Below are 144,179 nucleotides of genomic sequence, written 5' to 3' on the forward strand. Positions count from 1 at the left end.
AACCTTTTCCAAACGTTTACACGTGGTTTCTTCTTTTTTTCCGACCCTACCATCGCAACCTTGTCAGACGTGAATTTGGTGGGTGTGCAGCCCACTTAATACGCCGCCAAATGTGGAACATAACGTATATGTCAACACGCCCCGTAGACACTTCATAAGCCCCTTGTGTTTCACCAGCAATAACCCCTCCAAGCGGAAAAAAGAACAGCGAATGAGGCGTCCTGTAATTTCACTATCGGAAGCATGCGAATACATTTTAGTGAAAAGCTTCCTAAGCTGTGGGGCAGAGGTAATTAAAAGCTCACGAATTTCACGTTATCGTTGTAGCATCGCTCATTTTCCGTCAGTTGGTTCATTATTAACTCACGTTCAAGATGCTCTTGTACAACGTGTATATTGCAGGTTGGTCACTTTGGATAGGAACGCACTCAATAAATCCACAGAAAAAGAACACATGTTGAGAAGGCAATCATTTCATTTTTAAACTTAAAAATGAACTGACGACAGCTGCTTACAACCCGTGGTGAAAAAAACAAAAAACTGGCACTATACGTTATTCAAGTTGTCCTAACTAAAGTTGGTCGAGCACTAAAATGAGATGCTGATGCCACGTGCTAAGAGCATCGGATGAGGCGAATCTTTATTTGGTATAGAGTGAACTAGAGTACCAGTATTCTAGTTTATAAAAGTAATTGTTTGCGAAAAATGGTGCTTTTCTTTTTTTTTTAACCAACATGGGCGAAGCTTCCACGATGAGCCACACCTAGCTCCCTTCGCCCTTCCCCAAACAGGCCTTGAGCCATTTCTTAAATATGTTGTTCTCCCTCTCTCTCTGTATCCCTCTCTTTAAAAAGTACAAAGCACACCAAGGGTGTGCGAATATCGATTTTTGAAACTGAATCGAATACGATTCGAATGTCGAATAGTTTTCAAATAATAAACAGTTTTTATCACAATTATTATAAACAATATTCCGGATATAATTATGTTATATATTATGTCCGGCTTATAGAGTCCGGGATGTTATATAATAGATACAATCCCGGACCAGGTCAAATTTTTCATCAACTGCGAAGCGTTCTTTCTGACAAGCCCGCATGGGGTTCCTTTGTAACTTCGTGGTACATTTGGGTGGATGACAATTTTTTGCACTTTCGTGATACTTCCTCCACCTAGTGGGACTCCGCTGAACTAGTTTGCGACTATATTTACAGTTGTTCGCATCCTGTAATATTTCTGAAGCTATAGCAAGTTTCTGTCGTTACAATTAGGTTATGAAGCGATGTTTATTAAAAGCACAGATGAAGCATTAGAGCAGGCAAGTAGTTTTTAGAAAAGGCCGAGGCAAGTAAAAAGAAACATCTAATGATGTGGGTGACAAAACTCTGGTAATGTCATTTTAGGTGTATGTGAGTTTGTGTTGGGGGGTGTAGGCTTCAGCATCGCCGGGGGGGGGGGGGGGGCTCTGCCAACTCCGGAAAACTCCGGAAGGGACTCGGGCCCCGGAGCCCCCGCGTAGTCGGTGCCCATGTCCTTCTGTATATACTTATCATGAAATTATCCCCATTTTCGTCAAGAATAAACTGATTATGATTATGAAAGGAAGGAAAAAAAACTTCGTTTTTGTGCCCTTTCTTTCTGGCTTACTATGACTCCTCTCACGATAGGAGTGGCTGTTATTGGTATTATAAAAAAAATCTGCAGAACCCATCTGACGACGACTGTCGACAGTAATGCGTTCATCATTCAATCGATATAGCAAGACAACATATTGCCACCGTCGAAACGAGTTATGTGTGCGGGCGTGTACTGCACGCTTCCCTAAAAACACTCGGCGCCATCTAGCGCCGCCGCCGCGAAGCCCGCGCGTGGCCTCCGAAATGGGTGGCGCGCCGGCGCGTGCGAACGCTTGGAAACGCGTCATGCGGCAACCGGGCTCCTCTCTCGCGCTCCTTTCTTAAGCCGAGACCACACGTACGCTTGCAGACGCGCGCTAGCTCGCGTCCGTGCGCCTAGCGCCTGCCGCGCCTCGCGAGGAATGGCGGTTTGCATCCACAAAGACGCGCGACAGGCCGCGCTCACTGGGCTCACTCACAGACGCCTTGGCAGATGCCGCTTCGTACTTTGTTATTGACAGTTTTTCAACATGCTTCGATATCTATAAACGTACATTTTTATAGCTGTTAGATGAGCACGAAAAGGAAAGAAGAACCACGTTCTTACATGATATAAATCTGCTTCACTGAGAGTTGAACGTTCCGCGCCGTAGCTGCGTAACCAGGCGCGCCGACGCGAGGCAACCCAAGCGCGCGATAACAGGGAGGAGCTGTTCCCCGAGATCACGCCGCGTTCCGACGCGTACGAGCCATACCGCACCGTCTGCGCATGCGTGGGTGCGCGATCGCGAGCTTGCGCGCGTCAGCAAGCGTACGTGTGGACTGGGCGTTACGGACGAGACGGTCATTAGAGGAAACGCCAGTTCACGGGATTGGCCAGTCGTTTCAGCGGGTGCGAGAGAGAAAATCTGGGGGCTTTCGCGCTTGAAATTTCTCCCTTTGCCTAGGTACCACGGAGGAGCAGTTTCTTTGGTCGTTCTGTCCCTAGGCGTGCCCTGGCGTGCCGGCATTTTGCGATGTGTCGGCTGGCGATCTGAGCGTCGCGTACAAGTTTTCCTCGTGCGTCTCCTTGGGTGTTGCTGGCGCAGTGCACTGGCGCGAACGATTGTTGTCGTTTGGTCAGTGGTCTCCCGTGAAGGCGAGTATGATATGGCGTTGCCCTGTCACTACCAGTGTCACACGTATACTTCTCATCGCGATCGCACCGATCCGGATCGAAATTCTCGACTGTTATTGGGTCTCTCTCTCATTTTGTCCAAAGAAGGCAATCACGACCGCGAAATTCGATCAGGATCGGGCGTGATCGCGATGAGCAGTGAGCCGGAACACAAGATACACACACAGCGCACACTGTCAACAATTTCATTGCGAAAGCATTGCGACCTTTGAAGATTATAGCATGGCACTAGTCACTTGATAGATATAGCATATATTACATATATAGCAAAATATATAGCATCTTCACAGTTTGCCCTGTGTGTGCGTTTTCGTTCCTTGTTTGTGCCCCTGTCACACTGGTATCTTACCGTCCTCGCGAATTTTTCCATGCGTCGAACGCTTCGAGAGGGCTCAGTTGCACGTTATTCAATTGCCATAACTGGCATCCATTTTGTAGCTGTGTATTCGTATAGATGTAGGAGCTCGGTGGGAGATCTATTAGTGCAGGCAGCATGCGCTAACACCATGTGGCAGATGCTGCTTGATGATTTCTAGTATATCATACCCGCGCGCTAATAGTACATGACCGGGGTAGTTGGAGAAGTATGGGAGAGGCCTTTGCCCTGCAGTGGGCGTAAATCAGGCTGATGATGACCCGCGCGCAGCTATCGTGTGCGCCACAGCCCTTATAAGTTATTTGGCTGAGCCATAAGTTCCAGCTTTGCTCCGACACCACGTGAGTGCTGGTTTCCCATGTCTGTCTGTCCACACAGTTCTTTAAGCTGACAATGACCGCTGTCATCATTGATTTTCATTTTTCGTTGCCAGGATCGTGATCCCCATCTTCACATTGCATTAGTACAAATAATAAGAAAACTTTGACCACTATTGTCACCACTTTGATTAAAGTTCAGGTCCCTGCAATAATGTGCATTTCACTCTATATATATCTATACATTTCTTTTCTTGGTAGTTCTTCGAAAGTATATTTTTTTCACTAGAAGGTTGGTAACAATGAGCAACTCACCGTCATGGGCTACCAGTTTGGTGCAATGTCCCACTCATTATAAAAATCTTATAGATGGATCGTCATTTGAAGAAAACCAATTCTTTAACAAATGGTCCATTCTGCATTATGGTTCTACCTACCTGTCTTCTACAAGCTATGCATTCACATATGAAAGAACGGTATATAATGATAGTGATGAAGCGGTGTATCTGAAATAACCTTTGACATCATCACAGGAACTTGGAAACAGGTACCACATAGTGATAACTCTGATAATCATTAATCATGTCTTATACATGGCTGGACATGTTTTCGTTCGCTTCTGGCCTTCCTTGGGTCACATGATATTTTCTGTACCTCACAATGAGACCTTAAAGCATAGGCATCTAAGGCTTTCACCTTAAAATGGAAAGATGCAAAATTGATTGCTTCAATGTTGCTTCCCATGAAAATGAACTACGTGTACTTTGTTTAATTTATTCACTTGAGAAATGCACATATAATACCATCCATGTTAACATAGCAGTATAGACGGTGACTATGTGGGGGCCTCCGGGGCCCGAGCCCCCTCTGGAGATCTTCAGGGGGGGGGGGCTGAGCCCCCCACCCTGAAAAAAAAATTGTAATCTTGGTCCCCCACTTGATTAATGGCTAGCGTCATTACTATTGTAGTGTTGATAGCTCAGATATGTTGAAATAATTTTTGCTCTTCAAAATGAGAAAACACATGACATTGCTGAACTGTGGCTGTTTGTCAACTCTTGATATTAAACAATAGAGAATCTTCTTACCGCCCTCAAATAGTTTGTGCGTGGTTTACAAGCTGGAACATACATTCAACAAACTTTCTCCTCAAAACTTAATAACCGCTTCTCAGAATTACAATATTGAAAATTGTTCATGGCAGAACAGCCCTTTTTACATCATTTTGTGGAGTCTTGATAATAGCAATCCCTTGCTATTGAAAGTTGTAACATTCTTTTCATTAACATTGAAGTTCGAATGCTTTCAAGTCCTTTTAAATAAAAAAATTGGAGGCTTGGGACATTGTGATATAGGGCCTGTCCAGACATTTTTAAACTGCTAGAATAAGAAGTTAACATTCACGAATGTTTGTACTGAGAAAAAGGTACCGAGTTCGATTTATCTAAGCAGTGGTTCATACGCACCTCTAACACCACCCCAGGAGGAGCCAGACACTGCCAAATTTTTTCCAATATACCCCCCCCCCTCCTTACTTTCTCCCGCACGCAAGAGGTATTCGCCAAATGCCAGTTAGGTCGGAAGAGACAAAATAGAAAGGCATCTTCTTGCGCCTCTTGTTCATCGAGCAATGTTTCAGAAAAAATGAGGACATACAAGGCACTGTTTCCAACTAAATCTTTTATCCAAGAAAACCAATATACAGTAAACTACCACTTGAACGTCACTTAAGCAAATTATTCAGCTGTACGAACTTTTTTTGTATCCCCCATCGAAACCCCTTTCAACCCAATGCAAATGCCTTTCAGTTTAACAAAATTCAGTACAGTGGCATTTCAGTTCTGTGATCATATTCTGCTACATCATCATCATCATGATTTTTATTTTTACCACTGGATACAAGGTGAAAAAGGGAGAGCCGGGAAAAAAGCCGAAATCTCTTCGGCTTGACAAAGTTCCGGTCTCCCAGACAGGCACGGAAGCGGCTGGTGTAGCAATACAATTACGCAGAAAGTGTGGATATAAGAGTTTTTTAAACACAAATACATATAGAAATTTTCATGTTATTACATGGAAACTAGTTGTAATACAGTTGTGTCAAATGACTCCCAGTATACAATTATAATCTGTTATCTTGCATATTATTATTTAACACAGACTCAGTTGCATATATCATAGTGGACTTGGAAGCACCGAACGAGTACGGATGCTGATCAAATTTTTTCTGATCGCACAGATCGTGCTGTCGAGGACCGGATTCGTCGACGCAGGGTCTGAGCATGCACTGCATCAGGCCTATCTACTGCTACCTCCGGCTGTCTGCCCTGCTGGCTTCATCGGACAAAACAAGTCGCAGGAAGCTGTACCACGTGCACTGCACTGGGACCACCTGACCAGCACGGTAACGTCGACGGAGACATCGTGGCACCCGGATAAAAGCAGCAGCCTTTTCGACGTTCCCTTCAGTGGACTTGGAAGCACCTAACGAGCACGGATGCTGATCAAATTTTTTCTGATCGCACAGGTTAGTGACCAGCATTTAGTCTCTTCAGTTAGAGACAACGGCGTAACGTTAACGGTGCTCCCAAGTCCACAATGCTGTGTTGCTATTTTGCGGGGTTGTTTTAATGTTATCCGCTTAATGTTACTAACATCCGGAGACAAACAAAATCCAGGCCCTTACTCTGATTCAGATAAATGTTCGCAGCGGGAACTAATGAAACACATTCTAAGAGAACAAAAGGAAACGAACAAAGCACTGAAACAACTGTCTTCAAATATCAAGCATGTGGAGACAATAGTTGCAGATTTGCAAGAAATAATGACAGTTATTGAGAATGAAAGGGGATTATGGAAAGAATGCGAAGACAGGATAGTACACTGCGAGGAATCTTGTAAATCTACCATGATGCAAGTAGAATTTCTGGCATCGAAGGTCGATGATTTAGAAAATAGAAGTAGGCAGAATAACCTAGTAATTTATGGATTAAGAGAGAGCTCTGATGAAGATGTTAAAACACTTGAAGAAGAAGTGCACGGTATACTTAAGAAGACCCTAGGAATAGAAACTAACTCAATAGAACGAGTTCACAGAATTGGTACAAAGCAAAGCCAAAGGACACACCCCGTTATTATCAGGCTATTCAACTTTGCTGAGAAAAACAAAATATTATCAAGCTGCTTCAAGGTGAAAAACACCCGGATTTCAATATCCGAGGATTTCTCAAAGAAAGTATGCGACACACGTGCTAAATTATGGTGTTCTGCAGTAAGTGACAAGGCGAAAGGGGCAAAGGTATCTCTGTCATTTGATAAACTAAAAATAAATGGCAACACCTTTATATGGAATGAGTGTGAGGTCAGAAGAATTGAACTATCTAAACCGAAAACTTCTGCACCCGCTGGCCCAGCAGCTTGCGATGGCACGTGACAACAACGTACGAAATCTATCAGTGTTATCACTGAATGCGCGCAGCGTAGTCAATAAGTCAAGCCTACTTGAAAGCATAGTTGCAGCCCATCAACCACACGTTATAGTCATCATGGAAACCTGGCTTCAGGAAAGCGTCCTGGATTCCGAAGTGTTTCCACCTTCTTATCGGCTCATACGGAAAGACAGAGAATCGCGGGGGGGGGAGGTGTAGCTGTCGCAATTAAATCTAACATAAAATTCACAGTTTTAAACAGCATACCTGACCATGAAAGCGTATGGTGTAACCTTACATTTAATGGAAAAAGCATATTTCTGGGTGGCGTATACCGACCTCCGAATGCGCCCCCTGAATACCTAGACGTTATGCATGATTACATTGCACAACACACTTATTCACGTTTCAATATTATTATCACGGGTGATTTCAATTTACCAGGAATCAATTGGTCTAATCTTTCGCACAACAGCTCCGAGGCAAAAAGTGCTGAATCACTATTGTTCATGTCATTTACCTTCTCTCTAGACCAGCTAGTTTCCGAACCGACTAGAATAGCTGGTCCGTCATGTTCTGTGCTTGATCTGATGTTCGTAAGCAGTCTATTTCAAAATAACACATTAAATGTTGAAAGTAGCATTTCGGACCATAAAACTATTGTATTCTCCTGTCCGATTTTAGGAAACTGTGAACGCGTTAAGCCATCGATTGCTGTTATCAGGGATTACTCAAGAGCGGATGACAATGCTATCTCAGAATATTTAAACGCCTGCTTTCTGCAGGTTTCATTACTTCATGACGTAAATGAATTATGGTTACGTTTTAAGCATATTGTACACTTTTGTGAAGAAAACTACATTCCCTCCAGAAAGAAAAGAGTGAACAGAGAACATCCTTGGGTATCGCGCGAAATAATACATATAAAACGAAAAATTAAAAGGAAGCGCAGAAAGAAAACCACACGTGACCTTCAAGATCTTGTACGCTTATTACAGTATAAGATAAACATATGGCCAAGGAGCGTTTTTTCACTGTTACTCTGCCTTCTTACATGACGAATAAACCACAAAAATCCTGGTGCTACCTATCGAGGGAGTGGCACACCGTATCGCAGATTACTGTTTCAAATGAGACGTTTGTTCAGCCTGACGTCATAGCAAGCAAATTTAATGAATTTTTTCTATCTGTATTTAACAGAACTACATTATCATTTCAAGAATCCAATGCCTGAAATAGATATCGACCAACAAGGAATTCTTTGACTCTTACAAAAACTGGATGTAAAGAAACCCTGTGGCCTTGATCTTATATCAGATGCATTTTTGCAAAAACATGCAGTTTGGACGTCAAAATACTTATACGTAATTTACAGGCGATCTTTGGAAACTTCAGTGATACCTGACGACTGGCGAAGGGCCAAAGTAATACCTGTGCACAAATCTGGCTCTAAACTCGACGTAAGTAACTATAGATCTGTTTCATTAACATGTGCATCCAGTAACATGTGCATCCAGCTTTTTTTTTTTTTGTTCGAACATATTATTTATAAGGCCATAATATTGCACTTAGAGAATAATAACCTACTATACAGCCGGCAACATGGATTCCGTTCAGGTCTAAGTACTGTTACTCAGTTAGCTGAGTTAACCCATGATGTAGCTACCACAATAAATAACAGAAGCCAAATAGATGCCATTTTCTTAGATTTTTCAAAGGCCTTTGATGTTGTTCCTCATCCAGATCTTATTACTAAACTAATTGCCATTGGTGTACACGAGAAAACAGTATCATGGATCAAGAACTATCTCGAAAACAGAAAGCAATGCGTAGCTGTGAATGATATTACGTCTGATTATGTCAACGTTTTTTCTGGTGTTCCACAAGGCTCGGTTCTTGCGCCCCTCCTATTTCTGATCTACATCAATGATATTCGTTCATGCGTTCAGCCGCCTATTCGTCGATGATTGCGTAGTGTACGCAACAGTGAATACCAGAGAGGATCAGGTAAAACTAGATGATTCGTTAGCTGCTGTACAAAATTGGTGCAACATTTGGGGGATGAAACTGAATGCATCAAAAACTACCAGTATCTCCTTCACTCACAAGAAAAATGTGCTTCAGTTTACATACACAATAAACAATATATCACTAAGAAAATACGAGGAGGTCACATATCTCGAGGTCACTCTTACAACGAAATTAAATTGGGAAACTCATATAAATAACATATATGACAAGGCCCTAGGTAAACTACATTTATTGAGAAGAAAACTTGGAAACACACCTCCTAGTGTTAAATTAAATGCATACAAAACCCTCATTAGACCCTCTTTAGAGTATATGCTGACATTATTTGGGCCCCGCACCAAAAGTATTTAACCGAGAAACTAGAACGCATACAGAACTTAGCATTGAGATTTATATATTCACAATATTCACGTCAAACGAGCATTACGGACCTGCGCGTCAAGGCTAACATTAAATCACTGACTCAACATAGAATGATTTCCAGATTAAAATTTCTATACTTACTTTATCACGGCTCCTATCGAATACCACAAGCAACATACATTCAAGCGCCATTCAGACTTTCTGCCCGAACCAACCATAATAAATCAATACGACACCATCCCAGCCATAATAACACTCACAAGTACTCTTTATTCCCACACGCCATTTCCCATTGGAACATACTACCCTATAGAGCCGTAAATTGCCCATCTGCCAACGCAATTATTGACAGTATTGAGAATCTGGAATTCGAATGGTGATATTACCTGTATTTCATATGCAGCCTCTGTAGATGCATTCTTATGGTAAACGCTGTTTCTCCTGCTTCCCGGACGGCTCATTTAAACAGTGTATATATTTATTGAGTGTGTTCTTTTTTGTGTGTGCTAATGCTCTTTGTTTTGGATACACTAGTTTCACTTTATTCTTTTTTTGTACTGTATTCCATGTTGTAACCACCCCTGCATGGGCCCGACGATGGCCTGCAGTATTGTAAAATAAATAAATAAATAAGAATGCAAAAGCAATATATGTATACATATATATACATATACACACATACATATATAAATATAACAAATTTCACAGGAGTTTACAATAAACACAAGTTAAGTTACCATCAGGAAACATTCTTTTTTTCAGAAATTATTTTACATACTTGCAAATATATATGTGCATCTATGTTAAAAAACATAAAAAAAGAAAATCTGCATATAGGCTGCTGCTTTCGCGACAGACATCACGGCAACGTAGCCCAGGGCGTCATCACATCCTTGAATTTTAACAAACGCGAAGACGCCCTTTGCAGCATCCAGTTTACAACACGAAACCCTGCCACGTGGTTTGGGCACAATCACTGCAGCGGAAACCCGGATTCTAGGAATAGTAGTTACAAGTGTGAATCTATAAACAAAATGAGAATTTATGATAAGTTCTGCGGAAGTGTTGGAGCAGTTAACAATACACATCTATAAGAACAAATCCAATATTTTAGTTTTGTTTAGAGATAACACATCACCATGTTGTTGGTTAAAATAGTTAAGTAGGGACGGTAGTGTATGTTTAAGGCATTGGCAGCCATAATTAGTATGTGAGAAAGGGATCTGCCATGGTGCCTGGTGACGATATGAATATGCACTTCTATTTTGTTGTAGAGTTGCCGGGGCTAGGAATGAATCGAGTTTTCCCAGCATAGCATTTCTATAGCTTAGTAATGTTTTGAATTTATATATGTCACGGGCTCTGATCATTCTGTTTTGTTGGAAAAGCTCTTGCGTATGCTCGAAAAAAGAAACGTTCGCTATCGCCCGAATTGCTTTCTTTTGAAGTATTTCCAGCATTTGAATATTTTGCGCTGTAGTGTTACCCCATATAAGTGAACAGTAACTGATGTGTGAATGGAGAAGAGCATGATAAATGAGACACTTAACTTGAAAATGTAATGCACTTCAATTGCAATTTAACACACCAACAACTTTTCGTACCTTTGAGCAAACATGACTAACGTGTTCATTCCAGGACATATGCTTAGCGAGTATTATGCCTAGGGTTTTTATGGATGACGTAAGGTTAATTTTATACAGACCCCACACAATATTATCTGGCAATGTAGTAGAACTTCCCAGAGCATGAAAAATAACGCACTTTGTTTTGGTTTCATTGAGGATGAGGCCGTTTGCCTTAGACCATGCTCGAAGTCCATAACAAATGGAGCTTGCTATAGGCGTTATTTCTTTTAAATCTTTACCTGTAAAGAAAACAGAGCAATCATCTGCATACGTGACAAATTTACACATATCGCTCACTTGTACAATATCATTAATGTAATACAGGAAAAGTATCGGGCCAAGAATGCTACCTTGGGGCACACTCGCTGTCAAAGATTTTATCTGCGATCTGTTCTCATTAATTTCAGCAAACTGATGTCGGCTTTCTAAATAAGATCAGATAAGTTCAAGTGTTATTCCTCGGAAGCCATATTTTTCCAGCTTTATCAGCAGGAATTTCTGGTTGACCCTATCAAAGGCTTTGCCGAAGTCTAAGTATAACCCTAAAGTCAGAAATTTTTTGTCAGTGTTCTCTAGAATAAGCTCCTTCTGTATACTTAAAGCAGTTTCCATAGACCGCTTTTTCTTAAACCCGTGTTGACAGTCGGTTAGCAGGCTATGTTTTTGCAAAAATTTATTAATACAAAAGTTAACAATTTTTTTGAGTCCCTTTGATAGCACAGGAAGTATAGATACTGGCCAATAATTGCCCATATTATTTTTGTCACCTCCTTTGTGAACTATTACTCTCGCTACCTGCATATTACGCGGGAAAACTCCGGTTGACAAGAAAATATAAAAAATGTGCATTACTGCAGGTGCAAGTAAGTCTATGACGTACTTAATTGGCCTAATTTCTAAATCATCTACGTCTCGACTATGGCTATTTTTCAAGTATGAAAATGTTGTAATCACCTCAGGGATGCTAGTAATCTTTAGGAATAAAGATTCTCTTAATGAAGCGGCATGCATTGTATCTTGAATGTCGTGATCTATGCATCCTACTTTAACAAAAAAATTGTTAGAACGGTCTGCAAGTTCTGTACCACCTACAAAAGTGCAATCAATGTTCAACGTATCTGTTTGTGTATCGACTGACCGATTTAGTGCTTCGTTTACTTTTTTTCCATACTTTGTCACTTCTGCTAGTACCTCCATGAAGTTGTTAGTTGAGTTTTCTTCTCTATTAGTTGCAGGTGTGCCTAATACAGTGTTTTCACTTTAACCTCCTTATTTGCCTTTCTTCACTCTCATTTCCACTTGAGAATTTTGAACTTTGAGTGCCTATAACCTATATTAGGAAGTAGCCGCTAGCAACACTTGGGAAGCAGTGTTTTTTTATTTTAAGCATGAATGACATTGTCATTCACTGAATTTTGTGTGTAGTGCACAAAGCATCACATGGCAATAATTTCTTTGTTGAAAGAACTATAAAAGACACTGGTAAAAAATTACTGCATAATTCATTTGGGATAAGTAAGTTGAAAACCCTGTATTGTTTTTAGAATGCTTTTCTTCCCAATTGGATGTTTTACTGGAAAACATTTTGCAGCAGAAATTATGTTCCTGTGTCATCCTTCCAAAAGGCACAGTAAAACTTGTGAGCCCACTTAGTGTCTGCAAAACTGAATGAATTGGTTTTATGTGTAAGATTAAATTGCCCAAATTATACAGAATTTTTTAATGTTAATTATTAAGCTCAAGGATGTAATTAATGCTTTGAAACATTTGTTCTATGCTTCCATATATGTAAATGTAAGCTTTCACCCAGTGAACACACTAAATTAGAAATATGCCTGCTATCCATGCTCTTTGCGCATTAAAGGAACTTGCATGCTTTTGCATGTTTAGGAAATTGCCTTTCATTCTGTTTATACAGCATAATTTTCTCACCTATACTAGTAGCTACAGTGTACTGAGGTTGAGTGCCCACGCAAGGAACCCGGAAATTTTGCGGGAATAACTACCCAAAATTACTGTGGATGGATCTGGCAGTGGGAGCGGTTCAGGAAGTGCACTGAAACTTCGAAATTAATGTTCAGTGTGACCTGCAGCATCCTGGAGTGAGGGTCTGCACTGGAAGGAAACTATGAAATATGTTAGCAACTAGTCAAACATTGTTTTAACCCCAATGAGTGCTTTTAATGGTGCATAATGGGAAAGGACAACCAGTGACATCGATGCGAGCCTTCAGACTCTAAAGTTTGCTCTATGCATTCCTCTGTGTCATTTCATCAATGGCAACAGAGCAGGCGCGTATGCAGTAACCTTTTTTGGGGGGGTGGGGCCACCATAGGTCTCCTTCCTATGCAAATTAGGGGAAGGGTACCTTTATTATACAAATATGAATAATGCCGACCATTCACCATAAAGACACATAAACCCGAAAAGAGAAATGAAATAAGGTGCATCTCACAGGTAGGCCTGTGAGATGCACCTCTCCTTTACATGGCAAACAAGGAACCCCATCAAATGGACTCACACTGGAAAGAACCGCAGGAAGAACACTGCCAAGAACAAGTAAACAAGTGAAAATGTAAATTAAAGATTTCTATAGTAGAATACATAGCAACCATGGCACATGAACCGCGCGGGGTTGTGTTACTTAGCCAGCCAATCACAAAAGCAAACAAAATCATCGTCATGTGGCCTTTTCAACAATGCGTCGTACTTGATAGATCCGGAGAGTCTGCTGTTCTTGAAGAGCCGTCTATCGGCAGAAGCAATGAGGTGTGCAACAGACATGGACAAAGTGTATGGAGTCTGAGCATTTCACTCTTCAAAAGTCTGCGGTACAGTTCATTTCACTGCTGAACCAGTTTTACTCATGAAACTTCACTGCCAACTGCACTGAAACTTGAAAACAAATAGTTGCAGCAAAGCAAGCATTTTATAATTTTCAGTTGAATAAAGAATTCGACTTTCGCCATTATTTTATTTATTTATTTTATTTACAATACTGCTACTCTCATTTGAGAGCGTGGCAGTTGGGCGATACAGTAGACATGTATATGAATACGCATTTAGGCAGAACAGTTAATTGAAAAAAGGAAGAAAAAAGAAAACAATTGCCCGAGGATGGTAATATAAGAAAGAAGCTGAGTTTAGAAACAAAAATGCAAGTTTTCACATGACAGTTAATTAACATGATTCTGGCAGTTAAGAACACGTAATTAACTAGTTTATACATAAAATAGGAGCGAACTGAAAGGTAACACTTAACGCGTGAAGAAATTTTAAAGTTGTGTGAAGGGATACGCTTTAAAGCATACACTTTGAGAGCGAGAAGACACGAATGGAAAAAGAAAGAACAATCTAGGCAAGCAATCAGCAGGAAATGGCAGTTATAACAATTATCTTAGCAGTAGTACAGTAATGAAAATTTATTTTGGGAACACAGTGTACCATATGCCCACACAACGACAATCAAACAAAAATGGAAAAAGAAAAGTGGGAAGTCGAAAGCAACACAATGCGAAATTTCTGACGATGACACGTGCGATGATAAATTGTTTAATTTACGCACTGCAGCTTCCACTTGTGAAGTAAATTCGGACAACGATTCGATGGCGGTTATAGCAGGATCAAGTCAGTTCCATTCAGCAATTGTAAGGGGGAAGAATGAATACTTAAATGTGTCATTGTTGCATGTGTATTCTGTTAAAGTGTGCGCATGTTTGTTACGTGTTTTTCGAGCCTCAGAAAATGAAATGTACCTGGACACATCTATCTTATAGTTATTCTTTAGAAGCTGAAACAAGAACTTCAGGCGAGCGTGTTTTGCCCTGGTAGATAGCATTTGCAATCCAGACTGCGTTAGAAGATTAGTCGGTGAGTCAGTGCGTATATATTTGTTGTGAATGAACCTTATAGCCTTTCTTTGTACTGCCTCTAATTTTGTTATGTTAGTTGTTGTATGAGGAAGCCAGACTGTATTTGCATATTCGAGAACCGGCCTAACGAACATTGTGTAGGCCAGTAGCTTCGTTGATGTTGTAGAGAGCTCAAGGCTTCTTTTGAGGAAGAATAGTTTGCGTAATGCTCCTGCCGTGATATTCGAAATGTGTTTATCCCACCTGAGGTCTGAGGTTAATGTAACTCCCAGGTATTTATGTTGTTCAACTTTAGTTAGTGGTATGCCGTTAATCTCACATGTAAAGTTAGATGGTCTTGTTTTCCTTGTTACGGTCATGACCACAGACTTTTTTACGTTAATTGACATCTGCCAATTAGAGCACCAAATAGCTAGAGTGTTGAGGGATGTATTAAGTGCGATGTTATCGTTATAATGAGTGATTTCACTATAGATAACGCAGTTGTCAGCGAACAGTTTTATATTACAACCAATGTTAGCTGTGATGTCATTAATATCGATTATTAAGAAGAGTAAGGCCCAAGAACTGAGCCTTGGGGAACTTTGGAAGTAACGGTGACAGTGCTAGGTGGCATTTTTTCGTAGGTTACAAATTGTGAACGATTGGCTAGAAATTCTTATCCAGGCTGAAAGGAGCCCTTTCCCAACAACACTTTCAACTTTAGCGATTAATTTGTTATGGCATGCACAATCAAATGCCTTAGATGGATCAAGTAAAATCATGTCAGTCTGGCCGCGGTGATTGATAGTATATGCAAGATCGTGGATTCGTTCTGTTAGTTGGGTTATTGTTGATAAACCACTGCGAAAACCATGTTGGTAGGGAGACAAGAAGCCAATGTTCTCTAGAAAAAACGTTATGTGCTTTAAGATTATGTGCTCTAGAAGCTTACAGGATGTACTAGTTAATGAAATGGGTCTAAAATTTGAAATTTCTGTTGTGTCGCCTGATTTATGGATAGGTATTATCTTTGCAATTTTCCAGTCGTTCGGTAGCTGTGAAGTCGTGAGTGATTTACGAAAAATTATGCCGAGGTATCTACTGCACCATTCCGCATACCTTTTCAGAAAGTCGTTAGGTATGTTGTCAGGACCGCTGCCTTTTTTTAGGGTCAAGATCAAGCAGAAGATTAAGTATGCCAGCGTCCGTAATGTGTAATTCGCCAATGCTTACGCCCTGTCTCGTTAGAATGGGGGGAATAATGTTATTGTCTGTAGTAAATACTGATTGAAAAAAAATGTTATATGCGTTGGCTTTCGCAGTTTCTTCCTCTGGGCTTAAGTGGGACGCTTCTCCATCATTGGTGCGAAAGTGCCTCCAGAACCTTCCGGGATTATTAGTAAGAAAGCTCGGTAACGTTACATTAAAATAATATTTTTTTGCTCATTTGGCTGCAAGCTTGAATTCCGCGATGGCATTAGGAAGTTTCGTCACCCTGGATTCGTCTCCTCCTTTAATTTTTATTGTTCTACGCAGTCTTTTCAGACGGCGCTTTGCCTGAATTACTTTTTGGGTTATCCAGGGATTATTTTTTGGTGGCCGCTTGGTTTTAGTGGGCACGTAGTTTGTGACGCAGTAGAGGACGATAGATTTGTACTTATACTCGCCTATTATACTTTAATAGGCGAGGGAAAATGTATAAAATTATGCGCTAATAATATTATTTTTGTGGTTACCGCCTTATTTGCCTAACAGGAAAAGTTTGAAGTATGAATTATTTGCAGCCTCGCAGAGGAACAGTGGCTGGCGGTTATAAGGCCGTGGGCGGGGCTTCGCTGCATACTTAAGTTGCATCCGACCATAGTTTCGTTTTTTGAATTACCTTTAGAAGAATTATAGAGAAATATATATTTGCGGAACAACCACATTTCTTTTGGATCCCTCGTTTACTGCTCTACCAAGTGCCAAAACTGACTCTTATTGTTATTTGGGAGGTTGTGTAACGATGCGTGGCCGCCAGTCCCGTGCAACCGCATAGAGCGCAGGACGCTGCGGCTCTAGACATGCTGCACCCACCGTGAAGGTTAGAAAAAAGCCCACATAAGCACAACAGAGAAGTGGCAACATTAGGCGGTTTGACTGATAACTGTACAAGCGTCATTCAAGACACACGGAATTGCTCCCCAATTCTGGCGGCGTTTACAGTAACGAACGGCACACGCGTTATCAGCATGATAGCATTGCCTGTTACTTTCCTGTCGGGAATGATAACGCGCATGCCGTTCGTTACTGGAAAGTACTGGGCTCGCCGCGTTAAAGAAAGGAAATGCGGACAAGCAGATGACGATTATCGTTGTGTGGCAAAAGGGTGTAATTATGCTTAAGAGTGTATGCTAGCCACCATACCCTTAGTATAAACATATCTTCTCTGTAAAAAAAAAAAAAAAGTTTAACACAGTGATTTTTGTCTGGCGACAAAAAAAAAGTCGCTTCCAAAGATTGTGCGCATCTATAGCCAAGCCGATCCATGCCTAAAGCTTCCCAAAATGGCCGACTGCATCGTCGAACTCGTTAATACACTCTAATCGTTCACTTGATTTTTCGCTGCATTGGAAATGCAAGCGGTTAATTTCGCCGAATGAAATGTCTCGACGCTTTTCAGCGGCCGTCTCGTGCTTCTGAAAAGAGCTTGCGGTATTGGCGTGAACAGACAGGCAAGTGGACGTATTTATTCTACAGTTATTGAACAGTTACTTATCGATACATCTTGAAGTTAGCCTACAAGCTGTCGTTAAAAGTTCCGTCTTTCAGTAGACCTTGTGCAGCGTACTCTCAGCTCAATACGAAATTCTTGACTGCGTTCTCGAGTTTTGTTTAACGGTAATGAGAAGGAGTTAGATAATGCACAGAGGCAAGGTTTTGTCTGGTCTTGCAGGAGTCCCAGGTGCTTTTTCCGCCGCGTACACTGTCGCAATCGTTACACGTCTGAGGAACCAGACTGGCGGCGCATAGGTAAAGCCGGCTGCCAGTGCAAGCCGCAGTCCCCTACATTGTCGCTATAAAGAGGAAATTTGTACGTGTACTAAGTGTACGCAACGTTTCTTTGTTTAGTATAATTTGGCGGTGCCTCCAGCCTCCGCGTGGCGGGCGCGTTTAAGAGAAAGCTTTAGCTCGGGTGTTCCAATCTAAATACATGTAAACGCAGTATTCGTTTTTCTCGGCAACCACTGCACCAAATTTGACGAGGTTTGTTACATTTAAAACAAAAGCTTAGAATCTAGAATTTCTGCTGGGTACACAAAAGATTTAAGCGAAACAACTGAAGCAAAGCGGGGCATGGTGCTTTCAGTGCCCAATTTTTTTATAGAACATGTAGTTTTCAATTATAAAGGGGACTGTAATGTGATGTCTTTAAGTAGGGGGTTGTCTTATATTCAGAGTCGACTTATGTTTCAATATGAACGGGAATGAAGTGTTACGCAATTCTGTTAATGAAATTTACCTCTGCTGTTTAGTTTCCATATTGTGCGTAGAAGCAACAGTGCGTGCACTTTCAGCTGCTCAGTTTATCTTCAATGCTGCTCTCATTTTGTAGAGTTCATCACTTGTGCATGTGCAACACATTGGCGGAGGCAATACGAACTGCATTTCTCACTAGCTGGACAAGTCGGAATGGCAATGCACCTTGGAGAACAAGACTCGAATTGTGAAAGTCTGAATTAATATATTTTGATTTATATTTGGCGTTAACTTTCCAGCGCACTTTCTATCCTATTGAAGAAACATTTAGCCCCGTTTGGCCTGTTTTTTGAGGGCCTTACATCAGGCCCCCTAGCAAGTTTTAGTTTACACTGCAATTTAAAGCTTCTTGAGACCCGAATACAGCCATGGGACATAATTACTTTTCAAGCTGGTTATTATTGCCTCCAGGCGTGTTACGAACATGAAAGACGTTTTTTTAATAACATAGTTTTAAATAACTGGCATCTTCTTTAAATGTCGCAGTCATACGTAGACAGGCTAAGAGCTTCATCTCGAACAAGTGAACATCTCATGTTCGCTATGGTAAAAACTATTTCATTGCCTGAACACAGAGGTGAAGATGGAGTTATGTGTAGTAGACTGTTACTTGGCTGCTGCATCCTGGATTTTCATGCATTAATGAGGAATTCAAAACAGGCTTCAAGGTTGCTTCCTGCTGTTTGTGACAATGCAGAGGTCTAGATAAATTTTGTGTGAAATTTCTTGAAAGTAGATGAGAAGAATATGAGTGAACCACTTTCGACAGTTCCACATGCATTGGACTTCATATCCATGATGAATGTTTGGAGTAATGACTTCAGACTTCTGGCATTGCTTTACCGAAATAATCTTTTAAACTGGTTTATTATTAGAGGAGACAGAAGAAATTGAATGCCCTCTTACCACACCACCATGAGGTGAGCGTGACTGCCAACAGAGACACACTCTCCCTCTGCCTTGAGTAGCATCCGCAAGCGACGTTCCTTCCTCGCCTTGTCACATACTCGAGCCGAAGAACCACATCGGGTTCACGTGACTAGCACCACCTGCTTTTTTTTTTCTTATCCATTTTTGTTGCGTGGCACATTTTCCACCGTGGCATTGTGCATTCTGAATTGGGCGATTTACCGAAGTAATGCGTCATGGCGAGTGACACGACTGTGTTTTGCGTCGCAGTGTTTGTTTGTGTTGCCTTGACTCTGGCTGGGTGTGGCGCTTTCTCGAGAGGGAGGAAAGTGGCGTTTCATTTGACATTTCAGCTGTCTGTATGACATGCACAGATTTGTCATGAATATCTGTGTCATGTGCTGTAAGGCTGTAAACTTAAGAACAGCATTAAATACATTCTCTTAGTGGTGAATGCAACGCATATTTATCTTTTGCGCACAAAGAAAATGTGAACAGTGTACAGTGCTCCCACTTCTGCGTCAGTCTGATAATGTGTTTTGCGTCGCAGTGTTTGTGTTGCCTTGACTCTGGCTGGGTGTGGCGCTTTCTCGAGAGGGAGGAAAGTGGCGTTTCATTTGACATTTCAGCTGTCTGTATGACATGCACAGATTTGTCATGAATATCTGTGTCATGTGCTGTAAGGCTGTAAACTTAACAGCATTAAATACATTCTCTTAGTGGTGAATGCAACGCATATTTATCTTTAGCGCACAAAGAAAATGTGAACAGTGTACAGTGCTCCCACTTCTGCGTCAGTCTGATAAAAAGGCCAACAAGGAGTGATACTGCACTAAATCAAGTATATTGAAATTTGGAGACATCCTAGGGATGCTTCTGCAGCAGACATGATTGACCAGAGAGGTTAACAATGTACAGCTGCTTGCAGAGACCAAATGCACAGCACCATCAGTTTTTTGCCATGCTATAATTCTATCAAAGCCGCCTAAAATTCTTGCAGCTTTCTTTTAAGAAAGGATTAGTGGCACATAACAGTGTGCCTTTTTTTTCCTGTTTTTTGAATGTATATTTTTCTCCCACATAGCTGATGTGACTCAAAGGTTTATAGTCCTGAAAGCTTGTTTGCTTTGTTATGAATGTTACCAAAAACTTACGTGTGCAAGCTTACCTCTGCCCACACTGAACGCAGACACAGTGAGTTTATTTAGTATGGAAAGCTAAAACAATGTAGTGGCTGCACTATTGTTATGAATCTGTCGTAGTGATAGATGTTGCTGATTTTATGTAGTGCTTGTTTTCATCACTCAGGATATCACCCAAAATTCTAAGAGGCAAAAAAAAAATGTATATAATGTTCACAAGATATGGTTATGTGATGGCAGCCGATTGAGGGAACGAGCTCGCCTGCGGATCTTGCAACCACAAGAGGTTTAAGTAGATTTTATCGCATTAAAGTGTAACAAGTGACGAGAAAAAAAAAAAGCCTGGGCATGTCATCAAAAGATACCACTGGGAACAAAAGTCTATGGATCTACACGCACCGTGAAATACCCAATTTTTTTTCTTACTTGCCATGTTCGCATACACTAGTCCACAGTAAAGTTGCACAATGGGGCAGGCCCTCCATTTCATTCCTGCTTGACAAAGTTGAGATCTCTTAATTCCACTCTTTTTAACTCCCCAGAATGCCAAGAGTTGTACCATTCCTCCAACTTTAAATGAAATTCTTACTATACTGGCTCTTTCAGTATCTACCTATAGGTCACTATCTCTGCCGTGGTACTTGCCAACAAAATGGTATTCTACTTATTGTGAAATCCTGAAGTACTGGAGACTGTTCCAATGACGAGCTTTAATTGCACCTAAACACTAAGCTTTAGTTGCCAAGAATGATTCTATTTAGCAAGAGCATGCTTGGACTATGACACAAGGATGGAGGCCAAAAAGTTACTGCCCTTCCACTGCTGCGAAGTGGGGTGCAAGCGAAACTTGGGATCTGCGGCTCTTTGTAACGCCTCACGGCGAGGGCGGCACGTTAACGTCGACCCCTTTCTCAAGTTCCCGGTGGCATCAATCAAACACTGCCTGTTCTTTGGCCAAAGGCACAACACGTGGCCTGCTCCCACTGCCATTCCTTCAACACAGCCTGCTCTTCAGCAGAACAGACCAAACGCAGCCTCCCCATCTGACTGCTGGGCCTGAACTAGTGTGGGAAACTGCGGGTGTCAGGCGAGCGAACACACCCTTTCCCTCCTCTGGAGGAAGGGGACGCCCGTGATTGGCTCATGCCTTGCGCTGCTTCTACTTACCCACCTTAAAGGCAGCGTTTGATGAACTGACAGTGGCTGAATCAGTTAGCATGGTGATCTCGCAACCCAGAGGTCGGTGGTTCGAATCCGCAGCCTGATAAGCAATTTCTATTTTTGCGCAGCTTGGGTTTTTTCGCGCGGTAACACCGACACCAGTGAGGCAATACAAGCTTCTGTTAAAAAGGTCACAAATGGTTGCATCTTATGCCAGTTCCTGTTCATGTGGACATTCAGTGTTATTTTTCACTGTCAGAAGTATCCTTGAAGAAAAAAGGGGAGGGGGGCCAACGAAGTATCAACACTAAAGAAGCAAGGTCGACGTACATGGTAGTTGAAATAAATCGATGATTAAATGTTGATTATGCTGTCATGTACGACGCACAAATTGTGAGATGGATCTGGCGAGCTTCAAGCTCACCTGTCCATTCTCATTGGCCTGTTGAGCATGTGTAGCGTTGGTAAGATTAGCATTTCCTCTCTTCAGCGTTGACTGCTGCATTGTGGCGTGGTGGAGCACTGCCATTACGAATCCCCTCACAAACTATGAGCTACCAAGCTGCACTAAGACCAGTGCACCAGTTTCACGTCTGTGCGCACTCAAGGATGACAGCACGCATTGCATGTGAACTCAGATGTGCATACATACAAATTCTTGATTACGTCTCTCATTGTACTGTTACACTAAGGTACGTTTTAATACTGCATAAAATTACTGCTTAATTCGCACATCACATAGCATTAATTATAAAAAATTCAGCATGTGCATATTATAGCCGGCTATAAAGAAAAAAAGTTACAGAGCTCCTTCCAACATATCATGCTATGTTTCGCAAGCTGTTCCAACAACGAAATAGATGATTGCACAATGGTGGCCGCTTTTCATAAGTTAGCTTCGCTGGAATACATCTGTGTTAGTGGCAAAGCATACGAATTTGGTTTCGTGTCTTGGTGAACTGTGCAAGCTATTTCCGGCCCAAATTTCTTTTTAAAGAGTTGCACGCATTCATCATCATCCTATTTCAAAGTTCAATGCAGAATGAAGGTGCCTCCCTGCAATCTTCAATTATCATTGTCTTGCACTAGCTGATGCGAACTTGTGCTTTCAAATTTCATCTCACCTAGTTTTCTGTCATCCTTGACAGAACTTCCCTTCCCTTGGCACCCATTCTGCAACTCTAATGGTCCACTGGTTATCTACCCTATGCATTACATGGCCTGCCCAGCTTCATTTTTTCCTCTTAATGTCTACTAGAATATCGACTATCCACACTGCTCTCTTCCTGTCTCATTGTCATTTATCATTGCATTGCTCTTTGTACGGCCCTTAACATGTTCTCGAGATTCTTCGTTAACCTCCAGGCTTATGTGCTATACTGCATGCTTAGAAGAACAACGTGTCTACCAAGTTGACATTTTCAAATTCCCTGATTTTTTCAGGTTTCACAGAACTTTGTTTTATGTCAAGATGGGCTGACACCATGTCACCTGATGCTGTCACTCTCTGGTAAGCATGTTAAAAAAATAAAAACAATCCAGTTTGAACAGTAAGGAGTAGTGTTTATTTAATTCAAAATAGAAAACTGAAAAGAGGGGTTTGTAAAATGCACAGCTACTAAAATATCTTCGAAAGAAACTCGGTGCCCTTTTACTCTGTGAAGGATGACCAGCAAAGCTGCGTACGTGGGCCCCTTAATGGTGAACTGCACCTCTACCGCGGGTCGGCCTGGTATTGCACTACCTATGGGATTGGCCCATGTGTGGGGGAGTGCTTAAAGCCTGCTTCATCTCCGCCGCAGGTTTGACTGGCATTTCACGACCTTCGGGATCAGCCCACATATGGGGAGTGCTTAATGCTTGCTTCACTTCTGCCTCGGGTTGGCCTGGTATTGCACTTTCTTCGGGATCGGCCCACCGTATGAAAAATTGTTGGTCTATGCGCAAATGCGATCTGCCAGATCCTCACCATAGACAGCTTCACTGTAAAAAAAGTGGTCTAGCTCACGGCAAATAGAGTCAAACATTTTAAAATGCGAATAAAAAGAGATGCATACAAAAGCAAATAGCTATTTGTATCAACTGATAGCAAGCTCATTGGTATCATGCCCGAACTTTGTCACATATGAGATTCTCCAAGCAACTGGAAAGTCAACCTCAACTGTCTTGACATACTCTCAGCCTGCCCATAATGCCTCAGTTTTGCATTTCATTGCTTTAAGAGATTTATTTTGGTTTGGATGTGGGTAACCTGCATCTTAGCGTCAGCCAACACTTTGCTTTTTGAGCGCAAGCTCCTTCAAAGAGGCGGCGGCACAGTTCCTTTCCTGATCATTCCTCGATGCAATGGTCCTTCCTATTCTTGTCCTTGTTACGCTGCGTGTTCGCCCCATGGATGAAGCATCCTTTTGGTCAGTTGTACAGTCCGATTTTTCAGACTCCCTAAGGGCCGCTACAATGTCCGAAAAAAAAAAATTAATGCATGTGTTTTACTGCCCTTAAGGGCCCAAATCGCCACAGGCACGTCCGTAAAAGCTCTGAAGGTCTGCCAGTACACTTATTAGGCATATAGGTGCTTGCACTCAGACAGGAGACGGCAAGTGCACGTGAGTCTAACAGTATATGTGCTGCGTCCCATACACTACACCGCGTAGCATCACTGTGCTGAGGCAAAGCTGCCTTTCGAGGACTAGCAATATGCAATGCGCCGTGCTTTACGAGGATCGCAGAGGCAGAGTGGGTACCTTTGCTGACAGCGGTGAATTCTTTCAATGAAGACAGCACCGAATGTCAAGAACCGTAATAGCATACCTCCCGCCATGGTGATTACAGTGGCCAGTGGATCTGCGTGTGAGTGTCAGTTCAAGGTGGTGAGATAACACGGCGGTGTTGGCTTTGATTAATGCCATATCAAATCTGCAGTTGCAGCACATTCGGAGTGCGGATCAATGGTGAATATCTCGGCAACAGTGGGGACAAATTACTAGTGATTGAGGACCTTAACCAAAAAAGTGTTAGAGTGGGTTTGAAGATTAATATGCAGAAGACAATGTTGAAGAATTCACATCGCCAGTCAGCCTCTAGAGTCTGTACAGGAGTAAGTCAGTTGCTCGTAAGGGACCCTGATCATGAAAAGGCAATTTACCTAAGAATAAAAATGGGGTGGAATGCATATGGCAGGCATTACCAAATCGTGGCTGGGAGCTTACCACTGTCATTGAAAGAAAAAAGTTAAATTATGGGGTTTTACTTGCCAAAACCACTTTCTGATTATGAGGCACGCCGTAGTGGAGGACTCTGGAAATTTCGACCACCTAGGGTTCTTTAATGTGCACCTAAATCTAAGTACACGGGTGTTTTCGCATTTCGCCCCCATCGAAATGCGGCCGCCGTGGCCGGGATTCGATCCCCATCCTCGTGCTCATCAGCCCAACACCATAGTCACTGAAAAGAAAAGTGTACAACTATTGCATTCTACTAGTGCTAACTTATGAGGCACACATCAGAATCTGGTAAATACCGTAATTAAACTTTGTGATATATGGTTTTTGCTTCAAAAGTTTCCTATGGCAAGCATAAATGGGAGTTGTCGACACGCGATCACACGTGTTGAATGCATACATTGTTTTCTAAGCATCGTCGAGCTAGACGTGCTGCCACTAAAGGAGTCGCTATTGGGTTCACCATAGCGGTCAACAGCGAGTCACTGTTCCAAGTTCAAGTTATCCTGTGAAGGCCAATTTTACAATCAAAATAAGAGATTCGGGACAGTAGAAATCTATGACTGCCGGCCAAGACCTTTGGCCAGGATTTAATTACTCGGAGTTGAATTAACAGAAGTCGACTGTACCATATGGCAGTGGAGTTTGCAGCAAGAATGTATCTCCTACTACACATAGCAGTATATTGGCATGCTGCAGTGCTCAGTGGCTGCAGAACAGTAGACTCCTATAAATTTGATCCCGTCTGAAAGTCCCAGCCGACACACGTGCATTTCTATAGGTCCAAACTTCGGTTATTTTGATACTAAAATAGGCCTTCACCCAACAATTCCAACTTGAGCAGTCAGCATGCATGCTGACCCCTACAGTGAACCCAATAAGCGACTCCTTTGGTGACATACCTTAGAGGACAGTAGATGTGTGAAACAGACTTTATCTCCTGCAGGAAATGCCTATTTTCTGCCTGCCCAGGAGGACCTCCAAGCAATAATCACAGATCAAAACGTCTGATTGTGGTATTCACCCATTTCTAATGTGCCATCTTAACAAAACTTCCTTGGCGATTTTTGTATGCTTTACCGCATAACCGATGGGTATTGCGGCGAAGCTCACTTTTGAAAATTGGTTGCAATGTGCAACACATTGGACCCCTGTCCATTTCTTTTTTTAATAAAAATTGTGTGCGCATTTGATTTCTCTTTCATTTTAGGGGCTTTTGTCCTTTCTATGCTAGTTGAGACAGCGGGCGTGTGTTTCACTCTGGGGCATGTTAGAATCTGTACGTAAACCATGGCAAATATATCAGTCATGTGTGTTGGCATTTCTTCTGCATCTTCTTAAATTTGACCCACCAGATAATTCAATCTGTTTCGTCAGTCCCGTCAGAGTCGAATTAACGGAATGAAGTCAACTGCATTTTGCTTGCTGCTCAGAAGTATGAGCTTGAATAAATAACTTAGCATTACAACACATAGGACATAAAGGAGACAAATGAAGTGCTGCAACATGTGCCAACTTGCCTAAGTTAGCACTATATAAGCTTGAACCCAGATGTGCCAGCTACATTAAGGTTGTGACAAAATGTAAAATCGCATGTGTTGGTGACTCAGTAGGTTGGCTTTCCTTCTTGAAAAAGTGTTGCAGAGTGCCTGTTAAGGATTCACTGATTGATGCTGTCAAACTGTCAACAAGGCTGCCAACAAATTGTTTTGTGTGTGAAGCATTAAGAGTATATTCGTGATCAAATATTGTTCTTAAAAAGTGACCTCAACGAGACAGCACACGAGACTGCACAAGATCTAACTCACCGTGTGAGCCCGGACTCCCTCTCGGCAGGATGGGCAAGCGAGTGCGATCCCCTCGTCACAACGATCTCACCCAGCATTACAAGTTAGTCAAGAGAACCATGCCGCTACCGCACAAAGCACCCAATAAAGCACAAGAAGTCACGTACAGGTGGCTTCAGACAGGCACCTACGCATGCCCGGCCTTCCTGCACAAAATCTTTCCGGACGTGCACCCTCACAATGCGTGTCACTACTGTAAGGATATAGCTAGCCTTGATCACATGCTCTGGGCTTGCCCCCTGGTGCCAGGACCACCAAGGAAGAGTGGGACCGAGCTCCACACAGCTCGGACCTTGAAGCACAGCTCTGGGCTGTCCATCGGGCCCGCGACGCGGTGGAGGGGCATGGCCTCTCTGTCTCGACGCGGGAGTGGCCCACTGCGCGCTAATCGCACGTACCGACGGACGTCAAGAAATTTATTCATCCATCCATCATCAAAGCAGTTGTCAGAAAACATTCTGCAGGGAACAGCTAAAACACTATGCATTTCTCATTATAGTGATATTATGTGTGCGTGAGTTTAATAAAGAGATAATTGCAGGTGTGTGTATGGCAAATTCAGATGCTAACTTCACCAAAGTCATAAAAGCACACAGCACTCTACTTAAAAGGAATCTGAGCATTTGGCCACTGTTGTGTCACTAATGTGCACTGTCGTAGCCGTCTTCATTACCAAGCAGAAATATACCCAACAAACTATTTTTCGGACATGCATGAGAATTCGGGTATCCTTGCAACACTGCCACGTACTTCACAGAGGCAATTAATTATAAGCACAGCTGAAATTTCGGATGCTGAAATGCTTTGCCTTCAAAATGCGGAAGGCACAACCATTGTAGAAAGTGTTGTATAATGCCGGTTTTCAAGCGTCAACTTTGCTGCAATATAGCTTGCTACGGGAAGAGGCTTATGCAATGTATCGTGGTGGAGCATACCAGCAGTGAAAAGGGGCCATTGTAAGATGGCATGATTTGCATTTTTTTATTTACACACACACATACTCTCTTCTGTTACAGCACAAGCGCCAAGAAGCCTGATAAGTGTTGTGGTTGGTCTACAAAATTAAGAAAAATTAAATTATGGGGTCTTACGTGCCAAAACCACTTTCTGATTATGAGGCATGCCGTAGTGTGGGACTCCGGAAATTTCTACCAACTGGGGTTTTTTAACGTGCACCTACAGTAAATTTAAGTGCACAGGTGTTTTCGCCTTTTGCCCCCATTGAAATGCGGCAGCTCTGGCCGAGATTCGATCCTGCGACCTCGTGCTTAGCAGCCCAACACCACAGCCACTAAGCAACTAGGGCGGGTACAAATTAAGTTCCTTGCCTACCCAAACAAAAATGTTTGCAACATGATGTGCGTGGTATACCGTCCTTGGGAAGGCAAGCTTAATTGGTTGCTGTTGGCTTTGTGTCTTGCTTCACTCTTGAGCAGCGCTTACTGACTGCACAGTAATAATAAGCTCCACCAAATGGCTAGATTACTTCTGCACTACTCCAAGTGTTCCAAGAAGACTTTTGGAACATGAAGTAGAAAAAAAATTTCTGCTCCTAAACTGCTCCAGAATGTCAACTTTGTGCTTGAAACCCTAAACTGTCTTGACCACCACTGAGGGGTTGATCTTGAACATCACTTATATACTTAAGATAAAATCTTGAGTAACACTTACTGGTTGTCTAAACATTTTGAAATGGTTTCACAGGTTCTAATTTAACACTTATATGCACTTTTTAAAACAACAGTGAATAACGATTTCGGTAACATATTTCAGTATTCTACAGTTGATTTGGAGGATTATGCGCCATCACTGGTCTGCAATTATGGAAGTTTAGAGATAAAATGGGGGCAATAATGCCTACGTTTTACACATTGTCATTGTACAGAACACAACCTATGCAACTTGCTATAAAACTGATTTATATAGTATTTGAAATTACCATAAGAGTATGTAAACAGCTGGGGTTTCATAGTTCTAGGTTCTTGTTATGTTTTAAACTAGCACCTCCCTTTAAATGGCAGTAAAAGGCATGCATTAATTTTTTTGGGGGGGCTGCCTGATTTTCTAAATGTTTTGTTTTTGCAGTCCTCAGGGAACCACCCACCGCCACCAAGAAAAAGCACTTTTGACTGTAGCAGTAATCAGTGATTCGCCTAATTGGCAAACAGTTCAGGATGCCAAACAGCCTCGAGACAGCTGTACCTCTGACAGAAGGCACTAATACACAGTGCAATGCACTGTTTCTGCACTCTAGACTGGGATTCTCATCCCGTACCTTGGGTCAAAGGAACGACAATCACAAGGGCATTTATTGCACCTTTCATAGATCAATGCCTGCTAGCCGAGTTGCTATCCACAAAACATGCCGATGGGCGTGCGACAAATCGCGGAAGTCCGACTCACCGCGACCGGATAGCGAGCGAATATGTTCGCCCCTTGCTGGATCCCAATGCCTGGTCGTTCACGCGTACGGTCACGCGAACTCTTTCGCACAAGGCCTCACGAGACGATCTCGCAGAAGCATGGATCGGCGCACGGGCGGCACGTCCGTGCTGCTTGCCATCCCGAACCAAAGAGGAAACATGTTCTCCCTTGCGCCCCCAAGTAACCCTGCCATGAGGCGGCGTTAGCAGCGCCACACTCGCGCCATCTCTCGCGTGGCCTGCGGCGAAGCCGCAATGCAGGAGACGGAAGCTATGCGGGAAAAACAACATATCAGGGGACGTGTGACAGTCGCGCATCCCCACAAGACAAATGTGATAAGAGCTGTATTATGTGACCTATTATAACTCCGTGGTGACAATACAGACAGGATATGCAGGGCATATAGCGATGAGGACAGTAGCAATGGAATGATATCACCAGTGTACAGAGCGCTGAATTCATTCTTGCTCCGTTACTGATAATTGAGAACTCTATCAAATGAAAAATTAAGAGAAATATCATGTGTGAAGGAATACTACTCATCATATCTATTGCAATTATTCTTGGACAGCATTCCCTCTTTCTTGCTTTTATTATTAAGGCATTTATATAGTACTGCTCACCTGCTGTTCCATGTGTTCCATCGACACATATACGATCAGTTCCAAGCCTCTTGAAAAGCTCCTGTTGTGGTGTGGTCATGATGACTAGCATAAAATCTCTGTCATCCAAAAGGTCCTCATTTTTTTCTCTAAAAAAATGTCACTTTTTGTCAGGTTGTCCTTGGTGTTTAAAGAAGAGCAATGGGTTTTCCTTTTCACTATGCATCCTCTCAACCCAGAGTTGCACGCTCACATAGTCATTATCGTGCAGCCGCTCGGTCTTCGAGACTCTGGCATCCCTCATTATTTTGCGGAGATCCTGCTTGCTTAACAGGTTAATGCGGTGGAATGTCTCATCCACGTTGGACCGCACATTATCCAGTACTGCATCCATGGACACGCCTTCTCGCAGCTTGTCTTGAGAGAGTAGAGAAAAAGTGTATATTAGTTGAAGTATAAGTAAAAATTACCGAGCACGCAAGGAAGTGAAATGGGCACTGATGAACATTTTTAATATCATTATTTAGAATTCCTTTAATTGAATAATGAGTTACATTCACTTACAAAAACCTTTTGCAATGGTGTGTGTTAAATAGTTCAAGCTGTCGCAATTTTTGTTCTTTTTAGGTTAGGTTAGGTTAGGTGTTATGCAGCTGCTGCTGAAGAGGCAAGATTACATTTCTGAATCATACTACACGATTACATTACATTTGAAGAGGCAAGATTACATATTAAAGTGTTTAAATGTTTGGTGTCATTGATAAACCGTCATAGGGATTATCTGCACCAGTGTTATCAGGTACGTAAGTGAAGAAATTTATTGTGTGTACCAAGTTTACAGCTAGGCTGCCAATTTCATCCTTCACTGTTGGTAACCTTGTTCGCACAAAAGACATTACTGAACCATTGTAAAAGCATTGCACTGGACTGGACATGTGCAGATTGTGGTTCAGATCCTACCCAGGGCAAAAATGTCTTCCACTTTAGTTCCTTTACTAAATATTGCCATTGTTAACAATTTCTATCCTACAGTTAGAACTTAATTTTCCAATTACATTCCATAGCATAAGCTATTGCCACTTCCATAGTGGCATGCCACCATAGAAGGGCAAAACAGTCTGCAATCGAAAACATGTGCAGCATTTCCAGATTAACTTAAACATCACTGTTACTGACTGAATTGATGCACATAATTTGATTAATGTCAATATAAAAATTGTCAATTAAAGCTTTCAACAATTATTTTTAATGGTTGATTTATCAGTCATTCATCCATATTTACAGAGCAGACACACCTGTGAACGTATGCTTTGAAGGCTATGCAGTCATGTGGGTTTTTGAGTTAAAGGTATTATTTCAGTCAAGTAGAGTACTGACTGGACACTTGAAGCTGTTTTACGAGTTCATGTCTAATACCCCTGTCACACGGCAAATCTAATGTCATTTACAACGAATGACATTCGCTGATAATGCCATTTCTTTGGTGTCACACGGTAAAACGTAAGGACATTTACAAACAAATCAGTTCGCCAAACTCATTCGCATTCGTTTGGAACTGAATGTGTATCCTCGACACCACGAGTTTACCAGTGCTTCGCAAACAGTATGTGCTTCTTTTTTTGTTTTAACAAAATATCACTATTATTCTATCCATTTTATTACCTAATTATTGCTTTAACGACATTGAAGTCCATCACATAGGTAAATACAGAAAACTACTCTCAGTCCAGTGACCAGACAGCCATCTTTCGCTTTCGCTGCAGCAGTCATGTTGGTTCTCACCAGAGCATCGGCCGCGGCCACTTCAATTGACTTGGCATAAAAGCGTGCACGTTTTTTCCTGTGGCACGCGCCAAGAATGAGGATATTAGAAGCTCGCATGCACATCAGAAAGGCGATGACATGCAACTGCCCTTCTCGTACCTTTTTTAGCAGATGTAGCGGACGCGCCTATCGTTCTCTTCGCCCTGTTGCTTGCCTTAGCTCGACTCGACTTCGTTGGCAATGTCGACAAGTTAGTAATCGAACACTACGGTTTGAAAGCAGTGATCACATATTCTAGTGGAATTTAGCATACTGGAAAATAATTATTGGACAAAAGTGGGTTTGAGGCGTGTTTTTTTTTTTTACTATCGTCATTGTCATCATTTTCAAATGACATTAGTTTTCGCCGTGTGACAGGGGTATAAGCCTAATTATCGTGATCGTTTCAATCATGTTTCATTCACATAGCTGATTCATGAGCATCCAAATATTGAGGCACCATATTTTCCAAACCATAGGTGCCACCATTTTCTTTTCATTTTCGTCCAAGCGTATTGTAGAACAGTGTAACTTATATATGCAAGACCAACATGAGACATTCTTTTTCTCCAGCAATGTACTTGCAGTTTACTTTGTCTGCTAGAATGTGCGGCTCATAAAATTTTTTTTTACTGAAGTTTAGTGCCCTGAAATGGGTAAGTACGACATTTTAGGATAAGTGTATAAACATGCACAATCGCATTTCACGATGCTGACCCAAGTTAAGATAGATGCATCTTATACAATGAGTTATATACACATATTTTTTCTTTGAAAGTTGTGAAAAGAGGGGGGCAAGGGGGTGACTTGTACAACAGTTCAAATTATAGTCCAGAAAATATGGCACATGGTTTGTGAGCCCTACATATAGAAGAGTAAAATACAACTTGAGCTGATGAAAGTTTCACATGGAAAGCACATCTGCTGTGGATGGCCTACAGTAGTGGCGAGAGGTCGCAGTTTCATCGATGTCTGTAATACTTGCACTTCAGTTTAGGCAAAATGGCAGACATAATTATGTACAATGCACCTTAAGTAATCCCAAGTGGAAATTATTCCAGCTTACTGCTATTTTGAGACATTGAATCCCACTAGGATCATAAGTCATACCAATACAGTTAACTGAAAGCCTGAAAAATAAAACAGAAAAAGAAAAAGCCACAGTCTGCTACGTGGCCTACAGTGCACCAGGAGGCACTACACCTTCCTGCTTGGTACATGAAGTGATGCAAACAAGTATAAAATAACTAAAGTCGTTGCCTGCAATAAGAATAGCCATATAGGTCAAATATAGGCCACTGGCTGTGCCAAGGTAGTTGTTACCGCTGTGAAATTGGAGAACGGTTCCCTTTTTTCTCTCTCTCTCTGAACCCTTCAGGCATTGATACAATGTAGCAAAATGATAAACATGTTTATGATGTCATTAACTATAATGCCCTGCAGTCAGTAAAGGTGGCCTCGAATTATGTGGAAATTATGAATTATAAATGAATTTCATGTGCTCCAAGTTCATTGCATGGTCTGGCATGAGTATTGCCTTGTATTTGGGATGTTGAAAACTCAACAACCACTCTTTATGTATTATAAAGCAGGGCAAAAGCGGTTTCTTACCAGCAATAGCAGCTCTTTCCGACTTGGACAGAAAAACACGACCCAGTTCAAAGTCGTGGCCTCTGTGCTTGAATTGGAAAACCACATACACACTTGTGTTGTCTTCAGTCACAGCCATTGCCGCAAAACATCTTTTTCCACACTTGACACTTGAAGGCCGCTTCAGCTTTTGTTTACTTGTAGCTGTGGAAAAAGATAACCGGGTAGTTTATTTTGGACTTCCAACACATGCTTAGTGGTGGTTCTACTACACCATTTACACCATTTAGCTACAATTCAACTTGCCTGAAACCTGGCTACGCGAACTGTGCAAAGGTGTGGTATTTTCACGCTTTCAGGGCAACGCAGCGTTTTCAGCAGGGGTACGAGAAGACTTAAATATAAGAAACAAATAGTGAACATGCAAGTAATTCAGTTTGAGATGGATCATCTACTAGACTTTTCAAATACTGAGTAATATTTGCAGTAATGCAATGGATTGCCCGAGGTCAAAGCATTGCATGCAGCATTTCAAAAACACTTGGTTTGTCTCGAAACAAGAACAAATAAAACAAATCTGGGTTTTTGCATGCCAATACCACGATCTGATTATCAGGCATGCCTCTCTCAGTATAAGTTTCGTCCTGGCTGTCAACACCAATCGAAGCAATTACTATATGCAATGCTAACAGGGTACGGTGACAAAAGCAGCATTCATAGCAAGCACAATGGCATGCACTAAGACCCATTGACCACTGGAAGGCACACAGTTTGCATTGCATACATGTGTTCTTGCATGTGGTTCAGAACTGTATGGCAATTTGTGATCTTTTAAGTACAGGAACTAACTTCTGTGCACACTTGTGATAGTTGCCGACTTGTGAAAAGAGGGGGAGGTTACTTGTGCCAGGTTCAAATTATTGTCCGGAAAATATTGTATATGGTTTGTGAGCCCTGCATATAGTGGAATAATATACAAGTTAAAGTGATGAAAGCTTCACATGGAAAGCAGATCTGCTGTGATCTTGTGGACTCTTACAGCAGTGCTTCATCAGTTATCAAAAACTCGTACTAATGATCTCGGAAACAATTGCCAATCGTACCAATATATTAACACCAAGCTTCCTGTAACTGCTTGCAGCCCATACACAATCACCAAAAGCTAATTTCATGGCACACTACCCTGACCATTGGCCCTAATCAGCACTGCTTCATCAGGTCGGTTGGGTATCAGTAACTAGAGCTACAGTTAGCTGATGAATTGACTCATATCTATTTGCAGTTGAATCGACTCATATCTATTTGCAGAGGCCAGCAAACCACCTTGTAACAAAATTGAGTGCATGGAATGGTAGCAATGTTGTTTGTGTCCACCACTGCCATCTTTGCATCCATTTGTGCTATGGCACCTCCTTCTGGACGCCGTTCATAGCCTCGCGGCAGTCTCTTGTCGAGCTTCTTGCATTGTTATCGGGTGTAATACACTTGTGCATGTGCCATAGTGCATATGAAAGCACATGTGTCATTTGCAATGCACATAAGACATTCACCTTCAGTTCTTTTGTTATGTGTGACAGAGCAAATTGTTCTAGTGCAGTTGTAATTTCTTGCCTCTCCGACGCCTAGGCACACAGCTGCTTTCATTAGCCCACAAAATTTTTATTTATTTACGAAGGCTTTCTACCTACTCAAATGAAAGTACTTGCAACATACTGGCATGGTAATAATTGGCTGGTTCTGGGTGTTAAAATTTTCTTAAATGTGTAAGCATTTCTATGCTTACCAAACGTCCATCACGCAAGATAAAAATGTGGGCCGATCCCAGAGATAGTGCAATACTGGGCCGACCCACGGCGGAGGTGAACAGCCTTCAAGTACCCAACAAAGTGAAAAGTGCATACAATATAGATAGAGCATGGAGCAGTGAGTGGCTTTACCTTTGTTCTGCCTGTCGCTACCACGAGATCGAAGCAGCGCTCGCAAATCTCTCGGCACACACCGCACCCTGCACCTTTCGCAGATCGCTTTCAATATATGGGCCCGCTCTTCAAGGCAAAGCGACGAGAACACGGAGTTCAAGATATGGTCCACGCGGCGCATAATGGTTTGACGTGGATGGATAAGGCACTAAAGAGCAGTATCAGCTTATAATGATCAGAACGTCATCAGCACACCTGGCGCCGCCGTCTGCAGCAGTCCGTGTTGCTGCGACGCTGCTGTTTATACCGGTCATATTAACTTCCATAACACTTTTTTGTTCAAGTACCCTAAAGAGCCCAGGAGGCATAGGGGTGGGGGATGTTACAATTGGCCAGCGGGGATAGTGACCTTCTGGCTTCACTGCAATGAATCGCTTCGTGAAGCCAACAACACGCCCCCTTCGAATAGCCCTTCGGAGCCAGTAAGGCTAGACACGTTTGGCGGACAGGATTGTTAGCTGGTTCGCTGTCACCTTCAGGGACCAATTGGAGCAAGAAAACTCCTGGAAATGTTTGTTCTATGGCATTCCCCCATGTACTCTGGTAATAGTCACGGTCATGACAGATTCAGCAGCAAACTGCAGAGTCAGCTCAGGAACGACATGCCAGCTTGAGTCAAGCATGACAACACCTGTCTATGAGGCCTCACTGGTTTTGGTGTGTTCAGTAAAACAAAAGTGCAAGAGAGTGTGTGAACCTTCGCCCTCAAAGGCGGGTACTTCGACGACTTTGGACGCTTTGATTGGATGAAGGTTGGATGGCAGCTTTCCCTGGCCTAGGGATCTAGTAAGGACAGAGAGTGTTTAAGCAGACATTTTCGGCTGTTCAGTGTGCATTTCAGTCATGCTAGACTGATCAGATGTAATGTTCTCCACCCTTCATGTAGATATTGTAAATAAATCCCCTACTCCTCATTCCTCCCTTCAACAACATCCTTAGCATGAATGAGTCGGACGATGGTATGGGCCAGGTACCCTTTTCATGGCAGACACCATCTCTTACAGGGATTACAATGAAAGGAGCAAAACATACCAAAAGTACACAACTAAACAAGAAATATGAATTGGAACAACATGAATTAGTGAAAAAAAACTACTTATTACAGGGTATATACAATGTGTGAAAAAACATAGTAATGACAAGGTTCAAGGTTCCTAAAATACTTGACTTATCACAATGAGCTGTTTTACATTACAAAACAATGGAAAAAAATTTAAGTATACATTACTAAACAGGAAAGCAAAATTGCATATTAAATAAGAACATCAAGAAATGCAACTGGAACGGAACAGCAAGGTAAGAGGTAGTTCAGATTTCTAGGAACAACTTTAAATTATGTACAAATGAGTCGTGACAAATAGCAAGGAGAAGAGGTGAGTGGAAAAACGGATTAGTGTGGGCGAAGATGGGTGCGATTTTAAGTTGGTGATCAAGCCGTCAAGACACATGTCACGAGCTAGTCTGATATTTAGAGTCACGTGGGACAACCGATTGGAGTAAAGTTTATGAAAGAAGGACAATAGTGTCGGAAGCCTGCGTATATTGAGAGGAGCTAAATTAATCTAATATTTGATTTCCGTAACTAGATGTATGCGAGTAGTTTCTTGTGATGAAGCGAGCAACATTATTTTGCAGAGACTCTAGTTTGTGTTCGAGGTAGGCCTCATGTGTGGATTCCAAATTAAGAAGGCATATTCGATTTTAGAGCATACTAAGGTGGTGTAAGCCAGAAATTTGGTCTCGGAGTTAGCCGAGTGCAAATAGTGCCTTATGAAGCCAAGTGATTTGGTTGCTTTAGTATGGTGTTCTAGTTTGCCGTTTTTACACTCGGCTAAGCAACTGAACGGAGCGAAAGCGTGAATGCGCATGCGCTCTCCGCTTAGCTGCAAGCAGGCTGGTGGAGTCAGAAACACGGTCCGCTTACAAGCTGCTTGAGCAGAAGGTTGCTGCCATTTTTTTCTAGCAAGGGTGGTCGATGCACACGCCCACTCTGGCACGTGCATCGAGGCACCTTGCCTGCCTTGCTCTTTACAAGACAGATTTGCACAGACGAAGACTTATGTCTGCTAGAAGGTGCGCATGCTGACCCACTTGAAAACCTCGCAGCGCGGTAGTATGTGATGCATGCTGTGCAACATGTTGGCATCAGAAAGGATCAGACTGGATGCAAAATGCAAGCTCGCTGGCTATCACGTGGAATTTCCCAAGATGGGGCTTTATTTTCCAGTGGATAAAATGGACCCAGTAATGCATTACAAGTTCACGTTTAGATGCTTTATGGACAAATAAGCTATATGTATTCATTGTACTTATAAAAGCTTTACTTACAAGTTTTACTTATAGGTGCTTTTATTTTGTTTCATTACCCTGAATTCGGCCAGAAGGCACTGCAAATACGAAAGGAACATCAAGCGGAAAGCCAGAGAGGCCGAGATAATCTCGTGGCTGGCGGCAATGGAAAATAAACCTGCTATGAGTAACTACTGAAGAGGAAATAACAATATCGGGAAAGAAACAATCTATTATAACTCAAAGGGAAGCTTATTACTTTCTGAAATGAGCTCGGGATGCCTTAGAACACGCACTTATACAGCAAGATATAAGAAGGAAGAAGCATGTTCTTGCTGCGGTAAAGCTAGGGAAACAATAGAGCATGCTTTACTAGAATGTGAAATATCTCCCCAGCAGTAGATTTAGGCACCACTGGCCTATATACCATTAATAAAATATATCCAGAGAGGGAGATTAAGATGGACTGCAATGATTGTAATGGCATCATTGGAATCAGACATATGCTGGCGGCGTGTCCCGCGACTCTCCCCAAACTCGTTGAAGAATGGACACAGTGGGAGAAAAGGATTCAAAGCCCATTGTTTCAGGACCAACTAAGGGCAGTCCAGGGGGCCCATGATGTCGCTGAAAGGCTTGGCCTGACAGTGCCAACATGGGAGCGGCCCGCCTTGGCTTGAGAAGTCTAGCCTCCGGACATCATTACAATAAAAGTTTTCACACACATACACCACTGGCCTTCTTGAAGCCCTTGGGTTCAGCAAGAGCAGAGGGAAAGTAAAAATGTATGCAGTAAAGATTGGTAAGCAGCGAATGGAAGATTGGTGGACAAAAAGTAGGGAAACGTCAAACAACAGAGGCTTGCAAAGACAAAGTTAAGAAAGTTTGGTTATGGGAAGTCATCGTGGTTTTTTTTTTTTTTTTGTTAACATAGGTAGAACATTAGGCAATACAAGAGCTTCATGGCGCAACCCACACATCTTTCCAAAGGGGACACTCGTAGCACCTATCCATCCGTCCCTCTGCTCCGCTAGGCTAGACATACAACTAAAACATGCAATCACCCACCACTCCACCATGTGGCTTAGCGGGGCAACTTGGAGCGGGGTGGACCGTAATGACACTAAACTAAAACACTCTAGTGAAAATCACATCTACGCAAATGTTCCATGACAGATCGGATGACAAATGAACACCCAGATATTGCGAATACCGAGGCTACGGGCATGTTTTATAATTATGCAATTGCATAACACGGGTTTAGCTGTAGTCCCGAATCTGATAGCTTTTGTTATATTAATGTTGATTTCCGCTTGCTTACTGCCCCACTTACGGAGATTGTCTAAGTAAGATGGAAGGTAGCAGGTGTCCTCAGGGTTAGTAGATCACGCAATCATCAGCAAATAGTCTATGAAACGCCTACCATTACTAATATCGTTAATATAATCTAAAAACAAAATAGGCCTGAGCATGGAACCTTGCGGTACTCCAGATTTGACATGATTTAATGGAGACAAATGGTCATTGATGAAAACTGATTGCTACCGGTTAGTTAAAAAGATTGTAGTCCACCTAGTTATCCTCACATGTTAAGATCTGTCAGTTTATGAATAAGCCAGAATTGAGGAACCTTGTCAAAAGCCTTCGCGAAGTCTAGAGATATTACATCGATTCGATAAAAAGAATGAGTGGAGTGATGCAAGTCATTAATTCAAATCAATCGTGTAAAAGTCCATGCCGACAGATAAAGAAAAAGTTATGTTATGTAAGAAACTTCATTAGAGCAGATGAAATGATGTGTTCGAGAAGTTTGCAGCACATGCTGGTTAAAGAAATTGGTCTGTAATTTGATGGGTTAGACGAATCACCATATTTAAATATGAGAATTATGCAAGCTGCCTTCCAAACATTTGGGACGCATCCCGTGTCAATACATTGCTGAAAAGGCTTGGCTAAAATGCGACATATTGCAGGTTTGGATATCTTAAGAAGTTTAGGGCAGATGCCATCACGGCCAGGAGCAGGGTTAGTTGGAAGACAATCGATACAGGACTGTACTACTTCAGAAGCGATATTAACGTTGTGCATGCTTGAATGCAAAATAGGGGCCTGAAAGCTACTAGGTACAGGAGTCTCGTCCGTGAAAACGGATGAAAAAAACTTGTTGAATTCAATAGCAACACGTGCCAGAGAAAGAATGTTACCATCCTTAGATAACTGTACCGTCAAGTTCGATAATTTGGGTTTCCTAAATTTTTGTGTCATTGCTAAGCATGTCTGAAATGTCATGGTTGAAAAATTTATCTTTGGCTGTTGTTACGGTCCTGCATAAGTGTGCGTGCTCACGATAGGGCCTCCAATCTTCCACAGATGCTCATAGTTCAGCTCTGCAATATATAGGTTTCACATGCGTCGCAAACCAAGTGCTTTCTGTGCAGGCTGTTATTTTGAATTTTGGAATATGCTTTTCTTTTTAAGTGTGATCAGCCCATTATGAAGAAAAACCCAGTTTGTGTTTATGTTGCAATGAGGGAATGACTGCAAGAAGCCGACAGAAAAGGTGGAAAGGTCACTAACAAGCCCGCTGACATTCACGCGGGTGTAATCAAATATTAATTTCTTTCTATTTTCATGTTTCTTTAGAGCACCTATGAATTCACAATGCAAGATATTGTGGCCACTGATACCATCCAATACATTTTCCGTAACATTATTTGGTTCTGTGGCTAGTATGAGGTCAGAGTGAATCACCGTGAGTGGGAACAGAAACAATTTGATGCAAATTGAAAGTTGAGAGCATGCCAGGAAAATATTGGCATTGACGTTTTTCTTGTGCCATAGAGGGGTCGGCATCAATGCCATTCAATATTGGGATAGTCGAAATCGCCGACAAGAAATATTGGTGATGTCGGGTACTTGTTCTGGACAAAACTTAAAGACAGTTTAGATGATCCGGAAAGTAGTGGGATGAATCAAGTGGACGATAGCAGACTCCAATGACAGAGGTAGAATGTGTGGGCAGACAGAGAGCAACCCTTACAATTTTGAGGCAGGAATTAGTTTCAATAACACAAGCTTCCAAACTAGATTTTACTGCGATTAACACACCGCCACCTCTCGATTCAGTTTTATGTTTTCTAAATAATGAAAGCTGACGAGACAAGGACGATCCAAAATGTCGAATGACAACCAGGTTTCGGTGCCTAGAACGTCTACTGAACAGGATTCAAGATAAGAACAGAGGTGATCTTGCTTACGAAATAAGCTGCGGAAGTTTGACAAAAGAATTGACACACATGCATCACAGCGTTCATTTTTTACATCACTGGGTTTTCACGAGGACGTGACGTTTCGGGAGGGCGCTTACTTCATTAGTGGTATGGTCAAAGACAAATCGTGTTGTTTAGTAGAAGCTTGCCAAACAGAAGTTTGAACCTTTCAGCGGGCTTCTGTTTGGAACGTCCGAAATCTCGGAGTTTCTGGACTGCATCCTCATTGAAAAATCCTTATCAGTCCACATGAGACGATTCAAACCTTTTTTAGTTTAAATGCATTTTTCAGTATATGTTTTCTTTTTTAAGTTTAGGAATTTCACAATTACCAGCCAAGTATAGCCTTGTCTTTTCTGTCCTATTCTATGGGCACGTTCAATTTCACCAGCTGCAATGCCTAAATATTTAGAAACTAACTCAGTTACAAGCCCTTCCTTTTCCTGCCACGTCTCTGAGTCTTGCTCAATGACTGCTTTAAAGATAAGGTTGTTGTGACGCAATCTGTTCCTGAGGTCGTCTACCACCAAACTTGCGTTGCAATTGTCTGATTTTATGCTTTCCAGTTTGTCCTGGGTGTCAAGCATATGAATTACCTCGTGACGCCAGAGGTTCCTTCCATTTAGGAAAGAAGTTCAGTAACATTCGTTTGGACGTCTTTTACTTTCCCTAGGATGTCTTTCTGAAATTTTCCATTACAGGCTGCCGTATCCTTGAAAATGAGTTGATAATGACATTGGGCTGCGTGGAGATGAGCAAGTGGTACAATGCTTAAGCGTACTTAAGTCCCAGAGGAGTTTCTGCATGAATTTTTCAATTGTTTATGAAGGTTTCTTACCTATTCAAAGAAAAGTGTTTGCAACATACTGACGTGGTACTAATTGGCTGCTGCTGGCTGTTGGCCTTGGTGTCTTCCTTTGCTGTTGAGCAGCATTTAGTGAGTGCACAGTAATAATGAGCTGCACCAAATGGCTACACATTACTGCTGTACTACTCGGAACTATTCCAAAAGGGCGAATTTTTCTGCTCCAACATGCACCATGACTACTTATTTCCTAGCCCAAATCCTTAACTGGCTAGGCCACCGCTGCATGCTGACACACCACCCACTGTGGGTGTGGGCTGTATTAGCCAAGTCTCAGTAAGACAAAAATAACTGTGGCACTGTTCTTTTTGAGCTTTGTTATTTAATGAAAAGGCTTTGAATTCAGGCCACCAGTGCCACAATAATGTATTCCTATTCCAGCCACACTACTTGTTAGAGCTGCATGCCACCTGCACTACTAGCTGGGCCAGTCACTTGAAATCCGTGGACTATAAGGTTAGAGTAGAATCAAACAGAAGACATTTTTTTGATATACTGGCTTTGGACATCCCCAAATTTTTGGGATGGGCATGCTATAAATTTTACGTATTCATAACATGGGAAGGTTATGACGACATGTAACCCAGGCAGGCAATGCTTTTGGAAACGAACTTTAAACTTTGCCACTCCGACAGTGGTGAATAGTGATCTGTTGTCATGTTGAGCAGTACTACTTGCATCTGACCGCTGGATGTATTGTGTCACTGTTCGTTATTTATTACATGTGCTTATAACATGTGCTCCAAAAAGATGTTCCAATCATTGGTGCAATCTACTAATACCAGCTACTTTCGCAATGTCTCTGTAGGCATCTCTTTAATTCTTTTATGTCCAACACGATACACGAGGACTCCCCTGCAATCACTGACACAGAAATAGTACAGTGTAGTTCTAAAACAAATGTGCTTAACTCATATTGGTGACAACAAATAGTTTAACATTGGTGCTATCATAGGTCTGGTTTGCGATTACAGCCGATGTCTTGTGGTTGATTATAGGAGTTCTTTAACAGCAAGGTCCAGCATTACTAGAGCTTTGTTTAAAGGGCAGCCACTTGGACAGTGGTACGCTTGGACTCGGGTGTAAGTAGTTTAATATTGATGCATAGGCTTTGAGGTGACCAGGGTCAGGCTAGTGTATACAATTTTTATCCTGTTCTATTTTCTTTCGCATCACTCGCACTTCATTCAGTGTTACTGCATACATGGTGCGTTGAATGATAGGAAGGAAATAGAATAATATGTATAATCTTGGCCAAGATGGCCTTGGAGTATGTTTAAGCCCAACTTTAGGCACACATGATTCCCAGCTTGGGTGAGCATACAGAGATAACTGTCCAGGTGGAGGTTCATTCCGATATGCTGTTAACGCTTCTTTGAGTAATCGTATAAACATGACTGAACAAAAATCTCTGTGGTTTTTAAAAACCGATCAAAGCCAGAGACTCAGACTGGTGGTCATGATACGGGCATTTCACGATACCTTGTGAAGCATAACTTCCAGACCGGTGACAGACGAAGTAGAAATGCTTCTTTTGCAGGTGGCCGCAAGTCTCTGTACCTGTCCTTGCAATGAAGTGACTGCGTGTGTCTTTCTCCACCTTTTCCTTCAATGACTTGAAAGCTGATCAGGATAATAAAATAAAGCAAATGTTACATGTATGCAGTGTGTCAAGGGGAATCAGTTTATTGTAAGCCCACGTTGGCTGTGCAGAATATCTTATGGGGTAATTTAGAAGAAGAAAGAAGATTAAGTACCCTGGACACTTGTATGTTCAGTCTGCATTTCAGGGTGTGTAATGCACAGAACTAGCGTTACAAAGTTGAATCGTAGACATGTTGTGGAACTCTGTAGTTATGAAGAAGAGGTTCAGTGACATCTTTTCTCTTTTCCTGATGAGGATCAAGCATTTCTTTTTCTCAGGGCAAAATTTTAGAGCGAAGCATAATGGAATTGAAGAAAAAGAAGATATAAAAAAGTGACAAGAATGATGTTGCTTCTTGTACATATTTAAACTATGCTTTGTTTGAGTACATTTTGCAGCTTTCATACAGAGATCAAACTCCTGCGAAGACAGTATGTATAGAAACTGTAAGCTAATTTGCTTTATTAATTTGAGGTTGACACTGTGACATGGCGTCTAATTATAGCAGCACCAAGTGACTGCCATCAAAATTTTTTTCGTGAGCAACGCCAAGAACTGCATGAAATGACAACTGAAAATGACAACTCTACATCTTACAAATTTCCGTTCTGAACGAGAAAGAAAATACAGAGAATCATACCTTATCTATAAGTTCAAGGCATTGCAACAAATAGGCATAAACATTTCAAAAGGATTTATAATCTATCCGCTTTGCTAAATTTCAAGCTATAGGCAACAACACTTAGTTTGGTTTCTTGGCGTATCCTTCCTTTTTTCTTTCCTCTTCTTTTTCTCAGCCGGCGTGTCAGACGCCGTTGACATGCCGGCTAACACGCGTGAGTTGGCACGTGGTTGACACCATGTTTTCCCCGTGTTTTAACTGAACAATTAGTAGATTTAAATTTTTTGCACATTGGGAATTCAGGAAATATAAAACTTCGACAGAAGCTATCATTAGAACTATCGTACAGTACTTCTAGCACTTCTTTAATCAAACAATGCAAAATTTGCGCTTTGGTTGACTCAGCATTTACTTATTGTGTTAAGATTGATATGAAGTGCTACTTTGTTTTTTCTGCTGTGTGTACATGTTTTTAGACGCAATCCTTTCCATTGTATGGAGTTCTTGCTCACACAAAGCCATGTACTCGATTGCAGATCGACCTTAGACAGAAGTGCAATCTCATACCTGTGCACTTGCCTCTATTCATTAGTGTGCAATACCGCGCAAGCCTGTGCATAACTATATGACGACTGTAAAGCATATGAAAGCTCCAGCACCAGTTTAGGGCACAAGATTAAACCAGATTTCTTGAACAGAAAAGCTGATTTAACACATTATTAATGTACAAAGAGGCTTGTCCATGCTACCTAACCTGACAACTATTGCTTCTAGACCCTAAAGAATGCAGTAAAAAAAAAAAGTAGGTGCTTGCTGCAATGGGGAGAAACAAATTTTTCCTGTACCATACTATAGGTGCTTACCCATTTCCAAGTTTGCAAAGCGAGTGCTTTCCTGCATGGCATGGCCACCACTATGGCTAATATTCATGCTACCAAATCTGCATATATTGTATCGCATGGTTTACCTTACAGAAGTTGGGAACTAGATGCAGGGTTCATACTTTGTATATTTGTTTTCTTTCATTAGTTAAAGTAAAAATAGCAAATCATTAACTTCATTCATGCTCCTCCAGTCACTTTTCTTTTATAGAATGTATTCTAGGGTTTTATGCGCTAAAACCACGATTTGATTATGAGGCATGCCATAGTGGCGCAGTCCGGATTAATTTTGACCACGAGGGGATCTTTAAAGGGACACTAAAGCGAAACAATAAATCAGTTTAGACTAATGAAGCATTGTTTGAGAACCCTGCAGGCAGTGATTTCAAAAAAATAGTTTGATTATTAGATGAGAAAATGAAGGTCGAAGTATCATTATTTGAATTTCGTGCCGAAACCCCAGTGCCGGTACGTTAGCGTGACGTCAGGGATTCCAAAGTATGTTTTCGCATTTGGGCCGCGTTGGCTGAATAAAGGTTCCTGAAACTTGCCATGTTTAATATTTGGTTCCTTTAGAACTCAATATAGTCAATCTGTACCACTATATATAATTAGTAGGCCCTAGAAGATGCCATCAAAATCCACGACGTCACAGCCCCTGGTGCGGGAACTCAAGTAGGCGTCGCCACCCGTATTTCGTTCTTGCGCTTTTTCTGGCTTACCAAACGTCTTATCATTGTAACAGTGGTGTTTTTGGTGTTATAGAACGGTAATTTACTGATGCAGAAGAAATAATTTTTCACTTTAATGTCCCTTTAATGTGCCACACAGGCGTTTCTTGCATTTCGCTCCCATCTAAATGCGGCCGCCGCGGCGGGTACATTTTTTTAAAACTTAAATATGTGATTCCTAAAAAAAGATCCATCAGCAATGATTCTGCGTTGCTTCGATTCAAAACAGCAATGATAAGCATGCAATTTAATGTATGATGGTATAAGTTGCAGCTAGTGCATGGTCAGATAAAATGTTAAGCATGAAAGCACCATAAATGAGCACATTTCAAGCAATAAGTGAACAAGTGAATCGTTCACTCTGCAAGCCCGTAATGCAAAAATAACAGGTGCAGCTGTAATCACGCGTTGCTTTGAGAGAATAAGCAAGTGTCTTACCTGGCATTGTCAGAAAGTGATACCTCTCATATTCTGGCTCGAAGAAATGCACGCTGATATGGCGGTACTCCAGTTCTTTCAAAGTCAGGGCTACTTCACACTCGTCGCAGTTGTACTTTGGGTGAGTGATTTTGTGCACAAGTTTTATGTGCCTCTGCAGACTGCGATTGTTCGCTAACCGCAGGCCGCAGTACTGACATTCAAAGGAAGCAACTTTCGCCATTGCGAGACCGCGAAGAGAAGCATGGGGTTTCCTAAAAACCGATTACGTAACTATGCTCAGTGCGTGCAAGCGGGCCTTCTATATCTGCGGGTGATCTGACCATGGAGGAAAGAAAAAGCTGAGAGATGCTGACGTCACTCTTTGCGAAGCATGAGTGACGTCGGAAGGCGTGGCAGATATCCTCTCTTGTGCATATCTCTCTCCTCCGGCCCGCAACCACGCACGAACGGGCGCGCCTGTAGCAATCCGAAAGCATCTACTATTCTGACAAAAGATGCAATCGCGATGTAACGTTGGCGAAGTCTGAGTATTCTGCCCTGGCATTGAAACAAGTTTAAAATAAACTCCTCACATTAGACCGTCATGTTGGACTCCGCAACTTTTGCGGGATTTTGTGAAAAGCAATATGGTTTATTGGTCCAGCCAACTGAAACTGTCCTGATGGCTTCTAGACCCACCATGTTGTATTAGTGGTTTTGGCGTTGCGCTGCGAAAGTGAGGTTGTGGGATCACATCTCGGTCGTGGAGGCCGCATTTCGACGGGGTTCGACGAAGTAAAAATGCAATGCCCGTGTACCGTACGTTAAACACATGTTAACGAATCCCGCGCGGTGAAAATTAATCCGCAGTTCACCGCTACGGCGTGCCTCATTATCAGTTCTCGGCTTTGGCACGTGAAGTGTCAAAATTTGAATGTTTGATTAACCGCAGGTACGGTGGCTGCCTAGTTCCTGCGTCATTTTAGATTACCTTTATCGTTCATTTCTACCTTCGTTTCCTCTAAGTTTGGGCTCCCTGGGGCTAGACCATAGTGGTTATGGCTAGACGCGGCGATGAAAAAATCAACGAGTCTAGAAGTTCAGGACAACATTCATTTGGGCTAGATGGTGCATACTTGATTTAGGAAGGAACAGCGCCAACGAAGACGTTCACAAGTGGGGAGAACGACACAGGACAAGCACCATGTTAAAATTGGCTCCAAGGCGCTGTCAATACAGGTTAAGAAAATGTTAGTAAGCACCGGGGCGACGCAGGATCCAATACAAATCCCTTGTCTTTGTCGATAAAACTTGTTCTCGAAAGAGATTAACGCCACATCAAGGTAAAATTCTAGCATTTTCATAAAATTATATATTGACACGCCAGAGGAGTTTTGGAACTCTACTGCACTGTTACTTCCTATAGCATCTCTGACAGAACGAAATAAGGCATCGTGGGGCACAGAGTAAAACAAGTCTTCAACATCTAGTGAAAACACATAACCATTGGAAGTACATCCCTCAAGAAACCTAACAACATCTTTTGAACTCTTTGTGGCGTACGGATCTTGAACTTTAAGGGATGTAAGGTGCTTTTGAAGAAACTTGCTTAACACAATCAGCCAAGTTCCATTTTCGCTGACCACTGTTCTGAATGGCACGGACAGTTTGTGCGTTTTGGCCGTAAAGAACACGGAAAGGGCATTGCTTTTGCTGTTACCAATGTCATTGGCCAGCGTGCTCAGATCTAATTCTTTGCACATCACAGCCGCCTTGCCTCTCACTCGCGTCGCGCTAGCTTTCAGAGGGATGAAGTTCTTTGCAATTGCTTCGCTGGCTCTTTTTTGAAACTCTTCCTCGGTGAGCACCACAAACCCACCATCCTTGTCAGCTTGAAAAAGCCGGAGTCTATTCTTCCTGAAATACGACACGACTTTTCCCATAGAATCTTTGCTAGTCAACGTGTTAGTGCTGGTCGTAGATCTTATAAGCGTATTCACACCATCCAGAAGGCATCTTTCACGGTTTTCTTCCAACGCCTTTCCTGCTATGCGCCTATTAAGCGCCAGGAACTCATGTGCTTCTATCCGTGGCTCGTGGCTGAATTTCGGACCTTTGTTCAACACATGCCCGACATCGTTGGGAAGATCAACGTCTCCGATGACCGTCACCAGCCTTTCCGGGGGCTTCTTGTCCTTCTTCAGAGAAGACTACCGTAAACACCGGTTCCGTGTCTGAGCCCATCAAAATATATATGTATATATATATATATTATAGAGAGAGAGAGAGAGAGAAAGAACAGCGCATTAGTAACTCCCAGTTATGGATATCCATACATTTGTTCCCGCGAGCAGGCATCATGTAATGAATGATTGTTGACCAAAAAATATTTCGCGTTTCTTTCTGGATAAATACATGAACATTAATAATGCCTTGGTTTTCATACTTATTAAGAAGTAAAGGAACATTACAGGTTAGCGATTGCATTAGATAAATTGTTAGCCTTTTTGGCATGAGCCATCCATCCTGGCTGTAGTCCCGACAGTGATTTTACAAGTGAAGAGACTTTGTTAGAGGAAAAAAATATGAATAGAGTAAAGGAAAGCCATACAGATCTGGCAGTTTGAAATCGCGTTAAATTTGGTGAAAAGTGGTGATGTTGTGTGGAGGTATGGAACGTTAGCAATAATTCCGACGTGCACGTTTCTGAAGAAAAAGCTTGTGTTAGTGTTGACAGTGGTGCCCCACACATGCATGCAGCAGTTAATATGAGACGCAAATAGTGCCTGGTAAATTTGTAATTTCAACTGTTCTGGAAAGAAATAATATTTTTAAGGCCGTTGTGGCTGGACCATCCCAATGAAGTGGAAAGGAGCGCGTTCGCTTTAGGAATGACATCGCAAGCCTCCAGACCAGAGACAAACAGGCTGGTATGATCCACATATAGAATGGTTGTTGCCTCGCTTTCTGCAAGGGTTCATCGAGCAATAAGGTTCCCAAAGAGCTCCAGCCGCACGGGAAGGTGCGAGGTGAAATCTGGCAACACTAATGCAGGCGGCTGTTCCCCCACTCTCCATTCCCCCCAGCCGCACTTTGCTTCGCTGCACCGCTCATTCTTGGCTCAGCAGCCGTCCGATATGGAGGTTCTCATTGTTGATCGCGCCAAGTACGAGATTTGTTCCGCAATTCGCTTTTTGCACGCCAAGGGGACTCCCCCGTGGATATTCATCACCAGTTGACAAAGGTGTATGGCGACAAGTGCATGTCCGTTCAACACGTCCGAAAGTGGTTTAGGGAGTTTAGTGCCGGTTGAAAGAAAGTCCACGATGAAGAACGGAGTGGAAGACCGTCAGTTTCGAAGGTGGTTATCAAGATGGCCCAACGCAAAGTGCTTCGGAAGAGGAGGATCAACATCTGTGAACTTATTGCTCAGATTCCTGGAAGTTCTTACGGTACAGTGGAAAGAGCTTTGACTAAAGTATTGGGGTATCAGAAGTGTTGTGCTCAATGGATACCGCGGCTATTGACATCAGACTACAAGGAGAAACGCCTTGACTGTGCTCGCCAGTTTCTTCAAAATTGTCAAGAAGATAAGGAAGGATTGTTGTACTCCATTTTTATGGGAGACTAAAAGTGGGTGTTTCATTTCACTCCTGATATGAAATAAAAATCCCAAGAGTGGCGTCACCCAGAGTCACCAGTCGCAAAGAAGTTCAAACTCCTTCTGCTGGCAAAGTCATGGCCACTGTTTTTTGGGATCATAAGGGAGTACTGCTGATCGATTTAATGGAACGTGGGACAACAATCAACTCTGAGAGTTATTGTGCAACACTATGAAAACTCAGGCAAGCTATTCAGAACTGCCGGCGAGGACAACTGGCAGCCAGTGTAACACTGCTTCACGACAACGCCCGACCTGACGTCTCCTGTCAAACCCAGGAACTTTTGACAAACTTTGGGTCGACTGTCATGCCCCACCCACCGTACAGTCCGGACCTTGCACCTAGTGATTATCACTTGTTCCCCAAGCTAAAAGAACATTTTAGTAGCCGCTTCCGGAGCGATGAAGTCGAAGAGGTGAAATGCTTCCTCAGTGGGTCGGCGGCAGACTTCTACGACACTGGGATACAGAAATTGGAGCACTGTATACAAAAATGCATAGAAAAAGATGGCGATTATGTAAGTTTCATCTTTCCAATAATGTAAATTTCTATGAGAATAAACAATGTTCTCTACTTCTAAAATTGATGGGAACCTTATTTCTGGATCAACCTTCGTATGTCTATCATGTCATTAACGTAAATGTCGAAGGGGACCTAAAATGCTGCCCTGTGGGACACCTAACAATATTGCCGTCCAAGGAAATACTATTTCCAATGACAACGCATTGCCTGCAATCAAGCAGATACGAACACAACAAAATATGTAATTCCATGTACACCGTTTGCAGTCAACTCTGTTATTAGAATCTTGTGTTGCAGACTGTCAAAAGCCTTGCTGTAGTCAATAAATATCCAGACTACTAGGTTTCATTTTTCTAGCTTCTTGATTAACACCTGCTGAACAAGCAGTGCAGTTTCGGTAGAGCAGGTCATCAAAGCTGTTTCTCCATCGCCAGGGTTTGTGTCATGCTCTCCAACCATGATTCCTCGCTCCTTTGTGCCCTCCAGAGGGGCACGGTCATGGCCCCCCCAAACAAGGGGCTTAAATCACCACAGCAATGAAATTGCAATTTTTCGCTTTTAATATGCTTCAGTGCAATACATTGCATAAGCTTCCCTGCTTAACTCAACTGTAATGCGGCAGAGGTGACTTTAGGAACACTTTCTAGACATGCCAAACAATATGTGCATTCTGGTCAGAACTACACCTGACTTAACATTCCGACACGTCGGCATATGGATGGCCCTTGTGCAGTTTAAGTGCACGAATACGCATGCTGGTTGTGGCTTGAGGAAATGTGATTTCTTAAACAAGTTTCAAAGCCAATGCCCTAGACTAAGCTTCACCGCAATGCAGTTGTGTTATGCACTGGAGCTTCTGTAATGTATTGCGGTCCATCACTGCAGCAACGTCAGAACCAGCTTTGAATGGGTGTCATGTGAGTTATTAGATGTCTCGGTGCTCATACTGTGACAGATGACGGCACATGTGCGCATGTATAGTCGGGAACATGTGCAAGGCTGTGTTGCAGTCTCGTATATGGAGCTTGCAAGATGGGCGAAGCAAGGGCCCAAATCACCACAACCCTGCCGGAAATAGCTCTAAATCCCTGCCTGTACACTTCTTAAGGGTTTCGGTGCTTTTACCGTAATCGGAGATTGCACATATAATACTATATTTTCAAAACTGAGCTCATTGGAACATCTTCCTGTTCATGCTATGCACACAAAAATGAGGAATAAGGGAAAAATTATGCAGATCCCACACCCTGTGGGAATTGATGTAAGTGAAGCTTTCCATGCTGGATGCTCTGATTGACGATAATTAGCAGTGTTGACGGCTAAAGCACTGCTGTTTGTCTGCGTAATAGGCAGAACACACAGGGAGAGGTGTTTGCATGAGGCATTGTTGTGGGCCATATCTTATAACCCGAGAGGGTTAAGTGTTGTCATTTGCTCATATGGCACATCGCGTTATGGCAGAAGTTTTAAACTTGAATTGGATTATGGGGCTGTACGTGCCAAAACGACACTCAGATTATGAAGCACGGCATAGTGGCAGACTCCAGATTAATTTTGACACCGTGATGTTTTTTAGTGTGTCCTAAAATCTAAGTGCACATGGGTTTTCTATTTCGCCCCCGTCGAAATGTGGCTCCCGCGATTGGGATCAAATCCATGACCTCTCGCAATGCCATAGCAGCAGAGCTAATGCAGCGGGCACAGAAGTGTTGATTTGACGGTCAACCACTTCTGTAGTGTTTCCTGGACGCTGCAGTGTGCTTTAATTAATGCGGCTCTGCTTCTGCACGCCGTGTGAATTGCCCGCTTGACATATTTTCATTGTGTTTATTTTTTCAGAAATAGCAGCAACGTATTGTATTGTGCCTTGAACATAAGCACACCGCAACCGCTGTTGTATGTTAGTGGAGTTTCCTTGCCTTCTCATGTCACTTCCCCCATCTTATATGGGAACTGCCTCTTCTCCTCCCTCTTCTTCTCTCTACAGTTCTATCTGTGTCCCCTCTCGCCTCGCACATAAGCGCTGCAGTTTCTTCAGTGCTTCTGAGGGGAGTCACGGATAATTGCAGCTGTCAGGTGGCCAATGTGACAACGGCCAGGGAGCTCCAGAGGACATTGTGCACATTCGATGCGGTGGGGTGAAAACAAGCTTCTCCCATCTCCTTTCCTCTCTTACTTGTGCCTGTCATGTATATACACACTCTGAATCCCCCCCCGATGTGGTGTGTGTGACATCAGCAGCAGTCCACAGCAGCAGCTGGAGTGGGAAAGTCAGAGGAAGAGACAAAGAAAGCTTCACTTTAAAACAAAATGCGTAAAGGTTTCTATGCTTACCCAATGAGGAAACCCGTCCATCACGTAAGATGATTGCTTTCAAGATAAGGCCCGCATGAGCGAGCGAATTGTAAGATTGGGCCTGCGCAGCCGTGCCATAAGCAGCGGCCGCTGATGTACAGTTGATAATGGTTTGCATCGAGAGGAGGCAGCATCATTGACCACATCTACGTATGACGTCTACCTAACGTGACAGTTCAATTACGTCACGTAGAACAGCACGCATTGGCCAATGCTCATCTTCCATGAAGCAGCAACATCATCCAAATGCACCATAATATAAAAGGAGTGAACAGTGCTACTACTGGCCTCTGCTTCATACTCATGCTGGTCTCAGTTTAACATTTTGGTGTTGCAAATGCGCTTCTCCATTTCATGATTTTTTTCGTGGCGTTTCTCGCAATTATATGAAACGCAGCAGCATATGACGACAAAACAGTAAGTGATCAGTCGCAAATGCTTATGCATCATTTAGATAACTCCCACAGGATACTCTGCATGTAATTTTATCTTTTTCCACTTTCAGTATGCTTCAGCGCTATGGTATGCTTGACCGCGTAACCTTGCTATGTCCAGTGTTTGTGACCCCTTCCCACTGTTGGTATACTTCATCACAATGCTAAGTGCATGGTTGAATGCATAACACCACTGTATTGGGATGAAGCTAATTTATGGGTCTGACATTACAGCTTTAATTTAGCGTACGCAACTATAGCGTATGCTATACGCTAAAGTATTTATAGCGTATGCTAAGCAGCACACATTTCTTTAGGTTGAGTTGGCCTGTGAGATGTTCAGATCTTAAAGGCCATGTGCCGTCATTGCGGCTATCTCCCGACTGTAGCTATAGGTGGTGCTAACATGTCGGATGTTTCTTTCGTTAGGTTTCAACTCACTCGAAACGAGAAGCGATCTCGAAAACACCACAAGGTTATCCATAATACTCTGTCGTCGAAGCAGCCTGAGACTAAGCGAAAGCCATTTACACAGTCAGTTGCAAAGAACGAAGTCCATTTTACAAAAGCAACGCCAAATTCAATTCGAAGCTGGCAGCCGGGGCCGCCGCCATGTTTCACGCAAATTCCGCAAACCATGCAAAGACACTAATGCTAAATCTGAGAAATAGTGCGCGTACGCTATACGCAATGGGTCGTTTAGCGTTCTGCGCATGCGCAGTGATGACCCACTATTTTATAGCGTACGCTAAACTAAAACTGTCTATTATGCAGCACATTTTAGATGCTTGCTGGTTTTAAAGTCCAAAAGCTGAGATACAACAGCGTCGCACACTATCACGTGAGGAAAACGAACCGCTGCATGCAGCAAGTAGCATCAGCATAAGCACTAGATTACAGTTGAACAGCTCTACAATGAAGACCACAATTAATTTGCCTGTAAAACAAAGAAACTTATGCGTCCCTGGCGGCTGATTTACGTTTATAAAACGAATGCCGCACCAGTGCCGCCACTGCCCCGCGAAGATGTCACCAGGGTAAGCTGTGCGCTAGCGCTAACAGCAGTGTACTTGAAGAGCATGCTGATATTACTAGTTCTGTTGCCCTGCTCCAGGATTCACTCACCTCGTATGCTACTTGTTGTGACGGATCAACGGCTGACGAATGCATGGATAGGCCGCGAATGTCAATGAAGGCAACCAAAAATTTTGCAGCAAGGGAGGCTTAGGGGCACTAGACAATCTGGGGCTTTGCTTTGCATGGTTCCTGCATTTGGTTGGAGAGCAAGCTGGGAACCTCAATGGAGCATAGGGTGGCTACAGTAGAACGTGCTGTCAGGGATATTTTGCAGAGAAAAATTAGCGGTCTATTTCATTAAGTCTCTCTTGAATTCTTGTTAAAGATTTTCTTTTGTTGAAAGTGCTTAGCTATTGTGAGCAGTGAGCTGCGCAACCTTTAAAACAAAGTGACCTGCATAGCAAAGGATTTTGAAGGTGCGAGCACTTTGTTAAAAAGGCGTTTGACTACATAGATACATTCAGAGCAGCGCTTTCTACCCTTTAGCCCATGCAGAATTTGTAGGTCCTATTTGTGCCACCAGGATCTGCCGATGTACTGCAGTGAAGCCTTTAATATGTGTCCCAATGTCCAATGCTACGGAGTTCAATATATCCATTTAATGTCTGAGCAAGTTTGATGTATGAAGTTTCATATACATGTAATTCTCTTGGTGATTCACCACCTGTTATTAAGCAGTAATTCTATTTATAATTGTTTCATATAACAAGGTTTAATTGTAATGAATTATTGCTATACAACATTCTTTCCATTACTATAACTAATACTCTCAAGCTTGGAATCTCCCAGCTTCCTCATACAGTTGGCCAATGGTACAGTGCACCTGACACAACAAGCCATGTCGTACACTTACTCTGTGCATATTCACAGCCCATGCAAGCTTGTGCTGAAAGCTTGTTGCTGCTTGCAGAGGTAAACATTTCACTTGACTGTTGTAATGATCTCGCTGACTATGTGATGGAATAAACAGTTACTCCACAATAAAACATAGTATGAGGCCATTTTGTAAACATGAGCTTGAAGTAAAACTGTGCCATGCATCGTTGAAAAAGGAAAACAACATTACAGGGATGAGGATACTTATCGTGGGCTTGTCTCTATAGCTTTTATGTCTTGCTTTGTCCACATTATGCTGCACAGTTTTAGTTGAAGCGGTTATTGGCTGGCAGACGTCTTCCCATCATGTTACTACGAGTTTTGATGAAAGCAGTCTTGGCCAGCCTCTCTACCCCTGGTTCTCTGGCTTAGGTGCTGGTGCCTCCAGTAGTTCAGATTTGAATGGGTGCAAATTAATTTTCCCTCTCAGTGAAATCATACCAACTTTCCCAGGTTACCGGGCTTCTACAATTCCTCCTAAGTTGAACTTGTTCAACAGCTTTACCGAGTACTTTAAGTAGGCAGTGTATTCTATGTCGTAGGGCAAACAGAAAATTAGCATAAGCACTCTTGCTTTCAGGCTGCCATAGACTTCGAGTTAAAAGTGCAGTCGAGATCAACATGTCCAACCTTGATCCCTCCAATGTGCCAGCCTTCCCTATGAGCCACTACTTGCGAAGGTGAACATACCTTCTTTGTTCCATGCAAAACATTTTGTTAACTGTTTCCAGGAAAAAGTAGTTCAAGCATAAATGGCCAACGCATGCTCTTCATACCAGGTTGCCATGTATAATGGAGACGATAGGAAAGTACAGGCCAGCGTCGCTGTCCCAGATCCATCCGGCAGCTTTTCCGTCACAGGTCCATGTGTCCTAACTGCTGGTCTTCAATGGGAGTTGACACTGTCTCCTTCTATAGGGGGCATTTTCTGACATGCTCTTCTGTGGGAAAATGCCCCATTCATAAAAAGAAACAACAAAGATTGGACACAAAGTGGTGCAGCTCATTAAAAGAAAATTACTTGCTGGGTTCGCCACTGGGCCGTATGCATCGGCGCTCGTGACTCGACAAAAAGCAGCCGCAGCGGCACACGCAAGCTCAGGCTTCGCATAGTTTCGCGCCCATCGCAAGAGGGGCACCTCACGGCTACATTCGGATATCGCCGGCGCACAAGGAGGAAGTGGAGAAACATGCACGCTTGCAGTCTCAGAGGGACGCGCATGCGTGCAAACTCGATACCATGGGTGCACAGCTAGAAGGGAAGAAGGGTCGTTTTGCCACACGCTTGCGCACCCTGTAACATTTTGTGGGCGAGTGTACATGCTAGACATATCTGTAGTGCTTATTTTTGAAATGTGATCCTTTGGGATGTATAATACATATAATATGCATCTTAGCTTTGTTGTGCATTAAGAAGAATTTTTTTTACAAATACTATATAATTATCTGAAAAGATGAATGTTTCTTTAGATTTCACACATTTCTTTTGCTACATTGTAAATGTATATCCTAATAGATTAGTGTTTCGTATGTTATACGTTTGCCGATAGGAGACTTACTGCTGCCATGCGAGGGCCTTCAGGCACATTAAAGCTGTATGTTGCAGCTTTTCGCCTGGAGGACACCCAACAAAGTTTGTTGGAAATAAAACCATTTCTGGTATGGCAAGTCGAAAATTCTATTTCAAGTCGCTGCCTCTAGACCCTTCGTGCCAACCGCCATTTTGGCAAGGCTGTGTGATGTCTGGGAATAAGGCTGCTTCGATGGATTTCAAGACCAGATAACAGCCTTCCTTCACACACTCTGGCACCAAAAAGGGCAGCACAGGTGTCAGTGTTACTTGTGCTACAATTCCTTCACTTGTGCTATAAATAGCAGCAGCAAACTGCCAAGATGCAAAAGCAAAACAATGAATGAGGGCCATAACGTATTTCCCAGCTCCTGAAATCAGTTCCAGTTTTTCCAATAGACAAAAGCATGGCCTTCAAGATCAGCTTCGATTACCAGTGGGAACAGTTTCCGAGGGTGCCAATTCATTTCATCAAGACTCAGTGTTGCCACACTGCTTTTGATTGAAGTGTGAGAAAAAAATATTGAAGTGAACGTTTCCTAACACATTGAATGCAGTCAAATTTTCTTTCTGTTATGCTTTCCTTTTATTTCAAAGCAAAAAAAAAACCAAAAATCTAAGAAAGCAAGAAGCAAAACAGAAAGAAAAATATCTCAGTATAGGGCATCATTGCACAGTGTTGTGAAACCAGATGTGCACGCCTGTGAGGGTGATGATTGGCCAAGTGTGTGCACTATACATTCAGTGATGCTACAGGCATGCACTCTGCTGTTTGAGTTTCATTTGACGCTGATAGTACATCCACACAATGTAGCCACAGGGCCAAGTGAGCAGTCAAGTGAAGCTTTTTGAGATCATGTTTAGTTGGATCATGCAAATAAAATGCATTAATTAATCATATGCAATTAAAGATACAAGCACAAGTACACAAATTACTGTGCATGACAGGAGTGGCTGCGAAGATGTATAAGGCTCACACAAAGGCCGGACAGCAGACAAAGGACGATGATATTTAACTCATTTCGCCAGGAAAAATGACTTCGAAGTTTGTGCATTAAGTACGAAGAAAATCCGAGGATACCTAAGCACTTCTTATGAGTTGTGAATACTTTAATGTCCAACTGAACGCCACTGAGCAGTCAGAGTTATGAACTCCTCGCGGGCAAGCGGGCACGTTAAGACGCTTGGCACATATTGATTTAGCTTAGCCTCACCGAGGCGCAGTTAGAACACACACAAGAGCTTGAGTAGACAAGGAACAGGTGGTAACACACGCTTGCGAGAGGGAAGGTGATGTTTTGTCGTAGCAATGCACTCCCCTCGCGAAGTAGCGCAGCAGCAGATGTTCCCCTTCACTCGCTTTCCTCTGCTGAGACACAAGCCAGCAAATGCAAGCTAGTGTCATGAGCGCGCCTCGTGTGCTCACATGGCGTCACAGTCAACGGGAAATTAGGCACCGTTTTGCTGCTACAGGTGCTGCCGGCTTTTTCACTGAAGGAACCATTTAACATTCTTGCATAAAAAAAAATCCTGTCACTGACCACATAATAAACAGCAATAAAGAAATTCCGTTAAAAGTATTGCATCAAACCAGCTCATAGCACGAAAGATTGACCAAAGCTGTCAGGCTTGGCTGCTGAAAATTAATGTCTTGTAGCAAGGTTTAACGAGCGAAAATGATATGCAAGAATACTCAGAATGATGCGAATGCTCAGATGCTAAGCTCTGCTCTTGTGCAGGAGCTTGGCAATGCAGCTGGCATAAATGCCAGTCTTCTGACTACTACTCTGGTTTCATGAAAAGTAGGTTATTCTGGCAAGAGTATCACTGCAACATCACTGCAGTGCATTTTTACTTCACAGTGAGTAAGTACACTTTTACTTCACTGTGTCAGATAAACAAGTCGACAGACGCTTGAAGTGGTTCAACCACTATTCACAGCTGGAGAACAGGATCGCAACCATAGAATTTGGCGAGATGATTAGACAACAGGCAAAGGAGAGTGGACAAAAGTTGGAGGTGAAAGCTGTTCTGTTTGACTGTGGCGAGGTGTAATGGAGTCGTCAAGCAACAGGCAATGGCGATGGTGCTTCCTAGCGTGCTGATATTGTTCTGGCTGCAAGGCACATAATGGTGATTACTGCATTTTATAGTGTCCCATTTTTCTTTAGATGACAAAGTATTTAAATTTGTGTATTGGTTACATTTGCAGTGACATCCAAAATCCAGATTTGTACTGGGCAAAGACAATACTTAAAAATTAAGTTCAGTGGTTTTACATGCCAAAATCACTAAATGATGATGAGGGATGCAATAATGAGAAACTGGATTAATTCTGACTACCTGGGTTTAACATGCACCCAATGCAAGGCGCACAGCATTTTTTGCATTTTGCCCCGATCGAAATGTGGCCGCAGGGGCTTGGATTTGATCGCACGGCCTTGGGATTAGCAGCCAACACCAAAGCCACAGCACCAGTAACATTAAAACAAAGCAGTGATTTGATAAAGCGTGTAAGAGCACAACGGTTTTTAAGCACTGCTTCATGCTAAGGTCTAAGTTCGGTAATGTCACACAACAACCACAATAATGAGATGAACAACGGGGATAAAACTCTAAATTAAGCTGCAAAATTATGAAACAAAAGCCTTTGAAGCTGTGAAGTTCTTTAGGAACTTGCAAGGTGTGGACATTTGGACATGCAAAGGATGTAGCCTTTGGAAACAACTTGCCAAGTTAATTAGTTGTTTTTTACTAAAGCAATACTTCATCACAAAGCAAATAGCTATAATTTCAGTATGCTCCAAGACTGAACGCCCTATGATGAAAATTTCTATTGCATTTCTAGCAAGTTATATGGAGCAACCAAAGGTAAGAGACATTTGATGCTAGTGTTCAATAAATTTCAGTTATTAGACAGCACTCGTCCAGTGCCCTTCCGTGTGTCTTCCATTGCTTCCGCACTGATTAGTAAGTATGATGCTAGTGACTGCAATAGAATACGCGAAGGCGAAGGCCGAGAAAATAGCAATGGCAATGAAGAGCTATTGCTTGAACAAAAAAAAAAAAAAAGAAAGCATAGGTGTAGTGCCAAAGCAGAAAGGAGAACATGAACGAAAAATATGTGCAAAGTCATACATGACAAGAGAAAGCAGCAGGCAAGATGTGGTGAGCAGGGGGGTGGGGAGGAGTATTCTGTAAGAGCCCACCTAGTGGACTGTCCATTTCGGCCGCTACTGATTGGCTAGGGCTGCTCGTCTCCTCCTCTCACAGAGCTGAATCCAATCAGCAGTGGCCGAAATGGACAGCCCACTAGGTGTACTCTTACAGAATACCCCCCCCCCCCCCCCAGGAGAAAATGATGAGATGGATTCTTGCCTTGTGAAGTGCAGCAACTGTTCTTTTTTTTTTTTTCTGTTCAGAGCGAACGTGAGTGAGACTGGAGATGTAATGGTGATATGAGGCTTTGATGTGGAGATAAGCTGTGGTCTGGGATGAAGCACAATTTTGGTTTCCAGCTGTGGATGAATTTCCAGGAGACCCTGCAGATAAAAGTTTTTTTAGCAATTAATAATTCACGTATCTGGCGAAGGAAATCATTACAGTGAACATGCGGCATAAGCAATAGACAGCCAGGCACATATAGCAAAAGACAGTGCCACTGTAGAGGAATGGAGACAGGGAAGAGCAACAAAAAGTGATCAAGCATGTGCAGGGAGAAGGGTACAGAAAAACTACAAGGGATCACACAAAGGAGATCAGTTTGACAGTGACTACAAGAGCAGCACTTATGAGCACAAATTTCAGAAGAAAGTAGCAAATTAATTGGGTCATAAGTTGCCAAAGAGCAAGCACTTTCTGTCACGAATGCTACTGATGCCAAGCATCAGTCCTGGCGCTGTTAAGGAAGTGACGGCGCAGTTGTGGCAAGGGATAGCAGCAGGTGTCTCATAAAAATGGCAGTACCGGGCAGTACTGGGCTACAGTGAGCCAAGTGTACCAGCCTGTGCTTCTTGAAATCTGTTGCCTATGTCGAGTTGAAATGTACTGCTAAAGTGGGTGTACGTCGGAAAGACTTTCTCGCCCGTGCGGCGCTCGTGCCGAGTTGGTGATGGCGGATTATTGATTTAATGAGCCATCTTTCGTCTCATTAAAGATGTTTTGCGTCTCTTCCCGGGCGAGGAATAGGGGCCATAGTGTAGACCAGGCATGCTCTCCTGAAGCAGTACCTTCGTCTCATTAAAGATGTTTTGCGTCTCTTCCCGGGCGAGGAATAGGGGCCATAGTGTAGACCAGGCATGCTCTCCTGAAGCAGTACCTTCGCTCGTGCAACGCTTTTTGTACGCTGCTCTCCGACTTTTAAATGGAATATTTGAATGGTCCCCTTCGATATAAATAAAGGTTCTTCAGCAAAACCATGTGCAATAAATCGATAAGCGGGAGCCGCAGAGCTAGCGAAACGGAAGCAAAGCAGGCATGTCGGACGTACATTTAAATTAAATTATGGGGTTTTACGTGCCAAAACCACTTTCTGATTATGAGGCACGCCGTAGTGGAGGACTCCGGAAATTTCGACCACCTGGGGTTCTTTAACATGCACCTAAACCTAAGCACACGGGTGTTTTCGCATTTCGCCCCCATCGAAATGCGGCCGCCGTGGCCGGGATCGGATGTACATTTAGACAGAGCGTTATTATAAGCTCAGGTGCTCTCGTGAGGGCTCTGTTTGCCGGTGACGTATGCCGTCCTGTCGCAGTACTGGTAAAAATCCATTATACCGTCGGGACGAAAAAAGCACCCCGCCACTTCTACAACACCAGTCGGAACACTGCGGCCGCCATCACGTTTCAGAGTGGTCTACGGCCATAAATTGCATAACGACTTTCGCTTTTCCCAGCTACAGGGTGCTAAATGTGTTTCAACATGCAGTGCATGTTCACGCGTATCTCTTGAAGCGTGCAGTATGCACCGATAACCAACACATCATGGACACGGCGTAATGCTTTGGCATTACGCCGTGGCATTAAGTTATCCGATTGGTCCTCGATATCACAGGTTCACTGATCCCGTCGCATGTTCCGTATGTTACCAAAAAGCGCAACAAACCTACCGGCAACATCCAAGGAGACGCAGGAGGAACACTTATGCACGACGCATGGCACGCACGGCTTCGTCAAGAAAGGAGACATTGATTTGAAGGATCGCCAGCCGACACACGGCAAAATGCGCGCCTAAAGACAAACGCATACGAAACAAGCAAATCGGCTTCTCCTCCGTAGTACCTAGGCAAAGGGAGAAATTTCAGGCGCAAACGCCCCCAGATTTTCTCTCTCGCACCCGCTGAAACGACTGGCCAATCCCGTGAACTGGCGTTTCCTCTAATGACCGTCTCGTGCTGTACGGTGCCTCGATGTAGCGCGCCGCCGTACAGGGTGGAGACAACTGCCTTCGTGACCGCCATATTGGGGCGTGCGCAAATACGGCGGCCAATGGAGCGACGGCCGATACTCTTGTTCAGCATGTGCTTGCACCAGCAAATTCAGGTGTATAAAGGTCTTGCACACTTGCTCGCACTCATAAGCGCTTCTTGCATACAGAATTAAGATAGCGTATGCGTGCATGCATATATCTCAGAGGAAATGACTACTGTGCAGCTAGGTCCGCGTTGGCCAACTGGGATGCTCAAACCGATGAATTACTTGACTAGATTGACAGCTTTATAAAGGGACGCCTTTCGGTGGTGTCCGGCATGAGAGTTCATAAAGTGCATAACATGCAGTAGGCTTCATTTGGGTCTCTTGCTACAAATCAGCAGCAAACGTGCTCGGCTGTCATCGATGAACAGGATGCCCGCCGCTCTCGGCCGAGCTCAGCTTAAAGCCGGTAAGGAAACTTTGAGATAACATGCTAAAGACGTCAAAATTCTGGAACCCGACATAGTCGCACGTGGCTCGGATCGATCGAGATAAATCTGGTCGCATCTCGCGTCACAGAAAAACTGATAATGCGGCGTGCCGGCCGCTTTAAGAACGATCAAACAAACAAAAGCAAGCTTATTATTCTAACCACACAATGCTGGTACCTAAAAGCGGACAGGTGCAATGCTCTTATAAGCAGCGTAGGTGTTATGGCTTACCTTGCAGATCGAGTGATCATTTGCATTCAAGTCTTTACACCTCACTTTTGCCTCCCATACTTTTCTCCGTTCCTTATCTCGTGGAACGCGAAAACAGCGCATGCCTTTCGTTGTCGAGCCGGCACACAACACCCTGGCATGCTGGTTCCTGCGGCTGAGCACAGTTCAATCGCCCAGCACCTGGCGCGCACAATAAAGCAGCTTCGCAAACTCCCCAACAATGCTGCTTTACCAACGCTGGAAGGAACGGGCGCAGCAAGCGACTCGCCCCAGTGTGGCGACAGTGGAGCAAAACGGCGACCGCGGCGCAAGCCAAAAGGCGTCGCCACCCTGTAGGGCGGCGCGCTACATCTAGGCACCCATTCTTTCTGGACACGGTGCCCCATCTGGTGGCACTGTCGAGAAGTTCGCCTGCGGCCTCCGAGACGAGCGGCGTGGCGCGCCGGTGCCTGCGAATGCCGAGAATTGTTCCATCGCTTGCCGCACACCCACGTGGCACATAGTCGGCGACGAACGTTGGCGAATGCTTCATCGAAGAGCAGCACATACCAACTGCATTGATGGCCCAGCTCACTAAAGCATTGGCGTGAATGACGCTCATTGAAGAGCAACACATACACAGAGCATTTGGGGTTCAGCCTGCTAAAGCGTAGAGTTGCTATCCTTGAGTAACCCTTGTGGCGAGGGATCGATTCCGTCCAGCAGCGGAAAAGATTCAAAGGACCTTCACCTCATTGTAGAGTGGCACACACCTTTCGCTTAGTGTACATCTTGAGTATTTTGCTTCTGGTGCGAAGCACTAGTTATTTTCCTCAAGGGCTTGTCCGGTCTTTTTTTTTTTTCTTCTAATCTTTGCCTGGATCTTTTGGTGCTGCTTGGAACTTTCTTAGATATATTAGGATATTTTAAACAGTGAGAAAATAGGTTGCTAACACAGCTAACAGAGTTTTAAATAAAGTAGGCATTTTGGAACGCTACTTCATAAACTAATGTGACGTAAATTATCTATCTAGATGTTCCATCTTTACGTGCAGGTGATGGATATAGACAACGAATTCATAGCAGGGCATAGAGGGCGTTTACTTTACTCAAATATTTATACAAGAATGACAGCTTAAATTCCAAGTTTGCCTTCAGATTGTAGGGCAGCAAATACAGCACCATTAAAAAGAACACAAATACTGTTTTCCTAGCACAAAAAGGCCCATAGTCTACATTATCCATCAATCTTTCTGGTTTACGACATTAACTATAAAACTAAATCTGCTGGCTGCTTGTTGTTAGCATGGCAATGACAGTTAACCAAACTTCGTACCAGTCAGATACGACGCTCTCACCCTTGACCTACCCGAAAGGTGCCATGAAGTACTGATTGGTCTGAAAGCCATGAGAAACAAAAGTCATTTGCTCAGATTTGTGTGAGAGATCAGCCGCAACGTACGTGAGAGATCAGCCGCAACGATACCTATGTGCTTTTCCACAGCCTATCCCCACTATTAGACTGCCGTATAGAATTTATTCTAATTGGATTTGGTAAATTAACTACCCCGCTTTCGAACATCCACCAGTCGAATGCATTTAGTGGCACTCCAGAACACACAGCGTTTCAACTAACTCAACTTAGTTTTGTAAAGAACAAAAGAACATAAGGTTTGAGAGCACAAAGTGAAATCTGCATGACCCCTGTGTTGTAAAACACAATCACAATGGGAAGAGAACAGATATGAAGGGAACAATTGCTTCGTCATGGTTAGGGAGCCTGTGGGTAGTACAGCGAGTCAGCCACTTACATGTAGCTTCTGAATATAATAAACAGTTCCGGAAGGCCACTTTTTAAGCAAATTACCTACCTCTGAGGTCGCTAAAATATAGTCGATTATTCATTCAAGTGGCTCAAAAGTCGTCGGTCGCTAAATAACAAAGATTTGTTGCTAAATTTAGCTACAATATCTCCATGATTATTACAGACCCTTAACTTATAGAAAACAAAGCAGATTTTCTGTTTTCAGAGATGATTAGATTAAATGACCAAGCAATGGATGATGCAAGCGGCAGAAGTTAGCAATTGGCCATACAACACTGGCAGATGAGTGAACATTTCATCCTAGAGGAAAGCCGTGCATCACAAAGGAAGAGGCCGCACAGGCAGTCCTTTGCGCAGCAGCGGTCTATGAACTTGGCCACACAGATTCATTCTATTCCTTTAATGCCGGTCACTACTTTTGCAGCCCCCCACAACACATGCCTGCCCTCTACCATTCCACATTCTACAGCATGAATGAAGCACAGAAGTTACCCATTGCCCAGTTGCATTTCTGACAGCTGATCGCAGAGTAGCAGTGAAAAAGTGATTTTAGTTTCACATTTGCGTTTTGCCTGAGGAAATGTGCGGTACACCACCGAAAGCACCATCTCCTTCCTCTAGAGCGAGAAAGGCCTATAGTATGCAGAACATTAATCTAGACATACACTTCACCGAAGTAACCAGAACTACAAATGTATATAGTATGCTCCCCATGAAGGCAGCTTTATTTTGGTAGAAAAAAAGAAACAAACAGACAAGAACATGCACATTGTAAAATAAGTTGTACAATTACAAAGGAAGTGTGAAAACACTATGGAAATAGATAGCGAGATAAATAGATGACGGTAATGGCATTCTGCCATCTGCTCATATGCAGCACAAGATGGACACTGCACTCCTGCATTCATAGAACAACATCAGAGGAAGTTCGTTCGAGAATTTTCGCAAGGATATCCGCTGTTACGCATGATGCAACTGCCAACTATTCGTTGCACTTGTGTTTCCTTCGTGTAGTCGTTCTATTTTTTTTTTACCGATATTGTTGTGTATGCCTAAATGAATATTGAATATAACAATGGTATTCTTGTGTAGGATGCGACTTCTTTATAACGAGGTTGAAGCATATGCATCTATAATATTAACTTTGGTAGCGCACCAAATGTTATAGATGACCCCATAACTGAAACATAGTGAACATGATGTAGTGCTTGGACGGCATGGCAAACTTGTAATGGGCCTTCGTTGCAGCCTAGACTTGTTACTGCATTTAATTGTACATATAATGGACCCCCTCCCCTTCCCACATTTTTGTCCTTGAGAAAATACTTTTTTTCAGGTGTGTGTGTGTGTGTATGGGGAGCAACCCACATCAAAAGCTGGTTTGTAATATCCATTCACTTTATTTCAGTGCGATTGCCGGTGTTGTCGACGATCGCAATAACATAAAATCATGACATTATACCTCAAACAACGATGCAAAAATGTCTAAAAACAGTTTAAGAACCGTACGAAACGGTCGCCAGAAACGCGAGCGTGAACAACACTGGTAACAACTTAAAAATTACACCTTTTTGTGGTCCAGTGCGATCTGTCAAATGCAAAAAAAAAACTTAGTTATAGCGCATTGCAAGAGCGGCGGTGCATGAACAAAGCAACAAACAACGTAATTTTACCGCCATTCCACCACTACTTCTGTTTGTGTATTCCGGAGACCTCTCTAGGACACCTGCTGCGTAAGATACGATGGGCTGGTTCCGCGTTCATAACAGTTCACTATGTGACGCAAAGGGCTCATTCGAGCAGAAATTATAAATACGAATTGGATAAAAAAATGTACAAAACTGCTGTTGCCCCTCAGCCAACCCTTGTTCTTGAGAAGCTCGCATAAATAACCTAATGCATGAGAAAGCCTGACCTACAAAACCATGAGCCCAGCCCATGTTTCTCTCTCTTTTTTTTCTCGTATGCCAAGGACTGTTGTGAATTTATCAGTCATCATCATCACTGTTGTCTCCAGGCGTTCCGCGGATAGTCTTCCGCTCAACAGTAAACATTGGCCTGCGTTCCTTTGTGGCCTCTGTTGGCGGAACGCTCAGGTCCCCAGAGTATCGGATGACCCGGGCACGAGCTATGCGCCACTCCAGCATGTCGGTGCTGAAGTCGTCGACACCGCCGAGGTCGTCAAAGCCGACAATGAAGTCCTTCGACTTGAAGTCCTTGAAAAGCACAATGGTGGGGAGCACCCGAATCTTCATGCGATCGCACAGGAATGGAGCCTGCAAACAAAAAAACGGAGGCATGTCAGCACAGAGGTCCTTGTGACTTTTATTTTTCTTTGTTCTGTATCCTAATCCACACTCATTGTAATGCCATTATCAGAAGGCAGTCATGCATAAGTTGAATGCAAAAGATATAAAATTAAATTCTGGGGATTTACGAGCTAAAACCATGATCTGACTATGAGGAGCACCATAGGGGATGACTCCAGATTAATTTTGACCACCTGGGGTTCTTTAATGCACAGTAAATCCATGAAGTTGAACATCCGTGCGTCTGTTCACTAGCAAAACACAGGCCTGCCAATCTTAACAGTTGAGAAAAAGTTCTTTCAAAGGCAAAGAATACTAACTCTGGGACGTCGCACTGGTGCTGCAGTTTCAGCGCAAAATTCAGAAGATTGAACGTTTACCTTCATTTTCTCTTCTAATAACAGGGCATCTACCAAGTTGACATTTCCAAATTCCCTGAGTTTTCCAGGTTTTCCGAGTGCCTTTGCAAAATTCCCTGAGTGATGCAGAACTATGTTTTTTGTCAAGACGAGCTGAAACCATATCGCCCAATGCTGTCACTCTCTAGTAAGCGTATGAAAAAAATAAAAAAAAGCCGGCTTAATCCAATTTGAATACTAAGGAGTAGTGTTTATGTTATTCAAGAAGAGAATAGAAGGGAGGGGTTAGTAAAATACACAGCAAATAAAATGTCTTCGAAAAAAATTGCAAATCAAGTCAGACATTCTCAAATACGAATAAAAGGGGAGATGCATACAAAAGCAAATATTTTCGAATATGAGCTATTTCTATCAACTGATAGCAAGCTCAGTGGTATGAGGCCCGAACTTTGCCACAATTGAGATTCTCTCTCAACAGCTCGTAAGCCGACCTCAACTGCCCTGACATACTCTCAGCCTGCGCACGATGCCTCAGTGTTGTGTTTAACTGCTTTAAAAAGTTCGTTTTGGTTTGGATGAGGGACACCTGCATCTCAGCATCAGCCAATACTTTGTTTTTTGAGCTCAACCTCCTTCAAAATGGCAGCAGCACGCTTCCTTTGCCGTTCATTCCTCAATGCGTTGGTCCTTTCTGTTCTTGTACTCCTTCCGCCACTCGTTCGCTCCACGGACCATTTGAAGCACCTTCTTGGTCAGTTGCACAGTCCACGTCCGAGTTTTTGAACTCCTTAGGGGCCGCGAAAACGTCCGAAAAATTGGCCAGTTGGAAAAAAATAAATGCATGTCATTTACTGCCCTTAAGGGCTCAAACCGCCACAGCCAGATTCGAAAACGCTCTGAAGGCCTGTTAGTACACGTATTAGGCATATCGGTGCTCGTACTGTGACAAAGAAATACCGGGTGCACGCGTGTATAATTAAGGAATACATACTGTGTCCCGTGGCAATAGCCCTTTCCTACGCTTGTTATCCTTCACTGCAATACTTTTGCGTATGCTTCACCAAGTAATACATCTGTATGGAGGCGAAGCTGACTTTCGGGAACTGGCATTATGCAACGCACCGTGATTTCCAAGCTTCTAAGCCAATCGCAAGGACCGCAAAGGCGGAGTCCGTGCCATTGCTGGCAGCAGCGAATTCTTTCAATAAAAAACACGGCACCCAACGGCAAGAAGCTTCATAGCGAACGTCGAAGCAGCTAGGCCTAGCGTTGCCGCAAGGGTGGCTACGGCTGCCAGCAGATCTGCGTGCGAGAGCGCCGATTTGAGGCGGCGAGTTAATCAAAATGGCAGCAGTGGCAGCGTTAATGCCGTTTCGGACCTGCGGTCACGGCAAAACATCCGGAAAATCGGACGGTGAAGAGTTCTTGCGTCCGAAATTTCAGACGTTCTGATACTTTGACTCTATGGGGCACGTGGTGGTGCCGCGAAGCCGTCCAAATTATCGGGAATCCGGAAAGTCGGACGACTGTACACTGGCAACTCCTCCAGCCGACGACAAGACGTCAAAGACGATTCATTACGATTCCTGTCTGTTACTCGAGCCAGCATTACCGCGACTTTCGACCCTTTCAATAAAATTACAGCTAATTTTCCCTGTCAGAGGCACAAATTCCCTGAGTTTTTCCAGACTACTCAACATCCCTGCGAATTCCCGGTTTTCCCTGTTGGTAGACACCCAGAATAATCAACCTATTGTCGTGAAATTAACGACAACAGAGCTTTCAAACAATACTTTATTAGTCTGAAGTGATATAGTGTTTTTCTCTAGTGTCCTTTTAAGTGGTGTTACAACGACCTCCTTAAGCTACACCTTTTTCTCTGCAGTTATTGGTCAAGTCAGAGAGAACCAACCACAAAAATAACTATGCAAACAGGTGCACACAACAGGAACTTCTTTGACCAAGAAACTAAGAAAATACAGACGACCTTTGTTAATCTGACCTTGACGGGAAAAATGGAATTGATTGAATTTCCCAGCGGGTCAAATTGGAAGAGAAGGGGAAAAAAAATGTCCAAATACACCACTGGTTCGTTTCTAGTCCCAAATATAACACCCTGAAATCTAATACACATTTGATTTTATAACATCAAATAGGTAGCATGCCTCTGAATCTGGCAATTGGAATGAAGATGAAAGCCGCGTTAGTTTAGCTTCACGTAATGAAAATTTATTTACACATAGTGTTCCTCGCTCTCAATCTTGGACAGCTTTTAATGCAATAGCATTATAGGCAAATTTCACCTTCTTTTGAGGTGCATAATAGAAAATATGTCCAACTCTGAAGGCAGTGGAGGCTGACAGTCTCTCAAAGCTCTAGCTGTCACAAAGGTAGAATACAAGAAACTGGCACATAATGTACAAGCCAGACATTTCAAAGAGCGACTTTAGCAAGAAAGAAGTGTGCGTACAATCGTGGCTTAATGAATAGAGCATTGGGCTGCTGTGATGGAATACAAAAGTTGTATGGACCGCACCATCGATCACACATTTCTTTATAGCATCACAGGGGACTTCAACCACTTTGGAGGCCTCTAACAAAAAACTTCTTATGTGTTGAGTGTATGTGATAGCACGTCACAGTGTGTACGAAAGCGCATGTCTGCAAGAGATATGACATGTAAAACTGCCACCCTGAAAAATGACAGCATGCAAAGTCATCCACGATGCATGCAGCTGTCAACATGTCGCAGTCATCACAATCTAAGTATGCTACTGCACACTAAGACAATGGCGCTGATTTCTGGCCTAGTTCATTGTCACTGTCAACAAATCACATGTTGCTTTCCTTACGGACCATTCTGTGGTATTTTGCATTTTTCGAACTCTGCCTGAATCGAAAACAAGATGATGGCCTAAACCTAGATTAACTACTTTGGCACTTCGTCATGCCACGCATTCAATTCTCCAGAAAGCCAAAAATGTGACAAGTCTGTTGCCGCTAGCTTACACCTTTTCTATAACCTTTCATTATGAAATCACTGATGAATTGTATTTTTATTTATGTATGCTTGTCAGTGTTTCTACAAGCTTACTCTCTTATTGATGCCTTGCTGTATTTCATGCCAAGTGACTCTTTTATCTTTTGTTTGTCTGTCTGAGTGTATCTGTGTGTCTGTCTGTCTGTCCTCTCTGTGTGCATGTGTGTGTGAATTGAAATGGTACGCTTGCTTGTAGCATTAAAAGTATCTTCATCGTATGATCACTGTCCTAATGTTAGCTCTATATCTTGGTGCTCTTGCTCTTTATTTTAATTGTTTTCTTTTAAGTTAATTAATGATAGTGCACTTACAGTTGTTTCTATTTGGTGTTTTCACTCACGATTGCTATGCATACCTTTCATGTATCACCACCCTTACTCTATCTGCTGCTTGAGCTCTGTAAAGTATTCTTGAATAAATAAATAAATAAATAAATAAATAAATAAATAAATAAATAAATAAATAAAGCCTGAAAGAGGCATGAGTCCTCGCTATGCTATTCAAGAGCTTCTTCCGCCTTCTGTGCAATGCTCGCAATATAAAGATGGTTTTGCTTTCAAATCTCCTTGTAATGTGCAGACAATTGTCAAACCAATGTTCATGGAATAAAGGTGCACATTAGAATTCGACAAATGTGCTAATCCTTCATTGTGAGCTGCTGTTTTTACTTCAGAAACCTACAAGGGCATGCTGGAAATTGTGTTGCTAATAAAAGGCAACGTTTCTTCAATGCATTCAATCATTTAGCACTACTAAGACAGACACTACAGCTATTAGGGTCACGTTGGAGTCAGGCACCTATGTGCTTACTAGCCAAGTTAGAATTATCCATCAAAAGCCCATTTTAAGATTGAAGTAAATGTTCTGCTTTATGGAAATATATGCCAGCGGGCCAGGACCTTTATCGCAATTGAAGTAGCTGTAAAAGTGTATCAACAGGAGTAGTATTATTGGACATCTACTGTACACAGAAATGCAAGGCCGCTTTCAAGGTGAATTTAGATACTATCCACATAGCATTTAATTCTCCAGATAAAGTATCACTGAAAAGTGAACCACAGCATTGCATCACCTTGGAGTAAAGAAATTTGGAGTCCCACAATGGCCAAACCTTTAGCAAACAAGCTCAAATTTAGTGCCGATAGCCAGCTAGCTAGTCTCTGTGCACGCAGCCAGGAGGTGGAAGTACTGAAGACCTCACCCTCAAGAGACGTGGTGCGGTTGTAAGAGTGCTGCAGTGTTCAGCTTTGTCTCCTTTTCTATGTTTTCTCACACATAGATTTAGCAGTGGTGCACACGTGCTCCCGGTAAACGTGAGAAAAACTGCCGTCAGTGCCCCATGTATGACTGCTTAAAAACTTTCTGTGGCTTAATTCTTTATAAAGCACTGTATTTAAATGGGATCTGAAACTGTTTTCTAGCTAATCACAGAATGGCCTCACTATTTAAAGGACACTGTCTCACGAATCTCATGTCGGCAAAATTTTTTTTGAGTCCTCCAACCATAACCGGAGTTTTTGCACCGATACTTGGCTCTCTCGTTCTTTTTGTCTCTGCTAGCGTGCTGGAGGCTACATAGGGGAGAAACCAAGAGGGCAAAGCCCCAGCCAAAAGTAGAGTTCTGCAGCAGCGAACGGGTGTTGCCGTGCCACCGCATGGTGGCTACATTGTGGCATGGTGGTGCTCTACGACAGATTGGCAGCGTTCTCTTACTAGGTATGTTCAAGAATTGACTGCCCTTCCACTACTGTGAAGAGGGGTGCAAGCGAAGCTCGGGATCCTCAGCTCTTTGTGTCGCAACACCTCGGCTTCGCGCTCTCTCACAGTGAGGTCGGCACATCGACGACGAGCCCTTTTTTGAGCGAGTACCCGGCGGCATTCATCAAACACTGCCTGTTCTTCGGCCGAACACATGATGTGCAGCTAACGCATCGCAGCTCTGATAGTGTTCTGATGCGAGAAACACCCATTCCTCTCACGTTAACTACAGACGACTCCTACTGGCGGAAATAATGACGTTAGTAGCGCGGCGGCGCAGCAGGATTCTCTGTTCAACGGGCCCATTGCTTAGTACAGGCTTCGGATTGACTTCGGTCTTTAGACTAGTGGCATTTGCTTGCGGCGCAGTAAATGAAGCTATACTCAAATATTATCGCGTAAAATCTGATTTTATTTCTGCAGTATGTTATATAATGTACAGTCGCCAACTGTTTTTTCGGACTCCAAAAATTCGGACATGCTTGATTATTCGGTCTGCTTCGCAGCACCGCCATTCTCCCCGCAGACCATAATGTATAACAAGTGCCGAAAGTTTGGACACCTTGCAACCTCTCGTCAGATTTTTCGGACACTCCTTGAGCCAACTCGATCGAGAGCACTATGCACCGACTTTGACCGGTGCATGGTTCGACTTGCTGAACGACATTTTGTTTTTTAACGGAGCCTTCTTGCTGCCCCACGAAACGTCGCTACTGCAAATCCCCGCTCATTATCATCGTTTCTGCCTGGTTCGTAGATACAGCAGTTCCGGTCTCAGCTTAGTAAGCCATGTCAAGACAATCCAGCAGCTGATTTGTTTCTTCATGTACGACGCTGCGAGTAGGCCACATTTGTTGTTTGTGCGACTGTTGTCGGCGTGACAGCGTAGTGATGTTTGCTTTGTGTGCTGTGTCGAGGTTGCGGTGATGCAATGCGGTACAGTGCAGTCCACTTATAACGATATCGATAAAGACGAAAAATATGATCGTTATAACCGATGATCGCTATATCTGGACTGCAGTTATAAAAAAAAAAAAAATTTTTTTAAACGCGTTTGCGCTCTTTACCTTTGCAGCTCTGAACTCGAATTCGCTACTTGCTCTAAAGAATAGATGATGTATACAGTAGGCCGTGAAAAACAAACTTTATTTCTAGCGCCAATGACCTTGTCAAGGATTAGGCGCGCCGAAATAGTCCGAAATCTGCACTTGCTTTTGCGGCAGCTTCAGCTTCACAACCGCGGTGTGCATGGATTCCAGCTGCTGCGCGAACACTGGCGGCAATCCTTTAGCATGCATAAAATCAATTAAGGAGTCGATCGACGACAGTGTACTTTGCGTGGACATCATGGTCGAGGTCAAGGAGCCACTGTCGATCTCGTTGTCACTGTCGCTGATGCCATCGCCACCGTCGCACAACTTTGCGTCTGTCGAGACAGCACATCGGCGATCGCCTCGTCGGTGACCTCATTGCAGAACGAGGCAGCACTGTCTGCAGTCAGAAACTCCTCCTTCGACACACCACCTGTGTCACCAGTAGGAACGAGCTCCCAGAGCTCGGTCAGCGACTTCCACCGGGTCGGTCTCAGCGGGTTGGGGAAGTTCGTCCTTACGCACAAAGCCCGCCTTCTTTAAGCCATTGGTGATGAACCACTGGTAAAGCGCCTCTTCAACATCGGCGTACAAGGGGTCTCTAACCCCTTTTCCGCTGATCGGAATGGCCGCTGATAGCTCCTGCCTTCACAATCGCGGTGCTCCCGGTTTTCAAGATGGTTGATATCGTTAACTGGACGAGCTCATACTTCTTCACGAGGGCGCTCACCTTGAAGCCGCATCGAGAGTCCTGCAAAATATCCATCTTCGTGTCAAGCGACACAGCTTTGCGCTTTGTCGGCGCTATCTTCGAACTGGGTTGAACCGTTGGTTGCACGCTGCTTCGGTGGCGTCAGCCTGCTATCGCGAGAGAGATGCGGGACGGGCGCCACCGCGCCGCTTTGCTTGTCGCTTCTTTTTTTCTTTCTCTCTCTTTCGGAGCGACTGTGGCCGACGCGCATGAAGCAGCTAGCGCCATCTTGTGGCGCGCTGCGCAAACGTTGGCTGCGCCTACTCGTGCGCGGGCGGGGCGAGACGCGCTGCGCGGTAATGGCGGCAGATACGAACTTACGGAGGTAAACATCGCCTCGTCTCGACATCATTCGTTTCAGGGAACTAAGCAACGCAAACGTTACGATTATTTGGCACGGAAAACGCCGTCCAGACTGCAAAATTTTGATCGTTATATCCGATATGCGGTGAATAACCTATCGTTATAAATGTTTTTTTTCCCCATAGACCTAATGCATAAAATGACACTCTCATGTCGACTCATCGTTATAACCGATATATCGTTATACGTGGTATCGTTATAAGTGGACTGCACTGTATACGAAAACATGGCGTCAAGTGTCTAATGGCGCCGACAGTGTCCACGCAGACTGCGCTGAGGAATGCCGGCAAGCGGGTGCCGGGAGGCCTAGGATTTGTCACCTTTCCGATAGGCTCCCTATTGACGCCAAAAATGTTCTGCCGAGACCTGCGCAGTGGTTGGATTGCGATTCCGGACATCATCTCATTTGAGTTTCACAGGTGCTGATACTGTTGCACTGACATGCGCAGAACTCAACGAAGGCGAGGTCATTTGTCAGGTTTCTGCTGCACCACTGGACGATGACTCCAAGACGGAAGATGACGCACCACGTGCTACGCTGCCGTCGCATAGGGAGCATGTACAAGCAGTGACTGCGCTTTGTGACCGTACGACCCTTTCCAAGATTCATGCTTATCTGATTGCGCATAAAGGGAACAGCATGCAATGGCTCATTCACGATTTCTTCAAGCCTACTGCCGAGCCCGAATAAATGCGTGGAAATAAAGGATTTCTTTTTTTTTTCTTAATCTGCTTTTTCAGACACCTGTTTATTCGGACATTTCCGCAGTCCCCGTGAGGTCCGAATACAGCAGAACCCCGCTGTTACGTTTCTCACTGCTGCGTTTTCCCGGCTGCTACGTCGTTTTCATCCGGTCCCGGCATAGCTTCCATAGGATCCAATGTATAAGGAACCCCGCTGTTACGTAGTAGCTGTGAAAACGTTCCTGCATGATGCGTCGCAACCCGAACCCGCCTGGGCTAAAGTAGGCAACGCGCTCCAACCGTCATTTTGGCTTTTGACAAGTTTTGACCGGGCTTGGCTATGGAACTGGCTGCAAGAAGCTGCACGCCAGTTCGAGAAGCCGCCACTAGGTGGCCATTCGTGAAAAATGCTCCCGCTATCATCACTGTGATTACGGTCACCGCATGGTTTGTTGAACGGGTCGACTCGCAGAGGAAGGAAACTCAGGAGAGGCCCTGACATCACTCGTCGTGAAGCTATAGCTAAAGGGAAGCCGGAAGTTGGCGTTGCTCCACCTATTGGGCCAGCTCTCCTCTCTTGTTCACATTCCTCGTGAAACCACGCCGCGCTGCGCGCTACCGGGCTGCTCGGACGCACGCGCTCCGCAGCAGTACTAAACAATCGTTAGCATGTTAGCATGATTACACCAAAAAGGACAAAATTTCCCGCGGATATTCATTCGTCCGTTGCCATTGCCATGGCGCGGTGACGACGAGGAGCACAAGCCGCATGATGCCGGGGAGTTGCCAAATCCTAGCTTTGGAGAAGCCGTCGCGGCTCTGGACCTCCTCCGCAGGTACGTCGCACCTCACAGCGACGCTGACAGCAATGCAGCCTTCCAAGCTATTGAGAAACGTGTGGTGATTTCAAGCGAGCGAAAGAAACGGCAAGCCACCATTCTAGACATTTTTAATTTCTAAACACACTCTGTGGAAATAAATTGTCTATAGTTGAAGCTGCGCTTTTTTCATTCATTTTCGGAGCTTTCCTCACTGTTGCGTTTTCCCGGCTGTTACGTTTTTTGTCCTTGGTCCGGTGAAAAACGTATGAACGGGGTTCCACTGTAAACGGTCAGCAACTGTACAACACGCTACATAAACTTTGTATGACTTTGAGATGGAAGCACGGTTTACTATGGTTTATTACCAGGGTCCACCAGGGTATGCATACTTCTATGATTCTGTTCCCGATTTAACGCCACAGAATAATTATTTATTTATTTTTGCAACAGCAATAACATCCGTGCATGTACTTATATGAAGATACTCATCAAGCTTATATGGAAATAAATATTTTGTATTGTGAGAAAGTGTTGCGCCCTCGAGAGTAATGCTACAAGTGTCGTCTGCTACGACGCCTGCTCGCTGCAAACGCCAGACTTTCCTCGCAGACAACAGGCACTTGCGAACTCTCTTGCTCTTTCGAAAGGCTGAGTAGGCTGTCATAATTGCTGAACGTCTTTAAGTACTTTTAAGCACATCTGCTGCAGTGCTAGATAGGACACTAGTGGCCTCCTACAAGTATGCTTCATCATATCTTATATTGACGTACCTCTTCCGAAGCGCCATGGCATGGCTTTGCACTTACACATTTTGCGACACTAGACTACAGCCAGGAGGCAGCAACCTTTCCTACCACAAGTACCGTATTTACTAGCATAATGATCGCACCCCTGAATTTTGTCGTCAAAATTCGATTTTTTTTATTTTCCGTTTAACGACTGCACCCCGAACTTGCTGCAGCGATATGTCGTGTGCCAAGTCTAGCTAATATTGATCACGCTTACGATCTGTCGAATGCTACGCGAATGACTCTTCAAGACAAACCAAGCAGTCTGCACGCACGAAACATTCTTAAGTAGATGCCTCGTTTCATTACTTTCATCACTTTCTGCACTTCCATGACTGAAAAAAAGCTGCAACCAAACTTGCCTTTATGTGTAGGCTTTATAATGGTTGTGGTCAACAACAACAAAAAAGGCGTCTTTCGATTTGGCAACGTGTGAGCGGCAACGATAGTAGCCACGTTTACACTGATACTTTAAAAGTGTACCCATTCGTACGCCGACGCTTGTAACACAGCTAAGATATCGGAAACGTGGAAACGTGCCGTATGCGGAAATGTGCCGTATGAGGATAGTAGTGAAGACAGATGCCGCAGTTTCTGCAGCATGCCGGCCATGTGTTTCTTGTCACTGGCAGCTAAGCGCGCCCATCTGTTTCTGTCCCCTCAAAGTGGACATGGCTACATTGTTGCCGCAAACTTGCCGATATTAACGATATTATTCATTACTGATACGGGAGAAGCTGTTTCAATGCACGTAATGTACTCACGTGAGGAAAAAAAAAATCGCATTCGGCACGTTGGGCTTGCTCTGCCGGCTGCCATATTTGTTTTGGTGTCCCGTAGCAAACGTGGGAAGAAAAAAAAATTTTTTTTTCTTTTCGTGGGAAATTTAACCAGCGTAATGATATCGCACCCCTGATTTCGCGTCAATTTTTCTGACAGAAAAGTGCAATCATTATGCGAGTAAATATGGTAAGTTTGTGTTCTCAAAGCACTAAAACACATTTCAATGAGCACATGAATGAGCAATGCGTAATGAAGCACTCAATAAAATTTGATTGTCAAGCCACTAGAAGTACAACTGTCTATGTCTTGTATCAGTAGTGCCTTCTTTTTCCTATTCTGAAGTTTCATAAAGCACATAACGCTACAGCGCCAACCTAACACACTTAACAAACCAAGGTCCAAACGGTCAAAACATGTTCTTTCAACGTTCACGATGCCGTCGCTTTCTTGTCAGGGCATCGACACCACACCGCGACACAAACATCGTCCCAGTCGCTGGCCCAACGCACTATTGCCAGTTCGAGCAACATAACAAAGGCAGAGAGCTTTGTGTTGCACTGCCCCACTGCAGGTTATAGCAATTGCGCTTAGAATGAAACCAAAACTGCCAAAAAATACTTGTAGACAAGTTTGCCAGTCAACAGAATGCCAATCCGAAGCCTGTACTTCCCATCATTCCCAAGATGGCTGAACGATCGCAGCGCCAGATTTCCCTCTAGCTAATTATGAAACTCTATGTTCGTATTGTTTGCGTCCCAGAGATTACGATACGTGTATAGTGAGCAAGCTCGAGAATGCACTTAATTTTAGTGTTACTCTCTTGGCTACAGCATGTTGCAAATTCCCGACATTCAGAATTTGTGGCGCTGAGTGGCTGCAGCAACATGTTGTCTTGAGACCAGGAAAGTGTCTTGTTCTTCGGCAGGGAATGGGCGTTAGGTCCTTTTAACCCATTGGCTACCAGAGTCAGCGATTCGCTGGCCGCTCAAAGAACAGCCGTTTCCGGCTCTTTTTTCATAGACTGCAGCACAATGCTGGCTATTTTCTTCTTGTTTTGGGTTTTGGTTGGGGCAGGCGGGTGTTACCACATGTCATTTTGTCCCAGGCATCTCTTGCCCAGATCAATTTCGAAGGCAAGAGGGGAGGGAAGGTGAGGGCACGAGCCTAATGTGAACCCTCCCCCCTTCCCTGCAGGCTGCGTCACCTGCCAGTAGCCTGCGTTAAAACTGGCAGCACTGAATACTGGCAAGCTGTCAACAGCACATGCCAACCATGCAAGCAACCAAGGTGCGAGAGACAGACACTCTTTTATGAGTGCAAAGTGCACCTCTGTCTAAACGAAAGTGTCAACTGTTTTCTGCATTTTCAAGAGCCATAGGTAACTTGAACATGTTGTGTCATCCATTTGCTAAATATGTGGTCCTTATTAAGTACAAAATAAACAGTTTTGCACATGTTAAGCCAGGAACTACCTCAGCCTAATTTATTTTTCTGACCTTGGTGCTGCATGTCGCAAATTCGGGACATACCCCGAAATTCTTGGGAAATTCAGTCTTCACACACAATATTGGTGGCATTCAATCACGAGAGCTAAATGAAATTAAAACTTCCTACTTCAATTTTTTCTGGCGGCCTTAAAGGGTTGACTATGTGAGGTACAATGATCACATATTTCGTTAAAGTAGGAAACATGCAAGTTATGAACAAATCAATTTTTGATGTGTGTAGGGTATATACATAGACTTAAAGTCACTACCGTATTTACACTTTTGTAAATCGACTCGAATGTAAGTCGACCCCCCCCTCCCCCATATCGCGTGACAGGAAAAAAAAGTAAGAGAGCATGCCCGAGGGCGCTTTCGATAACGAAAATTTATTAGTAGCTGACATGGTCACTGGACTACTCGTCTTCACTAGTGCTGCCATCGTCATCGTTGCTACGGTCCCACAGCGCGTCGTCGTCCTGCGAAATTTCACATTTGGCAAACGACCGAACCACGACATCTTGTGGAACAGCAGCCCACGCCGAATGCACCCAATCACACGCGGCCGTCAGGGAGGCTCTTTTGACAGGTCCGGTTGGCATAATTTTGCGGTCTTCTGCTGCCAGCCACTCATACTCACGGCGGAGCAGGTCCTTAAGAGGCAAAGATCCGGGCTTGTTTCATGACCATGTCACACTTCACTGGCAGGGACCGATCGTGCATTTCAGTGACGTACGCCGCAAACTTAGCCTACAGCTCCGGAAAGCGTCCAGACTTCAGCACGTGGGAAATTCCTCACTTGCCGTCACATGTGAAAATTCGCTTCGATGAAGTCGCCACACTCGCACCACCCATTCAGAAACATCGAACTTGCAGCCCGCTGCGCAGTGATTTGTTTATTCGGCGTAAAGGATGGCAGCCCTCTTGAACGCTGCTGTGAATGAGTGCCGAATGATTAGTGGGCCTGGAACACTCATGACGACTGAGGAAGTATAGAACTACCACGTAGCCGGCAGTCAAGTGGAACGCGTCAAACCAATGCCTTTCGAAAGCTAAGCGCAACAGGCAAAGAGAAACCCGCGAGCGGTATCTGCTCTTCCATGAACTACCGAGACTCCCCGCAAGCGCCGCTATTTTGAGGGTACCGCCGCGAATGAAACAGCGGCGCTTCCATCAATTATCAACACCCCATTATGAGTGTTGTGTGCACTGTAAATCTCTCAAAAATGTTGAGAAACCCTTCCGAAAAGCGAACAAACATGCGGGATAGCGAAAAGCTATGGGTAGGGCCACAGAGCAAACATAAAATTGTAACTACATCGTAGCTCCCGTTCGTCTCCCTTTTTTGGCAGTGCCATGTTTTGGTTTCGATTGTAAGTCGACCCCCCCCTTCAGATTTTCAAATAAAAAAAAAAGTGGTCGACTTACAATTGTGTAAATACGGTATTTCATGCATTTCAAAATGTCACACTGCCATTACCTGAGATGTTTCACAGGGTCATAAAACAAGGGCAAAATACACAAACTTCGAATTCTACTTGTGCATGCCTGTCGACAGTGAAAGGCGGTACCTCACTGTGTCACTTGCTACAGCAGCCACCTGAGCACTGGTTGCGTCGCAGTGCGCGAACGTTTATGGCCCCTTCCAGAAGATATTGTTCAAAATGGGGAATTGATTGCATCCCAGGATATCTAACTTTGTTTTTTCCTTACACCTGGCAGAATTCGTGAGGGGCCTCCAGACATCTTTGTTAGCGTGTGTGTTGCCTGGTGAAACCAAGAAGCACTGAGCAAATGAACAGAGCTTTCAGTAGAGCTGTGTTCGCGTCTTTCATCTACACGTGCAGCACACCTTGAAGTATCGAACGCTCCGCGCGTTGACAGTCAACCTCTTGGAACATCCCTGCCGAATTGCCGATGCCTGCCCTGAGACAACGCATGTGAAAAGATGAGCACGCAAGCATCAGCTCGGCTGAACTTACTCTAGAGTCGAACCCGACTATATTGAATCCGTTTACATTGAATTATTCTGTATATCGAACAATTTCTGAACATGGTATAGTAACAATGAGTACAGTCAACGACCGATTTTTCGGACCCTCTAGGGAACGTACAAACGTCCGAAAATTCAGGCAGTCCGAAAAAATGAATGCATGCAAAAAAACGCACCCTTTTTATTTTTTTCTCAGATCTAGAGGTAAAGGGCGAAGTAACAGGCTTCCGAAACCCTGCCACAGCATCAGTGAAGTGGCTATAAAAAGAGGCGTTCAAAAACTCTGTATGCAGCCGACTGCCGGTTTATTATGTACATGTGCATCGTCGGGCAGGCGGTGTTATTGCTGCAGTGGCTTGAAGAACTTGTTCATTGTTGTTTTGACGGCGTTCCGGTTGCATGCGATCATATTCACCTCGATCTGAGCAAGGGTCATGTCAGCACTGTACACCGATGAAAGAGTCAACAGTGCTCGCGTCAACTCGGCGCCTGTAGGTGGCGCAGGCATTGGCTCCTCATTTTCAACATCGGAGTCTTCTGAATCCCCCACAACCCGACGGACTATTTCCTCGTCAGTCAGTTCTGCGCGGAAGTCGAGCTCGTTGTCAGCGTCAACAAACTGTTCAAAAGTTATTTCCGTGGGTATGGAAACCCCAGCAGAGCGGAGGTCGTTGATCACGTCGTCCGACGGTACTGCTTTCTGCGCTTCGATGCCATCGGCGAGGACGACGAAGACGGAGTGGGCGCCATCGAAGGCAAGCGAAATCCTCAAGTTGCGAACAGTGGAGTTCGCTCACGAGCGTCGAAGCACCTAGGCCTAGCGTTGCAGAGCACACTTGACACAACAGACAACCACACACCACGCTAGCCAAAACGTGGCCTGCGCAAACAAACAAACAAAATGGCGCCGCTCCGGAAACTCCGCCGGAGGCGGAAGTGCGGCGATGAACATAGCCAACGTGGCCAGACCAAATCGGTGTGTGACGACTAGATTCGGCTAGTTGTGCTTCAAAGCGGTGATATGCTTCGGCTGCAAGTGGATTTCCTTCTCAAGGGCGCTGCGCGAGGAGCCAAAAATTCCTTCCGTCCGTCAAAAAGTCAGGAAAATTGGACGGCGGGGGGTTCGAGCGTCCGAAACTTCAGATGTCCTTATACATTGATTCTATGGGGCTCGTGGCGGTGCCGTGAAGACGTCCGAAATATCAGGCATGTCCGAAAATTTGGGCGTTCGAAAATTCAGTCGTTGACTGTATATATAGCAAAGATTACGCTTACATCGAACAAAAATAGCAGCGACTCCCAATATATCAAACGCCAAGTGGGGCAAAAGTGCCCCCAGAAGTTGGCCACCAGGTTTCCCCGCTGCCGCGGCTCCATCCAATCACTCTCCCGACCGTGACCGCGCTGCGTCGGGCAAGCCGTCGACATCCCCCGGCGAAAAAAACTATCCTGGCCCGCCAATCAGAGGCTATTGTGCCCTGATCGTGCAAGATGGCACAAATGCAAGTTGTCTCGCTGCTTTTCTGGTTCATTGTGTTTGCGCCTTGTGGGCCTTCTCCTGCAGTGTTAAATCGCAAATCATAAATCGGGTCAAATGCGGTGAGAAGTCGGGTATCCCCGCAGCATGCAAGATTCCGAGGAGCATTCTCAGCACGATCTTGAAGAATAAGAGGGAGGTTAGGGCTAAAGCGCACGAACTCGCGACCTGGTGCCTGTGGCGCGTGACGTGTCCGCACAGCCGTGTACAAGTGGTTCATCCGAAATTGCTTCAGACGTGCCGGCTTTTGCGTGCCCAATGATAACTCTAAATTCGGATTAGTGCGACGAAGCCGTTGCCGGTATTGACGAAGTTTGGAGCAAGCTGTCAGAATTTCCGGAAGTCGTTGACGAATCATTGGTCGACGAGTTTGTGAGTGCAGATGATGGTGTCGCGACCACAGGAGAGCCCGAAAACGAAGACTACATTGTCAACATCGTTCCGAGCACAAGTGAAAGTGAGCACAATGAGGAAAGCAACAATGGCCCTTTGCCCATATCTTCTAAGGTGAATGGTGCACTCACACTAGTCCGGTGCTTCTGCGTGAACATGGAAGGTTGCGGCCTTAGCTGCTCTGACTCTTTAGACAAAGTGGAGAAGTGTGTGCATCACAGGCAACGAAATTGCCCAAGCAGAAGAAAATGCAGGACTATTTCATGCAAAACTAAGCTAGTTTCATCAATAAAGTGATTTTATATATGGTATGTGCTTTTATGACGTCCAATTCTTTAGCAGGCTTATATCGAATTATGCCCTATATTGAACTGATAGGTGTTCTTTTGCAAGTTCAATACAACCGGGTTCGACTGTATACGATATGAGAAAGTGAAGATTACTGTAACAATCTTTCTTGCGGAGTACTAGCCCAGAAGTAGCGTAGTGCAGTAAAAAACTTTGCATACACGGTTTTTACAACAAGGCTTCTCTGGTGACAATTAACAGTTCTCTTGGAGGCAATCTTGAAAAGCAAAATCACAAAAGGCAATCTCAAAGGCCATGCTTTCGAGTACTACAAGCACTGGAGATGATTGGCAGGTGCCAGATGTATGTCATGGTCATCAGGCGTACATATTTTTGTTTTCACATGCGTGTCTTGGCAGCCAGCGCGAGATAGTTTCTGCAGGCATTCTCTGGTTTATGATGCTTTTCTCGCTCGAGTGAAAGAATTGTGTGCACGATTCCATGTAGGGTGCCAGAGCTTGCGGAACAAGATGTCGGATGTGGCTTCACGTTGCTTCCAAGCAGACGACCCAGAGGTGACCCTGCACTTCCCTTTCTATGATTAAGTGATGGTTGCTGTCAGTGGGAGGAGCTTAAGAGGCAGCAATTTCAGACTGAAGTTTCGAGTTAAAATATGTAGCGAGAGCCCAGTTTCTTTCTGTGTGTGTGTGTATATAACCATACTGGCCCCTCAAGTCTCCTTACATTGATGAGCTGAGACTAGTTGGACAACTATGTCACATTCCCTTTAGGACATTTTTTTCAGATCTTGGACATTCTACTTCATTGCCAATTTTACATACCTTGTCAACGCTGATTTTGCAAAACCGTGTCTCGACGTGTTTCTGAGCGAGGATGGCCAGGTGCTTGTCGACTATCTTGCAGCGGAAGGTGCTCTCGCGAAAGAAGTGGACCACCACGTCTTCGCTGCCCTTGCACGCCTCAAAGAACTCGGGCTCGGATGTCAGCTCAGTGTACTCGCCGTGGCCCTTCTCGAGCCACTCGCGCTTCTTCTTCTCGTACTTCTTCATGGCGTCCAGGCGCTTTTGGCGCAGACCTGCAACCAATGTGCGCAAACCACTTCCATTAATGCTTCCTACAATTACTCAATTTCTGTTTGAAATGGCAGGCGTGGAAAACAGATACAAGAGGAATGAAGATGCCAACACAGACTAAAAAGAATGACAAATTGCAAGCTTCAGAGGGTACTGACATGACATTTTCGACTATTCATGTATGGCAATAAATGAAGGTCCTAGACCTCTAAACCCTAGAAAACACAGTGACAAGTGTTGCAGCAATGCTAATAATTAAATATAAAACCTTTTCCACACTCACTTTCGGTTTCATTCCCAGGAGCATAGTGTTCATAGTAAAGTTTGTTACAGCGCAACCCAAGATAAGGACAACAGAAGGAATAAAACGACGACACAGCGCTGAATTCCTTCTGCTGTCCTTGTCTTCGGTTGCGCTCTAACAAACCTTACTATGAATCCCAACCAACTGGCCCAACTTGGCGTTCTGATGGAGCACAGTGTGTGGTGACATCCTAAACAGTTTGCGGCAGCAGGACACTGTGATGTTTTGGCACTCGCTCTGGCACGTTTGAGTGTCCGCTATGCTGCTACATTGACCCTCACAATGAGTAGCAGTGTACGAGGAGATCGAGCAAACAGCAGCAAGTGCCAAACGTGGCAATCTCCTGCTCCCGAGTGACCACATACTGTGTTGTGATGTCACGACTGCGTCCTCCTGGGAAGCAAACCCAAAATTGGCTCTAGAAAATCTAATATATTAAATTAGTTATGCCGTTCTGAGGCTTGCCATTGTTCTTTCTAAGGTTTAGATGCCTAGAACCTTCATTTACCACAAGAAAATAGAAAAAATATCATGTTGACACCCCTTTAAACCGAGCAAAACGATGAGGAAGATACAAAAAGGACCAGTGCTGTACTATATCAACAGAAATTTTCTTTTTTTTTTTTCAAAGGCACCATACTTTTAAAGTGTCATCTTCTCAATTTTGACAAGGTATAACATTATTTATCACTGAATGCAAGAACAAAAACATGTTCCTGTATAGAAGGAATCACTTGGCACTGTCCCATGACAAATATACACTAAACCTCACATAATGCCCTATGAACATCGAGCAACTGTCACAGGATAACAATTCTGCCATGCTTCCATAAAACACAACAAGCCACTGTACATGTGTGTTCTTCTATGAATGAGCGTTTGATGAATGTGCCACCAGAGTGCTGCCAGCCTATGATTTCGTGCAATGTTCACTGCTGAATAATGGAGAGTTTCATTTTACTGCAGTTGAGAAGATTCCATTCATAAAAGCAGCATGCATTCTATGAAATCAGAAGGTTGCAATGCTCCGCCGGCATACACATGAAATGCTTCTAAGACCTGTTGCACCATGATGCAGTGGTGAAGAAAGATAAGCGTCAAAAGCATTAGGGAGAACATGTTATCTTGCTGACGAAGACATCGCAGAAAGCAAACTTTTATGGTCCATCAGTGGTGCACTGCGGGCTTTTCTATTGGCTTAACGAGTGGTAATTCCCTGACCCCCGCCCAGCATACAATATTGCAGTGCTCGCAATTGTTTAATTTTCATAATAAGAGCAGCCCTAAGCAGGCGGCGCATGGCCTTAGCATTTAGCTAATACGACACAAATCCCAGACCACAACCTCTAAAGTTTTCAGCGTGCTGCGAGCATTGCGTAATCTCAGAGGTCCTGTCGAGGAACTGCTCTGGTTCTGAAATTTTTGTGTTCTGCATAATTTCAAGCGAGTGGTAATGCTGCTACTTTTTCCAGTTTCAATATCAAACATGCCCACTTCTGTGCACACTTCTTGTGATGCATTTGCTCACATTTCAAACATTAAATTTTGTATGGAGGCTGCTCTATACATATTACACTATCTGAAACTGGGCTCATTAAGTGGTCCTAAATTGCATAGGAGGTGGCTTTTGTACAGAACAGACAATAGGCATGACATCGCACCAGAAAGCTCACCATGATGATGTACTCCTGGTACTACTGCGCATTGATTGGAGCCTGTCCACACGACCTTTTATTCCGATCGGGTTAGGTACCACTTCACGGCACACATTATGGGAGAGATGAGCTTGTTTGCAGTTTCACCACGTAATAACAAAATCGTCAGGTCAGGCACAAAAAAAAATTCTTGCCTTCGCAAGAATTTCCCTTTTGCCAAATGGGACAGCACAGACAAAGAATGCACTGAAAAACAAGAGGTTACTGTCAAAATTCCATAAAGTCTACCTTGGCAAGCCCTGCCTGATGTTTATCAAGAACCTTGGTTGCCAACAGGACAAACTGTGCCCCATGCGTTGGTCAGCTATGGCAGCACAGGCACGCAGCGGCATTCTCAACAATTCAAGGGGACACAATTTTTCTTTAGTTCACGTGACTTGCCACTGGACACTTTGGCGTTTACGAGCATTCGTGCACATTGTCTTAGCAAGGCACCAGGAATGTTGCTGCCAGCGCACATGGCACACTGTCACCCATAGATGCTCACATGTCTGGTACCGAGTGAAATCTCAGAAGAGTGATCGTATCTCAGAGAGTGATCAACGAAGAATAGGGGCATCTTCCAGCAAATTCCCTGGCAAAGCCAAATCGTTATGCTGTATTTGCTGGGCAGTACCAAAACCAGCATGCTTGAATCAGGGGCTATATTCTCGGCCTATGACTTTCGGTTCTCAATCACAGCTAGAAGCTTGGCAGCCTGTGGACTTTTTTGTGTTCGCTGCACTTGTTAATGTCATTAGCATTCTTCGGGAACTTCATTTGCTTGAGGCATGTATGATGTACATCCGCATCTAACCTCTTTCACGCCAAGTTGGACCACCGGATAGGTGCAACTGGGTGGATGCCCGGATGGAGAAGCACAAGAGGCAAGAAGTGAAGAATTCAAATCGAAGGAGTCTGTTACAGAGAAGTGAAAGAGTCAGCAACAAAAGCAGCGGAGTGTGGGGAAAGAAGTGAACAGAATGAGATCAGAGCATGCATTGGAAGAAGAGGGCTGGTCTAAATGAAGATGAGAAGATGTCGGCCACCGAAAATTGAAGAGTTCGGCTATACAGAAGTGAAGATTTTGACCATACGGTGCATGTTGCCACCTTGCTAATCGCATTAACATTGACATTAATCATGAGGTGGGTCCTACCAGAATTCTTTCTTTCTCTGCACACCACATGTAAACTCCAATGCATGCCGAGCAACAGATTATGCATGCACTACACTATACGCACACTAGAGGCATTGCACACGGTATGCAAATCATCGTCACTTGTCAGTGTAGGTAGATGGTAGTTTGAACTGTGCCATTTTAACGGGCAATCAACAAACAAGATGGCAACCATGATGTGTTTTCAGCATTTGCAATCTCTTCCAGCACTTGGCTGTTTTTGTAAACAAGAATGGCGGTGGCCATTGAAGCATGCTGCAGTGGCAATTTACACAACTTAGATTGTGCGGAAAAAGCATTTGGGAATTTTTTCAACTCTGTTAGCATTACATGGGTAGCTAATATGGGGACTAACGTTCGGACAAACTTCATTACTGCGAGACTGCAGTTTAGAGACGTTTCGTTGTCGAGCGATCAAATGCACTGAATCAAATGGACGTTAAGCTGGGGTACAAGAATAGCATTTCACATTGTCTCAGGCTTTCGTTGTCATAGAGTTCAACTGTATCAATTATTTAGATCCTGTCTTCTTAGATAAGATTCTCTCTCCGAGATGTGATTGCACTGCGAGTTGCAACATTGCCGCCACTGTTACCTAAAGCCCCTCCATACACATTTCCGCCAATCAGCTTAAGCGCCGCCAACCTACACACCTCCTTTGCATGCCTCTCTCGCTTGTCCCTTGAGCTTCCGGCATCAAGCAGAACTTACGTCATCCCAGTTTTTGGTTCAGCGTGGAAGCGATGTCATTGGCCATTTGTTAAAGCCGAAGAGGGGTGTAAGTGCGCAACCGCAGTTCAAGGGAAACTTCTGGAAGCGGAAATGTGGAAGCAGAAGTATTGGAAAGGAGAGCTCTGCCAGAGAAAATTGAGGAAGCTTAACTAGTGTGAGCGATGAACCAGGAGACGGTGGTGCACATCAAAGGTTGGTGATACCTAGCAAAAGTGGTGGTGGCATGTGGATGCAGGGGCTTTACTGTTAACAAGACAGAAGTACAATAAAATAAAAAGAAGAGTTGCATGCAGTAAACGCATTTCAGAGCTGAAAGTTGGGGGAATGGCTAAGAACTTGAACTGAAGCAGATTTTGCACCAGATGAGCCAGCATATGTCTAAAGCTTGATTTCAGAGCAACAACGAAGTGAATGATATCCACTGGGTCACCTGTGTGCATAGAAGAAAGCATGAACTTGCTCACAAGGATGACCTTGCACGAGTTCCAATGCACTCTGGTGTGATCCTCAAGTTTACAAGTGAAGTTTATGAAGTGATAGCAAACATATTTTTAAGAGGGAAGGTGTGACCGCTAGATGCTTAGTGCATGACAAGTGCTGCAATTGCTTTTCACCTGAAACAACTAGTGATGCACATTTCTGAGACAGAATTTGTGAATGTACCCCATGTGTAACTGAAAGCTGGGACACTAAATGCCTGTTCTTTCTAAACAGTAGACTTCAGAACAATGAATGCCTTGTAATAAGACAGCCACGGATTGTAGCGTTACTAGTATAGCCAGTTCAGTTGGGTGTGTCGTTCTCAGAGTCTGGCTGGGCAACATTGACAGCTGTATCAGGCTGGGCTGGTGCACACCACTAAGCATTGCTGCAAAACATGTCAGGTCTAAAAAGCAGCATGAATTTCACAAATGACTAGAATGCTCAACAACCATATGACAAGCTGTTGTGTTTTCATCCTTTTAGATACCAACGTTAGAAACAAACTATTTCCAAGACAAACACTGAAAAGGCCTACCACAGCACCTTAAAGGCTTGGCAACAAATAAACTCATTCTTAGTTATTTCTAGTACTATTGTAGTAAAGGTAAACGTCATAGAGGGAAAGAGCGACACAGATAAAGCAGATGATGTTAAGAAATGTGCACACAAGCACATTATCAATATCAGTTAAGCACAGCATTAGCTCACTAATTACATTTCTTTATCAACACATGCATTATCTGAAACTGTAGCACAGCACTAACAGTTACAGAATGCATCATTCAACAATGCGATTCTAAAAATCGGTGTAGTCAACTAACACAGGTTTAAATAAAGTGGCATTACTTAAACTACTGTTGCCGGCAGGCCATTTCGATCACTGCATGTTCTAAGTAAAAGGTACTAGGTCAACAACTTGTTAAATGCCAGATTCTAATGTAGCAGCGAAAACGGAGCTTCAGGATTTCGGGCCTCTTTGCAACGTCTACCCCTTGTGTGGGAAATCACCGTGGCGTTCCCATGTCTCACTCTTAGCAACTCTCGAGAGAGCGAAAGCCCTGAAACGATGCTGCGATGTGCTGCGCACCTTCAAGGTCCTCATCGGCCATTTTGTCGAGTTTCTCAATCTCCGCATCTATTTGCTCTTCAATCACTTTGGATACCTCCAAGACATTCCTGGCCACAGCCGCCTGGATGTTGACAGCCATCTGTGGACAGCAAGAAGAACAAGCTGGTCAAGGGTGTGCACGTGCTCTCACACAGGAACTCGAAGTGCTACAGAACGACTTCAAAACACTTCCAGTTCTCCTCCGACACATCAGTGCCCCATCAAGTGCATGAAATTGGCACATGTTATGATTCTTCAGTGATTGACACGAACTCAATAGAAATTGGGCCAAGGATAATGCAAACTAAATAATAACGATAATAATCGTAAGCTAACAAAACAGACGTAGAAAGAAGAAAAAATAGCAACATCAGACAGTGACCTGCTTTAGCTGTTATCTTAAGACAGACATGACAACATTTGCGTCACACAGCAGACGCTTGACAGGGCACATCCTCCTCACTTTGGAGTGATACTAGCTGCGCACAACTACGAATAAAGCAAACACAAGAATGTAAGCATGCAGCAGGCGACCAGGTAAACAACAAATAACCACAAGTGCTGCTATAAAGTATTCTGTTTTTAGCAGCGAGATAGGGTCACAGTGCCCTCACCTGAGGCACTGCGCGGCGTTACCGACGCATGAAAAGCAACGAGGATGTCAACCACAACGAAAGAAATTGGCACAGGCAATGCTCGCCAGACGTGCGATCACCGCAACGGCTTTACCCATACCGGTGTCACAGGGGGGCACCTTCGATCGCGTTCGAGCCCGATACGGGTCAAATTTTTCGATGACGATTGGCTCTCTCCCTCACCGAGCGCAAAGGGGTCAATCGCGATTGAGAAATTCGTTCCCGTGGGGCTCGATCACGTTTAGTTCGCTGCATTATAAACATCACGCTGGAAGGAGTTCCCAGACAGAACCACAACGCAACCGTTATGAAAGTTACGCCTGAAGCTGGCGCTAACGTATTAATGAGACGCTGTCTACAAGGATGCACGGGGACATATTTAATAGTATGGAAATATATATATATATATATACGCATACATTTGAGACCGTACTTGTTTCAGTAAACAGACACGAGTCGGACTTGCGACCTACCGCTCAATTAACAAGCGAACAATCATACACGCGTGCACCGCAACCATCGCGACAAATAAGGGCATAATTTTCAACTTTTCTCCTCGACTACGCATTGGGCGTGGGCGACCCACGTTTGGCGGGTGACAGGTGCCTGAAGAAACGATCTGCCAACAGAAACGACGTAAATATGCTGCTAGCAATTGCAACACGATAGTGAGTAAATAGTGAAACTTGGCCTTACCTTGAGACAGTAGACGCAAAGCAAGCACAATCAATTAAAGAGTTGAGAATTGAGACGCTCACACTCAACTTCGCACGTAATTCTCGCGGCGGCGGTCAATAAACTCGTCTACGGATGGCTCAGTGGCTATCGACGCAGCGGCGCCGTTGTGGCTAACAAGTTTTACGTTCAGTTATGCATTTTAATGGTTTACAGGCAAATACAAAAAAAAAACACTAGAAAAAAGCACTGCTTCTTACTATATATACAGTTGATAAGTTTTTATTGTACGTTTATACCTTGATATTTTTTTTGTTAGGTGATCTTCACAACCACGCCTTTGGTTGATGCCCTGTGAATTTAAAATGTAAAATTTCAAGGCTATGTTCATCGTTGTTGAATGCGGTAGAAACAATATTGAGAGACGAAAATACGCCATACGCATTGAAATTTAGCACACCACCTTTATTCTTGCCTCAGAGATTAATAGCGTACGGTACCGGTCTTGAAGACCCTGTTGATCTAAATATAGTTGTCCAAATTGTCGAACGCGGCGCTAGCGTTTCACGGCACAGAAAATGGCGCCATTTTCAAACATGTATCGTTGCAGGATGGCTGCAGGTTTTTCGAAACGTGTCCACACGCGCACACACACACATACGCGCGCAAAGACAGACAGACGAACGGACAAACAGACAGACAGTTATAAACAGCTTCAAAACCATGTCGTAGTTTGTAGGTTCAGGTTACCGCCCGGGAAAGAAAAGAAATGCACTGTCTTAACGTTCGCGTTTCAGTCGGCTCAACTGTTCTGACACTCCCAAACGGTACTCTAGTGCAACTGTGATAAACGACACTCAAGACAAAAGTGATCGCCTCCGGTGTTCGCTTCCAAGAAAAGACGAAGAACAACTTTCAGAAACAAGCTGAAGAAAGGGAGGAAAACGCAAAACAAAGTACAAACAAGGAAACCTACTTCCACCACATCTGTTCTCTTTAAGAACATCCTTTACTAGTCGTTAGAAAGAGAGTCCTACAGCTCTCATGCGGCAGAGTAAAGAAAAGAAATAAAGGTGCGAAAATGAATCGACGGTCGCATCTCGGAAGCAAACAAAAGAGCAACAAAGACGCGAACAAAACCAATAGCCGCAGAGCAGAGATGGAGAAGGCTGGGTTCCAGTTGTGAAAAAAGAAAGGGGGGGGGGGGATTCTTGCAGATCCGAGCCGCGCAGACGGAGACAAAAGCCGCGGTGCGGGCGTGTTCGAGCGCTTGGCAAAAGCTTTTCTCGGTCAAATGGCTCCGCAGAATTTGCCGAGTAAACAGCTTCTTGCCCCGAACACGGCTCTTTCTTGCTACAACGATGCATTGACGCTGGAGCTGTGGAGCTGGCGTCAGCAGATTGGAGCCTGTGGGGGTTCTAAGGGAACGGATTGAATGACTCACTGGGTTCAGCGTCCCAAGCATCATTGGGTTAGTGGGTCTACACCGCAAAATTGTTTACACCCTTAACAGGGAATAATTGAGGGTGTAAATCGATCGATAACTACCTCCGTTACACCCAAGAGTGCGTAAGGGTGAGTTATAAACCGATTTACACGATCGCTCATGTTTAAAGGGGTCCTGAACCAACCAGCGTCGAGTGCATTTCTTGAATTCAACAAAGGATGGTTCAGGGCACCGTTAAGGGCATAACTTGTTTTGCAGTGCATAGGGAGAGACGCCGTGAGGGAGGCGGGGGGATTCGGTTTAATGTTGTCCCCCTTCGAGTTCCATATATACGTATACCTAAATATGAGCGACTCCTGGCCGCAGCATTTCTCCTCCGTCGAAATGCTGCGTCCAGGAGTCGAGCCCGCGAACTTGTACTGGAGATGATGATGATGATGATGATGATGATGATGATGATGATGATGGTCGTGATAATGTTGATGATTTATTGGCATCCCCTTTGAAACGGGGCGGTGACAAATAGTTACCCGCCGAAGCCTTGGCGCCCTGAGGCGGGTTTAAAGGACGGGAAGACGGGGGGAGTTGGAGTGGGTTCGTAGCTGGCATTTCGAATAGCGCGACGAAACGAGCACAGCGAAGACAGAACCACGGGGCACATATATGCGCTATTCTCACAACTGTCAGCTTATATTGATCACCAAATGGTTACGTATACCACTAGAACTTGACCAATAAAAATAAAAATAAGAAGAATGAAGTGGAGTATTGTCACGAGCTCCCGTAACAAAGGGCTGAAGGAGCGCGAACGACAAAAACAACAACAAAAAAACAAGAAAAAGAAACACTCAGAATGGAGAAGTAGGACGACGTTCGGCGGGCTGCCTTTGGGGCGGTCCCGAAGAACGCCAACCGTTTCGATTGATCTGCCTTGCATTTTTAAGTAAACGCTTCGCGCGTAGCAATATGATTGATCCAGAAGCGCGCGCTAAAAAGGGGGCATGCTAATATGGCACATCACGCCGATCTCGCGCGCCAACTTCCAGGGAATTTCTATTCAGTTTTGTTGATATAAATAATCTGAGATAAGAAAAAGTCTGGAGCGATGCACGGTTATTTTAAACTGCTCATCTGGGAGGCTTCGCTCACCTCCATTGTTCGTTGGTTTCTGGGAAGTGGCAGAATGGCAGCTCGTCTAGACACATGTTAGCACGTTTTCCTGAATAAATCGTAGTTTCGTGTTCCTGTTCGTTCTTTATTTGTTTCTCTCTTTTTCCTTCGCTAGGTCCAGCAATATATAAAAGGGAGCTAAAGATAGGCATTATTCGAGCTGTTAAAGTAAATTACTTTTCCACAATGCCAGTGAACCACACAGGCCGTAAGAAGAGGTTCAGTAAGCTAGAAAAGACACAACTACTAATGGGTGGTGGCGCCGCCTCTTCGGAACTTTTCGCACCATCCCGTCGTGACCATAGCCTCCGAGATTTGCGCGCACCGGCTGCCGTGACGGCGCGTGCCATGCCGTGACGCAAGGCAAATCTTTTTTTCCTGTCACTTTCTTGGGCCGGAAGTCTCTTTCCTGTGCCGATCCCGGAGGCAGTGCACAGCCGCGCCAAAAAATTACACGATTTTTAGGTTTTAGCTCTGTTATTGTTTCGCACATTTAATACGTGAGTCTGCGAAGATTTAAGATAAAAGGCATGCGCTGTCGGTCTTTTTTTTTTCGTGACATTCGTTTGCGGGCTGTCATTCTCAAAATTGTGAGGCATACTTTTGTCAAGAGTTTAAGACCAGGTACGAGCAAGTTTAGTGATAGAATGGTGCGGGAATATAACCCGCACATACCACACGTCATGTAGCATAGCACAGCATCTAGCATACATACACTTAAATATATATATATATATATATATATATATATATATATATATATATATATATATATATATATATACGGAACGTCACGGCGACGGCGACGACGACGGAAAAAAATTCACTTGAAGTGTCCATATAATTGCTATCGCAATAAACGCAGAAGCTTGAATGAGTTGATGATAATTGTCCATGAGGGTGTTTCACTGCAGCGCACCGACGGTGTTAGGAAAAAAAAGTACAGAGGAGAACACCATTTCTCCTGTGCAGCCTTCTTTTTCTACAGCCATACAGGCGCTGCACGGAACACCTCCATAGAAAAAAGAACTATGCAAACTCTGCTAACTGAGTAAATCAATTGTATGCGTTGCATTTTGCTCCCTTGTGTGCCTGGCTATCTAGTATCTAATTGAAGCCTGGTTCAAATCCCGGCATCGCACAGGTGATTTTCTTTTATTGGGCGATAGCTTTCAATAGGTAAAGCGCCAATATTGACGACACACAAGAAGGAATACAGACAGGACAAGGCGCTTTGTCCTGTCTGTATTCCTTCTTGTGTGTCGTCACTATTGGCGCTTTACCTATTGAAAGCTATGCACCAACTAGCCCCACAACGTGCTTTACTGCGATAGCTTGTGCGAGATGTCCCGCCGCTCCTTCGCGGCAAGGCAACAGGCAGCACCCATAATGTGCGTACGGAAGATGGGGGTGTGGGGGAGACACTAACAAAGCTTAGCTATAACAAAAAATGGCATTGGCACACTCGACTGGTAGCTGACGTCTACATAATGCGAATCGTTCGCGGTTTGTACAGAGCGGTTTTGTGAAAATGATGCAACTGCTCTGTAGTTAACTGTCGCGTGCGGCAAATGTAGACATAAAGAGGCACACAGTCGCCCCGGTGGCACATAATATTAAACTGAACCATAGCCGGGATCGACCCACGAAAACGACGATATATAGGCCACACCAAATGGCTGCACTCTGAGAAGAATGCTTCGCGTGGAAATACAAAAACACAGGATCATCGCAGCAATGTGGTAATTATTAGAGCTCATAAGAGGCGAAGGAAGCGCGGTTGTGAAGCTCGCAGGATTCGACCAAGTCAATCAATCAATCAATCAACAATCAATCAATCAATCAATCAATCAATCAATCAATCAATCAATCAATCAATCAATCAATCAATCAATCAATATTAAGGAGCGGCGCCGATGGTTGTCTTCTTTCATGCCTTATTGTCACCAGTTCTTTCACATTGGACGCGGAAGGTTAGCTTCAGAACTTCGGGGTTTACCCAGCACCAAACATGATCCGTTTCGCAGAGCCCCACCTCCTTGTTCCGTCCGTTTACTAACCTAACATCCCGTGCGTTTGCTCTCTCCCCCCTCCCCACCTGATTTGCCGTCGGCAGTTCTCCAGTTCATCCAGCACCGCACGCATTTCGTTGCAAACAAGACAGTGCTTTTGTTGCAGCTCCACAACTCTCGGATCTCATGTTGACATTTTCTTACGCTTCCGCTTGTTACACGTGGCGCCGCACGCTCGTCGCCTGTGCGCCTCTCGGGCCTGAACGCACAAGCTGCTTAGGAAAGGAAACATCGCGCGGAGAAGGAGTTCGTTGAAAGAAGAACAAAAGAAGCACAGGAAAGAAAAGAAAAGCAGTTAAATAAATAGATAGGAAGCAAACAAGATATGCTACAGGGAGGTGCAAGCGAGGCGCAGACTGCAGCAACGCGTGTTGAATCCGGAAGTTGAGCTGCCCAGGGAAGGCAAACATACCGGAGGCTTTGTTTTCAGCACCTCGCAGCGGTTCTTATACTTTGTCTCGGAGAAAAAAAAGGGGGGTGTTACAAAAAGAACTGCGCGGCGGCGTCTCGAAGTACGCGGCTCAGAAAGTCATCTAATCACTCCATTGTCTGGGTGACTGCTCAGGTTCCATTAAAAAAAAAAAAAAAATCTCTGATGCTTGCAGTCTGTTTTCTGGCTCGAAGAAGTTCGGCATGTGCTGGTTTGAAGTATCGCTTTCCGAGTCGGTTTCGAATTTGTGAAGTGCAGCGTCCCCACGTCGCCAGGGGCGCGGCTGTAATGTTCTTTTAGAATTCTGGAAACGATCCGAAACACTTGTTCTTGCTTTTTTGCAGGTTTTAAATCTTCCGCACAGTATGCAGCCTGTGAATGGAAGGAAAAGGGGAAAAAAAAAGAAAGCTCCAATTTCGCAGCAGCTAAAGCCTCGCCCCCTTACCCCTCGAAAGGATGCTGATGACGGTCGTCGTCAATACCATCTAAATCCTTGAGGAAGGAATACCTTCCTTAAGGAAGGAATACCCAAAGGATGTTGATGACGGTTGTCGTCAATACCATCTCAATCCTTGAAGAAGGAATACCTTCCTTGAGGAAGGAATACCCAAAGGATGTTGATGACGGTTGTCGTCAATATCATCTAAATACTTGAGGAAGGAATACCTTCCTTGAGGAAGGAATACCAAAAGGATGTTGATGACGGTCGTCGTCAATACCATCTCAATCCTTGAAGAAGGAATACCTTCCTTGAGGAAGGAATACCCAAAGGATGTTGATGACGGTTGTCGTCAATACCATCTCAATCCTTGAGCAAAGAATACCTTCCTTGAGGAAGGAATACCCAAAGGATGTTGATGACGGTTGTCGTCAATACCATCTAAATCCTTGAAGAAGGAATACCCACGTTGCGCATAGACCTGGGCGGTGTTCAGAGATCTGCCACTCAAGCTGGTGCAGAGGTGCAGTTGTATCACCAACGTTCGCGCGTATCAATCACAATGTCTGTATATCTCGCGTCTGTGACACTATGCAGACATCAAAAAGTCTATGGGAAATAATATCGATAGTTTCCTCTGTGAACTTTATAGAAATATGAATATGTACAGATGTTCTTTTTTTCATTATATAGATAGCGGATCGCAGAAGCACCCTTCCTCAAATATCTTTTTTTATTTCTTTTAATATCGTTCCCGTATCGAGCACGGATGGTTCAAGAGAAAGGTGCAAGAGGGCAAAACTTGGCGGTGTTTTCGGTACTGTCCCTTACCTTCATCTGAACATCAGGCAGACGCACCTCAATAAAATTTTCCCATTTATCCATCAGGCAGACGCACCTCAATGAAGTTCTTCCATTCATCCATCAGGCAGACGCACCTCAATGAAGTTTTTCCATTATTCCACCAGGCAAACGCCCAATGCGTGTTTCAGACGCCCGAAACAGCGTGCAAGGAACTGTGTACGCGAAGCCTGGTATTGGATTTGGGGAAACATGGGTAACGGGATGGGGGCGAGGGGAATGGAGAGAATGTGCATCATCCCCCTCCCTCGTGACTCTACGAATGCCCAGAATTCCATGACGTATAAGCAGTCAGCACTGCTCCTGTGCGCATGTTCCTTCGTGCACTTGCCCATTCGCTGGTTTCCCGATTCGTTAAATTCGATCGCTCACAATGACTGTCACACGCGTCTTTCTCAAGAAAGGATAACGGCTAAAATGCACTTTGCATAGAAGTACGATTCACAGAACTCGCGATCTAAAACAAAGGAACGAGAAGAGCGCTTCCTTTTTTCTTAGTTTGATTCTTTGTAATCATTTTTTTTTCGGGTTTCCTTCCAGTTTGCTGGCGTTTCATTGCGCAATACGATGTACATACCAACTCTCCCGAACAAGCCACTTTTAAGACATTGTATGGCGTGCCGCAGTTACTCGGTTTGCTTCTCCGTGTCGGGTAGTTTGTTGCGCTGATGGAATCAGGAATGCCGCAAGACTCGACAAACTACGAAAGCTCAGGCACTCAAGGTCAGAGCCTCTGGTTCGCAGGGTCGTGTTATGCGGCAAACACGCTACGTGTATTTCAGAACACTGCGGCAAACTGGATGACACCTGTGGTGGAGCGAGCACGTCGCACAAACGCTATATACGCGCGCCCTGCGGTCTCCTGCAGGGTTATAAGTTGAGTCCCTCTACAACGAACGCTTCTACAAGGAAGTTACCTGTATAACGAAGGAATGAGTTTATTCCCGTTATATTGCGAACTATGTGGTGCGCGATATTTACGACGAAGTGACCTACATTACGAATGATGTAGGAGGTGCGAAGCCATTTGACTGTCCTTCACGATGGTGGCGGGGATACCAATTGGCGCGCAGTGTTGGTAGCATTTTGCAACAACAACAACAAAAAACGTCTATCCTAGCTTTTTTTTCCTTTTTAGTTCGAAAGTCAGCCCTGCGGCATAAAACAAGCGAAGCACGTTATATGTACATGTATATTGTACAGTTTGTGAAGTTCACTGATTCCAGCAGGGATTACGTGTGCACTACTTACGAGATGGGGCCACATTTTGGCAGTGCCCGGCTGCGCTGCGGTGAAGCTTGCTTGTGAAGTTCCGCATGGCCGAGAAGGCGTTTTGGCAGTGTCAACTTGCTCCGCAGTGAAGCTTACCCATGCCACTCTGGCACGGGTAAAGCGATCGGCATGAAAAGACTCCGCGCGTCTCGAAATAAATATTTATTCAACAGTCAACCTGATGTTCATGTACGCCCGTCACCGTGCGCTCACAGCTTGCTCCCTCGTACAAAAAAAGACGCTGATGTCACGACGCCACAGAAACCGCCATAGAACAACGTCGAAACGATCCTCCTAAACACAGTCTTTACATGGAAGTGATGTATAACCACAAAACACTCACGTATAGTTACACATAGTAATGTACAACAACCTCTCCCCTCTTTTTTTTTCTTTCTTGAACACACTTCTACTCATCACATGAACATGGACAGCAGACACAGCGCAAGAACTTCGCCGTACAGAAATAACAATAAATAAAATTCGCCGGAAGAGGTTTCTACAAAAAAAATGCATCGACAACACGCAAACAAAGGCGCGTGGACAACAGCAAAGCACGTTTACGATAAGATGCATCGTCCGACGACGACATATGCAGCCTCGACTACGCGCCACAAGATGTCGCCCTGTTAGGACACGGATATAGACTCACTACTTCAAAGGGACCGCAAGGAGGAATGGTAACCGAGGCCTGCATCAGCAAGTACACTTCTGCAACAGCAAAGCACGCCAATCTCGTCGCGAAAGGTGGCATGGTTAGCAAGAAAAAAGACGCGAACGTGGTAGACCAGTGGCGACGCCCTGTGGACATTTGCGCACCAGCTCGCGATGACGTCATAGATTTCGACAGCGTCCGCTCTAATCCGGTAATCGCTTATCGGTAATAAAGGACGATATTGCGCTCTAAAGGAACAAAATATATTTTCTTCTGCGCTGAGAACGGACCAATTACGAGAAAGCGCTTCGAAATTAGTGACGTAACACTGACGTACCGGCGATGAGGTTGCGGCGCCTGATTAAAGAAATCACATCGAGTTGGGTCATCGTTCTCTTCCCGTGTAATCGACTATTCCACGTTTATGTTTTGTTCTCCACAAGTAATCAACGGCTTTAACTGTCTACTTATCTGGCACAGTACGTGTTTATCATGCATTGGGGTACATGAGATGACATAAGTACGGTGCTAGAAAATCACAGACATAAAGAAGACAATCACACTCGAGCGCTATAATATTTGGAAAGGAGGACAGTTATGCGTCAGTCAACCTTCCGTGACCCTCAGTGATAAAGTAGCTTAGTTCTTCCTGTGTATGTGCCCGGGCATATAGGAAGGCCGCAAGCAATTAATGAAGTTCTGCTCACAGAAGAAGAAAGGGAAAGAGAAAGAAAAGAGAGAAATAAAGAGGAAAGAGGAAAACTGGAATAAGCGTAATAACGGGTATACTCGCATTTATGTGACGTACGTATCGCATGTGCCAGTACCCGTAAGTTACGTACGTGTGCACGGGGTGAATTAGCGTTTACGAGATGATGCACATGACGAGTACATAAACTCCGGATGGCTCTCGACCGCGTGCTTCTTTTCCGCTTTGCGTTATTTCCGCCCTGCGCGCGGCCTTGTGCGTTGCAAGGACACAGCTGCACTGTGCATACAGCTGGGTGCAGTTGTGAGTTAGCATCCATCCCGTTTTCTTCCTTGCCCTCTATAGACTTGCGTTATACTGTCCTCGTATCCGAAGCGTTACCAACTATCCCGGTTGTCAGTTCTATAGTTTGAAGGAATACTCCATCGGTCCAGACTGATTTACCCCCGCATTCTGTAGCGTTCCTCTACTCAACACTGCACCCTGACTCGAGAGGTCTTGACGTCAGCGCCACCACCCGACAGAAGTGGTCGGTGCACTTCGCAGACACTCCACCGCAATTCTTGAGAGTCTTGAGGTGGAGTGGAGGAAGAGCTTCGAGTCGAGGATCGTTTGAGAGTACCGGGATTAGTGTGTTTCTTTATTAAATAAGCGCCTCTTATTTTATCTAAGGGCGCTGACGGCACCCCTTAAAGGGTGAAGTCTTTTTACCACAGAGAGAGAGAGAGAGAGCACAGAGTGCGTGGGGGAGGGACACTACACCCAGCTTTGTTCGAACAGTTGGCGCTTCGCGAGTGGCGCGAACGCGTTATCTCCGGGACCTCATCCTTGATAAGACCGGAGACCTTCGCGCACTAAGGCGCGACGTCACGTGGGAACACGGCTAATTGAAATTATCGCTTCTAAAAAGAAATTATCAGCGTTCCGTGCGCTCCTCCTGTTCTGCCTCCGTGTGTGACGTCGCAGCTCAAAGTTCGCTGGCTCTAAGTTACCTTAGAGGTGTCGGGCGCAGTGTGCGGGTGAGCCGACTGCGGCAAGATGCGAACCACAGTTCCGATGTTCCGGTTGCAAACATGGCGAGCTTGAAACCCGAGCCACTTTCTCTTTTACGCGAAGTTTGAAGTTTTACTTGGACGACGTGAAAAGGAAGAAAACAAAAAAGACAAGAGAACGTAGTTGCCGAGGGCCTTGACATAAACGAAAGCGAATGCCTCAAAAAGTGCCCTGACATTGCTGACACAAAACTGACGCGGCGATCTATAAGTAAGAGATCTGTAACAAAAACGACCCCACGGCGTCGCGTCCGCGCAACTGCCAGGGGCGTACTGCTGCCTAACGTTGTGTTCTTCTATCTCAGATTAAAGAACAAAATAACTGATATCTTTTTTCTTTTGTCGGGGCAGTTTTTGCACATTCCCTCGATTCAACGCGACAGGTAAAAAACTGCGACAAAGTATATCAACCCTCTCTCCCATCATTTCCATGTTCTTTCGAAGTGACCGTTTAAGTCCGACTCTTCATGCACGATGATTTCCGTATACTCTTTTGGGGTTACTGCAACGAATTATTGGCGAATCGGTGGAGATATCGTGCGAGGGTAGGGACCTCGAGCCATGAATTATAGAGCATGCGTGCCCAGCTCCCTTCGTCATTCTGTATATAAGTGAAGCTTGTGTAACTGGCGTTCCCGAAGACCAAGCCGAACAAGGTCTCCGAGAAAGCGCCGGCAATCATCCGGCCGCCATCGTAGTAAGTTGCTCCTGTGCCGTTAGATATGCAACGGCGCGCGTCGTTAAGGAGGGTCATCATATTTTTAAGGCCCCTCCCTGCACGCCAGTTCTTGCAAGGGCACCGGCTGGGACCCTTCGCAACCCCTGGGGCAGTTCCAGGGAGCAATTTACTCGCTTGCAAAATTCAGCGAAGACTGCATTTCGATTATAGGCTGCCCGCGTGCCCGGGGAAACCTGCATCTTGTGGTTCGAAAGAACAGGCTCGAAATAAAGCTTTTTATTTCTTGCTTTTTTTTACAGGACTGTGCGTATTTTTAAAAAAACCTCTGATTGAAACGCATGCTTCCAACCTTCGCAGCACAATAATCTTCAGTCGGGCATTCAAGTTTTTTATGTACTACACGTTTGTCTTTCCCTTTATTTTTTTCTGTTTTCACGTAGTTGCCTGAATGTTATGTGCCACGATTTAATTCCTAGTTGTTGTTTTTTGCGCTTTGTCAACGATAGCGTATTTTGTTGGAAATGTTCAAAGGTGCAATGTTGTGTTATGCAATCGTGTTCATTCCATTGCATTCCACGCTGCAATAGAACTAGAGGCCTCTTTGTGAGGCTACGTATCCTTTAGTTCCCGATCTCGCTCCTGCGCCCCAGGCAGGACAAATAAATAGTCAAGTTCAAGTAAAAGGTACGGTGACCTTTTTTTATATTTGTGTGAGTACGCGTGCGCGTACTCACACAAAGATAAAAAGTATTTGTATATACGTATTTGTATATACAAATATACAATTTTATACAATGTGGAACCGCATGTATCGGTGCTGAATCCCGTAAACTTGTTTTTTTTATAACTCGTAATGAAAACGGCTTTATAGAATTCTCTCGCCCTTATATTCGGTAATTTGAACCTTACCGTGAGGTTAAATTTGAAATGCAGTGGGGTGTGCGGGAGCACAGATGTGTTCTCGAACCAAACGTGACGTACGGAGTCCTTTTGTTCTTTTTTTTTTTTTCACAGTACACGTTACTTCCGAACTGCGGGGTGATCGCAAAAAATAAAACATAAATTGGGGGTGGGGGTGGGGGAGGGTCGCATTGAATAATTCGCAATTTGTGATAACCCAAATTTGCAGCCTTGCCTTCTGCAGACCCGAATATGCTTAGTGTTACGTCGAGAAGCGTTACGAAAAGTGTTACGTCGTATAGAATGTAGCTACGTTTAAAGAGAGAGACAGATGGAGAGAGAAACTAACAAGATATTGCTTGCCGAGAAAAGCAGTGCAGCTGCAGGACCACTAAAAGGCGAAAGAAACACAGTCGCGCGTTTTAGTGATTCAATTCCTGGACAGTTTCCTTTTTTCTCGGAATTTACAGTATAACGGAAATTCGACTTATAGTGGGCTTTGCATAATAGGTAAATCACAGCACATTAGACAATGGACGACTGCAGACTCCTGTGCGTTTTGTTTGTGCGCTCGCCCATTGTCAAGTGCACTGTTTTTCACCCCCTACTTTCTCTGAATGTTCCTCAACGAACTATCCCAGCTTCGCACTCTTACAAAGATATCATTGCCACAATTTATGGAGTCCTTAAAGAGATCCGAACAAACATTTTACGACGTGCCTAATGTTACCTTGTCCCAAGATGCTCTATTTTTGACACTGACGTGCAAGCATTCGACAAGGACTACAGCGTTTTAGTTCCATCGCAAACAGCCACTCTGGGTTTGTAGTGCGAAATGAGACACACAAGGACGAGAAGAGTATGTAGGAAGATGTAAATGACGTCTGTGTGTGTGTCACTTAGCGCTACAAATCAAGAATATGTTACCGTAGCAATTCGCCTAACTTTATAGCCTTTTGAAAACAGCCAATTGTCCATATAAGCAAGTTCTCGTGAACTAAGTAAATTTTCGCTGTGTTCGCTGCATGCGATACAAGCTCAAAAAGACCCGCAAGTTGATATTCCCGCCACGTCACGAAATCATGTCAAACAAGCTGCAGCTTCAGCGCAAGCCGCCCTATCACAGACAACGTAAAACAACAACAGCAAAGTTTGAATGTTGACGTGTCGTGCAAATGAGAGAGAAAAAAAAATATGCGCCAGCGAAAGCTTGATTGCGATCGATTTCCAATACTTTCGCGAGGCTTTCGAGGAAACAACGCTTCGTTAATGAGCGACGCTGATCAATGGTGGCATGACGGCTCGACCTTCGATGAATGCGATAATTTTTTTGATAGCAGCACTAAGTTTACATACGCGCGTACTGAAGATGTGTAGTCTCCACGTTGGTTGCAAATACGTAATTTGGAGCACTGATCGTTAGTATACTGTCGATCATTACTGGACGTCGACTTCGACTTTCATTCCGTAGGGTAAATATTGCTCGCAGCCGGTCCGTAGCTAATTGACGTTCTCGGAATACATAGTATACACGTGACGTCACATCCGCTGCTGTCGTCTGCTTCCACTACCTTCCGCCATCTTGGAGAACCTTATCAACAGGCGCGCGCGCATAGGCCTATAAGTTCCCCAACATGGCACCGCCGTAAACCGGAAGTCGCGGAGTATCCTTGAATGACGTACGTACATACTATGTATACCCGACACGCAAGGCTTCAGACGGTAAAAAAGCAGTGCTGGTGGCGCCATCTTGTGAGTCCTCCTTCGACCACAGCGCGGGAGAAACGTTCTTGTGTCGCATCGCTGTTCCCAAAGGCATAAACAAAAGAAAAATAAAAGCTAAACGATTCCGCCGTATTCTAATGAACGTTGGTGCCGATATTTTCGCGCCGACAGATAGAACCATGACCCTTTACAATTAAAGTTCTGTTTGTTATATAGTTGACGTCGTTGTCGTCAAACGGCGCCACCAGTGCTGCTGTCCGCGCCTGCGTCATCGGCATTCCAGCATTCCGTAAACACTGGTATCATGATACTATCTGCTATTGAATTCGCCTCTTGGGCATTGTCGGTCGCTAATTTGAGCAGTTACTGGGCACAGAATCGTGATTGGCGACGATGCCATCCCCCCAGCTATCGGACGTTATCGATGATGATAACTCCAAGCTTGGCGATCGACGACAGCTCTGCTGGTAATCCTTTGCTTTCCTTTATTGCGAGTCCACCACCAATACTCTGGGGTGTGCTTACGTATAACTTTCACCGACAGGCGGCAAACAATGCGATTAAACAAGTACAGGCAGAATTTTCGTAAATAACGCCGAAACTGCTTCACCCCAAGAAGAAGAAAAAAAGATGTGCGTTTATACAGCGTGTTGTAAATTGAAGAAACCTTTCGGTACACAAATCTGTAGCTTCTTTACTACTATATTGATGGCATCGTATATTCCCAGTCGCATCCGCAGCCTCTGCCAACGTATTATCTTTACAGAGAATGATCCGTATGCGAACACATGAGCTGTTTTCTTACGGAAATTAAAGAAAGAAACAAAGAAAATTACCCGAGCAAGAAATTGTAACGGATAAATTTGATCATTTGCAAACTTAAGATCGATCTGACAGCACGGCTACGAAAGAAAGAAAAGAAGAAAATAAAAGAAATGAAAAAAGAAAACAAGCTTCAATCCAGCTTCGCTTGATCAGACTTAACGCCAGCAATCTATCCCGAAGAGCCACTAGGTTGCTTGCTATATACAGGCTGTTTCAGCGAACACTTTCAAATATATTTATGGCTTTGCCTGTGACGGATAGCACAATTCTTGTTAATGAGCTGGTCTACTCGAATAGGCAGATATTGCATGCACAATGAATTGAAATCCATATTCGACTAATTAAAAATGCACTAATTAAAATTTTAACTAATGACCTTATGGTCCATATTGCAATTCACAAATTCTAGCCGTGGAGTTCTAAAGACGGATCCACTTGGAACGAATTCTCAGGATGACACCAGTTTCGGGACAATTACTCCCGAACTTTGCGGAGAAATGCATTGCCGTTCCAGTTCCTTAATTAATAAAACGTCGTTTTATACATTGAAAGATGTCTGAAGAGGATTTATATCATCAGAAGCCAACAAACAGACACCAAGCGTCTTTGTTGCCTTCTCCCTTCCCATACCGGAATAGAGGGGTAAGCGAAGCTTGTCCTGCGTGCACCTGACCTTCGTCGAGATTAAGTAACTCACAGGTAACGGTGCCGGACTGCTTCGGCCTCGTGCTCCGTCAGCTTGGGATCATCTCGTTGCTGTCGGATTGTCTGGGCTAGGGCGACTCTAAAGGCGCGTTTATAGTCCTACATTATCGGCGCGCGGTCGAGCGTCAGAGCGTCAGAGCGCGTTGCTCGCATCCGGTTACGTTGGCGGCGCCAGTGGGTCGAGCCATCGATCGAAATACAGACGCTGCTGTTCTCGTTAACGTGATGTAACGTGTGCGGGCATTCACGCCCGCATACGACTACATTTAGGCCTTAATGGCTGGATCGGTGCGCCGACGGCGAGCGCTTTCACGGGCGAGTTCTCGCCACCACTCGTCGAACGCTGCCAATTCCTCAGGGGAACGCACAACGCGTGGCCATCACATCCGTTTTCCGAGATTGAACAGAACGGAAACGAATCCGGCGCCACGCGCGCGACACCCTTTCCCGCACTTTGCCTCCGCGGCGGAAGCGAAACGGCTCTGATTGGTTGCGCGCGTTGCGTGAGCGCGCGCCCATGCAGCTGGAATCCTTATCAATGACTCACGCTCGGCGCCGGCGCAGTTGTCAACTCATCAAATCGCCTTTTCCCACAGCTGCTCTGCTCTGGGAGCAACTGGGCTTTTTGCGTGACCAGACCGCCACCGAAACTTGTAAGCCAATGCAAGCTGCACTCGAAAAAATTGTGCAGCACTTTGTTGCTATTTGTTCGGATTCAATTCCATTGCTGACGTTAAGGACAAAATGGCACGGGCAGTCAACGTCGAACTGGTATACGGATTTAGACTGATCCTTTTGTCTCGTTCAGCAAGATGTGATTCTAAGTTGTAATTTTCAGCGAAATGTCGAGTTGAACATTTATGTTCACATCAGATGGCACAGCGGGTGATGTCATACCACATCTTTATTTCGGCACCTCTTGTTTATCCAACCTCATTAGGCTCTAGTGGGCCGACGAGCCATCCAATTTTTATGCACAAAGAAAGACGTTGTAACCAGCAGACACATCACCGCATCTGATTAACACGTGAGTTGCCCTTCTTCTGCGTCTGTCGCTACTACTTGATCCTACACGACGTTGCGATCGTACTTAACTGGACACTGAAGATAAACAATAAATGGAATTAAATAAATAAAGTTTATTTCTTCGAAAGCCCTATCTATATATTTAAGTGTCTAACGGTTAATCGTTGGCAGAGATAGTGCACGCCGAATTTGGGTGCTGTAATCCCCCTCGCATGAAAATATATATATATATATAATTCAGTGACGCCATTTCGACGTCACATACTTCGCGCTAGTTTCACGTATTTGATTCGTTTTTTGTCTGGGAAAACTACACAAATTGTTGGCAGGCTGTGCTTTCACCAATCAATGCTATGTAGTCACAATTTTTTTTCGCACACAGTTAACTAGCTCAAAGCGGACGCTGTCGAAATCTGTGACGTCATGAAGGGTTGGTGCAGCAAGTTGAAGGTGGAGTCGCCGCCAGCCTTTCTCTCTCGCGCAATTTCCGCCACAACAATACCCCGCCCTCTCGCGGTAAGGACATGGTTTGTCGCAATTCCATAATTGCGTAATCCATCAACTTATCTTGACTTGACATTGTTTTTCGTTTGCGTTTCTTCGCGAACACGATTGCCGAAAGCCACAACATAAACGTTCAGATAACAAGACGTGACCTGCGCCACCTACTGCGCCTGTCGCTACGATGACTCCATGTGTGACGTCACGACCTCAGCGCGCGTTGACTATGAGCAGACTCACGTGACGTCCACAGATCCAACTATAAACGCGATGATAGATAGGGAGAGAGTGAGAGCGTGCGCAGAGAGACATAGACTCACACGAATAGTTTGTTTTGGCACATTGCTAAGCAAAACTCGCGTAGTTGTACAAGATCCCGAAGCGTTTCGATAACAGGGAGCACAAGGAAGAATCTTAACGTGCAAGAGACACCAAAAGACAGGAGGTGGTTAAACAAATGTCACGTCACGTGAGGCTATGCGCTAGATATACCACTGATCGCTACTTGAAGTACAGTCAAAACGTGAGCTCAGTGAGACAAATATCCGTAGCATAACGGAAAACGGCCACAGAACAATCGAATAAGATTATCGGCGTCATTGAAGCAACAGCTTTCAAACTGGCTTACTTAGTGGGAATGCATACTTCATTCTTTTTTTGTTCTAGTTGTTAGGAGAAATTCGCGCGGATACACTTTTTGACTGTACGTTTGCGTTAACACCTCGACCTTTCTGGGTAGTTTGGCGGATCTTTCAGCTGTACTTTGAGCAAACATTTACCTTTTGTTTCCCTCAGTCATTCTTGAAACGATGCTTGTGTGTGCCTAACGAAACCACAGATGTGGTTTTTAAAGGTTCCGAAGCGGGGGAGGGGCGAGGGGGGAACGACTGTAGGCTGCGCGTGTGTTTGTGGTACACGAAATAAATAGTACGCTGGACGTTTGCCAAGAAAGTGTGACAGGGCACAGTTCGAGCGATGCTTAAAAGCTGCCACTCTCAACTGCAAAGAAAAACGATCGGATCGGAGTAAATTTAGGTCGAGAACAGGGAATATTGGTTAGTACTGCAAGCAGCTGAGAGATTGCGAAAGGTTCGAATGTCGAGGTGTCAACGTTCTAGCAGTATGAGTATGAGAGCGCTCTTTGCCACATAGCCACCAGGAAATTTGTGTGTCTGCTCAAACTGAAGGGCCAATCTGTAAAAAAAAGCACTCATTGAAAGAAACGCGTACTTCCTTGAATTCCTGTCTACTGTTACCTGTCCGGTTAGTTTGGAAAGAACGAAGAAACAAAAACGAAACTTTGAAGAAACGCATGGACCGAAAAGTATTGCAAGTTTTTTTAACCGAAAAAGCTAAAATCTTTCACATCTTGAAGCAACAGAATAAAGGAGGAATGACAGTGTCATAGATTAATTTGATAAATTGGGAAGAAAAGATAACACAATATGGCTTGATGTCCACTCCAACGTATAGCTTTCAAGAGAACTTTACGATGACCGAAATTAGGAATGAAGCGATAAAAATGGTCAAAGTGCATTGAAAATGAGACAAGAAGTCGTTCATCAACAAAAAAAAAATATACTAGTAGGCTATGCTGCAGCGAGCGCAAACGTGGTAAGGAGGTATGAGGGGGACATGCGCACGGCTGTGACGTTCATAGTGACCATTTCACGACACGACGGTGCGCATGCGCCCAGAGGTTGGACAAAACTTGGATAAACACACAAAATGCACAGAATAAAGAAACTGCGTACATCTCTACAACTGCGGACAAAAGAGCAAGTATCGCTCTTCCTATACGGACGTGTATCTTTTTTTTTTCCTGTAATACTCGTAGACACAAATTATACGTCACAACCCTATACATGACGTCACAGCCGTCAACGACGACACAACGTAACAAGGACTCACCGGTAACTCGTCATCGGCTCAAACAATTGATTCAGACAGTCCATAGAAAGCCCATAAACGTATTTCGGTGATGTCTACAGGTCGTCTATAGAGATTTTCATTGAGGCGAGAGAACACCCTTATATAGACTGTATTGTTGTGCGTGGCTACAAAGCGCACGCGCGGAAGCTATCGCCGTTTGATTTTTCTTCGTCTTTTTTTTTTTGAGCAGGTGCTCACGTGGTTCACCACAGTACGGAGGTCAGTGTGCCGAACGATAGATTCAGAGGGCATTAGCTCTAGATAGAAAGGTCTATAGGCAACCTGTAGTTTTGGGCCTTTGATTTTCGGTAAGCTAATGCATTTATGCAAGTCGTTTGGAAGTACGCATACCTAATAGACCATGTAAAATATGCAAGTTTTAAAGACTTTTAGCTGTAGACCTCTTATATATCTCATATAGCCAGAAGGGCAGTTTAGATATGGCCTTTCATATTTGGTCAACTAATGTCTTTGTGCGAGATCCGAAGTATATAGACCATGATAGACCGACGAAATTAGACATTCCTCAAAGCCTTCTGGCTGTAGGTAGTATATGCATATACTTTCTATAGCTAGGACGAGGTCTATAGATGGCCTTTCACATTCGATCAACTAATCTCTTTCTGCAGGTTGTTTGGAATTACCGAGACCATGATAGACCAAATGAAATATACAATTATTGAAGACTGTCGCCAGAAGACAGTATGTCGACTTTTTACACATAGCCAAAAAATAGAAAAAGACTGAGCCACGAGAATACTACATAAAATAGTTCACAAGATGCCCATATACAATCTCTAGGCTTCTTGTAGACCGTTTTAAATCGTCCCGTTCTAGACTACGAGAAATGTATAGACAATCTATAGACTGTCCAAGTTATCCCACGCTCTTTGGGCTCTAGAAGAGGCGAGGAGTGAGTGAAGAACCTGACACGTACGACGGAGGCCCTTCCACGGGAACCTAAAACGGCTCCTCGAAAGTCACGACAACCTGATCTCCCCCGAGGCTTCCGCGAAATAAGTTAAGCCGGGAGCGATGATAACGCGCTGGTGACTCGGCTCCAGTGCTGCGGCAGAAGACGCTTGCAGGAAAGCCCATCGAGTAGTTCATCAGTTTGAAGCAGTCATAGATTATGAGTAGAGCCAAACGACGTCGGTATATCGAAATCGATGGAGAAAGCTAGACTTGAGAGTGTCGAACACGTGCCAATTGCGTGGTTTGATTTGGAAAGGAGAAAAGCAGAACCTCGTTCGTGAGTACCGCCCACCGCGCGAAGCAGCTACACTGGAATATTTGGCAAGCAAATTACGCGGACGTGTTCCACCTTTTTTTTATATATATATTCACCGGTTCCCTGTGGAAATTCACTGGTAAAGGAGATGAAGTCGTAGTGCTCTTGATTGGCTCGGCTCATTTTGGTTGCTATATACAGTCTGCACCGATGTAAGGCAGAATGCTCGCCTTGTGTCCACAACCGTTATAATTTTCAATATACTGAATTTCTGCGCTGGAATTCAAAGATTTCACGCGACATTCTCTGCGTGGACTACTTACCATGCGGCGGCGCATGGTGTGTTCGGATTCACACTTGCGCAGCTACGGATCGGTTATCGATTAGATATTACCTTGAATATTGGGGGCTGCTGTACTTTGTATGGTTTCATAGATATTCCACACCAGGTGAAAAAAAATGTCAACTTCAACGGCAGTTCGGCGGTGGGTAATGTTCCATACATCGAGAATTCCCAGTCTTTGTTTTGTTCTTTATTTCAATACTGCGATATCTCTCTTGCCGCCTTTGCCCGTTGAAGCGTTAAAAGGTTATAAATTTGGTCGCTATGCGGAGGCAGTACGAGTCATCTGAGTTTAATACATCAACGTTTGGCTGTAGCGATTTGTAATCCTCGTATGAAAACCTGTTGGCGACAAATGACAAGGTGCCCCTCGCTGAACCCGTTTGATCAATACGGACTTTCATGCTGCGCATGAAAAAAGCATTCCGAGGGCTGTGAGTACAAAGCGAAGTGATTCGTAGCGAAGAGTCTTACGGCGCTTTCGGCAAGGTCATGCATTTAAAACTATACAGGACCTACTATAGCAGACAAAAGCTTGTATGCGATAGAGCGCTTGGTAAGATCAAGGGGTGGCCAATTACAATGACGTGTACATTAACAATTGTGACCGGTTAATCATAAATGGTTGTCACAAAATAAAACCTTCGTGAATTCGAGTTCTTGGAAGTATAGAAAGGCCCTCCGGAGAGCTTGAATTTCAGCGTTAGCCCTCACAGCTGTTGCGGCAGACGCATGAGTAAGGCGTGATAAACATAAGGGAAGTTCATTTTTCAGAGCTCGAATATAGAAGAAAAAGTCATTTAACGAAGCTTACACCGTCAAACCCGTGTCCGTTCTAGTAGTTTCGAAAACGAAGATTGCGAAGTGCCTCGTAGTCGATAGCAATCCACTGGGGCACGTTAATATCGCGCAAATGGCATCTTTCTTTGACTCGCCGTTCTTCATTTAAAGTTTACTACGCAACGACCAGGTACTTGTAATTACGATGCGCAGATTTATGGCGCTTGTAATAACGGCGCCACGGTCGCCCTGCCATTACAGTTCAGCTTCAGCTTACCGTGTATTGCCGCGGCGGTCGAGAGAGAATCATTTCGTAAAGGCATTGTAATTAGAGCTAAAAGAGAAAGAGCTGAGTTTCTTTTACTCCATCATCTAACGAGTAACGTGTGCCGTTACGAAAAGGAAAGCTCATTGCGTGCTTTAGACTGCGAAATTTAGCGTGAACGATGTCTTTTTCCTTTTTCCCCCTCTTTTTTTTGCGCTGTATCGTAAGCACGTGTTCAAGAGCTTGCTTAAGCTTATCGCGAGAAACTGGACACTTACATTGCCGCTTGGTTTAATCAGCGCCTACAGCAATATGAGCCAGCTTTTGCTGCCATGCGTCGCATTACGAGGCCACAGGCACTGTTTTCTACACCTTATGCATTGAACGCGCTGTTCCTTTTTTTTTTTTTGCACAAAACGCAACAGCAACAATGTGGAACGCGAGGCACAACACACAGATCACGTTGTGACGACTGCTTATACCAGGTAGTACGGCAATGTATCTATAGGAGACACGTGGTAACAAAGTGCTAACAACTAGCGATCAAACGAAGTGTTACAACGCTGCTACTGTTTCGTTCTGTGCTCAAAATAGCGCGTTTATTACTGGATACTACAGAGCCAACCGGGTTTAATTTACAGCCTTTCTAGTTTTCCCCTCTGTTCCAATCAAACCGCTGTTTTCTAGGAGAAAGCAAAGCGCTAATGACCCGGGGCAAATGACATACTTCGCAATGCCCCAAATAGCGACTGCTCATTTTAGATACTGTGGTGACGCGGTTAAATACGCAGCTGGTAACGAAGTGTTAACAAATGCTTACCAGTAAAATGCCCTACGGCGATAATGTTTCGACTGGTGCTACGATATAACGCCTCCAACTGGCCTCAACCGCAGCCCTTGAATAGTGCCCATCCAAAAAAAAAAAAGAAAAAGAAAAGCATTAAAATTGGGCTTTCCCAGTACGCATTCTACGTATGGCGCTATGCTATAGCTGTCCTGCCTCCTGTACCACTCATGTCCTCGCCTCTCTAAACGCCCGACTGGCGCGTCAAAGAGACGTTCCATGCGGTTCGGTCTTCACAGTAAGCCTCTCGAGCAAGAGCGATGGCGTCTAAGCGCTCGCTGTCAAGCCTCCGCCCGTCAATGCGTGGATGATTGTGCCCTCCAAGAAGCAAGCGCGCGCATGTTCGAACGCAGCGCCGGACTTGCGCATGAAGCCTAGCTCCACGTGAGGCGCTGCCATGTAGTTGGCGCGCCGAGCCAGAGCGCCGTCGAGGTGTTGCGACGCGGGACCGACAGGCCGCCGGCTTGCTACGACGAGAACTGAGGCGAAGTATTCTGCGTCGACGACGTCGGTTGCTGTTGTTGTGACGTTGCCAGCTTCGGCCACCCTGACTTGGTCGCTCGGGGCGCGCGCAAAGTGCCCGCGCACCCACCGCCATTTCAGGTTCCACCATGTAAAAACGGCCTACAGTATCTGGCACTCTCATAGCACCGTGTCGAGGATGGCCAGTGACTTCATCACGTTCTCGTCCTGCAAAAAAGCAATGGCGCCAGTTGAGGGAAATATAAATGAATAAATGTTCACACCACAAAGGCTACGGACAGGCACTCGTCAGACTATCGGGATCTTCGAAATTGAGTATACATTCAATTTTTAGTAGGGGCATCATCCAAACAAGCCTTATTTGTAAGTTAACATCGATGTGTCTAGGGATCAACTGTGGCTACGAGCGCTCCTATATCCCGATATACAAAGCATGTCGCCATGTGTCACCGTACCGAGTAAAGAGACCATTGATGGCTGGTGAGTAGCCAGAAAACAATCATAATGTCTTCGTCCAGGAGCGCTTAAGTAATTCGTAACATGATGAAGGGTCACACTTGGTGGCATGCCGGCTGTTCTGTTCCCCTTCGAGGCTTACCTTTAAGCAAGTTTCGATGAACTCGTCGATGGTCACGACTCCGTCTTGATTCAGGTCCAATTTCTGCGAAAACATAAGACCCATCAGGACTTGTCGCATCACTTCGCAATGTTCATCAGTAGGGGTGAGCAAATATTAGGGGACTAGTTATTGCAACATGTGGGTATGGAGCAAACAGCGGTTAGAGTTACTGTAACTGACAGGAAAAATTCGTTTTGTCCTTTCGTACACTCATCAAGTTGACATTTCTCTTTTAAACTGATATATTCGGCAGTACCCAGTGAGCGTTCGGATGGCTGACATTTCCTTTATAACTCAGTGTTTTTGATTGGGCAACTATTGCAACAGTGAAGTCGAAGGGGAAGGGAACCATTCTACCTCGAACACGACAGGCAACACATCCGAACTCCACCTGTCTTCCATCGTCTCTCGTGAATACAATGGTCTCTGCGTAAATAGTGTTTGAAACTATAACTATCAACAATATTACGTATAACATTATGTGCAAGTAATCTCCAATATGTTTTGTCTAATGCACCATAAGATGCTGGGATACAGTTGCCAAGTACAAATTCTCACGTTGCTTCCTTGACAGCTTAATCCTCCGAAACTCGTATGTAGCTAATTTATCATCACCGCATACACAAGTCGTTGGTCCTTACGATTTCTTAGAGCTAATTACATTTTTTAACTCATATGACCTGTGGCGTCACCACACAAACTGGTGGATTTGTTACAGTGCCAACCTCTAGCAATGCGTCAGTTGCGTTGACATCAGTCACCAGCTCTACAGCGGGCTATGGTCAGCACTCCATCACGTGATGCTCACTCGATGTACGGTACGAGTAGAGTTGCAAATGCTTGGAAATTGTCGATGCATAACTAACGCAAAAAAGAACACGCTAATTATGCGGTTTTCTACATAGTACGTAAAGTTGGCTCTGCCGTATAGGTGATATATTTGCAGTGGTGCACCCTTTACAGGAGACGCAACTTTTGTTTTTGTTTTTTTGAGAACCGAGAAGAAAACGAAATTAAATAGAATCGTTACATTAGCAAGGCCGTAGTTGCCACTCAAGCTATACTTCAAAAAGCTTTGTATTTGTCTCCTCTGAACCAAATGGTACTGCAGTCTAGGGGCAGTCACTGTAACTGGCAAGTTATAGATGCGACGCCCGTCTCGATCGCTTACCTGGAAGACCCTGTTGGCGTGGTCCCTGACGGAGTCCGGATCGTCATCGTCTGGCCCTCCGCTTCCTGCCCCCGCAGAGGAGGCCCCGCCCCCCGTGCTTGACGAGGGGTGGGCGTGGTGGGGGGCGCCCACGAGGCTGTGGATGGAGACGATGATGTCCGTCATCTCGTCGCGCGAGATGATGCCGTCGCCGTTCAGGTCGTACAGCTGGAACGCCCACCGCAGCTTGTCCACGGGCGCTCCACGCGAAAGCGCCGACAGGCCCACCACGAAGTCCTGCGCCCACCCAAATGACGCCCACTCACCCTTTTACAAGCGCAGTGTGCTGGAAAAGTTGTGTCCCGTAAAAGTTACGCAGAACTAAGGACAGAGTGAAGCTGGAAGACCAGGAAGCGCGCGCTGGGTCCTGGCTTCCATACTTACATTGTCCTTCGTTTCACGCGCCTTTCTTTAGAATCAGTGGTCGAAACTCGTCTAAAAGTGACAACCTAATAACTGGAGATGACAGAAAAATGTACGCCCATGTTGGGACACACTGGGTCACATTAGGTTACTTTGGCCCAATACAGGGTTTTTATTAGACCCGCTAAAAGCAAAACTAGGGGCAGCTGGGCGAGTTGGTGTGGTAACATGAAGAAACAGCGCCAAAGACAAAACGAAGAAAAAAGAAACAACAAGAAATTGCGTTGACTTCCAACTGAGCTTAATCGAAAAAAAATATAAACAAAAATATAGGCACTTTTTATCCGCGACTTGGCTGACTAACAACAGACACGGCAGCAAAAAAAGCTATAAACTTAAAAAAAGAAGTGCAAAAGAAAAAAAAATTTCTCCACACGGCCAAATGCCATAAGGATTAGGGTTAGGATAGACACGAGATATATCCTATTTCTCCCCTTGCTAGTGACAATCGACAGTTGATTTGCACTGTCATCTTGAAGGTGACAAATGCGAAACGCTTCAGTAGTCTAAAGGTTAAGATGATTGTGGTGGATAATGTTCCAGTGCTACTCTATGCACATGCCTATCTCGCTCAGAAGGAGCAGTCCGAGGAACGAAAGGCAAAAGCATCAGCGTCGAATGAGTAACGTGACGAATCGGGTTAGCATTGTTATACGTGATGTTAAATGTTAGCGCTTCTCTTCTCCCGTTCCTCCCGGTGTAACAGTGAACACCATGTTAGATAAGGTATGGATAGGTTGGTCTGACAGCGGAGCTGCTTAGTTAACACGGTCTCAAATAGTTTGTTCGTTGTTTTTATTTCTTCTTTTGCAGCGCCTCTGTACAGAATCAGCGTAATGCTGGTCTTGGGGCGGCCAGGCTGTGTTAAGCCCATGATAGGCTGTTCTTTCGGTCAACCAGAACAGCAGTGACAACGAGACAGCACCCAAGCTGTAGGCAGGATGCGAAGTTCGAGTGGATTCTGCGAGACATAGTACCCTTGTTTGCTTCCACAGCGTATCATTGGTGCCGCAGGCTACCGCAGTGATTCCTCAAGTTTAGACCGAAGGAAGGTTAAAGACAAGGTGTCAAACAGACTGTGTTAGTCGGAAGGCACTGTACCCCATTCGTGGCGTGCCAGGCATGGGCACCTGTGCCAGTACACTGCCTGCTGCTCTTCACCTCCATGATTAAACCGTGTTCTTAACTACTTGCGAGTAATCGTTGGCTTATCCAACGAGTTGCGCATTTTATTAGTTAATAAGTGAATACGGTAGACAGCGAAACTGACCGAGAACACGTTACTCGCAATTTCAGGCAGCAAACAATGTACAGCAAAACAAGTTGCGAGGTCACTCACCTGGAAGGTTATTGTCCCGTTGTGGTCCTGGTCGAACGCCTGGAACAAGTAATGCGCATACTGGCTAACATCTGCGAGAGAAAAAAAAAAACGGATGCCCGACGTGAATCTCTTGCTTTTTGTGCGATGCTCACGGTAAGTTGGGTGCAACGCGCAAAGCACAAGCCACATTTATCCGGACAACCCGTACTAGTAGCAGTAAGCAATTGCTTGTTTACAATGATAAACAAATAATAAAACTAAAGGAAGGGAAGAAAACTATTGCTGACAGCATGGAAACTGTCTAGTCAGCTGATTGTTGAACGGCAGTCAGCAGCAGGGGGAACGGGAAGAGAGAGGGGGATGACCGAGGTGATAGAGTAAGAGAAGGTAATTATTTGCATAAGTACAGCAAAGTGACTAGGTAAACGTTTATCCATAATTCGCTTTTGAAACAACTTCCCCTAGAGAGTTGGCGATCTAATATCTGCCATGAGCTGGAACTGTTGAACGATAGTATACCATATGTAGTCAGCTGGTAATCGCAGGCCGATCCTTCGGCAAAAGAAGGTTCGTACGTTTGCCCTAATACGTGAAGCATAGAAAGCGGTAAGCGGTAGCTAGTGTATTCTTACGCATAGGAAAGCGCGAAACAGAAGTGCGTGTAAACGGTCCAATCTCTTCTACGGCTTGTCCGAACAACAACCCCTTACGCGACAAGTTTTTAAAATGCGTCCGACAGGTTCAAAGAACAACGGTCCACGCTCTCGTTATTCCCAACCGTCCTCCGACCTATCGGTGATCTCTAATTACGCGTGTTTCGCACATAATAAGGCTAGACTGTTTCAACATCGTAAGTTGCATATGAGAGTCGACTCAAGGGCGTTAAACGTTTTTTTTTTTTTTAAATGAACAACTGCTATTGCATTATCCTTTTTATTGCCCTGCCTTTCGCTTGTTGACACCGGCTACGGTTCTCTTAAGAAAACGTTTTTCGCTTCGCTAGTTCGTTCATGCTTACACAAACCTTACATAGGACAGAAAAGGCAGACCCAGGTAGCGCTTGTCTTGTGTCTGCCTTCTTTCGTCCCGTGTAATGTTTGCGCCTGCTAATCCATATGTCTCCTTTCACCTCTGAGTTTGTTCATCGCTGTTCACTAGCTCACGAGACAATGTTCCTGTTAGCGCTCGCACTTCTAACAAGGAACACATTACCTCCGTGTGGGAAGAACTGTGCGTAGATTTCCTTGAAGGTGTTCTCGTGTACCACGCCAGTGGGACAGACCTGCACCGCCAAAGGAGAGAGAAGTTATTGAAAACTAAAAAAAGAAGAAGATAGACAATGGCCAGGAAAGAACCACATTTCATTTCATAGTACTGGCATCAAAGGCCGGGAATCCCATGAGGGGCATCGAATGAGGTCATCACAAAAGGGGCATCAAATAAGGGGCAGCACATAAGGGCTGAGGTTTCAATTAATTAGAAACTCTGAATCCTGCAGCCCACAGGAAGCACTTCGAAGGCCAAAATCACGCTGATGAAGGTAAACAAATAGCTCAACGACATGAAATAGCTTCCAAAGCCGACAGCGAAATACGAGTGGAAAAATTTATTACACGTAGTCGCCACATGTATTTTTTTTCTTCTTTTTTTTCCCTAAAGTATACCTAGAGAGCATTTTCAGGCCTTTGCGTTTTATGAATTCATACTACCTGCCTCATTTCCTATTTGTTGTCATGGTCTCATATTACATCTCGCTCTCACACTGACCCGACGATGGTAATGCAGTAAGGCTAAGTGCTGGGCGTGTTGTTACACCTTATTATTATTATTATTGTTGTTGTTGTTGTTGTTGTTGTTGTTGTTGTTCGTTTTGAAATCATATACATTTGAGAGGAAAGGGAAAGCGAGGAGGCAGGTTGGCAACTGCCACCGGAAGGGACACAGCGCTTGCCTACTTCTCCGAAAGGAGGAAGAGAGAGAAAAATATAAATATGGAAGATAGGAAGGAGGGGAGGAAAGGGGAAAGAAAGAGCAAGATGACAAATTCCAAAGAAGGAAGTAGAGCACACCGTTACACAGGTCACACAAAGTAGGGCAAATCACTGCAAGTGACGCTACTAAAAAACGTTAAACCGAAGAAATAGTGCCCGATTTACAAACGTGAACCCAAGTTGGTTAATTCTAGAAAAGTGAGGAGAGCGCGCGACGAGCCATGATCGTGTCGAGACGCACAACCACCGGGGCACAAAGATTCGTCGAGTGTCGTACACCGCAGGCTGAGGAGGTGGTAGCCTCTCACTAACAACACGCGCTGCGCACTGAAAGCGGGACACTCCGGTATCAGGTGCTGAAGCGTCTAGCACGTAACCCCAAGACGTATACACGACGAATTGGCCACACGTCCTTGTCCGTACATAAATGTTCGCACACGTTCACGTAGCCAAGCCATTAGCTTGAGTAGTTGCGCTTTAGCGGAACGAGGCAAACCTCGATCGCGAACGCGGAGTTCGAGAACGTTCCATTTGCTGCTGCTTAAGTAGGTGGCGAGTAGGTTGGCCCGTCAGCATCGTCCTGTGCACTTTTTGTCTCTGTGTATGCGTCTAGTTCGCTTGTTTATTTCCGCGTTTAAGACGATGCTAATGGGTACACAGCGAGAAATAACTCTATTGTTGCAGGCGTTAACTGGCGTAATGGCCTATAGTCGCCAAGACAAGTGCGGGTAGTCAACACTGACATAGACAGGTGTTGGCTTTACACGTTGAAGCACTCATTTCGCCTACATTATCACTCACGTTTTCCACAGCTTGTGAAGACTGGACCATCCGTTTCAAATGCGTGCACACTGGCTAAATGAAAAGGGGGAGAGGGAGGCGGGGGGGGGGCGAGAAACCCAATTGTCTATTCAACCAAGATATGAGACCTGCAGAATGCAAATAGTCAGGACTAAATAAACCCTGCGCATTCGGCCATACCACGATCTTATTCTATTTCGTCTGTTATCTTTTTTTTTATTCGTTCGGCCATATAGACACAAACTCGTGTCAGTTACTTCGCCTGTTCATTTCCCCTTTTTGTATTTTCCTGTCGCTATGTCACCCCCTTGAAGTCTTTTACTGAACCCGTGAGGGACCCGCCGTGGTAACACAGTGGCTTAGGCGTTTCGCCCGGGGTCGCGAGATCAAATCCCGGCCGCGGTGCCCGAATTTTTTACGGGGGCGAAATACAAAAACACCTGTGTACCCTGAGCAGGGTGCACGTTAAAAAACCCCCAACTGGTCAAAATTATTCTGGAGTCCCCCCACTACGGCATGCCCCGCAATCATATCGTGGGTTTGGCACGTGACACCCCCAGAATCTAAAATGCTAAAACCGGTAAGAATTAATAAATAAAGAAATATTCCGATGAATTAAAGTTTGCGAGCTGTTGAACGCCAACTTGATAATAAGGGTCAGCGTGGCACGACATTCTTGCCAGCGTTTGGTGATCCCGCTAATCTCGTCGCAGTGATGTTAACGTGGACCATGTCGCTACACAGATAGCAGAGGCAGTGGGAATTCTGGTGAAATTCAAATTCTACTTACCAGAAGCTGTCAAACTTCATATTGATAACGCACATTTTTTGCCCGTTTAAATTATTGTCGTCTAGTATGGGGCAGAACTACGTTACCAAACCTCAACCAACTGCTTATATTACAGAAGAAAGTGCGTCGTCACATTGTATGCTTTGAAAGAAACTGCGTACACAAAACCTCTCTTTCAAAAATACAATGTAGTGTCTGTGCATAACTTTTAACCACTAAATCTAGGCAGAAAGTACAAATACAACTCAGACAGACTTCTACGTACGTTTTCAAGGTTGACAACACTCCCAAGGTCTTATAGTTCACGCAGTAATGATATTTGATAAATACCCTTTGCATGCCCTATGCTAACAAAACAAATGCTTCGTCATACGCTTCCAAAGCTGGTAAACGAAGTTCATCAATATGGAATCAATTTAGAAACAACTGAGAAATGTGAAATTTAGGCATCTTTCTGTCGCGAAGGATTGATGAATTTTCTTGATGTGATTAACTGCGCATTATGTAAAATTTTATTGCCGAGTTTTGAAGTTTTTTCATTGTTAAATATGTACAAAGGAACTATGAGTTCACTGTCATAAATAAATGAGTGATTTATGATTATACAACGTGCGCAAATATTTTTGCAAGTATTTCCACGCTCTTACTGCATGCCATGTAAACGGCGTCTCGAAGATTCTCAATTGGATAGATCCACTTTTTTGTTCGCGCACTCGTTTTCCCCAAAAGAACAAACTTGTGGAAGGAACAAAGTTTCGATTAAATTTAATTTGATTAGATGTTCACAGTGCTACATTAAACAAACTTAACGGAAATAACGAACAGAAACCATCTTCTCGGACGCTTCTCCTTTACCTCGACCACGTCGTGGAGAATCGAGCGCGGCGTCGTAAACAAACGCTACGTTTGCAATGTCGAGGACAGTGTAGCGCACACACCTGCTTGAATCCCTGGTACATGAACTTGAGCTCCTGTCGCGAGAACTTGGTGGCCCTGCAGAGGTCCTCGATGCGCTCGGGCTGGCACCGCACCGCCGCTACCTCCACCTCCTCCACGGGGTCGTCGGCTGTGTCAAGAGAGAGAGAGAGAAAGGAATTTGGAAATCGAACGGGATTCACCTGCTGCTGTCCACTTTTTCCCACAAACACAAGACAGATTATACCCAATGTCTTTCTGCGCAGCATAACAGAAAAGTCAGAGAAGAAAAGGACGGAGCCCTGAGCGGTTTACGCCTTTCAAGATTGATTGATTGATTGATTGATTGATTGATTGATTGATTGATTGATTGATTCATTCATTCATTCATTCATTCATTCATTCATTCATTCATTCATTCATTCATTCATAGGATAAGGCCCACTGCCAGCTGAAGTATAACAAGGAAGGAATACACTGCAAGGAATATATCTTCGAATTCAAGCACAATTATAGACATGCAAAATACAGTCAGGTCTAAAAATGGCAAATACATACACATGAAAGCTTATATATAATCGTGACATGTGCTAAATAGGATACACTACAAAAAATGCGATGTAAATAGCAGACGCTAAATTAAAAGAAGTCGCACTTTCGCCCGAAAGACGAAGCATCGATTGGGATAGCAAATTAGTAGACCGCTACACAAAGTAAGGATAGTAGTTTTATCGGCCGTATAAACTTGGACATATTCGCCTATGCCAGCGCACACAAGCAAACCTGAACACATCACACTCGATGAGAGCAGACACTCGCTGTCGAAAAGCTGGTGCGAGCAAATGCGGCAGCAGCAGCGAGCGAAGTGATGCTCGTGCGGCCTGTCGCTTCAGAGCAAGAGCGGCGAGAACACAGCGCGCACAAAGGTATGAGGCGTTTGCAGATCCTTTTCAATATACGGCGTGCGCGACCGTGCGCGGCCGTGCAAAGCACGCACTTGTCGGCGGAGTCGAAGCCGCCCCCTTCCACCCTCCCGCGCTGCCTCCCCACTTTCCTCCATAAATGGCGGGCGAAACTGAGCCGCGATCGTGAATTCCCCTTGCACCCGATGGGGAAACATGCATTTGCTGCCGGAGCACAAAGCCGCCTATCCCCCCATGGCCCGCGACGGAGGACAGTGCGTTTGCTCTCCGCCTTCCCCCATCGCGCGCGTCAGATTGAGCGCGATCGTCGACTTCCCTCGCGTGCTTTCTCTCGCACATACAGCACACGACGCGCGGCGACGGTGTTATCGCCCTTGGACTTTATGTGGAACATCACGGCGACGGCGACGGCAAGAAATGCGCCTGTAGTGTCCATATAGTTGAATGAATAGAATTTATTGGTAGGAAAGACAGAGAGGTCGACCTGAGCTAGTGCGCTCTAGTCTGCTACTCTGCACTGGGGAAGAGGGAAGGGGAGTGAAAGTATTGGGATGGATGATGATGATAAGAGAAGTGGTGAGTGCTTATGTACATGAGAGAGTTGCCTCGCTAGAGCCGCTCGTCGAGCTTGGTGTCCTGCAGGAACTTCAACAATACTTTTGTTGCACGCATTGAAATTGCAGTGTCAGGCCATGGGCCGAGGATAGCTTCCTCCGACAGTAGTTGTCTGCCAACGCTGGCTAGGAAACTGTCCAATGTCCTTCGCTCCAGCATATATGCTGGGCAGTCGCAAAGTACGTGTTGCAGTGTTTCGGGAACTGGCAGTGTACACAATCAGGGCTGTTCGATTGGCCGATGAGGTGTGCGTAGCGACGGATGAAAGCAACGCCGAGCCGAATCCTGTGTAGCAAATAGTTGCTATCGCAATAAAGACTGTGAAAGTACAGTGCATGCAACCTGGAGCGCCACCTGCGGCTTCTGGTCGGTGCGAAGCTCTCAGCGGAGCGCACAGATTTCCTCTAGCGTGCGTGGAGCAAAACACTTTGCTAAACACATGACCTTCGATATCGGGTGTCACGCGCTGAGACAGTGAGCGCCTACCGGTCTCGGAGGCGATGCTGGTCATGCGTGTCTCTTTTCGCGGCTGACTTCGTCTTTTGAGCTCGACGCAACGACGTAACATTCGCCACCATTTCATGGCAGGGAAGAAACCATAATATCTACACATGACAAAAACAAGACAGTTCTCATCTTTTAAAGCCGGCCCAGCACTGGTACTATATCTCTCTCCTGGTCTACCATATGTCTAAATAACACCAGTTACTTATCAACCATGTGACAACGTTCGCTTACTGGCTCCGACAAAGCGTACACTGCCCATCAATCTGCAATTTTTAACGCGAGGAAAGAGGCAGTTGGGAAATTCTTTATTCTAGGGCACATGGCGGAACCCGAGGTGTAATGGCCACTTTCTCGCTGCAACAAATTTTCAGAAAGAGGCGGCAGCTATGTGACCAAAAAATAAAAAGAAGCAAATGTCGGTGAACCATTGAAAGTATCGTAGAGACAGCAGGTCTGGAAAGAAAAGAAAATTGAGAATCAAAGGCCCGCAACCACCAGTGAGAAAGGTCACGCGGGTGAAGTGGTGCCAGCTGGAAGATGCGAGAAAAGGGATGAGCCGTTTTAGATGGGGTAAGCGAAATAGCTTGAGAGTTTCGTGAGAGAAGCCGATGCCACTCGGGTTGCGAAAAAAAAATAAAGAGAAGACGCCGCTTGGCTTGACGATGATTTGATTGGCCAGATTGCGAAGTACAATGTGCGAACTGCGCCCCTCAATGTTATTTATGTGCCTCTGGATTTTCATTAATGTTAGAAAGAAATGCGCTTTCTTATCTTCTTGTGTTTCTTTTTTCTTCTCTATCGCGAATACACCACAGCGCAGGTTGAAAATTAAAAAAGAAAGTTCTGCCGCCTGAGCTCGTGCGAGATATTCAACACACATATGGTCATAAGGTGAGACACGTTATGATATCTTGGTTTACTGTAAGCGAACAAGGGGAGGACCTTCCGTCCAATCAGAGCAGACGTTCGAAGCCAAGACGAGTTCATTGTTGATCAGGTCAAGTCTACATATTCCTGTAACATCTTTGAGTCTGAAGTGCGACATATTGTGTCACGTATTACGACAAACCGTGATCTGCTGCAACGCATTCTGAAGAGTTGTGACACATAGCTTGTGATCTTTGATTTATTGAGTGTAGCGCTCCTATACATTCAGACAAACTTCGTGTGGCAAAAATAACGCGCAATTTAAATCAAAATATCTCGAAGAAAAAAAAAGATAAGCTCGCCTTTTTGTGTTGAAGCCTTAGCACCTTCTTCCTCTTTCTATATATTAGGCCTCGCTCGCCACCCTGTCTACACACAGAAGTAATCTGTAGGCCAGGAGAAAACAACAAAAACTAACAAAAACAGAGTATTTTTCAATGTGGACTTGCTGGAATACCGATACAGTTGTCACCAACACTCACTCACTCACTCACTCACTCACTCACTCACTCACTCACTCACTCACTCACTCACTCACTCACTCACTCACTCACTCACTCACTCACTCACTCACAGACAGACAGACAGACAGACAGACAGACAGACAGACAGACAGACAGACAGACAGACAGATTTTTATCGCACTTGCCGCAGCGGGCTAGTGCTCATTAAATAAGAAAAAGTCGCACGGCTAATTATCCTACTAAGGATTTTCGAAGGAAAGCTCATTCGCCCCGAAGAAGAAAATGAAAAAAAAAGTTGTGGTTCACGCTACCGGGAGACTGTAGCTACAGATCAAGCAGACGCAAATCATGCTTTAAACCCACGGCCAGAGGCAAAGAACGACTAGATGTATTGATGAAATGCTCCTATGACATCAGCTGTCAGAGCTCTGTGCAGAGTTATCTCAGCAGTGCCTAGTTCAAATTACGCCATCACTGGGCATAAACTTGATTTCATAACAGGCATAGGCCACCGGTGCTCAATAACAATTATTTAAAAATGAATATCTAGTAAACAAAAACAATAAAGGAAACGACGAGACGAGCAGTGATCAGATTATTATTAATTCAAATCTTCTGTCTTATTTAGCCATAGAGCAAAAAGTGAAACCTTTTGCTCTGTGCCTCACATGCTCTGGCGATGTCCCGCGTTGCCTAACGACTTTCTCTCCAGCGAAGCCGAGTAAGACGAGGCCATCAGAAGCACGGTACTCCTAAAGCAAGCACAGAGGGCCCAGAAAAGGGCGGAGCGTCACAGCGTTCTGTCCTCTACGTGGGCACGGCCAGTGGCTACAAAGGCCTCCCGTTAGGAGGTCCTGACGGGAGGCTCCACAGGATTAAATAAAGTTCGCCGTCCGTCCGTCCGTCCGTCCGTCCGTCCGTCCGTCCGTCCGTCCGTCCGTCCGTCCGTCCGTCCGTCCGTCCGTCCGTCCGTCCGTCCGTCCGTCCGTCCGTCCGTCCGTCCGTCCGTCCGTCCGTCCGTCCGTCTGTCCGTCTGTCTGTCTGTCTGTCTGTCTGTCTGTCTGTCTGTCTGTCTGTCTGTCTGTCTGTCTGTCTGTCTGTCTGTCTGTCTGTCTGTCTGTCTGTCTGTCTGTCTGTCTGTCTGTCTGTCTGTCTGTCTGTCTGTCTGTCTGTCTGTCTGTCTGTCTGTCTGTCTGTCTGTCTGTCTGTCTGTCTGTCTGTCTGTCTGTCTGTCTGTCTGTCTGTCTGTCTGTCTGTCTGTCTGTCTGTCTGTCTGTCTGTCTGTCTGTCTGTCTGTCTGTCTGTCTGTCTGTCTGTCTGTCTGTCTGTCTGTCTGTCTGTCTGTCTGTCTGTCTGTCTGTCTGTCTGTCCGTCCGTCCGTCCGTCCGTCCGTCCGTCCGTCCGTCCGTCCGTCCGTCCGTCCGTCTGTCTGTCTGTCTGTCTGTCTGTCTGTCTGTCTGTCTGTCTGTCTTTCTGTCTGTCTGTCTGTCTGTCTTATTTTTCTTTCTAATTTCCACTCTTTTCCATTTGCCGATGCGCAGGCGGGAAATTGCAGTGTAGAAAAATATAAACACACAAAAAAAACAGAAACCATGTTTGGAAACGAATGCGCGAGAGAAAAGCGTCTGGGTTACCACACTGCTTGAATATCACGTAATGGCTAATCATAAGAAAACACCGAGAAGGCACTTGCGAAACTAAACGTTTCCTTTTTTTTTTTGGCAAAGCCGGGATATGAGCAAAGGCAAGCGCTTTGAAACTTACTGCCATCGATACGGTGCATCAGAAGTGGGCCCAACAAGAACTTTGCTTGACAAGCCGAATACGACAGTCGATGGTTTCAGGTATCGGGCTTTGGTACGAAAGGAATTAAGTGAAGCAATCAATATATATATATATATATATATATATATATATATATATATATATATATATATATATATGTAGTTCTTCTCGAAACTGCGATGCTGAGGCTGGACGTTATTCTGGGTGGGATATTCAACCGTTCGTATCGTCTTATAGAATGTGACCTGAATTATCACCGCGTATGCGAACTTCTTAATTAGACCCTTGGGACGCAATAAAGGCGGCACATTCGATAAGGATCCTATTGCTAGCCGAGAGGCTGGCCGCTGCTTGAGAAGCCAACTCAGCAATAAGAAAGAGATATCTCGAGACGACCACCAGGTAATTGACTGCGACCGCATCCCGTGTCGGCAAGTCCGAGCCGCGCAAATACAGAAAGTTACCTATGCAGTCTGTAGAAAGACACTACACGAATACATATCGGGGAAGACGGCTGTCTTCCTCCTATACGCTTGCACTAAATTTATTTTTATTTTCCCAATTTTACCCGTGAGCTGTCTATAGGCGATCCCCTGGTTGACGACGAACGACAAATTGACATGGCAAGGACTTCTCTCGGTGCGCGTAAAGTTCCAGACGAAGAAAAACAAGTCTTTACGAAGACAAAACTGCCTGCGAGAATTCTAACTACGAGAGTCGTTCAACCAAGACTGAGGGTGAGGCTCTGAAAGCTGTATTCGTCGACAATCTTATCCATTTCTATGCTCTCCCCCAGTAACTGAAATGTACGCGCCAACCGTTTCTACCTAGCCTAGATAACACGAGTGAAGCCAACATCTTTCGTCCACTTCTTTAAAAAAAAAAAAAAAACTCAAATGTCTTTACTACGCCTTGTTCCGTGTCAAAGCAAGGTTCCTTTACACTGTGAGGTGCATAAAAAATTCGGAGAGTGCCGCACTTGGACTGTAGAATGAACAAGGGGATCGTTGCGATGCTTCGGGTATAAAGGAAAAAAAGAGAGAACATTGCTTTGCCATAGAGCAAGGCATGGGACGAGGCGTAGTTAAGACATTGGGAACAATCTTTAAGGGGGCGGAAAAAGGTGGTTTCACTCATATTATCTAAGCTTGATAGAAGCGGTTGGACGCGTGCATTTCACTTACTCGGGAGCGTATAGAATTGGATAAAAGGGCCAGTAAATAATTTTCAAAACTAAAGATTTGAGAGCATTCCTCTCAGTCTTTATGAATAACCTTTGTGTAAAGTCTATGGTTGTGGAGGCTTGCAACTAGTAATTTATGAAAAAAAAATAACACCAATGACCGCGTGCTCTCCGCAGCTTAGAGACTGGTTCAACTCCGCCCTTACTTGGGACCGTATTTTCGGACGATCACTTTCGGTGACACTCTCACTAGATTTAGCGCGACCACAGCAGCGGACGCACTGGTCCCTGCGTGGTTCTTGGCACTGCGCCAAACGCGCCATTGAAACGTTGCGCCAAGAACTCTTTCGGGTGTGAACGTCGATGCACGGTACTCACGCGGCGATCTCGCGAAATTTATTGCATCCCCGAAAGTTATCTACCGAAAATTCGGCCCTCGGAGTCTTAAAGCGACACTAAAGGCAAATACTAAGTCGACTTGGATAGCTTAAATACCCTTCCAAAAACCTAGCAACGCTTGTTTCGCGCCAAGAAAATACTTAGTTTACGAGAAAATTTTATCTGAAGGGTCCGAATGCCCTTCCCGAAATTCAAATCTCCCGCCACCCAACCCGGGAAGTGCTGACGTTGCGTACGCCATCACCGCCCTTTGCAATGCTGCTGTCGGTGAGTACAACGGCGTCCGACAGACAGCGGCACCGAGTCAAGAGAGAGCGGTGGATTCGCCACTGCAGCTGCTTTTTGGTGAAATTGCGTAGACCGTTCAGGAATCCCGCGGCATGACATGGAAGTTGGATTCTGTGCTACTCGCTGTTTGTGCAAGCTTTGCGAGCCAGCAAAACCACTGCAGCACTACGCGATCAGCGCAGTACTGAAACGCGAAAGCGCGAGCGGCGCAAAGTCGAGTGAAAACAAAACCTTTCGACCGCCCGCGTCGTTGTCAACGGTAATTTCAATGAGTTCTTTTTTCTAAACATGGAACTGGACAAGTAGCATTTTACTTTATCTTATAACAGAATACGAGAATGTTTTTTGCAACGAGTAGTGGGGTACTAGTGACAGAATGTAACTGAGGAGTGCTTTCGTCATCGGGCAAGTGCTTGAATGTCCCGGGGTAGTCTCTAATCACGTCCTGCATTTACTTCGATTTCTCGATTATTAAGTATTCTGATCGCGATAAGATTGACGCCTCAGAGATCCTCGAGCACTAATCTATCCCTTTATCTTTAGTTAGTATGTGCCTTTAGTGTCCCTTTAACAATCGGGGAACCAGGCCACGCGACGCGGAATGCCCCGTGACAGGGCTATAGCAATAAACCGGCACCCCCCCCCCCCCCCTCACCTCCCCGTATCGTAGGAGGAGAACGTTCCGTGTACGAATATAGGCGCCGTGCAGCCGCCAGGAGGCTCTACCGTCGCTTGGCGCACAGCGCCTCCGGTGGCTACCTTGTCGCTCGCTTTGGAAATGCTTCGCGGACACTCCGCGCCTCGGATACGCGAAGGCGGTAACAATCCGATGTGATGGGGATCGGAAGCAGTGCTTCCCTTTCCATAACGGCCGGTTTTATGACTGAGCATGGCGCTGAGCTTTCATTTTACGAGGTAGAAACATAACAAAAGGTGAACGCTTCTACGAAGCAGGCCGTGTCCTCGACGTGAAAGAGATGGCGATGGCTGGCATCGAGCTTTCAGGTCACTTCATTCCTGACGGATAAATGCGCCGTCTAAGACAGTGGCGCTATCGTAAGGACAACCTTTCTGACAGCGATTTCTTTCTTGCTTTTGAAGAGCCGTTTTATGCTCTTCATTCTGCATTATAAATTTGAAAACATGTTAAGCGACAGATACGTGCCTCACATTGTCATTCATGACGTCTATAAGATCCGCTTGCGGAGTTCCAGATAAATCTATTAGTTGCAAACAAGGTGGAACTCTTCATTGCATTTCACGTTGTTCAAAAATGGCTTGCTGCATGGTTTTGAATTCTTTGGGGCAGCTGGCACTTTCCCCTTTTTAGCTATGTCGATATCATTGAAACAGTTGCGCAACGATAAAGGCGGGGATCATTGGCAGTTTCTTCGAAAAATCTAGGTAATCATTCAGGAATATCATAGTTTCAAAATGTAAAGGACAGAATCAGACTTATCATTGCCCGCGAATCTATTTGTGTCCAAACTTCACGGCCCTTCGTCTCCTAATTCCCCATTGGGAAGCCACAAAATTTGGTCCCCACCCACGTTGTCGCAAGTACTGTTGCGTCCCACACTACAACAGTTGCAGTCATCAAGCTCCGTACACAGAAACATGCCTTAACTTGAAGCCCATTCTCCCCTTGATCTAGGTGACACGTAACGTGAACCCGCCAAAGAAAACGCAATGAGTGTATTCGGCACGTTGGCGCCACGCGTCACGTAGAGATCAAGACAAGCATGGGCTTCAAGTTAAGGTGCATTTCTGAAGAGGGGGTTAGACTCGGAAACCTGCCAACCCAAAAACATAAACAGAACTTTCTTTTAGAAACGCTACGCGAGGAGGGGTAACGCCAAGCTGACCGACTGCAGTGTTTCTTTGGTCAAGCATGCGGTACGATGAAAGCACGTGTTCTTGGTCCGCATGCTGCTCGCCACGCTCATCGCTCGGGTTTTTGGCCCACTTGCGTGACTTCGCCACACAGAACGCGCAGACATTACTTGTGTACTAGCGCTGCTGATGGAAGCTGTGCGGCACGTCAGTATAATATATATAGCTACGTCGTACTAGTATAACTAATATAGCACTAATATATACGGTAACTACGTTGCGCGGCGAGGTGCGGCAAGGCGTGATCAGAGGCTTCATGGACTTCATGATAACAACGGAATTTCCATGATAAGCTATCTGCGTCGTCCAAGGCTTTAGAAGGACACCTCGAAACAACAACAAAAAAGGCTATCTCTTGCAAGGGCGTTATCGGTAGTTTGGGAAACGCGAACACTGTCTCTTACATCTTTTACCGTCAATTGCGATGCGCGACGGCGGCACTACAGACCTAAGCGCCAAGTGCGATTATCACTGTCGCAACCCGCTTATCGTGGAAACGTATAGGGCGAATGAATTGCACGACGTCCGCTTCGAAACGACCGGCTGAAAGGCCTCATTAGGCGTATAGCAATCGAAACGGGCAATCTCCTCACCGACCAACTGCCGCCGGCCGGGGAATGCAGATAGCTTCCCGAGCAGGCGATACCGATAAAACCGGCAACCGTCACACCGAAAGCGGCAGGGCTACTACGCCTTTCGCTACAAACAAATCGATATGTCCTTTCCGTCGCTCTCTTAAAAGCCGCGCACGCCTGCGCTGAGTGCTCGCATAAGAACGGCACGGCGCGTCACGCAAGTTTGTGTGCGTGTGTGTGCGTGTGTGCGTGTGTGCGTGTGCGTGTGCGTGCGTGCGTGCGTGCGTGTGTGTGTGTGTGTGTGTGTGTGTGTGTGTGCGTGTGTGTGTGTGTGTGTGTGTGCGTGTGTGCGTGTGTGCGTGTGTGTGTGTGTGTGTGTGTGTGTGTGTGTGTGTGTGTGTGTGTGTGTGTGTGTGTGTGTGTGCGCGTGTGTGTGTGTGTGTGTGTGTGTGTGTGTGTGTGTGTGTGTGTGTGGGCGCGCGCGCGCGCGCGCGTGTGTGTGTGTGTCGAGCAATCCTTCTCACGCCCTGCATATGCAGCGCTGCTATGTATGAGATTAACAATGCTCCGCCAACCCTCCCCCTCCCAGTCCTCCCCGCCTTAGCCCTCCCCCAATCCTTGCCTGCTTTCGATTCAGAGACTTTCTTATTGGAACATCAACTTTTGACGAGACAGACTCCGGGAGAGTGCCGAGGCGAAGGTGGGAAATGCAGGAGTTGATGGAAAAGGAAACAACCGAGAGGCGAAGGAAGAGGCGGGGAAGGGGGGGGGGGGGTTCCATCCGTGAGCCAGGAACGCAATTAGGGATCGCGTTCGTGGCATAGCGCGCGCGTAGGTCGCGCTTGCATTAATTAGGGCCGATATAGGCACAGGCGAGAGGGTCCGTGCAGGCCGACGCGTTTCAGGCGTAAGTGCGTTCGCGCGGCTAAGATGCGCGAGACGTGAAAATGAGCCCGAAGAAAGAAAGAAACGAACAGTGCAGCAAGCGAGGCAGACAAGGACAGACAGACAGACGTCTTTACATTTCGCCTGAGGCGAAGCCGGAGTCTTTACATTTCGCCTCTTGATTTCCGCGCGAGTGCTCAGAGCAAGCGGAGGAAGACGACAGTTGCCGAGAAACTCATATAAGACTCCGCCGCGTTGCGTAGTTTGTTTCGTAATCGCTATTGCTGCCACTCCATCATCCCGCCTCACCTCCAACATACCCCCTCCTTTTCCAACTCTTCTAACCTGTCAGACTAATCTCTCTCTCTCTCTTTCTCTCTCTCTCTTTCTTTCTCTCTATCTTTCTTTCTCTCTTTCTTTCTTTCTTTCTATTAAAACAATTGCTGAATCGGTCGTGGTTTTGAGATACTTCTGGAATAGTCTGCCGGCCCATCACGCTGAGATACCTCCCGAAGGCGTAATGCATGCTTCAAAAATGCGAAGGGAACCTCACCACAACGGCTTTCCACCTCACGTTCCCACTCTTGAGGTCTTAAGCGACGAATAAGGTCTCCTTCATTCGTCCATTTTAGAGGACTCTAGTGCTAGAAGACCGATAGCCACAACCGGTTAACCAGCTTTCGTGTTCCCAAGCGTTGACGTTCTTTAGGCGCAAATGCGAAGGAGGCCCGCGCATTGTACAGAAGGCAATGGTACAGGTGACAGACGAAACAAATTTGGCGCTGCAGTTCGCAGAGTGCAGTGTCGTAATGGTTGCACTTGCTCGTGAAGCCTCAACGTTACAGGCCGTGGTCGTTGCCACCGCAGTCTCGCGCGGTGACGCGTTTGGCTCCAGCTGTCGTGAATTCTTCGGGCTCCACAGAACTAATTCGCGTGAGCTCCCAAGGCAGTGGGTAAGGAGAGAAGGGTGGGAGAGGACGAAGAGTTAGCTCCCTTAATTAAGGCAGTGCCTGCCTCACTTACAAGATGGCGAACGCGTGCCAGGAGAAGGAGCAAAGATCGCGAAAGAGAAGGAAGGGAAGCGCACAGCGAAGTTTCGGTTGAACAGCTGCGAACGAGGATTCTAACGCGGTCTCCGCATGAGCCAAGAGACTTTCCTAACCTTTTCTGGCGTCATTGCGCCAGAGCCAACTAGCTGCTGTTGCGACATTAACTTCCCTCCTTCTTTAACGTCAAAACGGAAAGAAGTTAATTCAAAGTAAAAGGACCCACGTGCGGTGGATAAAGGGCCCCTCATCAGGCCTCATTGCAAACTTTAGGCTGTGTTTCAATACTCGGGGTAGACGGCAAAGTAGGCGGCTAAGAGGACGGCGGCCATATTAAGTCTCCATCCAACACTGACCAAGAAGCTAAAGAACACAGCTTCGCGAAGATAGCAACGATAGCAAAAAAAAAAAAAAAAAAGAAGCCAGGACACTCGACGAGACGGTCGTCTGTGAGCAAGAAAACGTAGCCACGCCTCTTCTTATGCACCCAATGAAAGTCACGGTGTGTTTTTCATAGGTTCGCACTCGCAAAGCGTTCAAATTCAAAAATAATATGCGCACTTCTCGGCTTTTTCTTGACGTCGCGACGTGGCGTCACGTAGCAGAGGCGCCTTCCCATCGTCTTCCAGACGGTTCCAAACGCGTTCCATCGGTTGCGCTCGAAGCCATCTTGGTTCTCTCCTTAGTTTTCTACGTATACTATAGACTGTCTTCAATGCTGGCCAGAACTGGCGTGCACGCACCTTGTGACAGCGTACAGAATATCAGCGTGCAGCTTTTGTGACAATGGCACGCTGATATTCATCAAGCCCCGTCGGCCTTTCTGACCTCGTCCTGGCTTCTCGGCGTGCTGTTGTATTCAGTGACTAACGTATTACGTGTCATTCCTGTCTCCAGCCTCCCCTCTTCTATTTCCCCGTCTCTGTTTTTTCAAAGGCACGCTACTGCTAGTAAGCGCACCTGCCTTTCTATTTTTTACCGAACGTCTCCCCCTCCCTCTCTTTTTCTCTCGCTATTTCTTTATAGCAAGGAAAACGGCGACAAGCTAGGGCAAATAATTTGGCGCGATGCACCATACGGGTGCTCTCGTGAGTCGCCCCAACCTCTCGTCTTTCGGATTTACCTCACGCTTAAAGAGCATTCGCCTACTTGCCTTATATACCCTCGTATCCGCAAGGCCGTGTTCGTGCGACAAATTGGGACTGCGCGGTACCGTGCACTGTGTGACTTTGTATGTCGCGACGTGTTGCCTTGGTAGACTACAACACTGTAAAACCAAGCTGTCACTTTAGTGGTCATGGTTTTGTTTTTTTGCCGTTTTTGACCACCCATCGGCGTCATTCCGACAAAACATTTTATACAGCCGGGAGCAAGGAGAGAAGGAAAGAGTCTAGGACACCACATTAAAAAAGAAGAAAGAAATTGCTCGTGCTAATAACCCGATTCGGCTAACTAGTAAGGCGTGCGCCTTACAAGATGACGACCCGGCGCCGTCGTATTGGCGGTGAAATGCTTCGAAATAGAGCTGCCAGGATATTTCCCGTCGTTTACTATAAAGACCTGCTAATACCTGTGTGCCCTGTTCAGTCTTGAGCAGCCAAGTGCTAGCTGTTTACTGTTGAGTAAATACTCCCTGTAACGATATTTACTGCGTATGTGGCAGCGCTCTCTGGTATCGTTCACCCGCACCTACTGTAGTTACCTTACTTCTCTTTGTTTATCCTTTCGTCTCTCTCTCTCTCTTTAAAGATCTTTCGGTTCCCCATTCCCCAGTGCAGAGTAGGAAACTGGATATCTATCTTCCGGTTAACCTCCCCGCCTTTCTAATCTGTTTTTTTTCTCTCTCTCTCTTTCTCTCGTGTCTCTTTTATTCTTCGCCTAAAGCGTACGGTGTAGGTGAGCGGAGATGTCGTCCGCTTATAACCTCCGTCGTCTTTCTTGTACTTTTATTTATGTATTTTTCTCGTTTCTGTGCAAGATTTATTGCTTGTTGCCTGCCTCCGTGTCGTCTGCGCTGCACCGAACTATCAGTGAAGCGACTCCGTCATTGCTCTTTCAGTTCGGCCCGGCTATCGACATAACGGTCGGTAATTGCAGCCACTGCAGGTGCAGAGCGGGGAGTGCAGGGCTAACGAGAGCGCGTATGCGTGAAGAATGAATAAACCATGGGAGGGTTGGAAACGACGAGGCCTCAATTATAGGTACAGCGCGCGAGTTATTAATTACGTGGCTAGCGGAAACAGGGAGAGCGACGTTCGTCGATCTGTCGCACGGAGCGCGCGATTCCGTAAGAGCACTACGGGGCTAGCGCGCCCACAACACTCTCGCTCGGAGGCACAGATTTATGCAACCGTCAACTTTCTTCGAACGCACACACCTGCACGCACACCCACATGCACGCACACACACACGCATACGCACACACAAACACGCACGCACGCACAGACCAAGAGAGACGGATACAAAAGGCAAACGAACAAAACTAAAGAAACGGCTACAAATAGATGTTCCGTTCGCGCGACGGGGCATGACGATTTTGTCTCGATAAGCTGACGAGTTTCGGGAGCTTGTTCTTGGAATAGAAAGTAAGTCGACCGTGGGATGGGGTGAGAAAAGATAGGCGGGAGACAGGACGAAGGTGTTCCAGGCAATTGCGCGGTCACGCTCCAGCAGCCTCGGCTTGGCACAACGACGACGCACTGTAGGAGTGGAGACGAGGAATTATATCGTCGCGGTCTATAACTACGATCCCGTCTCCGGTGCGAACGATTCGAGATTTGGACGGCGCCCAGATGCGTAATTACACTGCGCCCGTCACGCATAAAGGAGGCGTCGATGTGGGCAATCTATACGTTTGCTTTCGCAGTGAGATCGTGGGGTCTTTGAGTTTCATGGTCACGGAATGTCGCGGAGTGCTTAGACGTGCTCTTTAACCGGAGGGGAAGATGACCCGGGTCATTACAAATAACTGTTAATCGGTCTCTGTCTTTAGCATACCAAGGCAATGCAGGGGCTAGAAGAAATGTCTGTCGCTATAATGTGCCTCCGCTTGTTCTTTCTACTGCGAGATTGGGGTAGGGGGAGCTCTTAGTTAATGTTGACCGTTGATGATAATTTTTATTTTAAAGAAAAATTATTGCGCTACCCAGCAGGCCTACGAAGCGGCAAAGAGGCAAGACCTCGACGTCCCATCGTGGGAAGCCTAGGCCCAGCCGACTAAACTGCTGGTTCTCATTAAAGTTAACTCTCTCTTTCTCTCTCTCTACCCCTGGGTTCGAAGTTTGTCATTTCATCATCAGATATATATATATATGTGTGCGTGTGCGTGTACGCGTGTGTGTGTGTGTGCGTGCGCGTGTACGCGCGCGTGTGTGTGCGTGCGCGCGCGCGCGTGTGTGTGTGTGCGTGCGTGTGCGTGTGTGTGCGTGTGTGTGTGTGTGCGTGTGTGTGCGTGTGTGTGTGTGTGCGTGCGGGTGTACGCGCGCGTGTACGCGCGCGTGTGTGTGTGCGCGCGCGTGTGCGTGTGTGTGTGTGTGTGCGTGTGTGTGCGTGTGCGTGTACGCGCGCGTGTGTGTGTGCGTGCGCGTGTACGCGCGCGTGTGTGTGTGCGTGCGCGTGTACGCGCGCGTGTGTGTGTGCGTGCGCGTGTACGCGCGCGTGTGTGTGCGTGCGCGTGTGCGCGCGCGTGTGTGTGTGCGTGCGCGTGTACGCGCGCGTGTGTGTGCGTGCGCGTGTGTGCGTGTGCGTGTGCGTGTGCGTGTGCGCGTGCGCGTGCGCGTGCGCGTGTGCGTGTGCGTGTGCGTGTGTGTGTGTGTGTGTGTGTGTGTGTGTGTGTGTGTGTGTGTGTGTGTGTGTGTGTGTGTGAAGCTTATATGCGCTCCACAGGGAAGTAAGCGCACCTCTGTTCCACTCAATAAAAAAATGTAAAGCCAGTTCCACGCAGTCAAAGCTGTCAAAACAGCGAGCTCATGTGGTAGTGTTTTCTCAAGTTCCAACTCGTGTTTAGCTCGATTTTCACGAAAGTCTTTTGTCCCGTCGGTCGTCGTTGTGCTATATGCGAGCCTCGGTTCCGTATTACACCCACTCTTCAGCTGCGTGAGGTCGTGATCAAACCACAGTCTGCCACGCACCTTGCAGCTGTGGCCGAACTCACGGTCGAGGAATTCTCTCTAGAACCGTCCATCGGCACCCTCCGTGGCCGGGATGAATCTCTCTGCCGTCGACGTCTCTGCTCGGCCTCCTACTCTCGAATTTGGGGGTTAGCTTGCCTCTGGTGGCGCTTTGGCTTGGGTTGCTTTCTCTTGAAAGTTGGGCTTGGCTTGCCTCCACCGCGCTATTGGCTTGCGCTTCTCGTTCTCGATCCTCGGCGGTAGTGGCTTCCCTCTACCGGCGCTTTGCTTGCGCGACGCCTGTGCTGCCGCTCGCGCCGAACGTAATCCATGGGGCGAAAGGGCGCGCGCCGGCGAAACACCCGCTCCTATACCCCTCTCCTCTCCCCTCCTATGGCCTAATCCCCATAGTGAGATTGTGCCATTAACTTGCCACCCTGCGTGGCACCGGACGCCACACTGCGAAGGCTCGACTTGGAACAGCTCCGCTGTTAAAAATGAGGAACCATCCTCCTCTGTAAAGGTGGATGACCAGCAAAGCTGTATTACATCACACAGGGTTAGATAAGGGTACAAGTATTTATTTTCATCATTTGGTAATGGCAGTGGCGATGGCTTTGTGATTACTGTTATATACACTGATTGGTTCAGTTGAAACCCAAGACAGAATATTGGCCGAAGTTAATCTATACACGACCGTTGTTGAGTGGTTGAGTGACTTGGATTGGTAGGACACTTCAAACCAAGATCTTCTACCACAAACTGAGTGAACCATATGTCTGGTCTGATTCTGAAATGTCCTCATTGAAGTATCCAACGATGATCACAGGGTAGTGTCATCACGGCTAACCAATGCAAAGTGCGTGGTCATGAACTTCTCGATATCACACATGGGTGTGCCTGGAGATATACACACAGTGGATATCGAAAATCCGTCTTTCGTTTTTACGGCACAGACACCTCAGAAAAGAGGTGAGGCGTGCAGACAGGACACAAGAGTAGAGAAGTGGACAGCACGAACGCGTTCGTGTTGTCCACTTCTCCACTCTTGTGTACTGTCTGCACGCCTCACCTCTGTTTTGCATAATGAATATTTACCAACTAGCTCAGCTTTCTGTCGTTCTAAGATACAAACATCTCCGCAGTCGGTGGCATTGTATTCTTGCGAGTCAAGGGTGTACGGTTGTGCATACATTTTGTACTTTGCGTATATGGCAATGCCTCCTGCTCGTGAGTCCACGTGCTGTTCACAAACGATTCCAGCATATACCCGTCGACTTGAAACAATGCATCTTGATTTATTTATTTCATTTATTCTTTATTCATTATTGTTGTTATTAGGGGCTGGATGCTTGAAGCCTGATTTCCCTCCGCCGCGGGTAGACCCGGTGTTGCACTACCTCCTGGATCGGCCCACATACTTTGCCCACGGATACGACAGATGCATTGGGGGTAGAAGTATACAGTTTCGGTGTAAACATTAATTCCCGCATAAAACCTAAAAACACGATGTCGGCTCAAAAGTATCTCTAACGCACACCGATCTCTTAATGGAAGTGATCTCTTAATGAAAGTGTTTGGTTTTCTATGATCTAGCGATTCGGGTAGGTGCCACTAGGTGTGTGTGTGCCTATTTTAGGTTAATCCTCCAGAATGGTTATGTGCCAAGAGCTATTATGTGCTACTGTGACACACAAGATGTGCAGAAGCCGTAAATGTATATTCACACGTATGTACCGATGCGATACAAGGGATATAGCGCACTGCGTGTTCAACGACGTCTTCCAGCCGTCCTCGTGTGCTGGCGCTCACAAATGTTTTCCAAGTTAGAGTGTCGACATGCTCAACATACAGCCGTGCTACATGACATATGTAGAAGCTGCAGCCTTTGCTGTGTTTAAACCTAACAAGTGCACGAGACTACGCCTCACAAAGCAGGGACAATCTTAAACGTCGCCGCTGCAGTTGTGCGGAATTTATTTAACCGCTTCACATAGACTCCAACATGTGTGTTGTTACGTTTCGCCTACAACGCGCGGTAATGCCGGCGCGGATGCAACGGACGCCGGGGCTTTGTTCAAAGCGGCGGACATTTTGGCCCGTTCGACGCCGCCGCAGCGCCTACCCGCCAAGCGTGTCCAGGCGTGTTTCAGTGCCACGTGTCTTCGTGTGTGCGTGTGTGTGTGTGTGCCCACGCTTGTCAAAGCGCGGCAGCCGGGGAGCGGAGCTCCCCAAGTGAAGGTTGGCGATGCGTCACTACACTCGGTTCAGCAGGTCTCTCGGCTCGACCGTGCGCGCCGTCGTGGGCTCATGCTCCGCCGTCCCGTGACCTTCATCCCGTGACCTTCATCCCGTGACCTTCTCTTTTGGACCGCGACGCCGAGAGTATAAGAGCAGCTGCCCCCGGACGCCAGGAGAGAGGCTCCGATTTGTACTGTTGAGTTACGTGCTCTCCCGTCTCTCCACTTCGGTCGAACTGACCGGCCGCTCTTTTGCTATGTTAGAATAAACAAGTTGTTCTGTTACCAGTCTACTCATGCTTTGCCGGGACCTTCGGATGCTTCCAGTGCCCCAGGCCGCCAGGCCAACGCTACCCTTGGGGCTTGCGACCCATTGGCAATAACGGGCGTCAACACCGAGTCCCCAACAACTCGTGCCAGCGGTGCGATTACAACAGTGTTAATGTTGGTGCCCTCTTCGCCTTTGTTTTCGATTTGTTGTTGCTGCTGTTATCGTCGTAAGCGTCGTCATAGTTTCTGTAGTTGTTGTTGTTGGGGTCCTCGCCATCTTGGGTGTCTCTGGCGCATAACCACAGTGCGGCCGGTATTGGCCACGAATGTCGTGCGCTGGATCTGAAAGTTTATTTTTTTCTTAAGTCCTTTTCTTTTCCTCCTATAGTCCTCTTTCTCATTCTCACGCAACAACCCTCGACTCCCATTTCATTCTCCCGTCCCGCCGAAGCCCCGTCACTCCTCAAATTTCTATTAGTAACTCCCGTCGAGCGACCGAAACCCGCGCACACGTCCTTATCTCGTCAGCAGACGTCTGGCCTCAGGGAGCCATATACGTTATACTTCTCAAAAAACAACGGCGGGGAGTCGCCCATGCGTTGAGCGTCGATTGTGGGCGGAGTGCTTCTTTGTTTTCCAGCAGTGCGGCGACGAACGATGCGGCCTTCGCCCGCAGTCGGAAACCGCGGACAATTGAGTCCTACACAAATGTTGCCGCCGCCGCCGCTGCCTCCGCCCGCCGCCGCCTCCGCGGCGTCTGTGTTCTGGAAAGCGCCGATAAGGGCTGCAGCCCCGGCGCTCTCGGCGGATTCGCGAATCGCCGCCCGTTGCGGCTTATTAAGAAAGCCTCGCCGAAAGCGCTGTGCAATTATTGCTCCGTTTCGTTGCCGTACTTGATTCAGGCTTAGCTCGGCGCACACCCTACAAAACGCGTCTATATATCGGCGCGAAAAATATACGCCTCTGATGGCCGTCGACCCGTGTGCGAGTGCCTTACGTCGGGTATTTGGTGCATGTCTTACTTATTTTTTTTTTCAGCACTGGTTTGAAAAATAATGCGGGGGGGGGGGAGGTGAATGGAGGGGTTTCAGGACTAAGTAAATCGAACCGTGCTTATGCGAGGAGACAGCGGCTGTGGCTAAGGAACGACTTTCCGATTCGGACGTTTCAAGGGCAAGGAGCTGATGTGAATTGAAGTTTCTAAATGAAAGTGAGGATTTGAACGCCGATGCTTCAAATCCTTGGAGACGGGAGCGACGCATGGCGTTATACTTCAAGTTTGTGTTTGGCGCCCGACGTCTGTTAATCTTTCGAAGGAAGTTTGGTCTTCGTTTAAAAAAGAAAGAAAAAATGATGCACTACTGAAATTTTATGGATTTACTGGTGTACTCGCGTGATGTTGTCTAAACAGACCCATTTCGTACATTGGCGCGTTTTAATTACGCACCTGAAACACGAGAGCCTGGAGTAGTTTAACGGCTCACTAGCTTAAAGTTTGGACACTCGATTATTCATCAGTATAGTTAACACACTCTTGGTGACGTCCGCCGTAGCGAATAATGCTTCGTCGTAGAAATACAAAGGCACCCAAGATGTCGCCATCTTCAATGCACCGGCTAAAATTAACTAAATTTGATTTCAGATTCATTTTATGTCAGTTCTAGTGGTACACGTGCAGCACAAGATGCTGGAGGTACTAAAAGCGCCGAAAGCCACAGAAGGCTTGACGGGGTCTGTAACCCAATCGCTCGACTTAGACAGAAGCAAAAAGCAACTGTCCGCATGCGACAAACACGCAATAATAGAACTATACATGAGAAACATAATACTAGTAGTTTAAAGAGTTTAGAAACAAGCACTAAAGGGCTAGAACTTTCTTTGCAAAATCTAAATTTTAAGAGAAAAAACCTGCAATGACGCAGCAGAAAACAATGATGAAAATTTAGGACAGTACACAATGCAATGCGAATGAGATCGTTTTTCGGCCATAGTTGGTACCGAGTCCGTGGGAAAACCACAAAAAACTGCTTTCACTCGTGTTATAGCCATTCACTCTCCCTGTCAAATTAGCAAGTTCCTTAATGCTTTGTCTCAACGCTTTGTTTGTAACGTGCCATGAGCAGCGAATCGTACAGGTTGACAACAGCAATAACGTCTAGGTTTTTGCAGGTACACTTGGTGCATGCATTGAACGGAGAATCGACCATCAAACGGGAACCCTGTTGTGCAACCAATTTTGTGCAAAATCAGGGGATATTCCTAAATGTTGAAACCCGTTGTGGTTGCCACAAACTAGGTTGCAATATTGTCCGATTTCGAGAGGAAAATCGAAATTTTAGTGACAGTGCTGAGGGGAAAAAAAACATGCGCGCGCTGGCATGTCGACCGTGCGATAAATCCCAGGGCATACCAACGAACGAACAAACCACCCAAATCTCTTCTCTTCCTTGAAGCAGGTAGCGCACTAAAGTCTAGCAGCTGCTTCCTTTGAAGTTATTGTATGCTTCATTGCTTTTAGTGCTTCTGTAATATCTGACTTCTCGAGTAAGCAACGAATGGTTGGTTGCAAAATTTCAAAGAATATTTGAATGCGTCATGCAATTTGATGTAGAATCGAGTCTCATACTTTCATGCCACAATATACGACGCATTATATTACACGATATTACACGATCCGAACATGTTTACCACCAAATGAGCGGAGTGACACGTTTCTGCGACCAGTGACCGCCGCACATCATTTGTGGCGGCGAAACAAAAAATGGTACACCGCATACCGGAACCACAGTAGGGCAGAAATAACGCGTGATTCGACGTAACATTGCGTCCACAAGTTGTGGATGTAGCATGACAATTAGTTCGACAGAAAGCTGAGCTAGTTGGTAAGGATTCATTATGCAGATGCCGCAGATGAGTTTTGTGTCTTCTTTCTTTTTTCGCCTCAGTGCTCCCTTCATTTGATAGTCGGCGTTCATGTTGTCCACTTCTCTACTCTTGTGTCCTGTCTGCACGCCTCACTTCTTTTTTGCATAATGACAATTAGTTATTCCACAGAAAGCGTCGCTTACGAACAACAATAAAAAAAACGCATTGCCAAACGCGCGGAGTGAGACATCTATGACCGCACTACTTGCGTATAGGTTCCAATGCGAGACCTGCTATGTATGATCACGGATTATAGCCCAACTTCGCGCTCTTGTCAAAGTGATCAATTTCTTCTAAGTTTGTTTCATGTGGAACAGTGTGTGGGCTTTGTGGGCTTGAAGGCAACGCAAAGGGGCAAGCAAGTTCTACAGTTTTGCACATCATGGTAAGCCATGCCATTAGTTTGAGGGGAAGAAGCTCTGCCAGGCTTTGTTCTTTCGTTGTGAACTAAACTTCAGTATTCTACCCGCGCGCTCTACTTTGTCAGGCAGCTACTACGCGGCGAGTTTCGTCTCAATCCATGCGTATTTCCTCTGTCCTTTTCTTCGCTTCTTTCCTTTAGCGAGCTTGTTGCAAAAGAAACAGGCAGAGAGAAGTTCGGACTGCGCAGTAATTTCCTGTCCGTACGCAGCTGGCCTTTGTGGATGTCCACCAATTAGATCCTGCTCGTCTTTTTTCGTTGTATTCTCTCTTTCGTACAACTTGGGAAAGAAAGGACGTGTCAGGCTTTTCACACGTAGTGCGGCTTGTACTGGCCGGCTTCGGCGAAAAAAAAAACTCTCCGTCATGCCGTGCTAACTTTGTTGTGTCGTTGTGTCGAAGCAATTGCTGGCAGTAGAGACAGAACAAAGGAGATTGGTCATCGTACTGCTGCTGCTGCTGCTGATAATCATGAGCCTTCAGAACATAGCAAGTAACCTCAGTGGGCATGGGGCAAGAATCGGGTGCTTGTAAGCGCAGATAATCAGTGCAGGAAAATGAACTTGAAAACATAAAACCGCGTCTAGGAGAAACTGGTGTCTAATTGACAAGTGAGACCAGGTGATTGGACGTGTATATATAAAGGACATAAAAAGATTCTTTTAACAATTTAGAACTATGTAATTTAGGAAAGGCTATAGTAGGAATAGCAAGGAGAACGACACAAAAATTTATCTGTAGAAAAGGAGAGAGGTTGTCCTAAGCTTGAGAGCCCTAATCTGCTACTCAAGTGAGAATCAGCATGGAAAAGGTTTTGTTGCTTGAACGAAATCTCAAACAGCGTCAAACATTTCTCTGTGGATAAAACCCAGTGCCGAGGTTTCAAGAGAAAGTAATGCCCCTGCACAAATGCCCGCCAAGTCTTGGCGGAGTGCTGCGTGCCCACAACGCTCCGCCGTAGCGTTCGCAGTGCAACGCATTGAAGAAGGATCGGGAGCACAGCGGAGGCCGTGTTTGATAGGCCAATAACTCTGCTTCTGCTCAACGCATTGAAGTACTTTTTGCGGCAAAGTATTTCTGAAATAGCCTAGTTTCCCTTCTAATGCATTTCTCCGCTTCGATAAAAAGTGGTTCAGGGCCCCTTTAGTAAATGTGTTGACAACGACAAGCAGGCATGTCTCGATTAAGTTCAAGACTCTCGGCCTTATGGTTATTTAGGATTATTCGACCATTTTTTCTTCCCATCCCTTTTGGTTTTACTACGTGTCCATAACACCCAAAATCAAGAAGGGCGCCGACAGATGGAGTAGCACACTACGGTAGAGAAGTTGCATAAACCGGAATAAAGTGCCTCAGGGAGGCAGGTCCACCTGTCGAAACGTTGGCCAGCCTTTCTTAGGCACTTTATCCCTGTTTGTGCCTAACTTCTATACAACAACGTATCCACAAAACGCATTAAAGCTTCATCCACTGGGCAAACCGCCGCGCACCGAAGCGGTGGTCGCGCGACGCCTCGCGCATAGAGGACGACGAGACAGAGGAACACGGTCTATATAAGGAGCGCGAGAGCTCGGCCGAGCCGGGATTCCACTAAGGACCTTGATTCCACGTCATGGCGAGCCAGCGACAGAACGCGCGTGGCAGGCTCCCACCGAAGCGCCGGCGTTCCACTCAATCCGGTTCCGTCAGGCCGAAACCTCTCGAGCAGGCCGGGAACGACCGGGTTTCCTCAAGATCACCGACACTCGCCGAGGACGTCGCCCCGAACGCGTTTCCGGCGACGATCCCGTTCGAGGACGACGAGTGTCCCTTCTACCTGC

At 45.0% G+C, this 144,179-nt stretch overlaps 4 protein-coding genes and 2 long non-coding RNA genes across 10 annotated transcripts in view; 2 read left to right on the forward strand and 4 right to left on the reverse strand.

Annotated features, from left to right (window-relative positions):
• Positions 1–2,465: 2,465 nt before the first annotated feature.
• On the forward strand, positions 2,466–18,521 carry LOC126533716 (uncharacterized). 4 transcript variants are annotated; one of them, XR_011895844.1, is made up of 6 exons: positions 2,466–2,754; positions 5,723–6,010; positions 8,287–8,371; positions 16,110–16,186; positions 17,450–17,501; positions 18,383–18,521. It is a non-coding gene; the product is annotated as an uncharacterized lncRNA (long non-coding RNA). The 4 variants fall into 4 exon arrangements; XR_011895846.1 differs by lacking the exon at positions 8,287–8,371 and having other exon boundaries at positions 2,468–2,754; XR_011895843.1 differs by lacking the exon at positions 16,110–16,186 and having other exon boundaries at positions 2,469–2,754.
• An 11,007-nt stretch (positions 18,522–29,528) lies between these two features.
• On the reverse strand, positions 29,529–55,487 carry LOC126533714 (zinc finger transcription factor family protein 17-like). The gene is made up of 4 exons (XM_050180902.2): positions 55,409–55,487; positions 42,890–43,030; positions 33,027–33,209; positions 29,529–30,029 (listed from the first exon to the last, which is right to left on the reverse strand). The coding sequence occupies exons 1-4, from the start codon at positions 55,470–55,472 to the stop codon at positions 29,773–29,775; spliced, it is 645 nt and encodes a 214-aa protein (XP_050036859.2). The 5' UTR covers positions 55,473–55,487; the 3' UTR covers positions 29,529–29,772.
• Positions 55,488–59,601: 4,114 nt separating this feature from the next.
• On the reverse strand, positions 59,602–61,426 carry LOC140219518 (uncharacterized). The gene is made up of 2 exons (XR_011895847.1): positions 61,313–61,426; positions 59,602–59,744 (listed from the first exon to the last, which is right to left on the reverse strand). It is a non-coding gene; the product is annotated as an uncharacterized lncRNA (long non-coding RNA).
• Positions 61,427–64,839: 3,413 nt separating this feature from the next.
• On the reverse strand, positions 64,840–90,620 carry LOC126533712 (thioredoxin domain-containing protein 9). Its single transcript, XM_050180901.2, has 4 exons — positions 90,511–90,620; positions 89,159–89,279; positions 83,427–83,680; positions 64,840–66,418 (listed from the first exon to the last, which is right to left on the reverse strand). The coding sequence occupies exons 2-4, from the start codon at positions 89,277–89,279 to the stop codon at positions 66,131–66,133; spliced, it is 663 nt and encodes a 220-aa protein (XP_050036858.1). The 5' UTR covers positions 90,511–90,620; the 3' UTR covers positions 64,840–66,130.
• Positions 90,621–111,189: 20,569 nt separating this feature from the next.
• Positions 111,190–144,179, reverse strand: part of LOC126533710 (Kv channel-interacting protein 4-like) — a 301,307-nt gene continuing 268,317 nt past the window's right edge. For both annotated transcript variants that reach the window (XM_055072277.2, XM_050180899.3), the window contains exons 2-7: positions 120,929–121,056; positions 117,621–117,690; positions 116,427–116,497; positions 114,626–114,901; positions 113,434–113,496; positions 111,190–113,042 (exon numbers count right to left, since the gene is read on the reverse strand). In XM_055072277.2, the coding sequence (XP_054928252.1) occupies positions 112,995–113,042; positions 113,434–113,496; positions 114,626–114,901; positions 116,427–116,497; positions 117,621–117,690; positions 120,929–120,949 (549 nt within the window). In that variant the 5' untranslated portion in view covers positions 120,950–121,056 and the 3' untranslated portion in view covers positions 111,190–112,994. The remainder of the gene's footprint in view (positions 113,043–113,433; positions 113,497–114,625; positions 114,902–116,426; positions 116,498–117,620; positions 117,691–120,928; positions 121,057–144,179) is intronic.
• LOC129385572 (solute carrier family 22 member 7-like) overlaps positions 143,600–144,179 on the forward strand; it is a 3,341-nt gene continuing 2,761 nt past the window's right edge. Inside the window, exon 1 of the mRNA XM_055072275.1 lies at positions 143,600–144,179. This exon is cut by the window's right edge and continues 2,761 nt beyond it. Within this exon, the coding sequence (XP_054928250.1) occupies positions 143,972–144,179 (208 nt within the window). The 5' untranslated portion in view covers positions 143,600–143,971.

The sequence above is a fragment of the Dermacentor andersoni genome, chromosome 7 (genome assembly GCF_023375885.2).
Source record: "Dermacentor andersoni chromosome 7, qqDerAnde1_hic_scaffold, whole genome shotgun sequence".
Lineage (NCBI taxonomy): Eukaryota > Metazoa > Arthropoda > Arachnida > Ixodida > Ixodidae > Dermacentor > Dermacentor andersoni.

Excerpts from the sequence above, each read along its gene's own strand:
- LOC126533712 (XM_050180901.2), bottom strand. The coding sequence starts at position 89,279 with ATGGCTGTCAACATCCAGGCGGCTGTGGCCAGGAATGTCTTGGAGGTA. Across the intron at positions 83,681-89,158 it reads GGCCGATGAGGACCTTGAAG|GTCTGCGCCAAAAGCGCCTG; the intron begins GTGCGCAGCACA and ends CATTGGTTGCAG. Across the intron at positions 66,419-83,426 it reads GCAAAATCAGCGTTGACAAG|GCTCCATTCCTGTGCGATCG; the intron begins GTATGTAAAATT and ends TTTTGTTTGCAG.
- LOC126533714 (XM_050180902.2), bottom strand. The coding sequence starts at position 55,472 with ATGGATCTGGGACAGCGACGCTGGCCTGTACTTTCCTATCGTCTCCAT. Across the intron at positions 43,031-55,408 it reads CCATTATACATGGCAACCTG|CTTTCAAGTCATTGAAGGAA; the intron begins GTATGAAGAGCA and ends TATCCTGATCAG. Across the intron at positions 30,030-33,026 it reads GGAAAGAGCTGCTATTGCTG|ACAAGCTGCGAGAAGGCGTG; the intron begins GTAAGAAACCGC and ends TACTCTCTCAAG.